Source organism: Rhinatrema bivittatum, chromosome 2, assembly GCF_901001135.1.
Source record: "Rhinatrema bivittatum chromosome 2, aRhiBiv1.1, whole genome shotgun sequence".
NCBI lineage: Eukaryota > Metazoa > Chordata > Amphibia > Gymnophiona > Rhinatrematidae > Rhinatrema > Rhinatrema bivittatum.
In genome coordinates, this window is record NC_042616.1 from 11757291 (window position 1) to 11892288 (window position 134998).

The window sequence follows — 134998 nt, forward strand, 5'->3', positions numbered from 1 at the left end:
TGTCCAACATGTGGCATATTCTGCCTCTTCCTGCTACTGGTATTATTATCCCACCCTGGGTCCAGGATGGGGTATTTTTATTCTGCAGGGACATCTTGTTGGTCCCTGATATTCTCTTTCCCAGACTTTCATTCTAGCTGCCCTAATCATAGCCTTTTCTTCTGTTGTTAGGACCTGGAGCGTGGACCCTTGTTCTGAGGTAGAGTAGGTACCGCCGTCAAGGGGCGAACTCCTCGTCAGTCTCTACCATCAGATGGCGAGGCCTGTTGCAGATGTAGATCGGACTTCACCCTGGAAGCACGTGGTGGGAGGAGCCCGTAGGGACACGGACGCTGGGACTTAGGCGACTCCCTGAAGACTGAAGATGGTCCGGATGCAGGCGCCTCCTGCAGGTCGTGGGTTCCAGATGGCTGGCGCCTCCAGCAGGTCGTAAGTTATCTCTGTAGAGAAGTTGAAGAAAATCCAGAAGTCGTCCAAGACTCGGGAGTCCAACGAGCGGTCCGCAGCCAGTCCAAGGGTCGGAAACCAGAGCGTGGTCCAAAGCCGGTCCAAGGGTCGATATCCAGAGCGCGGTCCCAAGCCGGTCCAGGGGTCAGAGTCCAAAGCACGATCCGAAGCCGGTCCAGGGGTCGAAGTCCAAAGCGCGGTCCAAAGCCAGTCCAGAGGTCGAAATCCAAAGCGCGGTCCAAAGCCAGTCCAGAGGTCGGGGTCCGAAAGAAGCAATCCAACGAGGAGGGCAGAGCAGAAGCAGGACGAAGAATCAGGATACCAGGAACACAGGAACAAGCAAGACCTCAATACTAAGGCAAGGTCTGAGGAGCAGACCTTGCCTTTAAATACCAAATCCAAAGGAAGTGCTGCAGAAGGGAGCCACGGCACTTCCTGTTGTGGCCCCTTTAAATGCTGTCTTCAGCCCCGCGCGCGGCCCTAGTGGAGTGGAGAAGGGGGCGGAGCCACGGCAGGAGTCAGAGGCCTGCAGTCAGCCGCACAGCGGCCCGGGCCGTGCGGCGAACGTCTTCTGAGGCTCCCTGCCCCAGCAGGAGCCTCTTTGGAGCCCCGACGCCGCGGGTGAGTGCCAGGTCCCGGCCGCGGACCGCCGCGGCCGGCGGCCATGACAGTCGGCCCCGGTCGCGGGCTGCCGCGGCCGGCGGCCATAACATCTGTAGTGAATAAAATCCCCATAATGGAGGGTAACTCTCCCCCCCCATGAATAAATACAGGGGCCGAGGAACTGGTCCACCTGCTCTGCCAGTCCTGTTGGGTCCTCCAGTAAGGATTTCATTTCCTTCTGGAAGCTCCTGACTTCTACACTAGTAAGCGGGCTACTAAAGGTTCCCTATCTGTTCTGACCCCTACCGGCACTTCCCTAAGGGGACACATAGGCTCGGGTTTCTCATCCTTTCATTTTCTACATCTCCTATTCATTCCCGAACCTGGGGTCTTGGGAAGAGGCACCTCCCTTATTAGTACTGGGATTTCTCCTTCTCTCTCTCTCTCTCTGCCTGCGTTCCTCTTCCTCTGGCACCCCCTTGTCCTTCTAGTGGTGCTGGGACCACCACCGGCAACCTCTGCTGATGCCTGAGCCTGTGGTGGCGCAATACGCAGGGGGAGCATTAGGGACAAAAACAGGTTCAGACGGTGGCAGGTGTTCTAGGGGATCCCACAACTTATTGTGGTGTCATTGTTCCTTATGTCTAGATTCTTTTACTTGAACTGCTAACGTTGTTTCCGCACTCCCTGTTCAACAGGAGCCGTATGCTGACTCCTGATAAGTTCAGCATCTGGCACAGCCAGTTTTCATCTGCTCCATACCTGGGCCAGTAAAACTGCCGGCGGTGCTGTGCACTGCTTGGGCCTTTCAAAGCAGCAGTATTTTATCATCTTTTTCTATCTTTCCCTTCAGTGCAGCAAGGGATAGAACCGGGATTGCACTTTTCCCCGCATCTGTCTAGGTACCTTATTCCCCCATTTGCGGAATCTCTTCTGGAGTTTGTCACAGTCACTCAGATGTCCATACGCTTTGCCCCGTCTCCGACTGCGTTCCTCGCGGTCCAACAGAAATGCGAACAGGGGGCTCCGCACTCGCTTCGTGTCTCAGTTAAGGACGCGTCTCGTTCATCATACACACCTTCCAGATTCCACAAATCCACCCACCGCATATAAACCCCTTAAACAGCCATTAAGCTTACCCGGATGCTGATCCGTTTTTCCTTATTGCCGGCGTGCCTGCGCTACTTCTTTCGCTGAGTTCACTAATCGCAGGGTCAATCAGTCCTGCCACGGACCCCTGATGATGAAACCAGGACCATTGGGAAAGGTTCAATGGGACGCATCTTCCTGTGTTCAATAACCAGGTATCCGTGGTCAGGATGATCTCAAATCCCGCGGCGAGCCCCCATCTGTGGGAAACAAAACACACTTTTCCCTTGCGGGAAAGATAAAACAGTGAACAAATTCAGCGAAACGAAGTCTTTATTGTAACATTTCCAAATGGATGCACCCAAAGCCAACACCAGCAGGTGTCAGTAATGAGGCATAAGCTTGTTATTAAAATACAGGGGTTTATATACTCAATTTAGTTCCTCTTTTTAAGCCTTGGTACATATTGGGGGGGGGGGGGGAGGTTAGGAGAAGGGGGGTTGGAGGAGGCTTGTGGTTGTTGCTTTTCTTGTACTTCCCTAATTCTAGTCTGGAACAAGAGGAAAAAAAGGGGGGGGGGTATGGGCTGCTTTCAACATCTCTTAATATTACAGCTAACGGTTTCTGCAGAAAGATTTGACTTCACAGAAGCTGCACAGGCAATTGTGCACTTCAGTTCATTACTTAGGCCTGCTCATGGTCTTAATGACAAGGGGATTTTTACTCAGGTATTTTGTTTCTATAAGAAGGGACCTCTGAAGAACATGGTTTAATACCACTATCTTTTCCGTTATAATAAAGCTTTCTAGCCAGCCTGTTTCCAGCCGTCCTCCACAGCCTCCAACTTCCTCTTTTTATAGTAACTGCGCCATAGTTTTTCACAGCTTCTAACTTCCTCCTTTTATAGTAACTGCCCCATAGGTTTTCACAGCTTCTAACTTCCTCCTTTTATAGTAACTGCGCCATAGGTTTTCACAGCTTCTAACTTCCTCCTTTTATAGTAACTGCGCCATAGTTTTTCACAGCTTCTAACTTCCTCCTTTTATAGTAACTGTGAAGGGGTCTGAACGCTTCAACCTGACAAAGGACTTCATGTACCAGAATTCCCTGCTTCATGACGGGTTTACTTACAGTCTGCAATACAGCTGTAATTAGGACATTGAGAAACTTTCTGTCAGCACATTGCACATTTTCATTTTTTTGGCTTCGCTGTTCTTATTCTATGATAAGCTTTCACTGCTGTAACCTAGATTAGAACAATGGATGTATTATGTGATGGGCTGTATTACTGCAGACTCGCAAATTCCTTTCTAGAACTGCAAGTCCCAGCAGCCTCTCCTGCAGAACATGGGAGAAGTTTCACGAAAGTTCCAGGGTGTCTAGGGAGGGGGTCAGTAGCCCCTTCAGCCGGAATATGCTTGCTCAGCAATGCTTAGAACGCATGTGTAAAAGATAAGAACTGTAAAGTGCATAAGAGTCTGCTCCTGAATGGGAGGGGCATGCAGTTGTACTGAGCCTTTGTCTTAGCTGCATCTTGCTGGCAATAAAAGTCTATCTTTACGGATCAGTTGTCTGGACCTCCTTACTGACTAAAAAGAGACGGTTACATTTGGCGAGCCAGCCAGGAGGTACCGGGGATGCTATTTTAGCCCCCCAGTTGGTCCAGGGGATTTTGTGGCGGAGTGATCCCCCAGACTTGCCTGGTGAGTGGCCACCGCTGAGTTCAGTGATCAGGTATCCGAGGGGGTCATTCCACGGAGATCCTCTGAGACCTTTGGGCTGGTGATCTGGGAAGAAGGCTTTCATGACGTTCGGAAGAACCCTGCAGGCGAGTATTATGGGAATGATGGGAAAAGTGAAGAATAGCTAAAAGAGTAGCAAATAACCGGTCCATCCGTGAGGGGACCGAGGGGGCTTTGATCACACCCCAAGCGGTGGTTTGGTAGGAATTGCATTCCGAAAGCCACGCGCATAAAAAGAGGAAAAAGAAGTAACGCATACGATAGTGGGAATAGGTTTCTTGTTGTGTGAAAGTGACCCTTTTGTGTCTGACGGATACGGACCCCTTACCTATCCGTCTTCCCTTCCCTCCTTTGTCTGTGATTCTATCCTAATGGGAGGGGGCGGTTCTACTCCATTAAAAGTCATGACGGAACACTATAGGGAAGTGTTCGATAGACATAAATGTACTAAACCCGGAATGATTCAACGATGCACCCATAGGTGGCCCGGTTTGTGTGTAAATTGGCCTCCGGAAGGAACTTTCAATTTCCAAACGGCCACGAGGGTCCAGAAAATAGTTAGTGAAGAAGGGAATCCGGGTTGCCCTGAGGATATACCGTACATAACTGCTTGGATTGCAGTTATTGAGAATCCTCCGTCGTGGGCAAAGAAGTTAGTGGAGGGAGCCGCCCTCGTAATGGTGGCTCAGGCGCACAAAATGGGGAACTGGAAGTCCCCATTATTAATTAAGGATTGTAATGTATGTAACTGCTATCTGTGAATTGCAAGCACATGTACCAGGGATTCTTTGTTTTTAATTGTTTTAAACCCTAATAAGAAGAGATTTTGGTTTACAGATGCTGCACAAGACTACTATACAACAAATTAATGTACAGTGTTAAGTTAAAATACTGATTTGATTACTGGAGAATGCATTTACTGGTGTTGAAGTTTAGAACTTGATGGCAGTTAAGGGTTAACGGCAGAGATAATTACAGGAGAGAGGAGGGAATCGAGCCAGAGGAAAAGAAAAAAAAAAAAAAGACGTTGAGCCAGTGCGTAGTGCATTCAATATGGCTGTGCGTTTCATGCTGGCATTGCTAATCAGAAGTTTTAGTTTTCTCATATCTTCTATCCCAGTGTCCTCCCTATGCTTATCTTTCTATTCTCTAATACCATGTTAATTATTGTTCTTACTTGTCTCCTATATATTATCTGTTATTTAAAAGTTACATTGGAACGCATGATAAAGTATGAACTCTCTTTTGCTGACGCAGTTTATTTTGAAGCTGTCTCTGGGAAATTTAGAGAAATGATTAAGAATGGGTTCTTTGTTAAAGTTTTTCTTGTTGCTTCTTTGGCTAGCAGTAGTTAAATATGCAGAGTTACTCCCTGTTTTAAGGAACTGGCAAGATAAGACAGCCAAGCATGTGCAGCGCTGACTGTGGGAATTACAGGATGCCGTTGGCGCAAGATAAGGATTATTGGAAGTTGTGGGCAAGAGAAGGGGCCACTATGCAAGATTAGGAACAAGAGCAAATATGAGTCGGCCCAAATGATAAAGTAGTGGCCCACACACACACACACACATATATATATATATATATATATTGCAATTATGTTCTTTTACCACTGGTGGGGGCTGGGCTCTGGCTATTACCATATGTTCTTAGTGTTTGCAATGTAATTGATACAAGGCTTCCAAGGGTTTGATCATCACTCCTGCACACCTAAAGCGCCCCCCCCTGGATCCTTGCCTGCAGATCCAGGTTGACTTTATTGAATTAACCCAATGCCAAACTTACAAGTATGAAGGAAGCAATGTTTTGCAGCTTCTGGCCCTGCCACTTGGGCTGAAGATGGTTCTTATGGATATAGAACTCCAATCTATATGTTAAATCGTATTATCCGACTACAAGCAGTGTTGGAACTTCTCACTAATGACTCATCGTATTTTGAGATGTATGGGAACAGGGATCAGGAAGAGAAGAAAAGGGCCCGTCCCTGCAACCAGGAACTTAATAATAGACCTGACATCCGAAAGAACCTGCAGAAGGCCGAAGGCTTTGAGGGCATGAGCCTCAGCCAGTTAAAAGCTATAGCAGACCAAGTATGTGGAAATAGAGAAGTGGAAGAGAAAAGAGAGAAGCAAGTAGAGACATGAAGGAGAAAGTGACTGTTAGCCGCCGCTCTCGAGGACACGCGGACGGGAAGGAGCCAAGACAATGGCAGACCGCGAAGAGGAGGGGGAACAAGACCCCCCCTTTGGGAAAGAATCAGTGTGCGTACTGCAAAAATGAAGGCCATTGGAAGAGAGACTGTGAAGAATGGCAAAAGAAATACGGGAGCCCTGCAGTGAATACTAACGACAAAAATGGACCTGCACCGACACAAAGGGGCCGAGGAGGAAGGAGATCGGACAACCCCCACTGGCAGATGGCGGAGGAGGCGACAAGGAGCATACAGCCTGAAGAGACCGGGAGGGAAGAATCCCCACTGACCCTCTGGTGGAGATCCACGAGGTAACACAACAAAAATCAGGGGCCTGTTGGACTCAGAGGCCAACGATCTGTCATGACTGCACCAATCGGCCCCCCCGACGAAAGAGACTGTTTCTATAGTGGGCGCCTCAGGTCAGGTACTCACTGCCCCTCTGCAGAAAGAATGAAGTATACAAGTAGGCGGGACCATGGTATCCCTTATCGGATGGAACCTGCTGTGTAAGCCTCAGACCACATTGAGATTTCAACCAACAGGGGAAGTTAAAGCCTCCTTCGGGGACCATCCAGTGATACTCATCTGTCCCCTCCAAGAAGAATGGAGACTACATCTTCCCATAGTCGAACGAACCATCGAACATCGATATGAAAACAACACCCCCCTCAACAAAAACGAAGACAACTGATGGATAGTGTACCCCAAGTATGGTTCGAACAGAACCCGGGAGGAATAGCTATCGACGCTACCCCCATATGGATAGAGATGAAACAGAATGCACAGGTGATTAATCAACCTCAATACCCCATTCCATATATGGCCAGACAAGGAATCCAGATACACCTGCAAAGACTGTATGATTTGGGCATTCTTCGGCGAATCCGATCTGCTTGGAACACCCCTTTGTTGCCAGTAAAGAAGCCTGGATCTAATGACTATCGACCAGTACAAGACTTAAGAAAAGTGAATAGTCAAGTAGCAGATCTAGTAGCCCTCGTCCCAAATCCGTATTCAATCTTGGCTCAAGTCTCTCCTGCATCAAAGTGGTACAGTGTCATTGATCTCAAAGATGCCTTCTTCTCCGTCCCGGTGGCGGAGGAATGTCAAAAGATTTTTGCTTTCACATGGGAAGATGCAGATACTGGAGTAAAGCAGCAGTACACATGGACTCGGTTGCCTAAAGGGTTTAGGCACTCACCTACGCTGTTCGGTGAGCAACTGGCAAAAGATTTAAAGATGTATCAAGTAAAGTATGGGCCAGTCATACAATACGTGGATGACCTTCTGTTGTTTCGAGAGACGTACCTCGAATGTGCGGTATCCACTCTTCAGCTGCTAAAGACGTTGTACTCAAAAGGGTATCGTGCAAGTAAAAAGAAAGCGCAAATCTGTGAATTGGAAGTAGAGTATTTAGGCTTCCAAATACGTGGAGGAACCCGATGTCTGGGGATTTCTCGCACCAGTTCTATAAGAGATCAACCTGTACCCACTTGCAAGAAAGAGCTCCGGGCGTTCCTTGGAGCTGCAGGATACTGTATGCTGTGGATTGCTAACTATGCTGTTATGGCCCAACCCCTGTACGACAAGTTGCGGGGTAAAGAGGCAGAATCTCAACCCTTCCAATGGGAAGGAAACGAACTGGCAAGCTTACGTCAACTAAAAGAAGCCTTAATTGAACCACCTGCTTTAGGATTGCCAGATGTAATGAAACCATTCCATCTATTCGTCGATGAAAAGAAAGGAATGGCCATTGGGGTATTGACTCAAACTCTAGAATCATAGGAACGACCTGTTGCATATCTGTCAAAAGGAATGGACAATGTTGCAAAGGATGGCCAGGTTGTCTTCGAAGCATTGCGGCTGCATGCTTACTAATTCCAGAAGCAGTCAAATTAACTTTTGGACAAACCTTGAACGTAACAACTCCTCATACTATCCAAGGACTACTAGAAACTCATGGGCCAAAATGGATGACTAATTCACGTCTTGTAAAGTATCAAGCTCTGTTATGTGAAACTCCTGAAATTCAAATACAAGACAGCAAAAACTTGAACCCGGCCACTCTTATGCCGGCACCTGAACCAGTTGCCCATGATTGTGAAGAAGTCATGACTACAATACATTCCAGTAGACCAGACCTGAGGGATCAACCCTGGCAAGGAGCTTGGACTTTATTAACTGATGGGAGCAGCCAAATCATTCATGAGATACGTTCTGCTGGATATGCTGTTGTATCCGAAGATGAAATCGTTGAGGCTCAACCTCTTCCCCCAGGAACGTCTGCACAAAAAGCTGAACTAATTGCCCTTACTCGAGCTCTGCAGTTGGCAGAAGGACAAACTGTAAATATCTATACAGACTCTAAATATGCCTTCCTTACAATTCAAGTGCATGGAGCATTATAGAGGGAAAACAATTGAACAATGCATCAGAAGTACGTGAATTACTAGACGCAGTTTGGCTTCCTCGCAAGGTGGCTGTAATGCATTGCAAAGCACACACCAGGAAATCAAACCCTATTGTCAAGGAAATCAGAGAGCAGATGAAGCAGCAAAAAGGGGCAACTCGGGAACCCTTCCAAGCAGTATTAATTGCATCGAATCATCAGGCTTCAGGCAGTCCTGGAGCTCATCACCAACGACTGCTTTCGCTCTTAAACTCTGGGCAAAACAAAATACCAAAATTATGACTGCAGTGTACCAGAATAGATTGGTTTTAGATTACCCTCTGGCCCAGGAAGGAGGGTTTGTGGAACATTTAACCTCTCCAATTGTTGTTTACAGGTAGATGACCAAAACAAGGTTATCCAAGACATCACTGATCGCATGGTCAAGATGGCACACGTCCCTGTCCAGCAATGGAATAGTGCTTGGGACTGGACCAATGGATTCCGTGGTTGGTTTTCCATGATCGGTGGATTTAAGAGCTTGTTTGTTATCCCAGCCAGTTTAATTCTGTTTTGTCTTTTAGGACCCTGAATTATTCCTTTCTTGCTCAAACCGCCTTCGTCGGGTGATGAAGGACATTGCTGAACGCAAAACAGCCACGCAGCTTCTGTCACTGTACATGTATTCCTCTGAGCCTATAGAACCTGTTTAACCATCCTCATGTTTTATCCTGGGCCATCTTCCCATACATGACAAGTTCGGGCTACAAAGGGGGGTGGAGCCATTAGGGCCCATCCGTCTCAAACCCGTGAAGAAACCATCGGACTGTTTGGGAAATTAGGGCCCCCTGAGAACTCAAATTGCTAATTTTTCTTGTTTCTGTTTCTTTCAGCTCCACAGTTGCGTTGTGATGGTGTGATACTTTTCATAAAGAATGATAAGTATCAAAGGGGGGAATGAAGGGGTCTGAACACTTCAACCTGACAAAGGACTTCATGTACCAGAATTCCCTGCTTCATGACGGGTTTACTTACAGTCTGCAATACAGCTGTAATTAGGACATTGAGAAACTTTCTGTCAGCACATTGCACATTTTCATTTTTTTGGCTTCGCTGTTCTTATTCTCTGATAAGCTTTCACTGCTGTAACCTAGATTAGAACAATGGATGTATTATGTGATGGGCTGTATTACTGCAGACTCGCAAATTCCTTTCTAGAACTGCAAGTCCCAGCAGCCTCTCCTGCAGAACATGGGAGAAGTTTCACGAAAGTTCCAGGGTGTCTAGGGAGGGGGTCAGTAGCCCCTTCAGCCGGAATATGCTTGCTCAGCAATGCTTAGAACGCATGTGTAAAAGATAAGAACTGTAAAGTGCATAAGAGTCTGCTCCTGAATGGGAGGGGCATGCAGTTGTACTGAGCCTTTGTCTTAGCTGCATCTTGCTGGCAATAAAAGTCTATCTTTACGGATCAGTTGTCTGGACCTCCTTACTGACTAAAAAGAGACGGTTACAACTGCGCCATAGGTTTTCACAGCTTCTAACTTCCTCTTTTTACAGTAACTGCGCCATAGTTTTTCACTGCTTCTAACTTCCTCTTTTTATAGTAACTGCGCCATAGTTTTTCACAGCTTCTAACGTCCTCCTTTTATAGTAACTGCGCCATAGTTTTTCACAGCTTCTAACGTCCTCTTTTTATAGTAACTGCGCCATAGTTTTTCACAGCTTCTAACGTCCTCTTTTTATAGTAACTGCGCCATAGGTTTTCACAGCTTCTAACTTCCTCCTTTTATAGTAATTGCGCCATAGTTTTTCACAGCTTCTAACTTCCTCTTTTTATAGTAACTGCGCCATAGGTTTTCACAGCTTCTAACTTCCTCCTTTTATAGTAACTGCGCCATAGTTTTTCACAGCTTCTAACTTCCTCCTTTTATAGTAACTGCGCCATAGTTTTTCACAGCTTCTAGCTTCCTCTTTTTGCAGTAACTGCTTCAAACTATATGATTTCTCTTATAGCTTGTACATAAAAGTCACAATTTTTGATATTCACCCCAGCTCCATCCATGTTTAGCAAAGCTTTTGTAGTGGGCTGAAGACTTCACCCTGACAGAGGACAATCTGAAACTCCTGCCAAACAGGACTTCATGTACCAGAATTCCCTGCTTCATGACGGGTTTACTTACAGTCTGCAATACAGCTGTAGTTAGGACATTGAGAAACTCTCTGTCAGCACGTTTTCATTTTTGGCTTCGCTGTTCTTATTCTCTGATAAGCTTTCACTGCTTGCCTGCCAAGTCTGTAACCTAGATTAGAACAATGAATGTATTATGCGTAGAGCAGTATTGCTGCAGACTCGCAAATTCCTTTCCAGAACTGCAAGTCCCGGCAGCCTCTCCTGCAGAAGTTTCACGAAAGTTCCAGGTTGTCTAAGGAGGGGGTCAGCAGCCCCTCAGCCGGAATATGCTTGCTCAGCAGTGTGTAGAACGCATGTGTGAAAGATAAGAAATGTGGAATGTATAAAAAGTTACTCCCTGCTTGAGAGGGGGGTGCAGTTTTGCTGAGCGATTCAGCTGCATCTATTTTTGCTAGCAAAATAAAAACTTTTCCTTTCTTGGACCAAGTGCCTGGAGTCTTCTATTTGTGCCTGCTCTTTGTACCCTATTACACTTTGAGCACAATTCTAGCAGTCAATTCCTCCCACCCCATCCATAGCACCATCCTGTCTACAGGGCCATAGCAGCACAGAGTAGGCCACACAGAGCACTCAAATTCCATTTCCCACAATACTAGCTAGGATTGATTATACTAGCTAGGAAGAGTTCTCTTATGCAGAAAAAAAGTAAAAGCTTACCAATATAATGAAGCAATTAGCCCGTCTTACTGTCTCTCTCGTGTGGTCAGTCAAAGTTCTGCAACTGTTTTTTCTACTGTTCTTAACAGGGGTTTAAATAAACAGAACAGCCAGGTGGGAGCTAGCCTGCTCCTTCTTATTTTTCAATGCACAATTAAGCTCTGGAATTCATTGTGAGAGCATGTGCTTAGGGCACTTAGTGTAGCTGGGTTTATAAAAGGTTTGGATGAATCCCTGGAGAAGTTCATTAACTGCTATTAATCAGGTTGGCTTAGGGAATATTTACTGCTATTATTTATTTATTTAATTTATTTATTTAGATTTATATTCTGCTTTTTGCACTTTTTTTATTACTGGCAATAGTAACATGGGATCTATTTTATGTTTGGGTACTTGCCACGTACGTGTTGGAACCTGGTGGAAACAGAATGCTGGGCTTGATGGACCCTTGGTCTGACTCATCTTTCTTATGTTCTTATGAAGTGGAGGAAGTGTGAGCTGATTTTTTTTTTCCACAGGAATAAAGAGTAAATAGTGGCTGCAGGGAAGTTCCAAGGAAAGGTCATTTCTGTATTTTATTTAAAAAGCACAATGTGGTGATGCGATCATTTTACTGAATTACTAGGTTAGGTTAATGCATTTTTGAAGATTATATTTTTCATCTTTGCCGTTCATGATTTCTCCAGGTGTACTTTTTCTGCAGTATATATTGCATTTCTTTTAATGAGAGAATTTCTAATTTCTTTATGTATATTTTCTTTGGCATAAATATTCCTCCGACACACCTACAGGAGGGGGAGATTCCTCCTAGCTCAGCTGCAAACATTATGGCCCCACACTAGTGCATACATTGTTGCCAGAACGGGCTATTTCTTTTCCCATTCTGCAGGGGGAAAAACCCATTTGTGCCGGTTGCGTTAGCATGGGCAGCAGCAGCTCTACCATCAGTCGCAGAATGACGACTCATCGGCAGCAGAGCTCTGCCAGCAATCGCAGAGAGATGACTCATCGGCATCGGCGGCAGCAGCAGTAGTTCCACTGGAGTCGCAGATTGATGACTCATCGGCAGCAGAGCTCCACCAGCAGTCGCAGAGTGATGACTTATCGGCAGCAGAGCTCCACCAGGAGTCGCAGATTGATGACTCATCGGCAGCGGCAGCTCCACCAGCAACCGCAGTGTGATGACAGTGTTGCTAACCTCGCTTATTTCCCGCGAAATTGGGGTTTTTGTTCGCGGTTTTTTTTTTGATTCGCGGGTTGCTTTTAATTGGGCGATTTTTCCTGCCAATCGCGTTCTTTTGGGCTTGGTGGGCCGGACTTGTGCTCTGATGTTGAAGTGATTGGCTGCTGCTGCCGCCGATGAGGCCTGTCTTAGCAGATGCAACCTAAATTATTGTAGCAATAAGCCAATCAGAAGGGCAGAGCCTCACAGGAGTCAGAGGTTGTTAGACTCAGCAGGGCAGTGTAACAGAGGAGGAATCTCCTGTGCAGCTGCAGAGCTGAATGCAGAAGGGAGGGAGCACTCAGCTGGGTACAGCCAGGTATCAGGAGGGGAGGAATGGCTATGTTGGGAGAGGGGAATGAGTGTGTGGGGGCCAGGGTGAAGGGGTCTGAAGGCTTCAACCTGACAAAGGACAACCTGAAACTCCTGCCAAACAGGACTTCATGTACCAGAATTCCCTGCTTCATGACGGGTTTACTTACAGTCTGCAATACAGCTGTAGTTAGGACATTGAGAAACTCTCTGTCAGCACATTGCACATTTTTATTTTTTTGGCTTCACTGTTCTTATTCTCTGATAAGCTTTCACTGTAACCTAGATTAGAACAATGGATGTATTATGTGAAGGGCTGTATTGCTGCAGACTCGTGAATTCCTTTCCAGAACTGCAAGTCCCAGCAGCCTCTCCTGCAGAACATGGGAGAAGTTTCACGAAGGTTCCAGGTTGTCTAAGGAGGGGGTCAGTAGCCCCTCAGCTGGGATATGCTTGCTCAGCAAGGCGTAGAACGCATGTGTAAAAGATAAGAAATGTAGAATGTATAAAAGCCAGCTCCTGAAGGGGAGGGGCACGCAGTTTCTGAGCCATTGTTCTCAGCTGTGTCTTGCATATGCAATAAAAGTCTTTCTTTACGGAACAGTTTCTGGGGCCTATTTTCTGACGGTAACAAGGGGATGGGCTTGGAGGTGGGTGGGGAGAGGAGAATGAGTATTTTAGGAGCCAGAGGTGAGCTTAGAGGGGGAATGAGGGTTTAGGGGCCGGAGATTTTATTTTATTTATTTAACACTTTTCTATACCGACCTTCATAGTTAAAGACCATATCAGATCGGTTTACATCGAATTGCGGAACAATAACAAAAAACAGTAGATTTAACCGGAAGAGCAAAGTTACATAACAACAAGGATAGAAAACTTGGAAGCATAGACTGCTGGAGAAATAAAGGTCTAGGAACGCCGTAAACAAAAAGAATAAACTATTGGTGAGATGGTAGAAGATCTTATTAAGGACTATGGAGATCCATTGTTCAAGAAGGATGAGCTTGGAGGGGGCTGGGGAGAGGGAATGAGTGTGTGGGGGCCGGGGATGGGCTTGGAGGGGGCTGGGGAGAGGGGAATGAGTGTGAGGAGCTGGTGTTTTTTAATTCTACACCACTTGATCTATTTTTTTCTCATTTCTTCCCTGCAGCAGATCACCTTTGTAAGAAATCCTTATTTTGACAAAAAGAAAGCTTGCCCATACCTGCTGACTACAGGTAAAAAATGTGATGGAAACTTGTAATGCTATTTTTTTTATTTGTTCTATACCACTTTTGCTTTCATCTAATTTTGCCTTTTTTTTTCTCTTTCATTTCTTCTCCCTGCAGCAGATCACCTCTGTAAGAAAGCCTGTCCATACCTGCTGTTTCCGTCATTGGCTGCTACGCTACTAAATGGTTTTGATCTACTATGGCTAAAGTAAGGAACTGGGCTAAGTAGGGTAAAAGGTACTGCACAGCGTGGGAAGAGGAAGGTGAACTGAAAGCATGGGTTCAGCTTCTTGCCTGCAATGAGAGGAGGGGGGAATGAGCGTGAGGGGACTGAATTTTCAATCTCGCGTGTTTTGGGCTTGGTTTTTTGGGAAAAAAGTGCTTGTTCTTTAATGAAAACCTGGCAACCTCAGCAGCTCCCCCAGCAGTCGCAGAATGATGACTCATCGGCAGCAGAGCTCCGCCAACAGTCGCAGAGTGATGACTCATCGGCAGCAGAGCTCCAGGTGCTGTCGCAGAGCGATGATTCTTTAGCGACTGCACTAAAGCTCAGCCCCGGAGGGTAAGCGGTGTCTTTCCAACCCGTTTTTTTCTGGTGTCCCTGTGACGTTTTCTTCAAGCAGAGGGACTGAATGTAAAGGGGTCCAGGCGGGGGCTCTGCACTGGGAGCATGGAAAGGAAATCAAGGTGGCAATCCAGGTCTTTAAGTCGCAATCTGTGTATGCAGCCATTCTTATGAGCGGCTCTGATTGCTGCCCTTAGGATTCACAATAATTTGACTTTCAGAAACTTGAGCATTAAAATGTTAGGATTTAGGGGTCAAAGCTTGAATTGGGGGGGGGGGGGGGTAAGCACCACCCCGTAAAGAGAGTAGATGGGAGTTAGCCTGCAAGAGACTCCTCTCAAAGCTCACTATTTTACTTGCATACAGAAACCTGAGATTTATCTTTTGTGCTCTCTGTAACCTGTAATTTTACTTTGCTATTGTTTTATAATTTTTTTTTTGTTTATTGACATTATTACATTTAACAATCAATATAATCTTGACTGAGCAAGAAAAAATATCAGCCCTTCACAAGTATTATTTATAATGAAACAAAATACATATTCAAACATAAACATTGGCTGCATTATCAAGTCCTCAATAATAGAGAGATCCAGTACTCATGAGAGCTTTAAATCATACTATAACATTGTTACTAACAAAGAATTTAGTAGTTGGACTTACAACTTACATATAAAGAACTACTCAGTTTACTGAGGTGAAGGTACATCTGGGCCAATTGTTTTTCTGTACTGGGAGTCACTCTATCTGGTATAAACTTCAACAGTTGAGATGGAATATAAAATATATAATTAACTTCCTGGTACCTGATGTAACACTTACATGGAAATTTTAGCTTACATTTTGCACCCATATTTAATACCTGAGGTCTCATTAACAAAAATTGTTTTCTTCGCTACGTCGGGGAAAATTTGCACTTTCCTAGCGTGTAGTAGATGGACTGAGAACCAATGGGTATAGTGTGCTCCTGATAGCAGTTGGAGACGGATCAGATTTCAATCTGACGTCAGCCCTAGTACATATACCCCCGCAGGAAGTGCAGCTCTTCAGTATTTTCTGTCTCCATAGCAGTTAGGGACTCTATGCACCCTCGCACAGCGTTAGAGTAAATTTTACCAAACAAACCCAAATTAAGAAGAAATCTTACCTCTATGGACGAGCCCCGCTCTCCTGCGGTGACACCCGGTGGGTCCCTCCCCCAGTCGAGATTCCCGAGGCGATTTCCGCGATCCCTCGGAGGTGAGCCTCGGTCCGGTGGAGACCTAGCCCCCGACATCTAGTGAGGCTGAGAGACAGCGGGTGCAACCTCGAGCGCGGCGGTGAAGGTAGTTGCCCTCTCCCCCCGTAGCCAGAGACCGCCCAGAACGAAACCGGGAAGCGCCGGGACAAGGTAAGGTAGAAATTTATTTTAAAGTCTCCGGTCTCCGAAGCTCGAGGAGACGCACAGGTCACCAGCCGGGACCAGTTCCACCAGGTTGATCGGTCCTAGCCGGGCCAAACCCCAGCCAGATCCGAGGGTCCTCCCACATGGAGACCCTCTGAGGTGATCGCCATCTTGTCCGCGTGGTCACCGATGCCATCTTAGCCTGCTCGCCACCCTGTCCGCCGTCTCGATCCGTGCGCACACAGGCGAGCCGTGCGCACAACCTCAGTGCACAACGCCGACCCATGCGCACATCGCTAGATATGCGCGTGTAGGGTTGGTGCGCGCATCTTCAACGCACGACTGTATACACGTGTATAAAACCATGGCTCCGCTGAAATTAAGCCAAAAGCTCAATGCCTTTGCCCAGCAGCACAACATGAGGAGGCCACACCCCTGTGCATTCACTGCGAAGAGGCCCTAGGGGACCCAGCTCATGGCTCTCCCCAGCCGGTACCGGACCCCACCCCTTCCAGCGGTACGCCGGACCTGGCACCACACAGCCGGACACCCCCTCAAACGGGGTTCCCCAGGGACATGGCACCCCTTTAATCTAGACCCAGCTTCGATCTCCTGAGTGGAATTCTTCAAAGGTCTGCACACCTTCGTCCACATGCAACCAGGTGGTCTTGCAATGTGGCCACAGGCACCACCAGAGGACCCCAGCATACCAGGGCCCTCTAAGCCCAGGGAGGTGAGCCCACCACCCAGAAGCCCCACCTTCGGGGACACAGACATCTCAGACAAGGAGCCAGAACCCCTGGAGGAAGGGGAACTCCCTCTGGGGACAGAGCCCCATTGAACCATGAGACGATTCTTCACCAAGGAAGAACTTCAGACCTAGTCACGCAAAGCTTGAAAGAGCTTGCCATCCCGGGCATAAGCGCCTCGGGGGAACCTAAGCCAAACCCACTTTTGGAGGGACTTCGTCAGACCTCACGTCACTTCCCACTATTACAAGCAGTCCAGCAACTAATTGACCTGGAATGGGAGGCCCCAGAAACCACATTCAAAGGGGGCCGGGCTCTGGCAACCATGTACCCTCTGGACCCCGCCGCCAAAGATCTCCTGGCATGTCCGAAAGTGGATGCCATGGTCTGTGCGGTCTCGAAGTGCACTACTATCCCGGAGGAGGGAGGAGCAGCACTCAAGGATGCTCAAGAAAGATGTTTGGAATCTACCCTCAAACAGTCCTTTGACGTCTCGGCTATGTCCTTACAGATTGCGGCCTGCTGTGCCGTGGTGACACGCGCCTGCTTAGCACAAACCAGGAACAACACTCCTGGGGAAGCCCTGGAACCAGCCGTATCATTTCTTGCGGACGCTGCTTCGGATCTGGTACGCACGGCAGCTAGAGGAGTCTCATCCGCCGTGGCAGCCAGAAGACAAATCTGGCTCCGAAACTGGTCAGCCGATGCATCCTCCAAAACGAGACTCACAAGGATGCCCTTCAAGGGAACACTCCTGTTCGGAAGCGAACTAGAGAAACTAGCCAACAAGTGTGGTGAGTCCCCACTGCTGTGGCTACCAGAGGACAGGAATAAGAGAAACCAGCGATCCTTCCCACGGACCTCCAGGGGCAGAGGATCATGGCGCTTCAACCCATATAGAAACTCATATCAGGCAGCCCGCCCCGCAGGCCGGAGTCAGTCCTTTTGGAACAAGCACAATAAGAGGAGCCAGCTCGGGTCCAGGTGCCAGCCGCACCCCACAATGAGAATCAGATGATCCATCCAAAGGAAGAAGCCATAGGGGGCATACTGGCCCTATTCTACCAAAGATGAGTTGAGATAACTTCGGACAAGTGGGTCCTGTCCATCATTCGAGAGAGATATTATCTGGATTTCCACCACCTCCCTCCGGACAAGTTTATGGAATCTCCCTGCCACGACTCTTCCAAAAGAATGGCAGTGGATGCTACACTGACCAGGTTGCTAGCCTTAGAGGCTATAACACCGGTGCCTCCACAACAAATAAATACTGGCCATTATTCCATCTATTTTATCGTTCCCAAGAAGGAAGGAACGTTCAGACCTATCCTGGACCTCAAGGCGGTCAACCGTCACCTAAAGATTCCCCACTTCCGCGTGGAAACCCTACGCTCGGTAATAAGGTTGATACAACCGGGAGAGTTCCTTACCTCCCTGGATCTGTCGGAGGCCTACCTACATATCCCGATCCATCAAGAGCATCAGCGTTTCCTACGCTTCTCAATCCTGGACCGCCACTATGAGTTCCAGGCACTACCCTTCAGGTTAGCCACTGCACCTAGGACGTTCACCAAGATCATAGTGGTAGTGGCAGCAGCACTGAGGAAGGATGGAATCCGTGTGCACCCTTATCTAGACGATTGTCTGATCAGAGCGGAAAGCCACCAAGCTACCAACAGAGTCAAAACTCTACTGGAGAGACTCGGTTGGGTGAGCAACACAAACAAAAGCTGCCTGCAGCCATCCCAATCTCTAGAATATCTGGGAGTCCGGTTCGACACCAAACAAGACAAGGTCATCCTGACACCATCAAGGAGATCAAAAATGATGACCCAGTTAGGAACCCTGTTGAGCGATGCTCGCCCCACAGCATGGGATTACCTACAAGTTCTCGGCCTCAAGGCATCCACAGTGGAGGTAGTCCCATGGGCATGGGCTCACATGAGACCACCTACAATGTTCGCTCCTATCACGATGGAGTCCTCTGTCCCAGAACTACACCATGCGGCTCCAGCTCCCGGACAGAGTTCGGGCCCAACTACGATGGTGGCTACAAGAAACCCATATGAGTCAGGGAACGAGACTGTCCTCCTCAACTTGGATCCTACTCACCACAGATGCCAGCCTATGAGAATGGGGTGCTCACTGCCAGGAGCTCACCGCCCAAGGGCAATGGAACGAAAAGAGTCGGGATGGAATATCAGTTGCCTAGAAGCCCGGGCAGTCAGGCTAGCCTGCTTAAGGTTTGCTCACAGACTCCGAGGCAAAGCGGTCAGAGTAATGTCAGACAAAGCCACAACAGTGGCCTACATCAACCGCCAGGGAGGAACCAGAAGCCAACAGGTGTCACTGGAAATAGACTCCCTTATGTCATGGGCGGAAGTGAATCTCCAAGTGATTTTGGCCATCCGCATTGCCGGGAGAGACAATGTTGCAGCAGAATACCTCAGCAGGGAAAGTCTAGATCCAGGAGAATGGAAACTGTCAACCACAGCATTCCAATTGATAGTAAACCATTGGGGAACACCAGCCATGGACCTCCTGGCAAGACGGTCCAACGACCAGGTACCCAGTTTCTTCAGCCGCAGGCGGGAACCCCAGTCCCAGGGAATCGATACCCTGGTACAGGCCTGGCCAAAGGAGGCTCTGTTATACGCCTTCCGACCATGGCCCCTTTTGGGTGCAATCATCCACAAGAGAGAACACAACAAGGGACCAGTACTTCTAGTGGCCCCAGACTGGCCAAGAAGACCATGGTATGCAGACGTTCGAAGATTGCTGGCAGGGAACCCCCTGCCACTACCTCCACACAGAGACCTGCTCCAACAGGGACCGATCCTCCACGAGGATCCAGCTCGATTCTCTCTTACAGCCTGGCCATTGAGAGGGCTCGCCTAAAGAGGAGAGGTTACTTGGGGGCATTAATGAGCACGCAAATTCTCCACATCCCTAACATACATAAGGGTTTGGAGAGTATTCGAAGCCTGATGCGAGGACCACAGCGTCGTGCCACACTCAGTCAAAATTCCTGCCATTTTTTAATTTCTACAGAACGGACTGCAGAAGGGATTGTCCCTCAACTCCATCAAGGTACAGGTGGCGGTTTTGTCATGATACGGACCCAAGAGCGGAAGCGGCAGCATAGCCTCTCACCCGGATGTCTTCCGCTTCCTAAAAGGAGTCAAGCACATTGACCACCCCTACAGTGGCTGGTACCTCTTTGGAACCTCAACCTGGTCCTAGATTACCTAGCAGGATCCTCCGTCAGGCCTCTCCGAGGCCTGACTCTCCGGCTATTGACATTGAAAACAGCCTTCCTGCTGGCAGTCTGTTCAGCTCGTCGTATATCTGAGCTACAAGCACTGTCCTGCCGGTAGCCATTCCTCAGGCTCACCCTGTGAGCCATTCAGCTGCGCACAGTTCTGTCGTTCCTCCCCAAAGTGGTGTTTCACTACCATCTCGCTACCATCGCCAGACGAACAGAAGAATTCAGAAGAGGCTCGAAGTCTATGACATCTCAACGTCGGCAGGCTCCTAGCCAGATACCTGAAAAGGTCAGAGTCCGTACGGAAGACGGACCAACTATTCGTCCTCCAGAGCGGAAAGAAGCAGGGGGGAGCGGCCTCGCGGGCAACCATAGCCCGCTGGATTAAGTCATCAAGGCGGCCTACATGGAAGCAAGCAAGCCACCGCCTTTACAAGTCAAGGCCCATTCTCCTAGAGCCCAGCCAGTGTCCTGGGCGGAAACCAAGATGCTGCCGAGATCTGCAGGGTGGCGACATGGTCCTCCATCCACACCTTCTCCAGGTTTTACCGCCTGGATGTTCAGGCTTGGGAGGACACTGCATTTGCAAGGGCAGTACTAAGTGGGTCACGGGCAGCCTCCCACCCGGTTCGGGAGTAGCTTTTATACATCCCATTGGTTTTGAGTCCATCTGCTACACGCTAGGAAATGGAGAAATTACTTACCTGATAATTTCGTTTTCCTTAGTGTTAGACAGATGGACTCAGCATCATAAGAACATAAGAACATAAGAAAATGCCATACTGGGTCAGACCAAGGGTCCATCAAGCCCAGCATCCTGTTTCCAACAGTGGCCAATCCAGGCCATAAGAACCTGGCAAGTACCCAAAAACTAAGTCTATTCCATGTAACCATTGCTAATGGCAGTGGCTATTCTCTAAGTGAACTTAATAGCAGGTAATGGACTTCTCCTCCAAGAACTTATCCAATCCTTTTTTAAACACAGCTATACTAACTGCACGAACCACATTCTCTGGCAACAAATTCCAGAGTTTAATTGTGCGTTGAGTAAAAAAGAACTTTCTCCGATTAGTTTTAAATGTGCTCCATGCTAACTTCATGGAGTGTCCCCTAGTCCTTCTACTATCCGAAAGAGTAAATAACCGATTCACATCTACCCGTTCTAGACCTCTCATGATTTTAAACACCTCTATCATATCCCCCCTCAGTCGTCTCTTCTCCAAGCTGAAAAGTCCTAACCTCTTTAGTCTTTCCTCATAGGGGAGTTGTTCCATTCCCCTTATCATTTTGGTAGCCCTTCTCTGTACCTTCTCCATCGCAATTATATCTTTTTTGAGATGCGGCGAACAGAATTGTACACAGTATTCAAGGTGCGGTCTCACCATGGAGCGATACAGAGGCATTATGACATTTTCCGTTTTATTCATCATTCCTTTTCTAATAATTCCCAACATTCTGTTTGCTTTTTTGACTGCCGCAGCACACTGAACCGACGATTTCAATGTGTTATCCACTATGACACCTAGATCTCTTTCTTGGGTTGTAGCACCTAATATGGAACCCAACATCGTGTAATTATAGCATGGGTTATTTTTCCCTATATGCATCACCTTGCACTTATCCACATTAAATTTCATCTGCCATTTGGATGCCCAATTTTCCAGTCTCACAAGGTCTTCCTGCAATTTATCACAATCTGCTTGTGATTTAACTACTCTGCACAATTTTGTGTCATCTGCAAATTTGATTATCTCACTCGTCGTATTTCTTTCCAGATCATTTATAAATATATTGAACAGTAAGGGTCCCAACACAGAACCCTGAGGTACTCCACTGTCCACTCCCTTCCACTGAGAAAATTGCCCATTTAATCCTACTCTCTGTTTCCTGTCTTTTAGCCAGTTTGCAATCCACAAAAGGACATCGCCACCTATCCCATGACTTTTTACTTTTCCTAGAAGCCTCTCATGAGGAACTTTGTCAAATGCCTTCTGAAAATCCAAGTATACTATATCTACCGGTTCACCTTTATCCACATGTTTATTAACTCCTTCAAAAAAGTGAAGCAGATTTGTGAGGCAAGACTTGCCCTGGGTAAAGCCATGCTGGCTTTGTTCCATTAAACCATGTCTTTCTATATGTTCTGTGATTTTGATGTTTAGAACACTTTCCACTATTTTTCCTGGCACTGAAGTCAGGCTAACCGGTCTGTAGTTTCCCGGATCGCCCCTGGAGCCCTTTTTAAATATTGGGGTTACATTTGCTATCCTCCAGTCTTCAGGTACAATGGATGATTTTAATGATAAGTTACAAATTTTTACTAATAGGTCTGAAATTTCATTTTTTAGTTCCTTCAGAACTCTGGGGTGTATACCATCCGGTCCAGGTGATTTACTACTCTTCAGTTTGTCAATCATGCCTACCACATCTTCTAGGTTCACCGTGATTTGATTCAGTCCATGTGAATCATTACCCATGAAAACCTTCTCCATTACGGGTACCTCCCCAACATCCTCTTCAGTAAACACCGAAGCAAAGAAATCATTTAATCTTTCCGCGATGGCCTTATCTTCTCTAAGTGCCCCTTTAACCCCTCGATCATCTAACGGTCCAACTGACTCCCTCACAGGCTTTCTGCTTCGGATATATTTAAAAAAGTTTTTACTGTGAGTTTTTGCCTCTACAGCCAACTTCTTTTCAAATTCTCTCTTAGCCTGTCTTATCAATGTCTTACATTTAACTTGCCAATGTTTATGCTTTATCCTATTTTCTTCTGTTGGATCCTTCTTCCAATTTTTGAATGAAGATCTTTTGGCTAAAATAGCTTCTTTCACCTCCCCTTTTAACCATGCCGGTAATCGTTTTGCCTTCTTTCCACCTTTCTTAATGTGTGGAATACATCTGGACTGTGCTTCTAGAATGGTATTTTTTAACAATGACCACGCCTCTTGGACATTTTTTACTTTTGTAGCTGCTCCTTTCAGTTTTTTTCTAACAATTTTTCTCATTTTATCAAAGTTTCCCTTTTGAAAGTTTAGCACGAGAGCCTTGGATTTGCACACTGTTCCTTTTCCAGTCATTAAATCAAATTTGATCATATTATGATCACTATTGCCAAGTCGCCCCACCACCGTTACCTCTCTCACCAAGTCCTGTGCTCCACTGAGAATTAGATCTAAAATTGCTCCCTCTCTCGTCGGTTCCTGAACCAATTGCTCCATAAAGCTATCATTTATTCCATCCAGGAACGTTCTCTCTCTAGCGTGACCCGATGATACATTTACCCAGTCTATATTGGGGTAATTGAAGTCTCCCATTATTACTGCACTACCAATTTGGTTAGCTTCCCTAATTTCTCTTAGCATTTCACTGTCCATCTCACCATCTTGACCAGGTGGACGGTAGTATACCCCTATCACTGTAGTCTTCCCTGATACACAAGGGATTTCTACCCATAAAGATTCAATTTTGTATTTAGTCTCATGCAGGATGTTTATCCTGTTGGACTCTATGCCATCCCGGACATAAAGCGCCACACCTCCTCCCGACTGCTCCTCTCTGTCATTGCGATATAATTTGTACCCCGGTATAGCACTGTCCCATTGGTTATCCTCTTTCCACCATGTCTCTGAGATGCCAATTAAGTCTATGTCATCATTTACTGCTATACATTCTAGTTCTCCCATCTTACTTCTTAGACTTCTGGCATTAGCATACAAACATTTCAAAGTTTGTTTTTTGATTGTATTTTTATTCTGCTTTTTAATTGATAGGGATAAGTTAGAATTTTTTAGCTCAGGTGAGTTTTTAGTTACAGGCACTTGGACTACTTTTCTAATTATTGGAACCTCACTGTCGGGATGCCCTAATTCTAATGCATCATTAGTATCCTTTAAAGATACATCTCTCCGAACCATGCGCTGCTGAGCGAGTGTCGGCTTTCCCCTTTGTTCTAGTTTAAAAGCTGCTCTATCTCCTTTTTAAAGGTTTGCGCCAGCAGTCTGGTTCCACCCTGGTTAAGGTGGAGCCCATCCCTTCGGAAGAGACTCCCCCTTCCCCAAAAGGTTCCCCAGTTCCTAACAAAACTGAATCCCTCTTCCTTGCACCATCCCACCCACTGCTGCCGTTACTCATGGAATTCTCGGGAGACATCCCCGGGAACGAGTGAATCAAGGGTAAGCCATGCTTCCCTTCATCTAGGACACCCATCCTGCCGTCTGTCGACATTTCCCGGTTGAGGGCACTGGCGGTCTCCAGCTATAGCCAATTCAACCAGTTCAAGTTAATCAAATTCACCAAGTTAGGAAGTTATTCTAATTAGTCAGTTACACATTTCTCCTCGAAAAGCATTGTGGATATTACTGAAGAGCTGCACTTCCTGCAGGGGTATATGTAGTAGGGACTGTCGTCAGATTGAAATCTGATCCGTCTCCAACTGCTAGCAGGAGTACACTATACCCATTGGTTCTGAGTCTATCTGTCTACACTAAGGAACACACAATTATCAGGTAAGTAATTTCTCCATTTCATCTGATGAAACAATTCTTTCATATTTTTAACAAACATTTTCATCTCTAAATCCCTATCTGATTCCAACAGGAAAGAAACAATGTTGCAGGTTGTGCAGTATTTGTATCAGATATTTCAAGTACCTCAGATATGTTTAAAGGAGAAAGTTCTTGGAATTCCTGGCCTTCAGCAGATTTTGCTTTCAAGGGTGGCACATAATACATTTTTGTTAATGGAGGCATCATCTGATCTGAAAACTTCAATATTTCTTGTGCATATTTCACCCAAATATCTCTGGCCGAGAGCAGGGGGACCTTGGGAAAATTAATCAGTCTCAAAGTTTTCCCACATGCTTGATTTTCCATATTCTCAAGTCATTTCTCCAAAGATTGATTTTCTTTTCTTACATTTAAATACAAATCTTTTAAATTCCCTATGTTCTGTTGGACCGACTCTATTACGCATTGTGTTAAAGTTTTACAAGAAGAAAAAGTTAAACTTGTTTAGCCAAATCCTCCAATTTAGTTACAACAGGATTTAACTGTTGTGATCGTCGCTGCTCGACACCCTCACTCCGCCCGCTTTACCTCTGTGGCGACTCCCTCCGGGTCTGATGGACGGCTGGCTGCCATGGCGTCTCCAGGCCGTCTCCCTGCGACGTCCCCGGACTGGCTCGACGTTGCTGATCCGCCATGTTGCCTGATGACCTAGGGCGCGCGCGTGCTCTGGAGCACCAGCAAGAGCGCGAACCTCATGGGCATCCCCCTGAGATAACATCATCCGCTTCCTATATTTAAAGGTCTCTACTTCACTATCTAACGGAGTTAGCAAGGAGAGGATTCGATTCTAGTTAGGATTCCCCCAAGCTACTCTGCCTCCTCGGACTTACCAGGGGTACCCGCTCCTCGGGCGCCTCACTCTTTTCTTTACTTTCAGATTACAGATAGGAACCGGTACTCGCTCCGCGAGGGCCCATGTTCCTGGACACTCTGAAGATTCTCTACTGCCTGGAAGCTATTGCTGCTGCAAACAATTGTGAGTTACCATTGCTCTCTCAGAGCTTTCCCTGGAATCAGGTACTCGCTCCTGAGCTTCCTTCAGACTTTATGTGAGTTTTGTCATCTAGTGCTGTTCATGAACTTTGTCTACTCTGCCTACTCACTTTTCTACAGTTTCTCAACAGCTCAGCCATCCTGGAGCGCCGTTCCAGTACCTGAGGGACGACAGCCCCGCCGGGCATATCAGCTCACTCCTGCCACCTCTGGTGGTTTCAAAAACCTGTTTAATAAAAGAACTAATGTGTCTGTCTCCATACTCAAGCCTAGCTGGTGGTCCCTCTCGGGATATCCTCCCTGGGGCTTGGTCATCTGCCACGGGCCCAGGGATCCACCTACAACTATCTCAGACTCATTACAGATTGCTACTTCTGTGATGACTGGGCTCCATGCAATTATCTTCCCTGTTCAGACAACAGAAGTGCGGGACCGACTTCCGGCAGCAGCACTTCACTTCCGGTGGCAATGGCAGTCCCCCTGTTATGGTATCGTGGATCCCAGGTTGGGGACCACTGCCCTAGACTATTCTTCAAGATTCACTAACTTCCTCCTCATGTCTTCCATGACTGCCTCTAGATTCTGAACTTTCATGTTCATATCCCAGATCAGGGCAGACTCCTGATTATTGCTTCCCTGCCAGCATGTGGAGACAGAGAAGAAAAGCTTTACTAACATTGCTACTTTACCCAGTGTGCCAGTTGCAGTCTCTCAGTATTTCTCTGTCTCCAGCAGATGGTACTGGTATAAAACCTGCAGTCTGGAGTATAGAAAAGAAAAAACAAGAGGATAGTTTTGCAACTTTCCTCTCAGGAGATTGTTAGGTCCTGGTGGGGCCATCCCGTGTAGTTTTGAGGTGGACAAGCTGGCGGTTGGTGACCTTTGAAGTCTTGATCCTGGACTCTGGGGGGGGGGGGTATAGCTGGTGGTCCTGTTCCCTCATCCACCAGGAGAGATCTTTGGATTGCTGTGGCAGCTCTGCACATTTAACGTCCCAGCTCATTCCAGGGAAGTTCCTTTGCCTGTACTGTTAGGGACATTAAAGTTTGTTTTTGTAAGAAAATAAGAGGTTTTTGAGTGCTTGGGGGAAATGCTGACTTGCTCATTTTAGAATCGCGGCGGGCCCGGTCTCCAGCAGTGTCCCTCATCGAGCACAATGGCATTCTGTCTGAGGGACCCAGTGCAGAGGTGACTGCAGGGGTGCATGATGTCTTCTTTTCCCTATCTGCACAGTTTGCCTCATGAGTAACTGCTCGTTGATATTTCTGATCTCATGGCTTGTTTCTTTTTACAAGCAAGCTAAGAAAAATGGCATATTTATTATCAGAATTTAGATGCCTTATGTCATGAAATTACACTAGCTATATGAGTGATTATCTTTGTTCCACTAATTTCGATCACTTACAAAGTTCTTCACATTAACTAAATAACTCCTTAAACATAGCTCATTATCTTACTCCCCAAAACCAAACCACTCTTCCTCTCTTATTTCTGTATTACTCTGGACAATACTGTAATACTCCCAATCCCTTTAACCCACAACCTTGGGGGTCATCTTTGACTCCTCTCTCTCCTTCATTACAGATATCCAAAGCACTGCCAAAATGTGTCATTTCCTTCTCTGTAACATCTCCAAAATCTGTCCCTTCCTTTCTGAACACACTACCAGAACTATGCTCATTGTTCTCTGCTTCAAAGGGGAATTTGATTCATACAGTGACCACTGAGGGCCCCAACTTTTACGGTCTGGGGAAACAAGTATGTGGGTAACTTGCTAATGTGGTGGTTACTACCCTTAACCGCTAAGCCTTGGTACTTTTGATGCAACTCAAACATTGTTCTCTGCTTCAACGGCAAGGCATAATGGGGAATTGAATTCAAACAGCAGCTAACGAGGGCCCTGACCTTTACAGTGTGGGAAACTGATAAGCATGGGGTAACCTACAAGGCACAGCAGATGTTACCATAAGCTTACTGGGCAGACTGGATGGACCATTTGGTCCTTTTCTGCCATCATTTCTATGTTTCTTATCCACTCGCTCATCTCCTCCCACTTAGATGTCTGCCACCTGCTCCTCACAGGTCTCCCAATGAGCCTTCTCTCACCACTACAAACCATACAAAATTCTGCTACATGACTTATCTTTCACCCCAGTTACTACACCCAGATAACCCCTCTTCTCAAGTCACTACATTGGCTCCCTATCCATTCCCACTTACAGTTCAAGTTCCTCTTACTCACTGTTGCGTCCGTCGGTCCTAGACAGCTTCACCCCGTTTGCCTCACCTTATTCATGGCTCCTCCCGCTTACCTGGGAAAGATGGCTACTGCCGCGTCTTCAAGCCGACCTCTTTGGCGTCCCCGGAACGGCATGGTGCAGCCTCCCGCCATTGCTCCTCCCAGGTATCTACTGAGGTGCGTGCACAACCCACGTCTTTGTACCACCCTTGGCATGAACCTCGAGGGCGTTCCCTCATGCTGACATCATGCCATCCGGGTATATTACCTCCACTAATTTGCTAGCTCGTTGAGTTAGCAAGAACTCAAATCTGTTCCTGTCTATGCTACTCTGCCGCTTCCATGCTGCCACAGGAAGCTTTCTCTCTGCCCTTCAGGGTAACTGCTAACCTGGGTACCCGTTCCTCAGGGGCCCTCTGCTTTATTTCAGGTGCCTTACAGGGAACAGGTACTCGCTCCTCGAGAGCCTGCTCTCCCTGCCTCGGTTCCTGTACCTTCTACAACAGACCTGGTGGAATCGCATATCAACAGCAAACACCTAGTGAGTACTCTAACTCTGTCTAGCTCATCCACAGTATCTCCTCGCTGGGAGACCTGCTGCGGAACTGCCTGACGTCATCTAGGAGAGAAGGGCTCCCTCTGCTGAGGTCCCTGAGACTGCAACTACAGACTGCCTCACTACTGCCACCTCTGGTGGATATCTTCAAGCTGTCTATTTATTTATTTATTTATTTATTTATTTTATATACCGACCTTCATGATATGGATCATATCCGATCGGTTTACAAGGAACCTGGGGGTTAACATAAATTAACAACTGATTAACAAGAGGACTTTAACAGAAGGCAAAGTTACATTTAACAAGGTGTAGCAAAACTTGGAATCTGAAAAGGAGACAGGGAGAGGAAGGGAGAGAATAACCATTTAGTATAAATAAATAACCATTTTGTATAACTAGAGATTAGCTACATGGCTGGCGAGGAAAGTAAATTGAAAGGTTTCTAAATTCGGACCGATTATAGGAAAGCTTGGCGGAATAGCCACGTTTTAAGTTTATTTCCGGAATGTTTGTAGGCAGGGTTCCAGTCTAAGGTCCGGTGGCATAGAATTCCAAAGGGTAGGTCCAGCTATCGAGAATGCTTGTTCTTTGGTGGTTGTGTAGCGTACTACTTTGGTTGGGGGAACATGTAGAGATTCTTTGTACTGTTCTCTGATCGGTCTGGAGGAGGTATGGAATCTGAGTGGGATCTGGAGGTCAAGCTGGAGATGTTTGTGAATAGATTTGTGGATTATGGTGATGGATTTGTATAAAATTCTATGGTTTATTGGAAGCCAGTGTAGGCTCCGGAGAACGGGTGTAATGTGGTCTCCACGATTGGTGTTGGTCAAGACTCTGGCTGCCGCGGTCTGAAGCATTTGTAGTGGATTTGTGGTTGAGAGGGGAAGCCCTAGGAGAAGTGTGTTACAATAGTCAATCTTGGCAAAGAGTGTGGTTTGGAGGACTGTCCTGAAATCGTGTGAGTAGAGGAGGGGTTTAAGCCTTTTTAGAACTTGAAGTTTGTAAAAGCAGTCTTTAGTTATATTGTTAGTGGCTATCTTTAGATTCAGATGGTTGTCGAGGATCACTCCGAGGTCTCTTACTTGTGTGATTTGGTTGGTTAGGAGCTGAGGTGAGGTAGAGGTGGCATCTGAGGAGATAAGTATTTCCGTTTTGGCTGCATTAAGGACTAGGTTCAAGCTGTTAAGGAGGTGGTTGATAGATTGGATGCAGTTTTCCCAGAATATGAGTGTTTTTGAGAGGAATTCTTTTATGGGGATAAGAATCTGTACGTCGTCTGCGTAGAGATAATAAGTTAATTTTAGGTTTGTTAGTAGCTGACAGAGGGAAAGGAGGATCCTTGGGGAACTCCTAGCGATGAGTTGAAGCTGGGTGATTCTTTATTGTTGATTTTGACCTTGAAACTGCTATTGCTTAGGAAGGAAATGAACCATCTGTGTACAGATCCTGAAAGTCCGATGTCTGAGAGGCGGTTTAACAGAATGGAGTGGTTCACCGTCTCGAAAGCTGCTGAGATGTCAAGTAAAACTAAAAGGAATGACTGCCCTTTGTCCAGGCCCATGATGATGTGATCCGTGAGGGAAAGGAGGAGGGTTTCCGTGCTATAGGATTTGCGGAAACCATATTGCGATGGGTGGAGAATTTTGTGTTCCTCTAGGTAGTCCGAAAGTTGATGATTTACCAGTTTCTCAGTGATTTTGGCAATAAAAGGGAGGTTGGAAATAGGGCGGAAATTGGAGCGATCTTGTGTGTCAAGGTTGGGTTTCTTCAGAAGGGGTTTGAGAGAGGCGGATTTTAGTGCGTCAGGGTATATTCCCTGGGATAAAGAGCAGTTTATGATGTCTGCTAGGGGTCTCGAAATGATGTCTGGGATACGTAGCAAAAGTTTTGTGGGTATGTGGTCTGACGGCTGGCTGGATGGTTTCAGTCTCTTTAGGAGGGATTCTATCTCCTTGGATGAAATGGGTTCGAAGTTATCTAGGCTGGTTCCGGAGTAGATGGGAGTAGGCGAGGGTGGGGTTGTGTTGAGGGGCAGCAGAGCTAGAGTGTTTGAAATTTTTTTCTGAAAGAAAAGAGCGAGTTCTTCAACCAATAAAGAACTATCTGTGTTTTGTGTGTACGAGTCTAGCCCAGTGCTGTGGCTCCTCATGGGGATCCGCCCCGTGGCCGTGGTACTCCTTTCTGTGCTCTTCTCCTCTACCCCCAATTCCCGACTCCGTGCTTTCCCGTGGCAGCACTGTGTGCTTGGAATAAACTTCCTGAGCCGGTGCGTCATGCTCTCTCTCCTGATTTATATCCCATCTAAATACCCACCTTTTTGAGGCTGCTTTTAAATCTTAACCCCTGACTCTTACAGCCTCATTAATATTTTTTTTTTGTAGGAACATTTTTATTGATGAACAACAAAAAAATAAAAGTACATAACTTTATGGTCTCCGACTCGTTATTCCCCAAGGTTTTTGATTCCCCTTCCCCCATCTGCACACATCAGTGTATATGTCTTAGATATGCTTTAGTCCCAAATGGTAAAACTGCGCCTTGGTGCGGTTAATAATCCCTTTCTTCATCAATACTTTTTGACCATCGCCTCTGCTAACTGTGGCTCGCCATTGAAGGTAGGCATCCCAAGTCAGGTGGAACCGTTTCATGGAGTGGTGTTTTTTCGCCGTCAGCTTATTCAGTGTACATACACTGTCTGATCTCCTCATGATAGGTTGGACTGATGGACAGTGCGGTGATTCCCACCCTCGTTGCGATGCAGGCTTGTATGACAAAGGGATGGGGTTGAGCCATTGTTCCCGTGTCAGTTGCATTCAATAAAGCTAAGCCCATCCTTAACTGAATTTTGTCCTTCAATATGTGGGATATCTTGTCTTCAATCTGTTTCCACAAAGGGATTATACAATTCCCCTGCCCACCACATATGCACATACGTGCCCACTGAATCACATCCCCTCCAACATTTTCCATTAGTATTAGACATGCCGGGGTTATGTCCCATCTATACAATTGCTTATAGCTATTTTCAACCACTAGGGATGATATTGATGCCTTATTTGCTAGTTCAAATATTATCGACCATTCCTTTTGATTATATTCTCTAGGTAAGTCTCTGTCCCAGGCCCTTATATGTTAGTAAGACTCATATTTAATAATTTATATATTTTAGATATTAGACCTTTGAAGTGGAATGGGGTCGAGCAATAGCCTTCGAATAGAGACGTTTCCAGACCCAGAGGCTTCCCTATATTATTCTCCTTCCAAAAGTGCTGGATTTGATGATAAGCTAGGCAGTCCGAGAGTGTTAACTTGTATGTCTGACTTAAAGCATCAAAAGAATTCATATCTTCTCCCCCCATAGATGTTTAATTCGGAAGATACCCCGTTTTTTCCAGCTAAGGAATGATTGTAGTGATTGACATGGGGGAAAGGAAATATTATGGAACAGATGAGTCAGAAAATGGAAGGGTTTATTTCCTACTAATTTTATTTTCCATCTTTCCCAAATATTTAGTGTGTCTCGTAGTTGGTAACACACAGGCTGATTCAGTAAAATGCACGGGAGAGCCGGCGCTCCGAGGTGAGCATCCGCTCTCCCGACGCGCGCCCAGACCACTCTCCTGGGCGCGCGATTCTGTATGCAAATGAGGGCCCGTGATAAAAAGGAGGCTGTCAGCAGGTTTGACAAAACTGAGCGTCCATTTTCCAACCCGCGGGCAGATTTTTAATTTTTTTTTATTTTGGGGCCTCCGACTTAATATCGTTATACAGAAAAGTAGTTTTGGGCAGGTTTTAATAATCTGAGAGTAAAATGTGCGGCTTGGCTGTATCGTGCAGGACTAACTAATAGAGCCCTCAACATGCATTTGCACGTTGAGGGCGCTATTAGTTTTGGGGAGGTTGGACACGTGTTTTCCACGCGCTATTACTCCTTACTGTATGAGGGGTAATAATAGCGAGTGGAAAACGCGCGTTCAAACGGGGGCTAATGGTGTGCTCGTTTTGATAGTTGGGCAAGGTCGCCAAGTTTTCCTGGGCTGCCAGGGTATAGCATCCAGGGGCATCTCAGGCATCAATGATTGCTCGATAATCGCCCAATGTTTAATATCTACTGTTTGATGCCATACTACTAAGGGTTTCAGTTGTGCTGCTACGTAGTTCCAGGAAAGATTAGGTACACTTAACCCCCCCATCTGCCTTACTTTGATAGAGGACAAATCTACTAACTCTGGGTGGTCTCCTTTTCCAAATGAAACTGAACACCTGTTTTTGCCATTGTTTGAGAATAGCATTGGTTATGGGTATGGGTAATGATTGGAATAGGTACAGTACTCTGGAAAGGAAGTTCATTTTTATGGTGGCTATTCGACCTGCGGAGCTGCCATACTTCCACGTTGAATCGGTTAAATTTTGAACGTTTCGGTAGAAACCCTTTTTCAAAGCACGTTGTCTAATTATAAGCTTTCAGCTGCTCTGGATCCCCTCCGTAGGGCTCAGCATTGAACTGTTTTACATCTGACACGTTTCAAGTCACACATTCCACCGTTGTACCATTGGGCTCTGTCCCTCCCGACGCAGCCCCTGTGGCGGGGCACTTAAAGACCACTCTGCAAAAATATCATTTAATAAATGAAGAATGTGTTGATCTCAAGTTTGATCTATTGAATCCTTTAAAATTGGATCCATGAACCTTTACAGTGCTATACCCTCTCCTATGGGGTGTACCTAACTGTATACAGCTCATCTCCTCCACTTTTTATTAGCTCGGGCTATTTGACCCAGCCATGAAAGGTGAAGGGTGCTCCACCTATCCAGATCTAGGAAAGCTTTCTTTAGGAGAGGAGGATAATTCAAATTAAACAGATCTTTAGGATGCTTGGATAAATAGATACCCAGATATTTGACCTTTTGGGTGGTCCATCAAAATGGATGTAATTCTTTGTGTACTGTCTCAGGATTACAAGTAAGATTTAGGATCTCGGATTTCTCCCAGTTCACCTTGAACCTCGATACCGCACTGAAGTCCCGGATGACTCGTTCTATGGCTGATAGAGATTGTTGTGGTTGGGTAACAGTAAACATAATGTCATCCGCGAAGAGGCATTATTTAAATGTATTATGGGAAAAAGTGAAACCGGATCTATAGATATCATTCCTTATGACAGTCGCTAGGGGCTCTAAGAATATGGCAAATAGCGGTGATAACGGACACCCCTGTCTGGTTCCCCTCCCCACCACAAAATAATCCAAATATCCGTGATTGATTTTTAGGCAGGCTTTGGGCTTTGTATACAAGTTGGTAATCCAAGTGTGGAAGAACGGTCCGAATCCTATCTTCCTCAGTACACCAAATAGAAAAGGCCAATGGACCATGTCAAAAGCCTTTTCGGCATCGACTGATAGAAAAATGGCATCTACTTGCTTCCCATGAGCCCACCACATCAAGTCAATCAGTTTGCGAATGTTATCGTCAGCTAACCTTCCCGGCATAAATCCCGCTTGATCGTGGTGAACGAGGGTAGTAATATAGTTATTCATTCGCCATGCTAATATTTTTGCCAGTAGTTTGAGATCTAAATTTAATAAGGAAATTAGTCTATACAATCCGCATATTGAGGGGTCTGTACCTGGCTTTAGGAGCAAAGTTATTCCCACTACATTTCAATTATGGGTTAGTGCTCCCCCATTCCTCAGGTGGTTAAACACTTTCTGCAGATATGTGACTATATAAGGGGTGAAACATTTATAAAACCTCTCCATAAGGCCATCTGGGCCTGGAGATTTTCCTAATTTTAATATTTTGATCGCATTCAGTATTTCTACTGTAGATATTTCCTCGTCTAGAGCTTGTTGCGCCTCCAGTGTCAATGAAGGTAATTGGATTGTCTCTAAATATCTATCTATGGCTTCAGGCTGTATATTGATCTCAGGGGCATACAGTTTACTGTAGAAAGCTAAAAATCTTTGCCTGATTTCTGTGTTATTGGTCAATATATGATCCCCTCATCTTTAATTTTAGCGATGGTATTTTGGTAGGTCAATTTCTTTAGTTTACGGGCTAGGTTGTTGCCTGCTTTGTTTCCCCCCTCGAAATATTCTTGTTTTGCTAAATCTAATAAGAGTACCATCTTGGCTGACTCCAGTCTCAATAAATCTTCCCTGGCCTTAGTCAATTTATTCAAAATGGCTTGGGACCCCTGGTTTTGATGTTCACAGGACAGTCTCATGATCTCCTGTCTCAGTTCTTGTGCTTCCAAAGCATCCCTTTTTTGACATGAGAAGCTCTGGATATTAATAACCCCCGTAGATATGCCTTAAGGGATTCCCATACAATTGGTGGTGGAACATCTCCGTTATCATTTAACTCAATATAATCCTGAATATTTGTAATGAGAGATTTAGTAAACTGGTCATCGGGGCTGTTGATCCTTAGGTAGGTATTTTTTATTACCCACTGCTTGCGCAGTTGTCGCAGTGAATCCTCGGTCCTTCAAGGTTCTTATGGCGTCCGCTATATTTAAGAGGCGAGCAGATTCGCCATTCCAGGTATATGTTAAGCGGAAGGGGTGCATCCATCTCTATTTTATGTTCTCTTTTCTAAGAAATGCAGTCCCCTCTTTCAGTTCCTGTCTATAACTAAGCGACAATGTTTAACCCCGTTAATCAGCCTCTCATGTAAATACTGCTACGTTCCTTTACCTTTCTCAGCTGCTGTCTTTCCTCCTTTACCTTCTCCCTCTCTCTCCCCCCCTCTTTTCGCTCCTGCTCCATCCCCCACTCCCTGTTTTTTGTAATTTCCTCCTTTCTCAAGTTTATTGTAAACCGGCGTGATGTGCTTGCACGAACACCGGTATATTAAAAGCTGTTAAATAAATAAATAAAATAAATAAATATTTTGGAGTGTGGCTTGAGACAGATCCGCGTATACAGATATCTCCTGGTTTTCCCAAGTCCATCTCATTTCCTTCCGTGCAGCTCCCGCTGTTTGTTCTTTTATGCTATAGTCATGGAAGCATCCTATAATGTCTCTTAGTTGCCCATTACCTGGTGCTCTCAAGGCTCTACGGGCCCTATCTAGTTTTATGGTTGCCTGCTGGGCCCCCCTCACGTTCTGGGGAAGCTTCCAGCAAGAATGCACAGGACCTGCGGATGGTATCGGTGCAGTCAGCGTTTTCCTTCGATTCATGAAATCCTCTGACACGTATGTTTCCTCTTCTGGTCCTATTTTCCAGATCAGCCAACTTGGCCCGCACACTCAGATTTTCTTCCTGTAGTTCAGAATAGGCCTCGTGAAGCCGTTTGCTGGTTTCTGCTTGTGCATCCATTGGAGTGTCTGTGTCATCCACCCTTTGCCCCAGTGCAGCTAATTCTTCGTGGAACTCGCCCAGCATTTCTTGGGTTTCGGTCTTGCAGTTTTTTAGGTCCTGGCGGAGGCTGCAGAACCAGTCTCGAAATTCTGCTCTTGTAGGCGCCTCCTTCGAGGTTATATTAAAGGCGTCCTCTGAGGGTTCTCCGCCGGTGTCCTGGCCGGCAGTCTCGTCCCCTCAGTCTCCCATCTTCCGGTATGGAAACCATTGGAAATCTACCGTTTTTCGTTTTGCAGCCATCGCCCAAGTATTCAGACCGGGTTCGTGTGCATTTCGGCAATATTACATTTCTTTCTCATTCCCATTTTTGATTTTTGTAGAAAATTAGCTGCGGAGCTTGTGGCTCAGGCAGCCATCAAGCCCGATGACGTCACTTCCTCCTCTACAGCCTCAGTAATTTTAACTATTTTGTTAATAAAATAAATTCCCCAAGTGTTTTTTGCCCTGTCTCTCTGTCTTGATTAGATTGTAAGCTCTATTGAAATGGGATACGTCACTTAATCAACCGGCATGTGAGCCATGGAAGTAACTGGAAATGGGAGCCAGGTTACTGGCCAGGACCCCAAACTCTTCCTGCCCTGCTCTTTATTTGATTGATTGATTGTATTTTGATCGTCTCCTAATTTGAAAGAAACATCTTAAAGCGATGTGCAGTCGGACATTGAAATGTCTAACTCTATGTTAGGATTTAGCACTACTTCTACTGTTTATCATGTTTAAAGCACTACTAGGTGTACCCAGCACTGTATAGACACACACAGGAGACGGTCCCTGCTCCAGGGAGCTTACAGTCTAATCAAGGCAAACATGCACAACAAGCAAGAATATTGAAGAAGCGTCTCAGAGAGAACTTAGGATTTAAAAGCAGCATCAAGAAGGCGAAGTGTTTTTAAACATTTTCTTATTTATACATTTTCAAAATTTCCAAGATTCATCTTGATACAGAAATACAGAGAATAGGATACATTTTCTCACAAGTAATTCTCCAGTCAGTTCCTTATTCCTTTCTCTAATATAAAGTCCTCATATAAGGGGGGGGGGGGGGGGGGTGGTGAAACTTCTCCAACCTAAGGAAAAAATGTTTTAACCAAAGAAATTCCTCAATAGAACGACAGCGGCCGTTTCCATCGATGGGGCACTCGGTGCATTTGGACGGGACACTGCTGGTATCCAGGAGCTTCACCTATGAAGAACTGTGGTAATTGTGCTGGGTCAGAAAATCCCTCCCTGTTCTTGTTATATTTTACCTTGGAAACAAAAGCCCCTCCAGTTTGTAAGAGCTGCGGCCTCAGTAGCAGAAAAGCTTTCCTCCTCTTCTGAGTCTGGCGTGAGACGCCTGGGAATCCTCTGACTTTCCATCCCAGGAACAATCCTTCCTGTGCCTAAATCACGGTCTCATTCCCCAGCCTTTAGCCGCTTCAAGGGCTAAATAAGAACATAAGAACATAAGACACTGTCATACTGGGTCAGACCAAGGGTCCATCAAGCCCAGTATCCTGTTTCCAACAGTGGCCAATCCAGGCCATAAGAACCTGGCAAGTACCCAAACACTAAGAAGATCCCATGCTACTGATGCAATTAATAGCAGTGGCTTTTCCCTAAGTAAACTTGATTAATTGCCGTTAATGGACTTCTCCACCAAGAACTTATCCAAACCTTTTTTGAGCCCATCTACACTAACTGCACTAACCACATCCTCTGGCAACAAATTCCAGAGCTTTATTGTGCGTTGAGTGAAGAAGAACTTTCTCCGATTAGTTTTAAATGTGCCCCATGCTAACTTCATGGAGTGCCCCCTAGTCTTTCTACTATCCGAAAGAGTAAATAACCGATTCACATCTACCCGTTCTAGACCTCTCATGATTTTAAACACCTCTATCATATCCCCTCTCAGTCGTCTCTTGAAAAGTGGTGGAGAAAGACACAGATAAGGGCAACTTGCCTGATGATCACGAGGAAGGGAGAGAAAAGAAAGAAATGAGGAGCTGCAGAGTGAGGGGAGGGAGAGAAGCTTGAGCTGTAGGTGGAAGTGGACAGAGAGCCAATGTAGCGACCTGAGAAGAGGGGTTACATGATCACCGCGAGGTTAAAGAAAGAGAAGTCATGCAGCTGAAAGTTGAGGAGATTCAGCGGGAGGCCAGCAAAGAGCGAGTTACAGAAGTCTAAGCAGGAGGAGATAAGAGAGGGAGGAGGGTTTTGGTGGCAGGCTCGAGGAGGAAGGGAGAGATTTAAGCAGAGTTATAGAGGAGGAACGGACTCACTTTAGCAGTGCTTTGGATGTGCAGAAGGAGGGAACGGCATCAAAGATGCCCCAAGGTTAGGGGCTGAGCAGTCAGGAGGATGAGAGCACAGCGAGCCCTCCTGATGTGACAGAATCAGATGTTCCTGATGTTCTGGGTAATGCTCTGTCAGATCCTGGGTTTTCTTATTCACTGATTTATCCAGGCAGAGACGTTTGATATTCTCTGTCCTGGGATTAGACTTGTAAACCCCGAGGTCCAGAAAGAAAACTGACTCCAAGGTGACAAGTCTGGCAGTTCCTGGGGATGAGGGGTCCTGGTGTCCTCTCTTCCATGATAAAATGTTAAGAGGTTAAAGCCGCTGAGCCCCTCCTCGTGTCCCTGAGTGTTTCTGGTTTGTGTTTCAGGTGTGGGTGACGTTTGAGGACATCGCTGTCTCTTTCTCCCAGGAGGAGTGGGAGTATTTAGATGAAGGACAGAAGGAGCTTTACAGGGAGGTGATGAAGGAGAATTATGAGACCCTGAGCTCCCTGGGTCTAGGTAAGGACTGCATTATCTGCATTTCTAGTTTACACGGAGGATGTTTTACTAAACATCATTGGGTCAGCGCCTCACAGTAAATGTGCACACAGCCCTGGATTTCCCTCCTCTCTTGTGTAGGGAACAGGAAGGGCGGGATTGAGGCAGACAGAGCTGGGGTGAACCCCCTGATAAGAAATTGGCAGCTTATCACTGATGCTGTAAGAATGAAGCAGCCTGGTGTATCCCCAGAGCCCTCCGTCTCCTGCGGCATGGAGTATCTCCTTCTCCTTTCTGGGCCACTCTCCCACTCCCCACTACAGCGATAGCAATTTGGATCTCCCTCCCTGGATCTCAGATTCTGTCTGCAGGTAGTGGAACCTCCTCTTCTCTCCTTCCTACCTCTCCCCTGCTCCCTGATCCCCGATCCTCGTCTCTGAAATCCCTCTTACTCCATCCTCCCCTCTTCTCCTTCCCCCTCTTCCCCATCCTAATTTCCAAACCTCCCCCTCTTTTTCAAACTTTCTAATCTCCTGTCCTTAATCCTCTCTCCTTATTCTCACCCCATCCCTGGCCTACTCATACTCTTTCCCTCTCCCTCTCCCTCCCATCGCTGTGATCTCCTCCCTGTGCTGATACCTGAGGTCCCTTTTCCTCAACCAGTAAAAGCGAGAGAATTTCTACAGACACAAGTAAGATTGGGAAACCTATTTTATTGTCTCAATATATTATAAGATTACTAGGGCTCCGGGAATCATTACGTCGCATCTGAACATCACCCAAAGCAGGAAGAGGGGCTACAGGCAGCAAAGGAGGGGCAAGGACACTCACAGCACGGGGACAATCACTGCAGCCACGGCGCCATCAATGGGGCAGGTAGCAAGGGAGATAAACCAGCAGCACCAGGAGAAGAAAAGTGGTGGTGGGGATTTCCCAGATCCCCTCTGAATAAGAACATAAGACACTGCCATGCTGGGTCAGACCAAGGGTCCATTAAGCCCAGCATCCTGTTTCCAACAGAGGCCAAACCAGGCCACAAGAACCTGGCAATTACCCAAACACCAAGAAGATCCAATGCTACTGATGCAATTAATAGCAGTGGCTATTCCCTAAGTAAACTTGATTAATAGCCGTTAATTGACTTCTCCTCCAAGAACTTATCCAAACCTTTTTTGAACCCAGCTACACTAACTGCACTCACCACATCCTCTGGCAACAAATTCCAGAGCTTTATTGTGCGTTGAGGGAAAAAGAATAATCTATAATCACTGCTGAAGAGCCCTGCCTACCCGTACTCCCATTGCTCTTTCATTTTTCCCTAATAGTGAGGAATCCCTAATTCTGGAATTCCTCAAGAGGAAAATGTAGAGACAAGACCTGACCCTTGTAACAGTTTTGCTACGATCTATGACCTTTTGAGGCATAAGGGCTGCAAAACTATGGAAACTTGTACTGTTCTTGTTCCTTTGTAGCAGCACAGGGAAACCTGGGATCTGGCAGAGGGCGGGTGCATGTGCCTGTGAATCACCGTGACCCCAAAGTTTTGTTTTATCTGTGGGAACCGTGCCTGAGAGCACCAAAGGGGAAACAGATGGGAGAAGTTAAGCTGTTTGTAGAACGAAGGAAAATGTGTGTCCTGGGGGTCAGAAGGATGACTGCTGACTGCATGCAGAGGGCTTGAGGTCAGACAGAGAGAAAAACCTGTATATAAGGGGTGGTTGGAGCCCTGGACACTGGAAGAAGGCCTGCACTCTCTCAGCAGGTACATTGCGTTGTACCCTTCTCCCCAGGAAGACGCCCATTCTTACAGTTATACTGGAATACTTATAACCTATTTACATAGAATGAAACTTATGCTTGCTGTTGTGATTCAATACTAATAAAAGATGAATTATCTGTAAAATTCTAAAAAGAAAAAGTCTTCCTGTGAGATTCCTGAGACTTATATTACAGAAAAGGGATCCAGGAGAGAAGCCTTCCCCGAAGGTTTAGCCACAGCAAGCAGTCTGATCTAAAAATAAAGATAATTAGGGAACAGAAACCCTTTGGAAGAAGGAACAGTAAGGCTGAGGCTAAACAATTGTACAGCTTAAAGGCAGCGGGTGCAGGAGGCCGAAAGCGGTGATGTCTGTACTCACCGGTAAGGGCTGAGCTCAGGTAAGTTTAAAAAAATACAAATAATAAAAAATGTAGTGATGACAGAGGGCTCTGCAGGACTTCCTCCGGTCTCCGTGCTTGGTGCGCCGTTCCGGCGTTTGTTCCCGCTCCCGTTGGTGTTAGGGGAACTTGGCAGGTTGAGCGGCACCGGTGGGATAGGCCCCACTGCAAGGCTTGTTTCTTGCAAGCCGCATGGAAGGCCGCAGCTGCAGTTTTGCCCGCTTTTGTGCCTGCTTTACTGCCCTCTAGAGGAACATTGGTGCTTCTAGTGCGTCTGGCTCTGCACACGTGCTGTGCGCCCAGTTCTGGAAGCGACGTTTGCACGCACAAGGTTTTCCGTTTGGTGGTACGCACAGTTTGTGTTTGTGGCTCGTACTATTGGAGTTTTTTTCCAGGATTTGCAATCCTTTCTTCAGGCGCAGTCCTCAGCTTCGCCCAATCCTGTCAGGTCGGACCCTCACCCTCCTTCTTCCAGTTCTATGTTTAAGTGCTGGAGCTCGCCTCAGTTTGCTGCGGGTGTTTCTGACAGGAACCTGGATGGCACTGATGATGAGGCAGACCCTGGAACCGTATCGAACCATGTTGCCTTTTTTACATAGAGATGAACTGCCGGCCCTGATTTCCCAGACATTAAAGATGCCGAGTGTTCTTGGTGCAGATTCCATGTCTGAACCGAAGAAGAATCCTATTTTGTCTTCCTTGCGTAAAGCCTCTTGTTTTTTCCCAGTTATGGATGCCATTCAGGGGTAACTTGCTGGTGTGGCGGTTACTTCCCTTAACCAACAAACCTTTATACTGTTGATGCAACTCATTATTGCTCTCTGCTTTAACATCAAGAGGAAAAGGGGACAGCACCCAACAAGCACACGACTGACTTTTACGGGCTGGGAAACCAAGCCTGGGGGTAACTTGCTGATGTGGCTGTTACTACCCTTAACCGATAAGCCTTATACTTGTGATGTAACTCCAACATTGCTCTCTGCTTCAACGCAAGGGATAACAAGGAATTGAACAACGAGGGCCCTGAGTTTAGCAGTTTGGGAAACTAAGTGTGGGGCTAACTTCTATGCTACGGCAGTTGCCACCTCCTGATGATCCCTTTATGGGGGAAACCTGTATGGCACAGCTGGTGCTACCATAAGCTTGCTGGGCAGCCTGCATGGACCATTTGGTCCTCTTCTGCCGTCATTTCTATGTTTCTATGATTGATCTTGAATGGGGCACCGCAGAGGCAAATTTTAAAGGGTGTCGTACGTTGGAACGCCTGTATCTCCTGGATCCAGTGGCGAGAGAGTGTTTATTTTCCCAACATGGATGCGCTTGTCTGTGGCATCTCTAATCGGACAATTATCTCTGTGGAGGGAGGAGTGGCCTTGAAGGTAGAGCATGATAGGGGGCTTGAGGCTATCCTTAAGCAGGTCTTTGAAGCAGTGGTGATGACTTTACAGATTGCTTCCTGTTGCACCCTAGTGGCACGATCTTGTCTGCTCCTCTCTCAGGAAGTTGATGATTCTGGAGTGAATTCCAGAGCGGTTATGGATCTCTCTGCCCTCTTTTTAGCAGATGCGGGCTGTGAATTGGTCCGTACCTCAGCCAGAGGAGTAGATTCGGTGTCTGTTGCATTAACTTAGGGTTACTGAGACCTTGCGGAGAACAGATCGTCTCTTCGTACTTCATGAGAAACAGCTTCTCGTACCACAGTGGCAGTTTGGCTTAAAGATGTGATCACAGAGGCCTAGGTGGATGTGGATCTGCCATTACCCAGGCTAAGTAGGGCTCGTTCGACGACAGTGCAAATGGTATTTATTTATTCAGATTTATATTCCGCTTTTTGCACTTTTTCAGCACTTCAAAGTGAATTACATTTAGGAACTGGTACCTTGGGCAGAGTTATAGTTTCTTTCTTTGTTGGAGATTTGCCTAGCAGTGACATTATCTTGGTTACATCCCTTCTCCAAGCATTATTGTATGGTGGTGAGGGTTCGAGAAGTTGCATCTTTTGCCAAAGCAGTGTTGAAGAGAGCGCGAGCAGCCTCCTACCTTACGAGGAAGTAGCTTTGGTACATCCCTCTTGTGTGGACTGGCCTGCCTGGATGCAGAGGAAGGTGAAATTACTACTTACCTGATAATTTCCTTTCCTCTCTGAGAGGCAGGCCAATCCACAATCCTGCCCTGCGCTGCCTGTACAGCACTGTACTGATTTTTCTATTTGTCCTTTCTCAGGGATATTATTGGAGGTAGAATTCGTAGGCCTTTGCAGATCTTCGGGTCGTCTGAGGGCCTTGTAAGTGTTTGCCTTCTTTGTCTGTTACGGCTTCTGCATTTCCTTCTCGTCTGAGCCCAGTGCTTTGCTCGCTGGAAGAAAAAAAAGTAGTGAATGAGTGGGGGAGGAAGTGTTTTTAATGCTGGACTTACAGTTCTAGTGTTAATTAGTTGCCACAGTTGGCTTTTGCGGAATACTAGCACACTGACGTCAGTACAGGGCTATATGAGGGTGACATCAGCGAGTCATTTGGTTTCTGTCTCTATCTGCTGGTAGGCGTGCATAACCCACTTATGTGGACAGGCTTGCCTGTCCTAGAGGAAATGAAATTATCAGCGAGTAGTAATTTCACCTTCCTGGGTTTTTGAATCCTGGATGTCTGACTTCTGTGTGGGAGTAGTGGGGTGGATATACAGGATGCTGCAAAGTTGGGGAAACTGGGTGTCTGAGTTACAGGTCTTGTTCTACCAGAGCCCACTGTAACCCATTTATTCCTGGGTTTCTGAATCCTCTGGGGGAGTTGAGAGAGGCAATTTGGATGTACAATCTATTTTGTCCTCTACTGTTGATGATTGCATCGAGTTAGGTATTGGTCTGCTTCACTCTAGCCTGCAAGCCTTGCAGACACTCTAAACGTCCATGGCCCATTTAGTTATAAGAAGCTTTCCTTGGGATCATGCAACTCTACTGCTGCGTGAATTACTTCAGTTGCTGCTGTAGCAGTAGATTAAATTTAAAATTTTAACCCTTGTTTTTAGATCGCTGAAGATAAATGGTCCATGATTATTATTTTAACTTGTTATTATAACGTTTAGTTTGGCAGATCCACTATAAGCAGATTATAAATGTTATTAAGTAAATAAAAAGATAAGCCCAGAGGAACCAGACCTACAGGAATCCTAAAGGAGGGACCTGTGTGATCTCCAAAGTTCCTGTATTGCATCAGCTTTCTTTCTGCATCCTACGCATTATGGTAGAGAGAACTCATTGATTTTCTTAACTTCTCTGAATATTTATTTATTTATTTATTTTATTTATGTATTTAAACAGTTTTATATACAGACAACCGTTTGCACATCGTGTCGGTTTACATGTAACTTAAAACAGGGTATATATAGGCATTGCCTTTACAAGGAACAAAGAACAGGTAAACACAGTGGTAAAGCAAAAAACTAGATAGCTTGGAGGAGGGGTTCAAAAGGGAGCAACATGAGTTGGGAAGGGGTAGGAGCAAAATTGAACGGGTAGGGTTATGTACAAGGATTCCAAAATACGTATGTTGATGTTTTATGTGCTTGTTCGAGGGAAAGAAGTCGGGAACAGGGGGGCTGGTAGAATGTAATGGCTAGAGGTGGGTTATAGGGGGGAGGGGTTAGCTATCGAGGGTGAAGGGGGTTAGGCTTGAAGGAAGAGCCATGTTTTGAGTTTCTTTTTGAAAGTGTGTGTGGAGGTTTCAGTGTGTAGGTCACTAGGCATGGAGTTCCAGAGGGATGGGCCAGCAAGAGAAAGGGCTCTGTTAGTGGTGGAGATGAGTCTTGTTGATTTTATAAAAGGAGCACATAGAGTTCCAAGTAGGGAGGTATGGGTTGGTCTTGAGGAGGTCCGAGGGAGGAATGGAGGGGTTAACCAGTTGTAATGTTCATTGGTGATGCTTTTGTGAATGAGGGTGAGAGTTTTGTATATTATGCGTGATTGTATGGGAAGCCAGTGGAGATCAATGCGGGTGGGAGTGATGTGGTCTTTCTTACTGACATTTGAGAGGATGCGTGCAGTGGCGTTTTGGAGAAGTTGCAAAGGTTTGATGTGAATAGCAGGGAGGCCAAGGAGGAGAGCGTTGCAGTAATCTATTTTCGAAAACATGATAGCCTGGAGTACAGTACGGAAATCAGAGAAGTAAAGTAGGGGTTTGAGTTTTTTGAGGGTTTGCAGTTTGGAGAAGCAGCTGCTGAGGATAGATTTGATGTAGGGTTTGAAGGTGAGTTGGTTATCAAGTATGACACCTAGGTTTTGTGCTTTGGATGGGAAAGGGGTAGAGGAGAGGGTAGAGGGAATAGGTATCGAGGCGTGTTTGGAGGAGTTCAGTTTTATGGGGGTTGAGGGATAAGTGCATGTCAGTGAGGAGCTGGTTGATAGAGGCAAGAATGGTGTCCCAGTTCTGGAGGGCGGTGAGAATAGAATTTGAGAAAGGGATGAGGATTTGCACATCATCTGCATAGATGAAGTGCGTAACACCAAGTTTAGAGAGAAGGTTGGTGAGGGGGAGCATGTAGATGTTAAATAGGGTTGAGGAAAGAGAAGAACCTTGGGGAACACCACAGTCGAGATTTATGGGAGAGGATTCAATGTTGTCAGTGAGGACTGTATAACTACGGTTTTGGAGGTATGATTTAATCCATGATAGTGCAGTGCCAGAGATTCCAATGCTGGTGAGAGTATTGAGGAGGATGTTATTGTAACCGTCAGTAAGAGTCAGTAAAGAGGTCCAGGACAACTGATCCGCAAAGATAGACTTTTATTGCCAGCAAGATGCAGCTAAGACAAAGGCTTAGAACAACTGCATACCAGTCCCTCAAGGGAGCGGGCTTTTGTACATTCATTTCAAGTAGGCGTACCTTACAATCAGACCATTACATACGTCATTTAATAGACATGTTATAATGGACATTTTATAGCAGCAATTTCATTATTACAGTACAAAAATATAATTACAAAATGGTAGTGCGTTTCACTGCGTGTCAGTTCGTAAGTGCGTAGTGCATTCCATTGCGTGTCAAATATTAGTGCATTCAACATGGCTGTGTGTTTCAGTGCGTTTCAATGCTGGCGTTGTTAATCAGAAGTTTTCAGTTTTCCACATTCAACGATTGTTCATAGGATTCTGAGCTCCTACAATCCCCCCTTTGATACTTCAACTTCTTTAGAAGGCTTAAGTATCATCTTACGAGGTAGCTGAAAAGACAAACAATAATTAGTACAATAACTACATAAAAGGACCCTAATATTCTGTCAGGTTGTTGGTTACTTCACCGGGGTTGAGACGAGGGGTCCCTAAAGGAGCACCCCCCCTTTGTAGCCAGACTTGACCTAACAAGAATGGTGGTCCTTGATAATTCTAAACTTTATTGTTAATTGTTAATCTTCATAATCTGAGTCTGAGGGGAGTGTTGAAGAAACTGAAGTATACTGATTCATCATCATAATGTGGGCTGCTGCTCTTCGATCAGCTATGGTTTCCATCATTGTACTTAAGTACCTGAGGAAAAGAGGAAAACATAAAGGGATTATAATACAAGAAAGTAAACATAGTATTACAGGAATGAATAATTCTTTAAATCCTGGAATGGACGATATCCAGTTAGGCATTGATGAAGTCCAGTCAAAGGCTCCAGACCAGGTTTGTACAGGAACATGAGCTAGTCGCACCATGCGATCAGTAATTTCTTCAATAACTTGACTTTTATCATCAATATGTAAACAACAATTAGAGAGATTAAATTTTCCACATACTCCACCTTCTTGAGCTAGAAAGTAATCTAGTGCCAATCGATTTTGATATACTGCAGTGATGAGCTTGGTATTCTGTTTAGCTAGAATATTAAGGGCCATTGCTGAGTCATTGGTAAGTAATTCAAGTACTGCTTGAAGTCTGATAATGCGATTTAACATATATATTGGTGTTCTGTATCCATAAGAACCATCTTCAGCCCATGTTGCTGGTCCATAATATTGCACAATGCGTTCTGGTGGCCATTCTTTATCAGTCCAATCGCCAATTGGAACTTTGGTACTCCTTCTTCGACGTTTATTTGGTTTCATTGAAATGTATATAGGAATACCTAATGTTTCACCTACTGTAAGTGGTAGAAGGAAGAAACTGGGGCGTATTGATGCTAAGAAACAAGTACCATACCAATTTGAAGGCAATTGCTCATAAGCCCTTCGTCCACATACAAAGTAATATCCATCAGGGGCTATAAATTGTGTTGAAGATTTTCCAGCTGTCTCCCATGTAGAATTTAAAATTGGTTCAGTCCAGAATGAGGTAGGTATGGTAAGATTTTCAGTTTGCCACCATTTATAATCATTTGCTGAAACTGTGAGAACTCCTGTACATGGTGAGTTGCCAACTGGTACAGTATAAGATTTGGAATATTCACGAGATAAACATTGCATTCCAATAACATCGGTTTGAAGGGCCCATTCATAAGGTTTGCTTTTTCGATTATATGTTATATTAGTGAGATTTAAAGCATTCCAATCAGATTGAAAGATTTCTTTAGCTTCCCAAGGCCATTGTTCTCCAATATTTGTACCTCCACATACAAAACAATTCTTCACCCCTAGAGAAAGGGCTATATTTTCGGCTAAGTTGATGAACATATTCTTTGTTTGGTAGGAAGTAGTATGTTTCTTGAGCATTTCATCAAGGTGAGAAACTTCATCGAAGAATGATTGATAACCAACTATTGTAGTTTGATATGTAATAGGACGTTGTTTTTCTCTTCGTTGTGTAATCGTGATGTAGGTTTTAGGATCTTCTCCTGTTCCATCAATTCCAAATCCCCATGTTTCTTGCCAAGGGGATCCTTCAGTCCTGATTATCCAGTCAAGGAGGATAATATTACCACTTCCTCTTTTCAATCTGCCCAATCCTGAGCAACCGAAATATCCTCCTCCCGTGTAGTCGCATACTAACTTCCATCCAGATAGTCGAATATTTCCTGCACATGGTAACCAATTAGTAGGGTTGTGCCCTCGATCATATGGGCAAAGATACTTATGATTGGATTCATATTCTACTTTCCAAGAAGAGGATCCACACTTAACAGCCTTGGGATGTTTATCAATTGCTTCACAAGAATCGAAGGTGAGTGTGGCAATGGAAGCACCTCCTATCATGACTCGTGTCGAATTAACATAATATAGTATTCCTTCTCCAGTTGGTATAGTGCTTGTTTTTGGGTCTTTAGGAAGACCTGCTGTAATGGTGATGTTGTAATATCTAGGAGTAGTTGGAGAATGACAGATGATTTTGTTGCTTGAAGAACATCGATGAAATGATTGATATCCTTGAGTAGTATTCAAAGAACAAATAGGTTTCAATATACAGGATGCTGGAGGATGTGATTGATGTATTATTGTAGAAACAAGTTGAAATCCATCTTTGGTTGAAGTACGTACTTGTTTGATGCATTCTGAGCAGTTTTGACTTAATGAAGATTGGAAAGATTCTGTTATTGTAAACATCAGTAATATCATTAGGAACATAATGTAGTGGCTTCTTTGATGATAGTTTAGACGATCCATAGTAGAGCAGAACTGATGATATAAATAGCGCATATACACCATTTCCAAGGATTTTCAGATGGGCATATAAGGCTTAAGTTAAGAAGAAGAAGAGCACAGATGGCCCACTTCCAAAGAGATGAAGTCGACATATATTTTTATGCCTGAAAAGAAGGAAAAGAAATAAACATATTATTATAATTTGTTAGATGTTATATTATGTTCTATTAGTAGTATACAGTATACTTTCTGTATAAAGCTTGAGCTTCAGTTTCTAACAATTCTGTTGAATTTTAGTTGTTGATCTCCAGTCTTGGAAACCTGCCAATTTTTGGAAGCAGGTTTGATTCGAGTCCAATGGATCCAAGATGGGCAACCAGAGACTTTAACAGCAGTAGGAGTAGTCAACAGTATGGTATATGGTCCTTTCCATCGAGGTTTGAGACAGTCGGATTCATCCCATTCCTTTATCCATACGGAATCTTCAATGTGAAATTTATGAGTTGGTGTAATTAGAATCAATGGTTCATTTTCACATGTATAAGTACGAATTGCTTTTACTGTATCATGTAATCCTTTTAATTGCTTGCTGAGTGACATTTTTCCTTGGATTTGTAGTGAGTCAGGAAATGATGGAAGTGGTGGTGGTCTTGCATACATCATTTCATAAGGCGTTAGGCCAGACTTTCTGGGAGTACATCGCATGTGCAATAGAGCTAATGGAAGAACATCTGGCCATTTGGTTTTTGTTTCTTGACATAACTTAGCTAATTGACTTTTCAAAGTTCTATTAGCTCGTTCAACTGATCCACTGCTTTGTGGTCTCCAGGTACAATGTAGATGCCAATTAAGGCCCAGAATTTTGCTTAGTTGTTGAGTGACATCACTGGTGAAAGCTGGCCCATTGTCAGAATTGATTTGTCTAGGAAGTCCATATCGCGGTAATATTTGATATAGAAGCAAAGTAGTAACTTCTTTGGCTGTTTCTGTTCTTGTAGGAATCGCTTCAATCCATCCAGTGTAGGTGCAGATTGCAACTAATATGGACTTGTATCCTTTTGATGGAGTCATGTGAGTGAAATCAATTTGGCAAACTTGAAAAGGTATGGTACCTCAGAGGATATGTCCAGGGGCAGGACCAGGTCCATTTCGAGGATTATTCTGTGCACATGTTACACATTGATTAACTGCATTCTTAGTTAATTGAGTAATACGATTGATGTAATATGTTTTTTCCAATAATCTTGCCAGTGAATCACATAAGAACATAAGAAAATGCCATACTGGGTCAGACCAAGGGTCCATCAAGCCCAGCATCCTGTTTCCAACAGTGGCCAATCCAGGCCATAAGAACCTGGCAAGTACCCAAAAACTAAGTCTATTCCATGTAACCATTGCCAATGGCAGTGGCTATTCTCCAAGTGAACTCAATAGCAGGTAATGGACTTCTCCTCCAAGAACTTATCCAATCCTTTTTTAAACACAGCTATACTAACTGCATGAACCACATTCTCTGGCAACAAATTCCAGAGTTTAATTGTGCATTGAGTAAAAAAGAACTTACTCCGATTAGTTTTAAATGTGCCCCATGCTAACTTCATGGAGTGTCCCCTAGTCTTTCTACTATCCGAAAGAGTAAATAACCGATTCACATCTACCCGTTCTAGACCTCTCATGATTTTAAACACCTCTATCATATCCCCCCTCAGTCGTCCAAGATGAGTGTGATCATGTGCTTCCTTTACTACTGTCCAAGCAATGGTTTCAGGTATCCATATTCGACCATCTTGTAGAATCCACCATCCATTTTGTTGATGAAAATTTTCATATTGTGCCCATTCAGTCTCTTCTGTAGTATAAATAGGGATTTCCTTTGGAAATTGTAAAAGAGGACATGTCGTTGTCGTTGTGTTTATAGCGGGACTCAGGAAGGCAACTTCAGACAGCTTTTCAATCTAAAAAGCAAGTTTATTTAATAGAAAGACAGGGACAATGAAAAGGCGGAACAAGAAAAAGAGGAAGTTGTTGTTCCCCGGAGAAGCAGGCTTGTTACAAAGGGGTATTCAGTGCTGCTTCTCAGTGCGGAGCCGTGTGTCTGAAACTTTTAAACTTTTTGCATTGTCCAATAGAAATGTGTTGACACGCATCCTGGGTGTGTTTTCTACTTCCGGTAACCAATGGGGATCGTTATTTTTAGTCCAATCAGGTACTGACAAGTACTGTCTCTGGGGAGTTGGCTTCTTCCGGTGCTGGTCTTGTCAAAGCACATGGTAGACGAAGAGCTTGCCAAAGCACATGGTGGTGAAATAGGTTGCCAATAAAGTCAGGAAATACAATAGACTTTCTTTCTATATACATTCCCCCCTTGAAGAGTTGGAAAACTCTTCACCAATGAAAGGCTGAGATTGTATTTCCTGGATTGAAATAATCATAGCATCAATTTTGTGTTACCCTCCTTTTGGACTGTTAAAAATGGCTTCCATATTCTTTATGGTACTGAAACATCCTTCTCACATATCTCTCAATCATTACACATCCTGTATTTTGCTTTATTTTCATTCCATCTCATATTCACTCTTCATTCAGGTACTGTTCTGGCCTTCTTCCAGTTGATCCAAGTTTCTGTAGTGGGTTCCTATTAGCAGCATACAAGTGACCTATATTTCCAATTAATCCTCTCAATGATTGATTATTGCTTCAACCATTCTACTCAGGGTTAATGCCACTGTCTTAGGTTGCCCATGGTACACAATCCTAATGATTGGCTACCTGGTGCTTACCCGTCATCGTTAAGCATAACAGCCTGAGGAGGTAACATTTATTTCCAATATTGCTGCTGGTAAATGAAAGGCTTTCTTTAATATGGTATAGAAGTTCATAGTTGTCGTCACAGCAATGCAGGATGTTGTCTCAGGCCATTAAAATAACAAACTTCATTCACTCTCACAATCAATCATTGCAAACTCACTTAGAAATGTAAGCTACTTTAACTGTGTTTCCCACCAATTAAACCAAATTCTATGAAATACAACCTTATCCTTTAAGAGATCTTACACATCAGATTCAGGAGGAGATTCAATTATGTTCATCATTAGGTGTTGTCGAATTGTGGTGACTTGATCTTATACTTCAGATGAAGAATTAACCATAATATTGAGTCCTGGCATTTTAGGCATAGCAGAAGCAATGGTACTTCCAAAACGGCGGAAACAAAGGCAAATGCATGGTAGGCTAAAACATAACAGAAGGCCAATGCATATGAATGTTATAAGAATACAAACAAATGCTTTAAACTAAATCAGTAGTAGGATTTTGAAGGAGACATCCATTCCAAAGGGAATAAGGGATGTCTGTAACTAATGAGATGATATCTATGAATGCTAACTATGTGGTGTTTAAGAATTGGGAAATCAAATGAATGTCGTAATTCTGTCTTTAACTTGTAACCGGGAATAACTATATAAACATTTGGGACTACATTAAACCTTTAGAATTACTAGCTATGCCCGAATTGAAGGGGACATGTTTGTCTGTGCAGCCTATTCACATGAGCTGCCTAAGTACGGTGTGAAGGCTGGACTGACAAACTATGCTGCAGCACATTGCGCCGGTCTGCCACTGGCTCGCAGACATCTGAGCAAGTCTGGACTAGGAAGGGCAGATTGAAGTAACTGGAGATGAACACAACGTGGAAAACAATAATGAAATCACATAATAGATAGTAATTTAAACCAGTTATCTATGGGACCTAGGGATAAATGAGCATCTCAATTAGTCATATAATGGATATAAGAGAACTGGGAATAGCAGCAAAACTCCTGTATCCGGAGTTAATGTAGTGTGTAGCATGTAGGTGTATGTGGATGTATGTAGATATCCAAATCATGGCATTTGCAGAATGGCATATGGGCTGGGTGTGTATGGCAATCAATTATCATTGACATTTGACAAAGCATAGTGTGGGATAATGCATAACAGTTAATCTTTGTGTAAAGAACTGACAATTGGGAATTGATCTGATCTGATCAGGGCAATATGGTTCACACAATCATGAGAACTGCATTAAGGTAAGGTACAGCAAACATAAAGGCAAAATATAATCAAGCAAGATTAATAAAGTTCAATGATGAGTGGAGTATGAATTCTGTGATTAGGGCGAAACTTCTGTAGAAGGGATGGGAAGAATGGAGTAAGTCCCATAAATGTCGTTTTCAAGCTTTCAGTAAGGTGTATCAACTTTTCATTCATCACGGCCTAATTGGGATATGTGCTTCTTTAATGGTTTCAGATACCTAATATGGTAAAGTAGCATAAAATCAAATTAATCATTTAAAGGAAAGTCATCTGCGGTAAGCTGAACCACAAACAACAAATATTTCAGACATTACATTAAACATATGTTACACTAGACTGACACAAATTCATCCATCCTACAAATATACATTCATTGTCTTCTTAACATTAGACAGACAACAGATAACATATAATTTGAGCTCAAAATTCGTATCAAAAATGTATCAAAAAGAAAATTAGATCAAAAATCAAAAATGTGTTTGAAAAATGTTTGAAAAATAAAAGTTCAGAATTCTGTTTAAAAGGTAGAAAAAGGAAAATAAAACTGAAGTTCCTTTAAGTCAGGAAGACTGAAGACCTGAAAAGTAAAAACTAGTATACAACTGAATTATGAAAATAACAAATATTGTGCATATAGATTTTAACCTGGAAAAATAAATTCAACCAATTAATATTAAATAAATTCAATCAATAATATTCTGAGCTTACAGTCAATGTGTCATACCAAATAATTATAATAATTAGAACTTGAATATCAAATAATTAAATATCCAATAATTAGAACAATTAGAACTTAAATATGCTACGTTTAAACAAAGTAACCTTTTCTCCTTTTTTTTTTTTTCGTTTGCCGCACAGCCAGCACTGACAGAACAGATAAGCAGTAGGGATGTGCAGACCAAAAGTTTATGTTCATAAGTCCATAAGTCGAAAGAGGGGGTCAATTTCGGTCAATATGGACATATGGAGAATTCCATAAGTTGAGTCTATGTCCATACGTGCACCGGTTCCCTAAATAAAAATTTAAACCCCTCACCCTCCTTAATCCCCCCCCAAGACTTATCAAAACTCCCTGGTGGTCCAGCGGGGAGTCAGGACGCCATTTCTGTACTCCTTTGCGAGGAGCACGTGACGTCGGCGTCACGTCGGAGTGACGCGGACGTCACGTGATTCCCCGCGCGTTCGCTCCGGGACCCTCGTTGGACCCAAAAGGAACTTTTGGTCAGCTTGGACGGAGGAGGAAGTTGCAGTGCAAGGGTAGTTTTTATGATGGAATGGTCGGACCAGGGGACAGGGAGGCAGGAGGAGGAGTGGATGGTATTAATGAGTGAATTAGTAAAGATAAGGTCAAGGGTATGTCCAGCCTTGTGGGTCGGGGTATGAATGATTTGTGTGAAACCCATCGCATCTAGGGATGATATGAATACTTCGCATGGGGGGGATTGTGGTATGGAGTCAACATGAAGATTGAAGTCGCCAAGGAGAATAGTAGGAATGTTGGGAGAGAGTGAGTCAGTAAGAAATTCGATAAGAGGAGAGGGGTCTTTTTCTAGCAGACCCGGAGGGGTATAAATCAAGCAGATTTGTAGAGAGTTTGATTTGAAGAGGCCTACTTCGTATTGGACAGGAATGTTGCAGGTTTGTAGGGTGAGTTTGAATTCCTTTTTGGCTATAAGGAGTAGTCCTCCTCCTCTTTTCTTTTTGCGGGGGATGGAGAATATATCATAGGTTTCCAGGGGAAATTGGTTGAAGAGTGGAGTGTCAGAGGATTTAAACCAGGTTTCAGTCACAGCACAGATTTCTGGTTTGGAGTCTGTTAATATATCCTGGAGAAGGTGTGTTTTTTGTTGCAGGGATTGTGCGTTAAAGAGAAGAAGTGAGATGAGGGATAGGGTGAGGAGTTGCGTGGAGGGAGATATGGGAATGGTGGTCAGGCGTCTTTTTTGAGCGGTGGGTGGGCTGGAGGGGGGGAATGATAGTTTTGAGGGGTATCTGTTTTGGTAATTGGAGGGACAGTGGCAGGAATGCGGAGGCATTGTTGAAAAAAAAGGAGTGGCAGAGGTTTACACTGGGAAAAGTAACAAGAGGCAGACAAAATGGAAAAAATTATACAGGGTGTTCAAACAATTCTCAGTAAGGGGGCGCACAAAGGGGCAGGCCCCTTTGTCGCGCTCCTTCAGCGCGTGACGCTGGGAAGCGAGCGGGCTTTTAAAGTAGTCGAGTCACGTCCTCCTGGCGTCACAGGAGCGACTGATGGCCCTTTCCGATTGCAGCGGTGGTGAAGAAGATGCCGGCATAGGTTGAGGAGGCAAGGTCCGGAAGGTAAGCAGGACCTTACCTTTATATTTCTATAAAGACATCTTAGATAAGTTTTCATAGGCATCACATAAAGCTTTCTGCTAAGTCACAGAATTCTTTAATATCAGAGATCCCATGTGTTGATTATTTGATCCTTCTGAACGTCTCATCTCAGGTTATTGGTAGCTTTCCATGCCATTGTCATTTACACATGATTAATTCCTTCTTTTTATATCCAGCAGACAATGAGGTCATACAGAAAGAGAAGAGGGAGGAGAATCGAGAAGAACACCCTATAGTATTAGCACTTACACCAAGACAATCAGGAAATGTCTGTGAGAATCTTGCCCAGAGGACTGAAGGGGGAGACATTAGCCAAAGACAGCAGGAATCAGAGAAGAAGGAGCAAGACTCTGCAGGAAACTCACCGGATGGAGTTACTGCTTGTGAGAGAAGTGAAAGGGAGTTCACAGACATCCCTGAGCACCAGAGACATCTGAGAAGAGAGAATCCCTTCCAAAGTAATAACAGTGATCAAATAACTTCTGACTTCCAGCAGAAAGAGGAGGAAGGGAAGAAATCCTTTCACTGTGACACCTGTGGGAAAAACTTTAATAGAAAGTGTCATTTTGTGTTGCACCAGAGAAATCACCCAGGTGCAAGACCATGTAAACAGAAGTTAACTCTGAAATTACACCAGAGAATCCACACTGAAGGGAGCACTTTCACTTGTATCGAATGCAAGAAAACCTTTTCTTGCAGGGAATCCTTAGTAATACACCAAAGAACGCACACAGGTAAGAGACCCTCTCATTGCCCTCAAAATGGAGAATCTTACAGTTCTGAGTTCTCTTCATTACATCACCAGAAAATGGAGACCGAAGCGAGAACATTTTTATGTTCTGAAAGTGGAGAAAACATTCAAATGCAAGACCTAATAATAAACCAAGAAATACAGAGAGAAAAATTATTCATTAGTACTGACAGAAACTTCAATCAGAAAGGAAACTTCACAAGACAACGAAAATTCCAACCAGGAGAGAGAGCATTTTCAAGTAATGAATGCAATAAATGTTTATGTGAGGGGGAAGTCATTTTAAGAGGCAGAAAAAAACTTACTGGTGAAAGACCATTGTCTTGCATTCAGTCTGAAAAAAGCTTCCGTGGTAAGGCAGTTGACTCAGAACAGAAGAAAATCCCCAAAGTAGAAAGTCAATTTATATGCACTGAGTGTGGTAAAAGCTTCAGCCAGAAGTGCAAACTCATAATCCACCAGCGAATCCACACTGGAGAAAAAACATTTAAATGTATTGAATATGGTAAAAGCTTCAGTCAGAAGACATTTCTCATGCAGCATCAAAGAGTCAATACAGGAGAAAAACCTTTTAAATGTACTGAATGTTGTAAAGGCTTCAGTGACCAAACATCTCTTATAGTGCATCAAAGAATCCATACTGGAGAGAAACATTTTAAATGTACTGAATGTGGTAAAAGATTCACGCAGAAGCACAATTTCATATTTCATCAAAGAGTCCATACAGGAGAAAAACAATTTAAATGTACTGAATGTGGTAAAAGATTCACTCGGGAGGCGCCTTTCATTGTGCATCAGAGAACACATACTGGAGAAAAACCATTTAAATGTACTGAATGTGGTAAAGGCTTGAGTTCCAAGGCATCGCTTACATTGCATCAGAGAATCCATACTGGAGAAAAACCATTTAAATGTACTGAATGTGGTAAAAGCTTTAGTCGGAAGCAATCTCTCATGCAGCATCAGATAATCCATACTGGAGAGAAACATTTTAAATGTACTGAATGTGGTAAAAGCTTTTATCAGAAGTCATATCTCATTCAGCATCAGAGAATCCATACTGGAGAGAAACATTTTAAATGTACTGAATGTGGTAAAAGCTTTTATCAGAAATCATATCTCATTCAGCATCAGAGAATCCATACCGGAGAAAAACCATTTAAATGTACTGAATGTGGTAAAAGATTCACGCAGAAGCACAATTTCATATTTCATCAGAGAGTCCATACAGGAGAAAAACCATTTAAATGTACTGAATGTGGTAAAAGCTTTAGTCGGGAGACATTTCTCATGCAGCATCAGAAAATTCATACTGGAGAAAAACCATTTAATTGTACGGAATGTGGTAAAAGATTCACTCGGGAGGTGCCTTTCATTGTGCATCAGAGAACACATACTGGAGAGAAAAGATTTAAATGTACTGAATGTGGTAAAGGCTTTAGTTGGAAGTCATCTCTCATGCGGCATCAGAGAATACATACTGGAGAAAAACCATTTAAATGTACTGAATGTGGTAAAGGTTTTCGTCTGACGCGATCTCTCATGCAGCATCAGAAAATTCATAATGGAGAAAAACCATTTAAATGTACTGAATGTGGTAAAAGATTCACTCGGCGGGTGCATTTCAATGTGCATCAGAGAACACATACTGGAGAAAAACCATTTAAATGTGCTGAATGTGATAAAAGCTTGAGTTCCAAGGAATCGCTTACATTGCATCAGAGAATCCATACTGGAGAAAAACCATTTAAATGTACTGAATGTGGTAAAAGCTTTTGTTGGAAGCGATCTCTCATGCAGCATCAGATAATCCATACTGGAGAGAAACAATTTAAATGTGCTGAATGTGGTAAAGGCTTGAGTTCCAAGGAATCGCTTACATTGCACCAGGGAATCCATACTGGAGAAAAACCATTTAAATGTATTGAATGTGGTAAAAGCTTTTATCGGAAGCAATCTTTCATGCAGCATCAGATAATCCATACTGGAGAGAAACGATTTAAATGTACTGAATGTGGTAAAGGCTTTAGTTGGAAGTCATCTCTCATGCGGCATCAGAGAATCCATACTGGAGAGAAACCATTTAAATGTACTGAATGTGGTAAAGGCTTCGGTGCCCAAACATCTCTTATATCGCATCAGAGAACGCATACTGGTGAGAAACCATTTAAATGTACCGAATGTGGTAAAAGCTTTAGTTGGAAGCTCTCTCACATGCAGCATCAGAGAATCCATACTGGAGAGAAACCACTTAAATGTACTGAATGTGGTAAAAGCTTCAGTGACCAAACATCTCTTATATTGCATCAGAGAATGCATACTGAAGAGAAACCATTTAAATGTACTGAATGTGGTAAAAGCTTTTATCGGACGCAATCTCTCATGCTGCATCAGAGAATCCATACTGGATAGAAACATATTAAATGCTCTGAATGTGGTAAAGCTTTAGTCGGAAGACACCTCTCATGCAGCATCAGAGAATTCATACTGGAGGAAAATCAAGTTAATGTACTATGTCTGGTAAAAACTTCAGTAGAAAGGAAGACCTTGCAAGCCACCAGAAAAGTTGCACAGGAGTCAAATTCAGTTAACATGCTTTCATATAGTTTTGGAATAGAACACTGGCCTAATAAAGATATTAAAATGCTGGATGCAAGAACATTAAAACTTCTCCATTTCCATCAAATAAGCTATAAGAATCAGGGAGGTTGATATTCAGATGTCAGAAAACTGGATAATTAGGACTTATCCATCCATCTTACTGCTACTGAATATCCAGTTATGTTCAATGGCTGAGTAAGTTATGGGTGGGCAGTGGGTGGTTTGGCCAATGAATATTATTCAGCTAAGTAGCGATTTTGGCAACATGGGGGTTTTGCATGATTTGTAGTTTATTTTTTTGCCCTGTGACACTTTTCCCCAGAGAGCTCATTCCCTGTGTGCTGGCTTCCAGGTAGTGTTTGACCGCTGCACTGTAGTTCAGGCAGAGGCTTTGGATGCTGCCTTGACTGAAGGTGGCTTGATCAGCATTCATATCCCAGCAGCCCTGAGTACATGTAACACTGAAACACACCCTGCAGTGCCATTGGCCAGAAAGCTCACTATTAATACTGTGTTTCCTGATTGGCCCTGGAGACAGAGAACTTACCCTGAGGGTTCTGGAACTCTCCAGCCTCAGCTAGCAGTGAAGAGGAAGATCTCTGTGCTGAGGCCCTGTTCAGCTTCTGTGGACCCATTCCAAATAAACAATAGTGGACAGCCTTTTTCCTGACCTCCCTAGCTAAGTACTGAAAGTGTTCAGTTAACTTTTGCAGTATAATCCTTTTTTGCCTATTTCTGTTTACAGTTTAAATCTTTTATCTGGTCACTGTTCCTACTTTTTCTTAATAAACTTATTGGTTTGTTAGCTCTCCCTGTCTTGAACTAATGACCCAATAATCTGTACTGATGGTCTGTGGGTGTATTTCTAGGAACTGTGTGGCCCTTGTTGTGAGGGGCCTCAGTGTCCCTAGAAACCACCAGGGGATAGCTTGTGGGTGGGAAATTTGCCCAGAGGAAAGCAGGAATTCAGGTGGCAGGTGTCAGTGTAGAAGCATGTGCGCAGGTGTAGGCTGGTCTGGGCAGTGCTTGGCGGGATCTTCCAAGTGACCACAGGGTTATCCTGAGTGAATGTTAGGGATGGCAAGCGGCATTACACAATAGACCTCTGTTTGGTTTTTTTCTGGTGGCAGAGGTGGTATCATCGGGCTCAGTGCATGGGGTGAGTGTCATCACTCATTAAGTGGTTCAGAGTGTTTTTTGCTCTGCAACTTCCATACACAGAGCATAGTGAACGAGTGCATCAGTAACAGGGTCTCTTTCCCCATTCAGCTTTGTGGGCAGGGTTAGGAATGTTACGTTCTGTGTGTGTTGAACTAGAAAGTGGGCCCTTAGACTGTGGCAAGAGTTGACTCCACCCACAGGGAGGAGCCTTGTGGGGACTCACCACAGCCAGGATCATAGGGCAGTTATTGGGGAGTGTCTATACAACGGAAGGATTGTCATTATGTATATATGGGGTATGGGGTATCTTGTGCTTTGTACAGTGGGTGACAGAATCGCGTACTATGTAATTTGCTGCTAACATGGGAGAACTCAAAATATGTTCTTGGAATGTTAAAGGTCTAAATACCCACCGTAAGAGAAAATGCCTACTACAAGACGCAATCTGGGACCGGGTAGATATCCTGTTATGGCAGGAAACACATTTGAGGAAAAAATACAAAAAATGAATGTTCTCCACCCATTTTCCCAATCAATATTTCTCAGCGGCAACTAAGGATAATAAATATGGTGGGGTAAAGATCCTTTTTGCTAAATCTGTTACTGTGAACGTACGCTCGAGGGTCGATACCTTATCCTTAAATTTATGTTAGGCTCGGCCATATATACATTGATTAACGTGTATGCACCAAATTCTGGGCAAGGGCCATTCTTGATACAACTATCCAATACTATGAAGCAATGGGTGGAGGGCAAACTCCTAATTGGAGGTGATTTTAATTTGACTAGATATCCGTTCCTAGATTCTAGTAAGGGACCTGGTGGTTATTCAGGAGCTCACAGAAAGGGATTAAAATTCCTCCTGCAAGAATGGAACTTAATTGACGCATGGCGTATATTACATACCACTAACTATAACTATACATTTTATTGTAAGGTGCACCAGTCTTATTCCCGGATTGACTATTTCTTAGTTGACAAAGCTCTGATGAATAAAGTACAGGATACGGGGATAGCGCCCATAACCTGGTCAGACCATGCTGCCATCTGGATCACACTAAAGGGCTTGGGGGTTCAATCTGGGGAGCGATATTGGAGACTTAATGAAAGCCTTCTAAACGACCAAGAATATTGTGACGTTTTGGAACGGGGAATGACACAATGTTTACAGGAAAATACTACGGAAGATGTAACAACAGCTACAGTTTGGGAATGCTTTAAAACAGTGGCTCGGGGTAAACTGGTAGCAAGGGCATCATATTTGCAGAAAAAAAACAAATGCAAAACGTTTAAGTATACTACAAAGGAGTGGTAAATTAGAAATTGGACACAAGCTGGGAGTAGACTTTAGAACGGGCCAACAACTAGCTCATTTACGCAGTGAATTAAAGGATTTATCCTTACAGGATGTTGCCTTTCAATTGGACAAAGCTAAACAATCGTTTTTCGAGGGGGGTAATAAGGCAGGAAGCCATTTAGCTAGGAAATTGAGAGTTAGGATGATTCATAATCAAATACTGAAAATGTGGTTGGAAACCAGAGAAGTGGTCACAGACAATGATAGTATATGTAATCGATTTACCCAATTTTATCAGCAACTACACTGGGAGATCTGATATCACCAAACAAGACATAGAAAACTATTTAGCTGAGATACCACTTCCTCCTTTGGATGAATCTCGAGCTGGGACACTAAATCAAGCTATCACAGAGTTGGAGGTACTCCAAGCCATTAAAGATTTAAAATTGGGAAAATCACCAAGGTGGTATCTCAACCTTTGGTGGCAGCATTTAATAGTCTATTGGAAGTTGGTCAAATTACCACTCATGCTAACAAAGCAGGAATTACTATCTTAGCTAAGCTGCATAGAGACAACACTCAATGTGGAGCGTATAGACCCATCTCTTTAATAAATTTGGATTTAAAAATCTTAGCAAAAATCTTAGCGACTCATTTGGGAAGGGTAGCTACCCTATTAATCCATCCTGATCAGACCAGCTTTGTGTCTGGTCACTTAGCAGCAGATAATGTGAGGAGGGTAATAGACATCCTAGGTCATGCTAAGGCAACTCAGCTTCCTATGATCTTACTCACAGTAGATGCAGAAAAAGCGTTTGACTTAGTCCATTGGGAATATTTATTTTTGGTTTTAGAAAAAATGGGGATGGGAGGTAATTTCTTAACATGGATTAAGAGGCTTTACTCTGACTTCCGGGGATGATGTCACCCGCGGCGGAAGCCTAAGGAACGAGCTCCGCGACTCCCTCCCCCAAATCCTTTACCATCGCCGTGCAAAACGATTCCTCGTACTCCAGGTGGCAACCGGCAGGGTCCTTCTCGCCTGGAGCGTTAACGCCGTGTTTTTGGGCAAAATCGACATCGGGGAATGCGGTGTGCGCCATTGCCGTTCCGGCACTGCTATGGAGCGGCGAAGCCTCGTACCTAAAATGGCGGCCGGGGCCGACAGCCCGAAACAGCTAGCGTCTATCTCTGAAGATGTGCTGCTCCAGATCTCGTCGAGAGTCTCCGCGGCTCTCGACAACAGACTAACAAAAATATAAACGGCCATGGATGACGTAAAGGCCGCAGTAGAGGGCCAGGCAAAGAGGTTGGAAGGCGTGGAGGAGCGCGTGGGGAAACAAGATGATCACCTCGTGGCCTCGGAACAGCAGGTACAGCTTTTGCTTAATCAACAAGCTACTCTACTAGAGCGGATAAAGGATCAAGAAAATAGAAATCGCCGCAATAATCTTCGAATCGTGGGCTTGCCGGAATCTGTGTCGTATCCTGAAATTTATGTAGTCTTGGAGAACATAAGAACATAAGAAAATGCCATACTGGGTCAGATCAAGGGTCCATCAAGTCCAGCATCCTGTTTCCAACAGTGGCCAATCCAGGCCATAAGAACCTGGCAAGTACCCAAAAACTAAGTTTATTCCATGTTACCATTGCTAATGGCAGTGGCTATTCTTTAAGTGAACTTAATAGCAGGTAATGGACTTCTCCTCCAAGAACTCATCCAATCCTTTTTTAAACACAGCTATACTAACTGCACTAACCACATCCTCTGGCAACAAATTCCTGAGGTTAATTGTGCGTTGAGTAAAAAAGAACTTTCTCCGCTTAGTTTTAAATGTGCCCCATGCTAACTTCATGGAGTGCCCCCTAGTCTTTCTATTATCCGAAAGAGTAAATAACCTATTCATATCTACCCGTTCCAGAGCTCTCATGATTTTAAACACCTCTATCATATCCCCCCTCAGCCGTCTCTTTTCCATGCTGAAAAGTCCTAACCTCTTTAGTCTTTCCTCATAGGGGAGCTGTTCCATTCCCCTTATCATTTTGGTAGCCCTTCTCTGTACCTTCTCCATCGCAATTATATCTCTTTTGAGATGCGGCGACCAGAATTGTACACAGTATTCAAGGTGCGGTCTCACCATGGAGCGATACAGAGGCATTATGACATTTTCCGTTTTATTCACCATTCCCTTTCTAATAATTCCCAACATTCCTTTGTTTCGCCCCTTCGTGTCGCCCCTCGCTCCCCCTGAGCATTACCCCACCAGCACCGTACCAGTGCTAACCCAGCGCTCATCCTGCAACAACCATCCAGCGCTCATCCTGCAACAACCATCCAGCGCTCATCCTGCAACAACCATCCAGCGCTCATCCTGCAACAACCATCCAGCGCTCATCCTGCAACAACCATCCAGCGCTCATCCTGCAACAACCATCCAGCGCTCATCCTGCAAGAATCATCCAGCGCTCATCCTGCAAGAATCATCCAGCGCTCATCCTGCAAGAACCATCCAGCGCTCACTCTGCAACAACCATCCAGCTAACCATCCTGCAAGCAACCATCCTGCATCCAACCTGCAAGCAACCATCCAGCTAACCATCCAAAAATGTTTCCAGCTCTTCCAATACCAATTTTGCAACACCACCTCCTACCTAAAAGACCATCTGCCAGACAAGCCCTTCACTACAACTTAAAAACACTCACCCCTATTCTGATTGCACCAATCACCCAGCTTCTAGGCCTCACCCTCTTCTCACTCTCACTCTTCAATGCACAATCCCTAACAAAAAAATCCCTAATTTTCAATGATTACCTCACAGACGCCAAGCCAGACATTTGCGCAGTAACAGAAACATGGCTCAAGCCCTCAGTTACAGCCTTAATAAACCAACTCCCTACGCAGACCTATGACTTCTTCTCACTCCCAAGACTGAAAAAAAGAGGAGGGGGAATCCTTCTGGCTACCAAAAAAAGCCTTAACTTCACCCAACACCCATTCAGTTCTAACACAAAACTGGAAGTCGGTTTCTTCACATCACAACATCTTCAAATCCTTCTTGTCTACGCACCCCCAGGGCTCCTAGAATCCGATGTCTCCCCCATCCTTGAAATCACCACTACGCTTATCAACCTGGATTCTCCAGCAATCATCTTAGGAGATTTAAATCTGCACATAGACAATCCTTCACCATCTAACAGCTGCGTAACCCTCCTCACAGCCCTCTCAGCAATGGGATTCCAACAATTAGTCAACGAACCTACACACAAAGCGGGTCACACTCTGGACTTGATTTTCACCAACAAAGGCATTACGACTACATCCAATTTGAAGAACATAAAGGTTCCATGGTCGGATCACACTCTCATCTCTTCCTCTTTCGCCCTGAAAGAAACCAACACTCCTAATATCCCCTCACCGTCATTCCAATACAGAAGGCGATGCTCCCCAGAAGACCTTCACAACCAGTTGAATTCTCAGCTCCCTCTATTAGATTTCACCGACCCGAACACTGCCATTCGTTCCTGGAACAACATAACAGAAAACATAGCTAACAAGCTCTGCCCTTCAACTATAAAAAAATCTCACACCAACGCCTCCAACAGACAGCCTTGGTTCACCAATGAACTTAGAAAACTAAAACAAAGCTTAAGAAAGAAAGAAGCGACTTGGCGTAAAACCCCCTGTGACATCACCATTTCTTCATACAAATCCACACTATATCAGTATAAAGCCCTCACATCAAAATCAAAAAAAGATTATTTTGCATCTAAGATTCACAACCTGGTCTTTGATGCTAAAGTTCTCTTCGCTTATGTCTCCAGCCTCACTCAAACCATACCGCGAGAAATCCCCGGCGACATGGCACAGTCTAAAGCTGATGAACTCGCTCAGTTTTTCCAAAATAAAATCAACAATCTTTTAACTCAACTGCCTTCCAATACCGCTGACACCCTTCCATCATATCAACACCCGACCTTCAAAAACTCCAGCCTAAACACTTTTGAGCCAGTCTCTTCCACGGAGATACAAGCCATCTTGAGAAGAATGAAACCCTCGTCTCATCCTGCAGACCATATCCCCACCAAACTACTTCTATCTATTCCAGACACAATAGCCACATCATTGACAAACATCATCAACTGCTCTCTAGCCCAAGGATCCTTCCCAGATGATCTCAAAATGGCCTCAATCTCACCACTCCTAAAGAAACCCAACCTTGATCCGAAGGACCCTAACAACTTCCGCCCCATAGCTAACCTTCCATTCATCGCCAAGATCATGGAAAAACTAGTCAACTCTCAACTTTCAAACTACATCGAAGACAACAATCTTCTCTTCGCCCCACAACACGGATTCCGAAAAAACCGAGGTACAGAATCCCTCCTTATCTCATTGACAGACCATATCCTACTGGGTCTTGACAAAGGAAATTCATACCTATTGATCTTGCTAGACCTTTCCGCAGCGTTCGACACGGTCAACCACGCCATCCTCCTAAACCAGTTGTCATCCATAGGAATCAGCGGCACCGTCCTTTCCTGGTTTAAAACCTTTCTCAACAATAGAGGTTACAAAGTTAAACTCCAAAACAAGGAATCCTCAAGATTTAACTCTGCCATAGGAGTCCCACAAGGTTCGTCTTTATCTCCGACTCTATTCAATATTTACCTTCTTCCTCTCTGCCAACTTCTCACCGACCTCAATCTAAAGTTTTTCCTATACGCAGATGATATTCAAATCATCATCCCTATCAAAGACACATACTCTAATACTCTTGACTACTGGGAATCATGCCACAAAAAAATCAAACAACTATTAAACAGCCTACACCTCATTTTAAATTCCTCTAAGACTGAAATCCTATTCATCTCTCCTGAGAACAACACCTCCAACAGTACTCTTCCTACCAATCTGCCTATCACACAAGCTAGAGACCTAGGAGTAATAATAGACAACCGGCTAAACTTCAAGGCACACATCAACAAAACAACCAAAGAATGCTTCTATAAACTCCAGGTCCTGAAAAGGATAAAACCTCTTTTCCACGCTCAAGACTTCAGAACGATCATCCAAGCAGTCATTTTTTCGAAACTAGACTATTGCAGTTCCCTATTGCTAGGTCTACCTTCATCATACTCCAAACCCCTACAGATGGTTCAAAATTCAGCAGCCCGAATCTTGACAGGCACAAGGAAAAGAGACCACATATCCCCCGTCCTGAAAGAGCTTCACTGGTTACCCGTCTACTTCCGCATCATGTATAAAGCCATAACCATCACCTACAAAACTATACATCAACTCACCACTCTCGATCTTCAATTCCCTCTCCAAGCACATAATTCTACCAGACCTACTAGAGATGCTTACAGAGGCTCCCTCCAAGTTCCCCCAGCAATAACGACCAGACACATTACCATAAGAGATCGCGCCACCTCCACAGCTGGCCCTCTTCTGTGGAATTCCATACCTACAGACCTCAGACAGGAGACCTGCCTCCTAACTTTTAGGAAAAAACTTAAGACTTGGTTATTCAAGCAAGCTTTTCCGGACACAACCCAATGACACATTACAATGACTCCTAAAACACCATTCCTCTTGTTTATAACATTTATTTTGTATACTATATTTAAATTGTATATTGTTTAACCATTCTTTTCTTTCCTCTCTTCTTCCTTCTCCAAGTTCGGCTACCCTTGTTAAATGTAACTGTACCTTCGGTCACCTCAGTTCTAGTTTTTTGTATATAATGCACTCCTGTTCGATGTAAACCAGCAAGATATGTTTTCATGATTGCTGGTATATAAAAACTCTAAATAAATAAAAAATAAAATAAACATTCTGTTTGCTTTTTTGACTGCCGCAGCACACTGAACCAACGATTTCAATGTGTTATCCACTATGACGCCTAGATCTCTTTCTTGGGTTGTAGCACCTAATATGGAACCCAACATTGTGTAATTATAGCATGGGTTATTTTTCCCTATATGCATCACCTTGCACTTATCCACATGAAATTTCATCTGCCATATGGATACCCAATTTTCCAGTCTCACAAGGTCTTCCTGCAATTTATCACAATCTGCGTGCGATTTAACTACTCTGAACAATTTTGTGTCATCTGCAAATTTGATTATCTCACTCGTCGTATTTCTTTCCAGATCATTTATAAATATATTGAAAAGTAAGGGTCCCAATACAGATCCCTGAGGCACTCCACTGTCCACTCCCTTCCACTGAGAAAATTGCCCATTTAATCCTACTCTCTGTTTTCTGTCTTTTAGCCAGTTTGAAATCCACGAAAGGACATTGCCACCTATCCCATGACTTTTTACTTTTCCTAGAAGCCTCTCATGAGGAACTTTTTCAAACGCCTTCTGAAAATCCAAGTACACTACATCTACCGGTTCACCTTTATCCACATGTTTATTAACTCCTTCAAAAAAGTGAAGCAGATTTGTGAGGCAAGACTTGCCTTGGGTAAAGCCATGCTGACTTTGTTCCATTAAACCATGTCTTTCTATATGTTCTGTGATTTTGATGTTTAGAACACTTTCCATTATTTTTCCTGGCACTGAAGTCAGGCTAACTGGTCTGTAGTTTTTTAAATATTGGGGTTACATTTGCTATCCTCCAGTCTTCACGTACAATGGATGATTTTAATGATAGGTTACAAATTTTTACTAATAGGTCTGAAATTTCATTTTTTAGTTCCTTCAGAACTCTGGGATGTATACCATCCGGTCCAGGTAATTTACTACTCTTCAGTTTGACAATCAGGTCTACCACATCTTCTAGGTTCACCGTGAGAAGGGTTTTCAAGGGTGATGATTCAGATGAATTGAACCAAATCATTGTGAACCCAGAAGATGTGGTAGGCCAGACTGACAAACTGAGGAGTAGCAAATCACCCGGACCAGATGGTATACATGCCAGGATTCTGAAAGAACTAAAAAATGAAATTTCAGACCAAATCAAGTAATTTGTAAGCTATTATTAAAATCGTCCATCCTACCGGAAGATTAGAGGGTGGCCAATGTACCCCAATATTTAAAAAGGGCTCAAGGAGGGATCCAGGAAACTATAGACCTGTGAGCCTGCCTTCAGTGCTGGAAAATGTCCTGGAAACTATTCCAAAGAACAAAATCCCCATACATATAGGTAGACATGATTTAATGGAACACAGCCAACATGGATTTACCCAAAGGAAGTCTTGCCTCACAAATCTGGTACATTTTTTGAAGGGGTTAATAAACATGTGGATAAAGGTGAACCAGTAGGTGTAGTGTATTTGGATTTTTAGAAGGTATTTGACATGAGAGGCTTCTAAGAAAATTAAAAAGTCATGGGATAGGAAGTGATGTCCTTTTGTGGACTGCAAGTTGGTTAAAAGTCAGGAAACAAGAGAGTAGGATTAAATGGTCTGTTTTATCAGTGGAAAAAGGTAAACAGTGGAGTGCCTCAGGGATCTGTACTTGGACTGGTGCTTTTTAATATATTTATAAATGATCTAAAAAGAGGTACGACAAGCAAGGTGAACAAATTTGCAGATGACACAAAATTATTCAGAGTAGTTAAATCTCATGCAGATTGTGATAAAATGCAGGAGGACAATGCGAGACTGGAAGATTGATCGTTTGTATGGTAGATGAAATTTAATGTGGACAAGTGCAAGGTGATACATATAGGTAAAAATAACCCATGCTATAGTTATACAATGTTAGGTTCCATATTAGGAGTTACCAAGCAGGAAAAAAACTGGGCATTATAGTGAATAATACATTGAAATTGTCAACTCAGTATGCTGTGACAGTCAAAAGTATACAATGCAAAAAGCAAACCATGTTAGGAATTATTAAGAAGGGAATGGTGAATAAAATGGAAAATGTCATAATGCTCCATGGTGAGACCACACCTTGAATCTGTGTGCAATTCCAGTCTCAATAAAGATATAGTTGTATTGGACTACTGAGAAGGGTGACTAAAATGATAAAGGGAATGGATTGGCGGCTCCCCTATGAGGAAAGGTTAAAGAGATTAGGGCTCTTTAGCTTGGACAAGAGACCGCTGAGGTCTATAAAATCATTAAAGGCCTTGAAGGAGTAAATCTGAATTGGTTATTTACACTTTCAGATAATAGGACTAGAAGTTAGCAAGTAGCACATTTAAAACAAATCAGAGAAAATTATTTTTCACTCAATGAACAATTAAGCTCTGAAATTTATTACCAGAGGATGTGGTTAAAGCAGTTAGTTTAGCTGGGTTTAAAAAAGATTTGGATAAGTTCCTAGCGAAGTCAATAAATGGAAAAATTACTTACCTGATAATTTCGTTTTCCTTACGGGCGGATTTTAAAAGGTGCGCGAATAGCCTACTTTTGTTTGCGCTCCAGGCGCAAACAAAAGTATGCTGGATTTTAGTAGATACGCGCGGAGCCGCGCATATCTGCTAAAAACCTGGATCGGCGCGCGCAAGGCTATGGATTTTGTATAGCCGGCGCGCGCCGAGCCGCGCAGCCTACCCCCGTTCCCTCCGAGGCCGCTCCGAAATCGGAGCGGCCTCGGAGGGAACTTTCCTTTGCCCTCCCCTCACCTTCCCCTCCCTTCCCCTACCTAACCCACCCGCCTGGCCCTGTCTAAACCCCCCCTTACCTTTGTCGGGGGATTTACGCCTCCCAGAGGGAGGCGTAAATCCCCGCGCGCCAGCGGGCCTCCTGTGCGCCGGGCCGCGACCTGGGGGCGGGTACGGAGGGCGCGGCCACGCCCCCGGACCGCCCCGGGCCGTAGCCACACCCCCGTACCCGCCCCCAAAACGCTGCCGACACGCCCCCGAAACGCCGCGACGACCGGACCGCCCCCCCGACACGCCCCCCTCGGAGAACCCCGGGACTTACGCGAGTCCCGGGGCTCTGCGCGCGCCGGGAGGCCTATGTAAAATAGGCTTCCCGGCGCGCAGGGCCCTGCTCGCGTAAATCCGCCCGGTTTTGGGCGGATTTACGCGAGCAGGGCTCTGAAAATCCGCCCCTCAGTGTAGACAGATGGACTCAGGACCAATGGGTATAGTGTACTCCTGATAGCAGTTGCAGACGGATCAGATTTCAATCTGATGTCAGCCCCTAGTACATATACCCCTGCAGGAAGTGCAGCTCTTCAGTATTCTCCTCAAAAAGCATTGTGGATATATGTGTGACTGACTAATTAGAATAACTTCATAACTTCAATAACTTGATTAACTTTATAACTTGGTTAACTTGATTAACTTGAACTTGGTTGACTTGGCTATAGCTGGAGACCACCAATGCCCTCAACTGGGAAACGTCGACACCCAGTAGGCTGGGTGTCCTAGATGGAGGAAAGCATAGCTTACCCTTGATTCACTCGCTCCCAGGGATGTCCCCCGAGAATTCTATGAGTAACGGCAGCCGTGGGTGGGATGCTGAGTCCATCTGTCTACACTAAGGAAAACGAAATTATCAGGTAAGTAATTTCTCCATTTCCTAGCGTGTAGCAGATGGACTAAGGACCAATGGGATGTATAAAAGATACTCCCGAACCGGGTGGGAGGCTGCCTGTGACCCACTTAGTACTGCCCTTGCAAATGCTGTGTCCTCTCGAGCCTGAACGTCCAGGCGGTAAAACCTGGAGAAAGTGTGGATGGAGGACCATGTCTCCGCCCTGCAGATCTCGGCGAGTGACAGCATCTTGGTTTCCGCCCAGGACACTGCCTGGGCTCTAGTAGAATGGGCCTTGACTTGTAAAGGCGGTGGCTTGCCTGCTTCCACGTAGACCGCCTTGATGACTTTTGATCCAGTGGGCTATGGTTGCCCGAGAGGCCGCTCCCCCCTGCTTTTTTCCGCTGTGGAGGACGAATAGATGGTCCGTCTTTCGTACGAACTCTGACCTTTCCAGGTATCTGGCTAGGAGCCTGCCGATGTTGAGATGTCGTAGACTTCGAGCCTCTTCTGAATTCTTCTGTCCATCTGACGATGGTAATGAGATGGTTTGTTTGAGATGGAAATGAGACACTACTTTGGGGAGGAACGACGGAACTGTGCGAAGCTGGATGGTTCCCGGGGTGAGTCTGAGGAACGGCTCCCGGCAGGACAGCGCTTGTAGCTCCAATATATGACGCGCTGAACAGACTGCCAGCAGGAAGGCTGTTTTCAATGTTAATGGTCGAAGAGACAGGCCACGGAGAGGCCTGAAGGAGGATCCTGCTAAGTAATCTAGGACCAGGTTGAGGTTCCAAAGAGGCACCGGCCACGTTAGGGGTGGTCGGATGTGCATGACTCCTTTTAGGAAGAGGGAGACATCCGGGTGTGAGGCTATGCTGCCGCTCCCGCACTTGGGTCCGTATCATGACAAGGCCGCCACCTGTACCTTGATGGAGTTGAGGGACAATCCCTTCTGCAGTCAGTTCTGTAGGAATTCCAAAACCGCAGGAATTTTGACTGAGTGTGGCACGATGCTATGGTCCTCTCACCAGGCTTCGAAGGCTCTCCAAACCCTTATGTACGTTAGGGATGTGGAGAATTTGCGTGCTTGGAGTAGGGTGTCAATTACTGCTCCCGAGTAAACTCTCTCCTTCAGGCGAGCCCTCTCAATGGCCAAGCCGTAAGAGAGACTTGAACTGGATCCTCGTGGAGGATCGGTCCCTGTTGGTCTGCGTACCATGGTCTTCTTGGCCAGTCCTGGGCCACTAGAAGTACTGGTCCCTTGTGGCGTTCTATCTTATGGATGATCGTGCCCAAGAGGGGCCATGGCGGGAAGGCGTATAACAGAGCCTCCTGTGGTCAGGTCTGTACCAGGGTATCAATTCCCTGGGACTGGGGCTCCCGCCTGCGGCTGAAGAAACTGGGTACCTGGGCGTTAGACCGGTTCGCCAGGAGGTCCATGGCTGGTGTTCCCCAACAGTTTACTATCAGTTGGAATGTTGTGGCTGACAGTTTCCATTCTCCTGGATCTAGACTTTCCCTGTTGAAGTAGTCCGCTGCAACATTGTCTTTCCCGGTGATGTGGACAGCCGAGATCTTTTGGAGATTCATTTCTGCCCATGACATTAGGGGGTCTATTTCCCGAGACACCTGTTGGCTTCTGGTTCCTCCCTGACGTTTGATGTAGGCCACTGTTGTCGCGTTGTCTGACATTACTCTGACCGCTTTGCCTCGGAGTCTGTGAGCGAACCTTAGGCAGGCTAGCCTGACTGCCCGGGCTTCTAGGCGGTTGATATTCCATCCCGACTCTTGTTCGTTCCATTGCCCTTGGGCGGTTAGCTCCTGGCAGTGTGCTCCCCATCCTCGTAGGCTGGCGTCCGTGGTGAGTAGGCTCCAGTTTGGGGAGGATAGTCTCGTTCCCTGGCTCAGATGGGCTTCTAGTAGCCACCATCGTAGTTGGACCCGAACTCTGTCCAGGAGTTGGAGCTGCACGGTGTAGTTTTGGGACAGCGGATCCCATCGTGATAGAAGTGAGCGTTGTAGGGGGTCTCATGTGAGCCCGTGCCCATGGGAGTACCTCCAGTGTGGAAGCCACGAGGCCGAGAACTTGTAGGTAATCCCATGCTGTGGGGCGAGAATCGCTCAACAGTGTTCGTAACTGGTTCATCAGTTTTGACCTCCTTGTCGGTGTCAGGATGACCTTGTCTTGTTTGGTGTCGAGCCGGACTCCCAGATATTCTAGAGATTGGGACGGCTGCAGGCAGCATTTGTTCGTGTTGATCACCCAACTGAGTCTCTCCAGCAGAGTTTTGACTCTGTTGGTGGCTTGGTGGCTTTCCTCTGGGGATTTCGCTCTGATCAGCCAATCGTCTAGATAAGAGTGCACGCGGATTCCTTCCTTCCTCAGTGCTGCTGCCACTACCACTATGACCTTGGTGAACGTTTGGGGTGCAGTGGCTAACCCGAAGGGTAGTGCCCTGAACTAGTAGTGGCGGTCCAGGATCGAGAAGCGTAGGAAACGCTGAAGCTCCTGATGGATCGGGATGTGTAGGTAGGCCTCCGACAGATCCAGGGAGGTGAGATACTCTCCCGGTTGTATCGCTCTTATTACCAAGCGTAGGGTTTCCATGCTGAAGCGGGGAATCTTCAGGTAACGGTTGACCGCCTTGAGGTCCAGGATAGGTCTGAACGTTCCTTTCTTCTTGGGAACTATAAAATAAATGGCATAATGGCCAGTATTTATTTGTTGTGGAGGCACCGGTGTTACAGCCTCTAATGCTAACAACCTGGTCAGTGTAGCTTCCACTGCCATCTTTTGGAGGGGTCGTGGCAGGGAGATTTCACAAACTTGTCCGGAGGGAGGTGGTGAAAGTCCAGATAATATCCCTCTCGAATGATGGAGAGGACCCATCTTTGGTAGAATAGGGCCAGTCTGCCCCCTATGGCTTCTTCCTTTGGATGGGTCATCTGATTCTCATTGAGGGGTGTGTCTGGGGCCTGGGCCCAAGCTGGCTCCTCTTTTATTGTGCTTGTTCTGAAAGGACCGACTCCGGCCTGCGGGGCGGGCCGCCTGATATGAGCTTCTGTATGGGTTGAAGTGCTGCGACCCCCTGCCCCTGGAGGTCCATGGGAAGGATCTCTGGATTCTCCTATTCCTGTCCTCCGGTAGCCGCGGCAGTGGGGACTCGCCCCACTTGTTGGCTAGTTTCTCCAGTTCGCTTCCGAATAGGAGTGTTCCCTTGAAGGGCATCCTTGTGAGCCTTGTTTTGGAGGATGCGTTGGCTGACCAGTTTCGGAGCCAGATTTGTCTTCTGGCTGCCACTGCGGATGAAACTCCTCTAGCTGCTGTGCGTAGCAGATCCGAAGCGGCGTCCGCGAGAAATGATACAGCTGGTTCCAGGGCTTCCCCAGGTGTGTTGCTTCTAGTTTGTGCTAAGCAGGCGCGTGTCACCATGGCACAGCAGGCCGCAATCTGTAAGGACATAGCCAAGACGTCAAAGGACTGTTTGAGGATAGATTCCAGGCGTCTGTCTTGAGCATCCTTGAGCGCTGCTCCTCCTTCCACTGGGATAGTAGTGCGCATCGAAACCGCAGACCATGGCATCCACTTTCGGACATGCCAGGAGATCTTTGGCTGCTGGGTCCGGAGGGTACATGGTTTCCAGAGCCAGGCCCCCTTTGAATGTGGTTTCTGGGGCCTCCCATTCCAGGTCAATTAGTTGCTGTACTGCTTGTAATAGTGGGAAGTGACGTGAGGTCTGACGAAGTCCCTCCAAAAGTGGGTTCGGCTTAGGTTCCCCCGAGGCACTTGTGCCCGAGATGGCAAGCTCTTTCAAGCTTTGTGTTACTAGGTCTGGAAGTTTGTCCTTGGTGAAGAATCATCTCATGGTTCGATGGGGCTCTGTCCCCGGAGGGAGTTTCCCTTCCTCCAGTGGTTCTGGCTCCTCCTCAGAGATGTCTGTGTCCCCGAAGGTGGGGCTTCTGGGGGGTGGGCTCATCTCCCTGGGCTTAGAGGGCCCTGGTATGATGAGGTCCTCTGGGGGTGCCTGTGGCCACACTGTAGGAGCGCCTGTTTGCATGTGGACGAAGGTGTGCAGACCTTTGAAGAATTCCACCCAGGAGATCAAGGCTGGGTCTAGACTAAGGGGCGCCGGGTCCTTGGGGAGCCACGTTTGAGTGGGGGTCCCACTGTGTGGTGCCAAGTCTGGCGTACCGCTGGAAGGGGTGGGTTCCGGTACTGGCTGGGGAGGGCCATGGACTGAGTCCCCTAGGGCCTCTTCGCAGTGAATGTACAGGGCCGTGGCCTCCTCATGCTGTGCCGCTCTGATATGGCACGCTGGGCACAGACATTGAGCTTTGGGCTTAATTTCAGGTGGAGCCATGGTTGTGGGTCGAAAGCGCAAGTGTGGATTGGTTGGCGCGTATCTAGCGATGTGCCCTCTGTTGTGCGCACAGATCTGAGTTGTGCACCCGGCGCGGTAAGCACATAGTTATGCGCTTAACTTGTGCACTCGGTACTTGTGCGTGTACTTTGTGCGCAGAAGGGTTTTGTGCGCACGACTCGCTCCTGTGCGCACAGGCCGAAGCGATGGACAGGTCAGCGAACAAGGCAAATATGGTGACAGCGACCACGCGGACAATATGGCGACCACTTCGGAGGGTCTCCACGTAGGAGGACCCTTGGATCTAACCGGAGCCTAGCCCTGCTAGGATCAACCCGGTGGCACTGGTCCCGGCCGGCGACCTGTGCGACTCCTCGAGCTTCGGAGACCGGAGTCTTTCTACCTTACCTTGTCTTCGGCGCTTCCCGGTTTCGTTCCGGGCGGTCTCCGGCTGCGGAGGGAGAGGGCAAATACCTTCACCGCCGCGCTTGAGGTTGCACCCGCTGCCTCTCAGCCGCGCCCGAGATCGGGGGCTAGGTCCCCGCCAAAAGTCGGCCGCCGGACCAAGGCTTACCTCCGAGGGACCACGGAAATCACCTCGGGAATTCTCAACTGGGGGAGGGACCCGAGGATGTCACTGCAGGAGAGCGGGGCTCATCTGTGGAGGTAAGAATCTTCTTAATTTGGGTTTCTTTGGTGAATTTTACTCTAACGCTGTGCTATCGTGCATAGAGTCCCTAACTGCTATGGAGACGGAAAATACTGAAGAGCTGCACTTCCTGCAGGGGTATATGTACTAGGGCTGATGTCAGATTGAAATCTGATCCGTCTCCAACTGCTATCAGGAGTACACTATACCCATTGGTCCTGAGTCCATCTGCTACACGCTAGGAAATTTCTCTTAATCATGCTTATTACTAGCATTAGTAGCATGGGATCTATTTAATGTTTGGGTATTGGTAATCTTGATTGGCCACTGTTGGAAACAGGATGTTGGGCTTGTTGGATCCTCTGTCTAACCCAGTTTGGCAACTTATGTTCTTATTTATTTATTTATTTATGGCTTTTATATACCGACTTTCTTGATACAGATCAAATCAACTCGGTTTACATCGAACTAAGCAGAATAATAAACAACATTTTAACAAGTGACAATTTGAGGGAGCATAAAAGTTACATTATAACAAGGTTGCCTTAACTGGGAGAAGGAAAAAAAGAGGGGGAGAACGAAAGATAAATTACTATATACAATAAATTACTATATACACTGGAGTATGGGAATGAGACAGGGGCCTCATAATGGCTAGTAGGCATCGTTTGTTAATTTACATAAGCATAATTTACATAATTTAGGGGGAAATGCTTATGAAAAATTTTTTTTTACTGGAAGGACAGGGTTGGGGCAGTAGGGCCAGTGCAAGGGTATGAGATGCCCTACATAAGACTTCAGCCATGCATTCACTCCCCCTCCAGCCCCAGAAAATTTAGCTTCCTCTATCTCCCAACCCCCCATCCTCCCCCAGCTCCTGGAGTGTTCTTGCCCATTCCCACAATTTCAAATGTGGTTCTGGGAGCACAGGTGGCAGTGTCAGTGCTGCCATGAATTTGGAAGTGAAGTTGGGTTATGGCGCTACTGAAAGCCACTACAATGGGAGACAACCATTTGGGCAAGGGTGGTAGAAGAAGCAACAGGGAGCTTGTTCCCACTGATACAGCAAGGCTTGGGCCTTAGCTTCTGCCAGCCTGATCCAGTCCCGCTGCTGCTGTTGCCCTAAAAACTGTAGAACGTTAGGCAACTACCTAGTACATCTAGTGCTTCCACTGTCCCAGACTGTGAGGCCAGCCCTGAAACTCTGCTGCCTACAATTGCTCCCCCTTGGCACTCCATGAAGTTAAAAGTAGCAAATTTAAAACAAACTGGAGAAAAGTATTTTTCAATGCACAATTAAGCTCTGGAATTCGTTGCTAGAGCATGTGCTTAGGACACTTAGTGTGCCTGGTTTTATAAAAGGTTTGGACGAATTCCTGGAGAAGTTCATTAACTGCTATTAATCAGGTTTACTTAGGGAATGTTCACTGCTATTACTGGCAATAGTAGCATGGGATCTATTTTATGTTTGGGTACTTGCCACGTACTTGTTGGACCCTGGTGGAAACAGGATGCTGGGCTTGATGGACCCTTGGTCTGACTCGATATGGCATCTTTCTTATATAGCGGAGGACGTGTGAGCTGAGTTTTTTTCACAGGAATAAAGAGTAAATAGTGGCTGCAAGGAAGTGGCAAGGAAAAGTCATGCTGTATTTTATTTAAAAAGTACAATGTGGTGATGCGATCATTTTACTCAGTTACTAGCGGGCCGATACAGTAAAGTCTGCGGGAGAGCGGGCAAACGCCCACTCTCCCAGCGTGCGCACCGGCCACTTGCCGGTGCGTGCGATGCAGTATTTAAATTACGTCCGGCGGTAGATCCGGGCAAAAGGAGGCGCTAAGGACACTAGCGCGTCCCTAGCGCCTCCTTTTTGACAGGAGCGGCGGGTGTCAGCGGGTTTGACAGCCGACGCTCAATTTTGCCCGCTAACAGCTACGGGCTCGAAAACCGGACGCCGGCAAAATTGAACGTCCGGTTTTTGGCTTGACAGCCACGGGCTGAATTCAAATTTTTATTTTTATTTTTTACTTTTTTTACTGTCCGGGACCTCCGACTTAATATCGCTTTTCTGTGCACTTTCCCGGTGCCGGAAGAAATTAGCACTGACCTTAGGGTCGGCGCTAATTTCTGAAAGTAAAATGTGCGGCTTGCATGTTGAGGGCGCTATTAGGTGCCGTGGGTTGGACGCGCGTTTTCCTCCCCTTACTGACAGGTTGATACAGTAAGGAGCGGTAGGAAGAGCTGAGTTAGTGCCGGGCGCTCCCGCGGTGGCCGCATGCACAGTCCGGCTCACCTACCGCTCGATACTGTATTTAAATTGCTTGCAAATGCAAGCCGCGTCCAAGAATCGTCCGTGAAGCGTTAGGCCCGCGCAACCCATTTTACTGTATAGAGCGCTATTACAGCGCCTATACAGTAACCTGGGTGTGCGGGCCTAACGCTTCACGGACACGCTGGTATCTGTCATTTCAAGTCGTGAAGTCACATGTCGTGACGCCAAACGTCGTGACGTCACGCCTTGAGCGGCCCAATTGCACGCACAGGGGCCGCTTTCGCCCGTGCAGGCATCTATCTTCGCCTCCAGGAGGCAGGGGAGCCGATGTCCGTCTCCGGAGGAGGGCTGCGAAAAAGTAAGTCGTTGCTTTACACTGCCAGTCCTCTCTCCCCTCCTCCCGAAGCAAGGCTGCTTTACGCGCCTTGCTTCGGGAGGAGGGGAGAGAGGACTGGCAATCCCGAGCGTAGGAGAACCGTCCACTTTGTCGCTACTTTTTTTTTTTTCGCTTTTTTAGATTTTTTCCGCTTTCGTTGCTTTGGGAGGAGGGGGGAGAGGACTGGGGCTGCCCCGGAGACCAGCACCCATTGACGCGGCCAGGGTAGGTGAGCGGGGGCTAGGGGAAAGTTTGCCGCCTACCCTTACCCCTGCCTCTAACACAGGGGTAAGGGTAGGCGGTAAGTTAGCAGGTTAAACGCGCGGCAAAACGGCAGGGTAAAAAAGCAATAGTCGGGGCGCATGTTACTGTATGGGAGGGAATAACTAATTTGATCGTTTACATCTAATATACATGCCGTGGGCGGAAGGGGTTACCCGGTGATTTAAAGAGGCGGTAAGAATCGGTTAAAGGGGATTGTGTATCACAGGAAGGGCTAACGTGGCCGGAAAGTGAGTAGAAAGCGGGGTAACCGCGGCCCCACTTTATTGGATTGACCTGTGAATAAGGGGTAAGGGAAAACGCGCGTCCAATAGCAGGCTAACAGTGCGCTCCGTTAGGTTAATGCATTTTTGAAGATTATATTTTTCTTCTTTGCCGTTCAAGATTTCTCCAGGTGTACTTTTTCTGCAGCATATATTGCATTTCTTTTCATGAGAGAATTTCTAATTTCTTTATGTATATTTTCTTTGGCATAAATATTCCTCCGACACACCTACAGGAGGGGGAGATTCCTCCTAGCTCACCTGCAAACATTACGGCCCCACAGTAGTGCACACATTGTTGCCAGATCGGGCTATTTCACACTCAGCTGGGCTATTTCTTTTCCCATTCTGCAGGGGGAAAAAATCATTTGTGCCGGTTGCGTTAGGTCTGGGCTGGCCACCTAACTGCCAGCAACCCACAATGTTGTTGCGGCTTTTTCCTTTGCTGCACAATCCCTCCAGCAGCTCCACGTGCAGTCACAGAACGATCGCACACGGGCAGCAGCAGCAGCTGCACCAACAGTCACAGAGTGATGACTCATCGGCAGCAGAGCTCCACCTGCAGTCGCAGAATGATGACTCTTCGGCAGCAGAGCTCCACCAGCAGTCGCAAAGTGATGACTCAACGGAAGCAGAGCGCCTCCAGCAGTCGCAGAGTGATGATTCTTTAGCGACTGCAATAAAGCTCAGCCCCGGAGGGTAAGCGGTGTCTTTCTAACCCGTTTTTTTCTGGTGTCCCTGTGACGTTTTCTTCAGGCAGCGGGACTGAATGTAAAGGGGTCCGGGCGGGGGCGCTGTGCACCGGGAGCGTGGAAAGGAAATCAAGGTGGCAATCCAGGTCTTTAAGTCGCACTCTGTGTATGCAGCCATTCTTATGAGCGGCTCTGATTGCTGCCCTTAGGATTCACAATCATTTGACTTTCAGAAACTTGAGCATTGAAATGTTAGGATTTAGGGGTCAAAGCTTGAATTGGGGGCACTAAGCACCACCCCGTAAACAGGCCGATACAGTACAGTGTGCTCCACCGGCGGAGCGCACTGTTAACCCGCATTTGGACGCGCTAGCTTTACCTCTTATTCAATAAGGGGTAATAGCGCGTCGAAAACGTGCGTCCAAACCCCCCCCCCGAGACTAATAGCGCCCACAACATACAAATGCATGCTGAAGGCCCTATTAGTCATTCCCGCGTGATACAGAAAGTAAAATGTGCAGCCAAGAAATTAGCGCCTACCCAAAGGTGGGCGCTAATTTCTGCCGGCACCGGAAAAGAACACAGAAAAGCAGTAAAAACTGTTTTTCTGTGCACCCTCCGACTTAATATCATGGCGATATTAAGTCGCAGGTCCCAAAAGTTAAAAATAGTCAAAAATAAAAAATTTAAAATGGGCCCTCGGCTCGCGGGTTGAAAACCGGACGCTCAATTTTGCTGGCGTCCGGTTTCTTAACCCGTGGCTGTCAGCGGGTTTGAGAACCGACGCCGGGAAAATTGAGCGTCGGCTGTCAAACCCGGTGACAGCCATGGGTTAGGAAACCGGTCGCCGGCAAAATTGAGCGTCCGGTTTTCAAGCCGAGGGCCCATTTTAAATTTTTTATTTTTTGACTATTTTTAACTTTTGGGACCTCCGACTTAATATCGCCATGGCTCCGAAACTGGTCGGCTGGCACGACTTCCAAGGCGAATCTCACAAAAATGCCTTTTAAAGGATCTCTCCTACTCGGAAGCGAACTGGAGAAGTTAGCAAACAAATGGGGCGAATCTCCAGTACCCCGATTACCTGAAGACAGGAACTAAAGAACATATCAGCGCTCCTCCCCTCGAAGAACCAAGGGTAGAGGATTGCCACGTTTTAAACCTTACAGGAACACACAGTCCCAAGCACCTTGTAGTTCAGGAAGGTTTCAGTCCTTTTGGAACAAACACATTAAGAGAGGAGCAAGCTCAGGGGCAGGCCCATCCACAGGAAGAAGACATAGGGGCAAATCTGATTGACTTTTTTGACTGGGTAACCAAGGAATTGGATCAAGGAAGAGCGCTCGATGTCATCTTCTTAGATTTCAGCAAAGCTTTTGATACGGTTCTGCACAGGAGACTGGTGAATAAAACGAGAAGCTTAGGCATGAGTACCGAGTTGGTGACCTGGATTGCAAACTGGTTGACGGACAGAAGACAATGTGTGATGATAAATGGAACTTTCTCTGAAGAGAGAGCGGTTTTAAGTGGTGTACCGCAAGGATCGGTGTTGGGACCGGTCCTGTTCAATATCTTTGTGAGCGACATTGCAGACGGGATAGAAGGTAAGATTTGTCTTTTTGCGGACGACACTAAAATCTGCAACAGAGTGGACACGCCGGAAGGAGTGGAGAGAATGAGACGGGATTTAAGGAAACTGGAAGAGTGGTCGAAGATATGGCAGCTGAGATTCAATGCCAAGAAGTGCAAAGTCATGCATATGGGGAGTGGAAATCCGAATGAACTGTATTCGATGGGGGGGGGGGGGGGGGAAAGGCTGATGTGCACGGAGCAGGAGAGGGACCTAGGGGTTATAGTGTCTAATGATATGAAGTCTGCGAAACAATGCGACAAGGCGATAGCAAAAGCCAGAAGAATGCTGGGCTGCATAGAGAGAGGAATATCGAGTAAGAAAAGGGAAGTGATTATCCCCTTGTACAGGTCCTTGGTGAGGCCTCACCTGGAGTACTGAGTTCAGTTCTGGAGACCGTATGTACAAAGAGACAAAGACAAGATGGAAGCGGTACAGAGAAGAGGACCAGAAAGGTGGAGGGTCTTCATCGGATGTCATACGAAGAGAGATTGAAGAATCTAAATATGTACACCCTGGAGGAAAGGAGGAGCAGGGGTGATATGATTCAGACCTTCAGATACTTGAAAAACTTTAACGATCCAAAGACAACGACAAACCTTTTCTATCACAAAAAAATCAGCAGAACCAGAGGTCACAAGCTGAGGCTCCAGGGAGGTAGACTAAGAACCAATGTCAGGAAATATTTCTTCACGGAGAGAGTGGTGGATGCCTGGAATGCCCTTCCGGAGGAAGTGGTGAAGTCCAAAACTGTGAAGGACTTCAAAGGGGCGTGGGATAAACACTGTGGATCCATCAGGTCTAGAGGAAGTGTATAAAGAGGAGGCAGCAAAACACTGCACGGAGCGGCAGTAGCCACAGAGGCATTCACAGAGCGGGATGCCAGTGACCAGTGGTTGGTGTTCCACCTTCACGGAGCGGAAGGATGGAGGGCTGCCAACTCCAAATTTAAAAAAACTAAAAAAAAGCGGGGGTGGGTAAGAGTATGTAAAATTAACGAAGAGTTCATAGGCTGTAGGTATTACCAATTATTAGGCTTATTCAATATTTGTTGATAGATAATGTGGCTTTCAATGCATACTTCACTTTCAGTACATATCCAGCATAGCTCTCTGCTTCAACGGCAAGGGAGTAGAAAAACTGATTCTTCACGCATATCCAGCACAGCTCTCTGCTTCAACAGCAGGGGAGAAGAAAAACAACCAATAAGGGCTGAATAACATAGTCTGGGTAAACAAATAAGTATGGGTGTAGCTTGCTTATTGTGGCAGTTACTACCCCTAACTAATCAAGCTTGATATTTCACTTGGATGCAGCTCCATCACTACTCTCTGCATTAATGGTGGGGATGAAAGGGAAATAGAACCAAAGGTTACTAGGAGCCAAGAGAAACAGATAAGTAGGAGAAAAAAGAAGTGTGAAGCTTGCTGAGCAGACTGAATGGGCCGATTGGTCTTCTTCTGCCATCGTTTCTATGTAGGGGCAGACTTACCTTCTTCTACCAAAGATGGGTCGAAGTAACATCGGACAAATGGATCCTGACGATCATTCGAGAGGGGTTCACCCTGGAATTCCAAAGCATCCTCCCAGACAAATTTATTAGATCACCGTGCCACTCCCACTCCAAGAGACTGGCAGTGGAAACCACGCTAGCAAGACTACTCAGCCTGAAGGCAATAACTCCGGTGCCTACGTCTCAACAAAATACTGGTCACTATTCCATTTTTTTATTGTTCCCAAGAAAGAAGGAACATTCCGACCCATCCTGGACGTCAAGGCCGTCAACCTTTACCTGAAGGTACCACACTTCCGCATGGAAACCCTACGCTCCGTCATAATGGCAGTGCAACCAGGAGAATTCTTAACCTCCCTGGACCTATCCGAAGCCTACCTTCACATCCCGGTCTATCAGGACCACCAGCGCTTCCTGTGCTTCGCGATACTGGGCAATCATTACCAGTTTCGAATGCTACACTTCGGACTAGCCACCGCTTCCAGAGCCTTCACCAAAACTATGGTGGTAGTAGCGGCTGCACTGAGGAAAGAAGGAGTTCTGGTATATCCTTACTTGGACGATTGGCTGATCAGAGCAAAGTCTCCGGAGGAGAGTCGCCACGCGACCACCAGAGTCAAGAACTTACTACAAGAGCTCGGGTGGGTCGTGAACACAGCCAAGAGCTGCCTACAGCCCTCCCAGCCACTGGAATACCTGGGAGTCCGGTTCGATACCAAGCTGGACAAGGTCTACCTTCTCCCTCCAAGGAGAAGGAAACTGATGGGTCAATTGCGAAACCTGATGAACTTGATTCGCCCCAAGGTATGGGACTACCTTCAACTCCTCAGCCTCATAACCTCAACTCTGGAAGTTGTTCCGTGGGCAAGGGCCCATATGCAACCACTACAACGCTCCCTACTGTCACGATGGAATCCAGTGTCCTAGAACTACTCAATTCCCCTCCAGCTACCGACAGTGATTCGGCATCAGCTTCAGTGGTGGCTACAATAAGAACACCTAAGGAGAGGTGTAAACCTATCTGCACCGAAGTGGATCTTGCTCACCACGGACACGAGTCTGCGATGGTGGGGAACCCACTGTCAGAAACTAACAGCCCAAGGACAATGGAACAAAGAAGAGGCGGAATGGAACATAAACCGCCTGGAAGCTCGAGCGGTCAGACTAGCCTGCCTGCGATTCAGCCACAGACTCCGAGGCGAATCTGTCAGAGTCACGTCTGACAATGCCACAACCGTGGCCTACAACAACTGCCAGGGAGGAACCAGGAGCCAGCAGGTGTCTCTGGAAATAGACCCTCTCATGAAGTGGGCAGAAACAAACCTGCAAGGGATCTTGGCCTCCCACATCGCTGGAAAAGACAACATCTCAGCGGATTACCTCAGCAAAGAGAGCCTAGACCCGGGGGAATGGTCGCTGGTGAACACAGCCTTCCAGCTGATAGTGAATCGATGAGGTCTCCTAGCAACTTGTCACAATGTCCAGGTCCCCAGATTCTTCAGCCGCAGACGAGAACCACAGTCTCAAGGAATAAACGCTCTCGTCCAGAGCTCGCCAGAGGAAGACCTCTTGTATGCCTTCCCACCCTGGCCGCTACTGGGCAGAGTCATTCACAAGATAGAGCACCACAGGGAACTGGTCCTACTAGTCGCCCCGGATTGGCCAAGAAGACCATGGTACGCGGACATGCGAAGACTATTGGCGGGGAATCCTCTGCGTCTACCGCCATACAGGGACCTTCTTCAGCAGGGACCGATCTCCCACGAAGACCCGTCTCGATTGTCTCTTACCATATGGCCCTTGAGAGGACTAACCTAAAGAAGTGCAGCTACTCAAAAGCCGTGATTGACACCCTACTCAGAGCACGCAAGTTCTACACATCTCTGTCTTACATACGGATCTGGAGAGTATTTGAAGCCTGGTGTGAAGACCGCACCCTCCTTCCGAGGACAGCCAAGATTCCCAAGATCCTAGAATTCCTACAGGACGGCATGCAGAAGGGGTTGACTCTCAACTGCCTCAGGGTTCAAGTCGCAGCACTGGCCTATTTTAGGCCCGAAGCGGATGGCATCAGACTATCAACTCATTCTGATGTGTCTCGCTTCCTGAAAGGAGTTAAACAACTTCGGTCACCTTTAAAGTGGCCGGTGCCTCTATGGAACCTCAACCTAGTACTATGCTTCCTAGCAGGGGAGTCCTTCAGCCCAACAAGCGGCCTGTCTCTATGCCTCTTGAGCTTAAAGACTGCATTCTTGATCGCAATATGCTCAGCTCGGTGCATCTCCAAACTTCAAGCATTATTCTGTCGAGAACTGTTCCTCAGGTTTACCCCAGGTACCATACAGCTGTGTACGGCTATTAACTGCATCAGTAGCATGGGATCTTCTTAGTGTTTGGGTAATGGCAAGGTTCTTGTGGCCTGATTTGGCCTCTGTTGGAAACAGAATGCTGGGCTTGATGGACCCTTGGTCTGACCCAGCATGGCAATTTCTTATGTTCTTATGTACGGTACCATCCTTCATTCCGAAAGTGGTTTCCCAGTTCCATATGAACCAGACCATATCCTTACCATCACCAGATGAACACAGAGATTCGGAAGACTCACATCTCCTTCGCCACCTGAATGACGGAATAATCCTAGTCCGATACCTCAAGAGATCGGAATCCTTGCACAAAACTGATCACCTGTTCGTTCTCCACAGCGGGAAGAAACAAGGGGAAGCGGCATCGCGGGCGACCATAGCCCGCTGGATCAAAGAAGTAATCAACGCTGCCTACATAGAGGCTGGAAGACCATTACCTCTACAGGTCAAGATGCATTCTACAAGGGCCCAGGCAGTCTTCTGGGCTGAAACCAGGCTTCTTTCACCAGCCGAGATCTGTCGGGCGGCGACATGGTCTTCCCTACACACCTTCTCCAGGTTCTACCGCCTGGATGTCCAGGCCAGGGAGGATGCAGCCTTCGCAAGGTAAGCACTAAGTGGGCCACGGGCAGCCTCCCACCCTGTAGGGGAGTAGCTTTTGTACATCCTACTGGTCCTGAGTCCATCTGGCTACACGCTAGGAAATGGAGAAATTACTTACCTGATAATTTTGTTTTCCTTAGTGTAGACAGATGGACTCAGTACCCCGCCCATGGCTGCTCCTGAAATAGAGAACCTCGGATATCAATCTCGAGGCTGTACGGATAAGCCTCAGCCTACCTTTCTGTTAAGACACCCGCAGTTACCTAGGTGTCGGCGTTTATTGTTTCAGCGCACCGGCGGACTCCAATGCCAAAACGTTTTTATTTATTTATTTATTTATTTATTTAACGGATTTATATACCGGAGGTTCCTGTATAATATACATATCACCCCGGTTTACAATGAACAGTAAATATCGCTTCAAGTTAGAGGCTTACAATGAACATGGTTAATCCAAATAACAGGGAAATATAAATAATAATGTTAACAATTAAGAAGTGATAATAAATAGATAACAAAAAAATACATAAATACAATAGAAATAAATAGAAATAAATAAGTAACTAACAGTAAACATCCATGAAAAATAACAGTAAATAAGATAACAAGTTATGTGAAATATGCTGGGGTAAACGGATGATAAGTGACTGACTTTCTACCTGCTCTTAGCTCTGCGGGAATGCTTGTTTAAATATATATATATATATATATACATATATATATATATATATATAAATATATATAATGAGTCGAACCTGTTCAAAGTTAATCCAGTATACTCAAGTGTAATCAAGGATCAAGCAACACATATCCACACTGGCTTTTCGAGAAGAATACTGAAGAGCTAAGCACGCTGCAACGGTTTATGTAGGCTGACGTCAGCTTTGAAATCTGACTCCGTCTCCCATCTGCTATCAGGAGAGCACAATACCCATTGGTCCCGAGTTCATCTGTCTACACTAAGGAAAATGAAATTATCAGGTAAGTAATTTCTCCATTACAAAAAGTTCATTATATTTCTGCTATAGGGCATGTTACCTCCTTTCCGGTTTTGTTATTTCAGAGATAGGAATTTTGCTATGTGAGTTTTGGGAGTTAGCACTGTTTAAATGTGATGGGTTTGATACAAAGGTGCTGAGAGGGTTTTCTGTTAACTCACAAAGTGCCCGGTACAGGAGGGAATTAACTCTCCAAATTCTCTCTTTCTTGTGTCCTCAGCCCGACCTGTCTCTGATGCTGACTACATCGAATAGAAAGGGAAAGTCTAAATCTTGCCCGTCTCTTATGGATGTTCCTGTCGAGCCGATGGATGGCTTTATGGGTTCTGGGACTTCAGTGGAGCCAGATCCCTCCTCGGTGCAGCCCCTGGCAGAGCCCCCAGGATCAGAGGAGGGGGCAGGGCTGGCTCTGGATCCACTGCAGCCCAGGACTTTGGTGGTGGAGCAGCTGGAGGCAACAATGAGCAGCAAGTTGGGAAGGACTGAAGAGGAAATCTCCTCAGTGACCCGGGAGAAGAAAATCTCTGCTCATGCTAAGCGGCTGCAGGCGCTGGAGAACAAGGTGGGAAATGTACTCATTAATTCTCCTGTGTCCATTCAGGATAAAGTTTGTTAGAAGCAAAATAAAGAATATGGAAAATGTTGCCAAAAGAGAAATATTTTAGAATTATCAACTTTCCCAAGAGGTAATATTTCACCAGGGGAGACGATTAATCATTATTTAGGGGAGGCTCTGCAAATATCTAAGGAATCTCTTCCTCCAGTTAAGAACATTTCTTTTCTAATGAAAATTAAATGTATATAGATCTTCTGTCTCTTGTTGCTGATCCACAAATTTCAAGGAAGAAGAAGTTGAACCCCCAAAACTAATTTTCTAAACCTTGGTCATTTTTAGTGTTCAGTTCTCAGTCAGGTCACGTCTATACCTCTCCCTCCCCCGCTTTTATTTATTTATTTTGTTTATATTATTGTATATACCGTTATTCTGATAACAGTCATAACAGTTCACAGTATAAATATAAATAAAATCAATTAAAATTATAAATGATTAAAAACAAAACATTAAATTCAATATAAATAGTACAACATAAAAAAGTAAACACATTTATGGATAATAAACTAAAATGAACAACAAAGTCAATATAAAAAACATAAATCTCCTAGCGTATAGCCGGATGGACCCAGGACCAATGGGTTATGTGCTCCCCTGCCAGCAAATGGAGACGGAGTCAGGTTTCAAAGCTGATGTCATCCTAGATACACCCCTGCAGTGACCTCAGCCATCCAGTGTCTCTCCGTCTCCCAGCAGATGTGGAGGTGCTATCCCCATACCAATTGAAGAAAGATCGAGCCCCGCTCTCCTGTGGTGATACCTAAAGGTCCCTCCCCCAGTTGAGAAATCCTGAGGTGATTTCCGAGATTCCTCAGAGATGTGCCTTGGTCCGGTAGCCGGTTCCTGGCGTGGACTTTGCTGCTGAAAGGCAGCGGGTGCAGGAAGCAGAGCGCGATGGTGAAGGCCTAAGCCCTCTCATCCCACAGCCAGAGATCATCTCTGTACTCAGCCGGTAAGCGCTGAGCCCGGGTAAGTAGAGAAGTACTCCTCTGAGTTAGGATTAGTTCGTGTGTGGGCCCTGGGCCGAGGTGAGAGATGGTACAGCCCACAGGGAGGAGCCCCGTGAGCCTCCCCATCGGGAGGCGAGGTCACAGTGAAGTCAGACACAGTATCAGGCTAGAGTCTTTATTAAAGAGAAAGGCTGTGGGTGAGACCTTCTCTCTGTCAGAGAGAAGGTCTCACAGACCCAGATACACTGGGTCCATGGATAGGAGAATATCCCGAGTGGATACCTCCGTAGTGTAGATGATGGATCCGCAGTTTGAGGTACACTGATGATGTTTTCAGTAGAGATGGTAGTGGTCCACAGAGTGGGGTACACCGATGAGGTCCTTAGAAAAGATGGTAATGGTCCGCAAAGCGGGGTACCCTGGAGAAGGTCCTCAGTAGTGCTGATAGCGGTCCGCAGAGCAGGGCGCGCTGATGAGGCCCTTTAATAGAGGTGGTAAGGCCCGCGGAGCGGGGTACTCAGGTGAAGATCCTCAGTAGAGATGATAGTGATCCGCTGAGCAGGGAACACCGGTGAGGACCTCAGTAAGGATGGTAGTGGTCTGCGAAGCGGGGTACACCAGAGGAATCCTCGGTAACACAGGAAGTAGTCTGCGGAGCGTGGTACTCACGGAAGTGTGGCTTAAGGTTCCAGGGAAGCCCCGGGGAATGGGGCAGGCAGATGTCCCAAGTGAAAGGCCCTCCGAGGAGCGGATAGCCAAAACAAGGAGAGGGCCCCTGAGGAGCGGGTACCCCAAGACGTCTACGCCTGGAAGCAGGAACTGGAATGAGAGCTGAAAAAACAGCACTTTCCTAGCATGTAGCAGATGGACTCAGGACCAAAGGGTATAGTGTACTCCTGATAGCAGTTGAAGACGGATCAGACTTCAATCTGACGTCAGCCCCTAGTACATATACCCCTGCAGGAAGTGCAGCTCTTCAGTATTTTCCGTCTCCATAGAAGTTGGGGACTATCTGCACGCTCTCACAGCTTTAGAACCAATTCAACGAAGAAAACCCAAATTTGAAGAAAAACCTACCTCTGAAGTTGAGCCTCGCTCTCCTGCAGTGATACCCTCGGGTCTCACCCCCAGTTGAGATTTCCCGAGGTGATTTCCGTGGTCCCTCGGAGGTAAGCCTCGGTCCGGCGGCCGATTCGTGGCGAGGACCTAGCCCCCGATCCCGGGCGCGGCTGAGAGGCAGCGGGTGCACCCTCGAGCGCGGCGGTGAAGGTATTTGCCTTCTCCCCCCGCAGCCGGAGACCGCCTGGAACGAAACTGGGAAGCGCCGAAGACAAGGTAAGGTAGAAATCTTCAGCGTTGACTCCGAGGTTCGAGGAGTCGCACAGGTCACCGGCTGGGACCCGTGCCGCCGGGTTAATCCGCCCTAGCAGGGCCAGGCCCCAGGTAGTTTCAAGGGTCTACCCACGTGGAGACCCTCCGAGGTGGTCGCCATATTGCCTGCGTCGTCGCCGTCGCCATCTTGGCCCTTTTCGCCGCTCCGTTCATCTCGACCCGAGCGCACAAGAGTTGCTAGGCGCACAAACTACATGTGCGCATAACGTTACACAAACAAGGGCTGTGCGCATAAGATATACGCATGTCGCACGCCTACCGGGCTGAGCGCATACCTACGACTTGGGTGCACAACTGCGCGCACAACCCACACGCATATCTTAGACGCGCCGGAGCGCATAAGGGTTTACGTGCCGACAACCATGGCACCACCAGAAATGGAGAAAAAGGCTCAAGGTCTCTGCCCAGCATGCCATATCAGAGCCGCACAAAGCGAGGAGGCCAACGCTCTATGCACTCAGTGCGAGGAGCCCCTGGGAGATCCAGCCCAGGGCCAGTCCCACCCAGGGCCGAGTAATAGCTCCTCAGCCGGTGCCAAAACCCCGGACGTAGAAAATCTCAGCGGGACACCCCCCGCAGATGGGGGCCCCCAGGGCCCCAACGCCCCTCAGCTTGGATCCAGCGTCTATCTCATGGGTGGAGTTCTTCAAAGGGCTACACACCTTTGTTCACTTGCAAACGGAACCCCTGGCTGACCAGCTACATCCTCCACCAGAGGACCTTTATGCCCCAGGCCCCTTGAGGCCTAGACAAAGGTTTCCACCGCCCAGGAGCCCCATCTATGGGGACACGGACTACTCTGAAGAGGAAGCCGAGCCCCTAGAAGGGGGAACTTCCCCCCCCCCCCCCGGGGACAGAGCCTCACCGAACCATGAGATGCTTCTTCACAAAGGACGAGCTCCCTGACCTGGTCACCCACAGCCTGAAGGAGCTCACTATCCCAGGCCCAGATGCTTCGGGGGTTGGGGGGGGGCCCAAGCCGAATCCCCTACTGGAGGGCCTCCGCCAGACCTACTGCCATTTCCGCTATTGCAAGCCGTCCAGCAGCTAATTGACCTGGAATGGAGCGCTCCAGAGTCCACATTCAAAGGGGGACGAGCTATGGCAGCCATGTACCCCCTGGACCCGGCGGCCAAAGACCTTCTTGCATGCCCAAGAGTTGATGCCATGGTCTGCGCGGTCTCGAAGCGCACTACTATCCCAGTGGAGGGAGGAGCAGCGCTCAAAGATGCACATGACCGGCATTTGGAATCCATCCTCAAACAGTCCTTTGACGTAGCCGCTATGTCCCTACAAATAGCGGCCCGCTGCACCATAGTGACATGTACCTGCTTATCTCAGACCAGGAGCAACACCCGTGGAGAAGTCATGGAACCAGCAGTATCATTCCTTGCAGATGCTGCTTCGAATCTGGTGCGCACAGTGGCCAGAGGAGTGTCATCTGCGGTGGCTGCCAGGAGACAACTCTGGTTCCGAAGCTGGTCAGCCGATGCATCTTCCAAAACTCGCCTCACAAGGATGCCCTTCAAAGGATCCCTCCTGTTCGGCAGCGAGCTAGAGAAACTGGCCAACAAATGTGGCGAGTCCCCATTGCCGCGCCTACTGGAGGACAGAATGAAGAGAAACCAGCGACCCTTCCCCTGATCCTCCAGGGGCAGAAGTTCACAGTGCTTCAATCCATACAGAAACAGCTATCAAGCACCCCGCCCTACGGGCAGGAACCAGTCCTTTCGGAACAAGCACAACAAGAGGGGAACCAGCTTGGGTACAGGCCCCAGCCGCACCCCATAATGAGATTCAGCCGACCCATCCAAGGGAAGAAGCCATAGGGAGCAGACTAGCCCTATTCTACCACAGATGGGTCGAGATAACTTCGGTCAAGACATTCGGGAGGGGTACTACCTGCATTTTCTGCGAACCCCTCCGGACAAGTTCGTGGAGTCCCCCTACCACGACCTTGCCAAGATGGCGGCAGTGGAAGCTACACTGACCAGATTACTGGCCCCCGAGGCCATAACCCCAGTGCCTGCACAAGAAATAAATACTGGGCATTATTCCATTTATTTTAGCGTCCCCAACAAATAGGGGACGTTCAGGCCCATCCTGGACCTCAAGTCTGACAACCGCCACCTGAGGATTCCCTGCTTTCGCATGGAAACCCTACGCTTCGTAATAAGGGCGATACAACTGGGAGAGTTTCTCACATCCCTGGATCTTTCGGAGGCCTACCTACACATCCCAATTCATCAGGAACACCAGCGTTATCTACACTTCAAAATCCTGGACTGTCACTACCAGTTCCGGGCACTACCCTTCGGGTTAGCCACAGCACCCCGGACTTTCACCAAGATCATAGTGGTGGTGGCGGCAACACTGAGGAAGGAAGGAATCCTCGTACATCCTTACCTAGACGACTGGCTGATCAGGGCGAAATCCCCAGAGGAAAGCCACCAAGAAACCAACAGAGTCAAAAGTCTACTGGAGAGCCTAGGATGGGTGGTCAACACAAACAAAAGTTGTCTGCAGCCCTCACAGTCTCTAGAATACCTAGGAGTCCGATTCGACACCAAAGAAGACAAGGTCAGCCTGACCCCCACAAGGAGATCAAAACTGTGGAACCGCTTACAAGCCCTGTTGAGCGAATCCCACCCCACAGCATGGGATTACCTACAAGTCCTTGGCCTGATGGCATCCACACTGGAAGTAGTACCATGGGCGCAAGCTCACATGAGACCCCTGCAGCGTTCACTTCTATCACGATAGAATCCGCTGTCTCAGAACTATGCAGTACGTCTATCATTCCCGGGCAGAGTCCGGACCCAGCTACGGTGGTGGCTACTGGCTAGCCACCTGAGCCAGGGAACAAGACTATCCTCCCCAACCTGGACCCTGCTCACCACAGACGCCAGCCTACGAGGATGGGGAGCACACTGCGAGGAATTAACTGCTCAAGGGCAGTGGAATGCAGAAGAGTCGGGATGGAACATCAACCGCCTAGAAGTCCGGGCAGTCAGACTAGCCTGCCTACGATTCGCTCACAGACTCCGAGACAAAGCGGTCAGAGTGATGTCAGACAACGCCACAACAGTGACCTACATCAACCGGCAGGGGGGAACCAGAAGCCAACAGGTGTCTCTGGAAATAGACCCCCTAATGACGTGGGCGGAAGTACACCTCCAGGAGATCCCGGCTGTCCACATCGCCGGGAAAGACAACATCACGGCGGACTACCTCAGCAGGGAAAGGCTAGACCCAGGAGAATGGAAGCTCTCACCCGCAGCGTTCCAAATGATAGTGAACCGGTGGGGGACACCAGACATGGACCTTCTGGCAAACCGGTCCAATGCCCAAGTACCCAGGTACTTCAGCCGCAGGCAGGAACCTTAGTCCCAGGGGATTGATGCCCTGGTACAGACCTGGCCACAGGGGACCCTATTATACACCTTCCCACCGTGGCCCCTATTGGGCACAATCATTCACAAGATACAGCTACACAGGGGACTAGTTGTTCTGGTGGCTCCGGACTGGCCAGGAAGACCATGGTACGCAGACATGCAAAGACTGCTGGCAGGGAACCCCCTACCATTGCCTCCACACAGAGACCTGCTCCAACAAGGACAGATCCTCCACGAGGACCCAGCTCAATTCTCTCCTACGGTCTTGCCATTGAGAGGGCTCGCCTGAGAAAGAGCGGATACTCGGGGGCTGTAATCGACACCCTCCTCCGAGCACACAAGTTCTCCACATCTCTAACATACATAAGGATTTGGAGAGTTTTTGAAGCCTGGTGCGAAGACCATGACATCAAGTCAATTAAAGTTCCCATAGTCCTGGAATTCTTACAGAACGGGCTACAGAAGGGACTGTCCCTCAACTTCATCAAGGTACAGGTTGCCGCTTTGGCATGCTATGGCCCCAAGAGCGGGGGCGACAGCATAGCTTCTCACCTGGACGTGGCACGTTTCCTGAAAGTAGTCAAACACATCAGCCCATCACTAAAGTGGCTGGTATCTCTGTGGAATTTCAACCTGGTCCTGGATTTCCTGGCAGGAACCTCCTTCAGACCCCTCTGAGGTCTGTCCCTCCGTCTGTTAACTTTAAAGACAGCCTTTCTGCTGGCAGTTTGCTCAGCCCGCCGTATCTCAGAACTACAAGCACTGTCCTGCTGTGAGCCGTTCCTCAGGCTCACCCCGGGATCCATCCAGCTACGCACGGTCCCTTCGTTTCTTCCCAAAGTGGTATCACACTTCCATCTTAACCAAACCATTTCACTACCATCACTGGATGACTTGAAGAATTCGGAAGAAGCTGGTAGTCTACGCCACCTCAATATAGGCAGACTCCTGTCCAGATACCTGGAAATGTCAGAACCCGTACGAAAAATGGACCACCTTTTCGTACTTCACAGCGGGAAGAGACAAGGGGAAGCGGCCTCGTGGGCTACCATAGCCCGCTGGATCAAGGAAGTTATCAAAGTGGCCTACGTAGAAGCAGGAAAGCCTCCACCTCTTCAGGTCAAGGCCCATTCTACCAGATCCCAGACAGCATCCTGGGCAGAAACCAGAATGATGTCACCCGCCGAGATCTGCAGGGCGGTGACATGGTCCTCCATCCATACCTTCTCCAGATTCTACCATCTGGATGTTCAGGCTCGGGAGGACACGGCATTTGCAAGGGCACTACTAAGTGGGTCACGGGCAGCCTCCCACCCGGTTCAGGAGTAGCTTTTATACATCTCATTGGTCCTGAGTCCATCTGCTACATTAAGGAAAACAAAATTATCAGGTAAGTAATTTCTCCATTTCTGGTATTTGCCCGTTGCCATCGGGGCTGTTGATCCTTAGGTAGGTATTTTTTATTACCCACTGCTTGCACAGTTGTCGCAGTGAATCCTCGGTCCTTGAAGGTTCTTATGGCATCCGCTATATATAGGAGGCGAGCAGATTCGCCATTCCAGGTATATGTTAAGCCGAAGGGGTGCATCTCTATTTTATGTTCTCTTTTCAAAGAAATGCAGTCCCCTCTTTCAGTTCCTGTCTATTTTGGAGTGTGACTTGAGACAGGTCCGCGTATACAGATATCTCCTGGTTTTCCCAAGTCCATCTCATTTCCTTCCGTGCAGCTCCCGCTATTTGTTCTTTTATGCTATAGTCATGGAAGCATCCTATAATGTCTCTTGGTTGCCCATTACCTGGTGCTCTCAAGGCTCTACGGGCCCTATCTAGTTTTATGGTTGCCTGCTGGGCCCCCTCACATTCTGGGGAAGCTTCCAGCAAGAATGCACAGAACCTGCGGATGGTATCGGTACAGTCAGCGTTTTCCTTCGATTCATGAAATCCTTTGAAACGTACGTTTCCTCTTCTGGCCCTATTTTCCAGATCAGCCAACTTGGCTCGCACACTCAGATTTTCTTCCTGTGGTTCAGAATAGGCCTCGTGAAGCAGTTTGCTGGTTTCTGCTTGTGCATCCATTCGAGTGTCTGTCATCCACCCCTTGCCCCAGTGCAGCTAATTCTTCGTGGAACTCGCCCAGCATTTCTTGCGTTTCGCTCTTGCAGTTTTTTAGGTCCTGGCGGAGGCTGCAGAACCAGTCTTGAAATTCTGATCTTGTAGGCGCTTCCTCCGAGGTTATATTAAAGGCGTCCTCTGAGGGTTCTCCGCCGGTGTCCTGGCCGGCAGTCTCGTCCCCTCGGTCTCCCATTTTTCCGGTATGAAAACCATTGGAAATCTACCGTTCCCTGTACGTACCTGGATCAGTCCAGACCGTGGGTTATGTCCCCAATCCAGCAGATGGAGTCAGCCAAAACTTTGAGGGGGCGTCACCATAAGTAGAACTACCCCCTCTGCAGGAGTTCAGTATCTTCTGACTCCAGCAGATGCGAGTAGGGAATTTGGAGTGCTCCCAATTCAGCATAAGCTTTTCACTTTGTCTTTGGCTGCCTTTTCTTGGGCTATTGCCTTTTTTCTGTGGAATCAAGTTTGAAGCAAGTTTGTTATAAAAAAAAAAAAAAAAAAAAAAAAGGAAAGCTCCGATTGAGCAAATTAATTTATTGAGGGGTTCAACTTTGGGGAGGCGTGGCTTACCCTCTGTTTGCGTCTCCCTTGTGTTCTATGCACTACTGTTGGGGTAAGTCTCTGTTTCTTTTCCTTTCAGCTCCCCAAACACCCCTGGTACCTCGCGGAGACCGATAGCACCGGCCTCTGCGCGCTTGCCACACTGTCAGCGGCCATCTTGAGCGCCTCGTGGGCGGCTCGGCAAGGCAGGCAGGCAGGTTTTTCTTTTTGGCGGGTAGTGCGGCCAGGAGGGCCCCCCCGCGCCTTCGGATTCCTCACTTCGGCGGGCAGTGCAGGCCATCGGGCCCCCCCGCGGCGGCGGCGTTTCGGCTCGCGGGACCCCGAGGCTCATTATTTTATTCATTTTGAGCACTTTCGTTTTTCTTTCGTTTTTCGTTTATCGTTTTTCGTTTTTCGCGGTACTTTTTCGGCACTGCGATGCCGCGGCCGACGCGCTGCGCGGCCTGCGGCGAACCGGGGTCCCGCATCTCCAGGGAGGGCATCTGTGCCCGGTGTCTTCCCGGGGGGGAAGGCACCTCACAGCCTGTGGCAGATTTCTCCTTTCTCGCGCCTCTGCCCGGACGCCGGGGGCGGACCCCTCCCACAGGCCTGGCGGGAACGGGGGCCATCTTGAGCGCTCGGCGCCCCGAGGCACCTCAGGAGAGAGCGAATGACAGGGAGTCGGAGCCAGACTCGCCCCCGCCCTTGCTGCCGGAGCAGGGCCCGCAGGGGCAGGAGAGCGCGGACGTGCCCCCCTCCAGAGCCTCCGCGGCGCGACCCGGGTTTTCCCCGGAGTTCGTACTACTTATGCACACGGCATACCTGCAGGGTCTGGATACGCCGGTGGACCCCCCCCCTGCCAAGATATGCCGAACCTCGCCTGCGGCTCCGGCCCCCCCCGTTGCGGCGGGAGCGGGGGCCCCTCGCCTAACCGCACGTGCTCGGGTTTCGCCAACGACAGGGGGATCGACGCCGGACCCAGTGGACCCTGACCCGGACTTCATCGACCTGGGGCAAGGGGACGCCACGACGGAGGGGGACGATCCGCGTACGCTGCGCCTTTTCCAGAGGGAAGAGCTGGACGAGCTCATCCCGCGCATCATTCAGGAGCTGGACCTGGATCCGCCACCTGACCCGCCTGCTCCAGTAGCGCCGGCGGTGGTCACATCCTCAAAGAAAGGAGATCCGGTCCTGGCGGCCCTGCGCCCGAGGGCGAGGGCTTTCCCCATTCACGACTCGTTCCTGCAGCTCCTCACGAGGGAATGGGATACCCCCGAAGCGACTCTGAAAGTGAGTCGTGCCATGGAACGGCTGTACCCGCTACCTCAAGATTTCCTGGATCTCATCAAGGTTCCGAGAGTTGACTCTGCAGTCTCGGCGGTCACGAAGAGGACGACAATCCCGGTGACAGGGGGCACGGCCTTGCGGGATACGCAAGATCGCAAATTGGAGATCTTCCTGAAAAGAGTCTTCGAGGTCTCCGCGCTGGGTATGAGAGCAGCGATGTGCAGTTCCCTCGCCCAGCGGGCAAGCCTCCTGTGGGTTCAACAACTTCTCACCTCCCAGGATCTGCCAGCGGCGGAGGCCGCCCAAGCGGACAGGTTAGAAGCTGCAGTGGCGTACGGGGCGGATGCCTCGTATGACCTGTTCCGCGTTCAGGCGAGGACTATGGTCTCGGTGGTGGCGGCCAGGCGGCTGCTGTGGCTTCGCAATTGGGCGGCAGATACGTCTTCCAAGTCGAGTCTGGGCTCTCTACCATTCAAGGGTAAGTTCCTCTTTGGAGAGGATCTGGACCAGCTCATCAAGTCGCTGGGGGAAAATGCGGTGCACCGCCTCCCGGAAGATAGATATCGCCCTTCCCGGGCGTTTGCTTCATCCCGGACTAGAGCCAGAGCGCAGCGACGTTACAGGAACTTCAGGCCGGGGGGCTCCAGGCCGCCTGCTTCCCGGTCACAGCCCTGGTCGCGCTCCTTTCGCGGCCGCAGACCTGCGCGCCCCGCTCTCGGGACAGGTAACCCCTCCTCCAAGTCTTCACAATGATGCCAGAGTCGCCCACTCCACCGTCCCCAGGATCGGGGGACGTCTGAAGTTTTTCTACAGGGAGTGGGCGCGGATTACCTCAGACCAGTGGGTCTTAGACACCGTAAAGTTGGGTTACGCTTTGGAATTTGTCAGGCCACCGAAGAGTCGTTTCGTATTTTCCCCTTGTGGCTCGGCCCTCAAGCGGCAGGCGGTGCAGTCCACGCTGAACAGGTTTCTGGAGATAGGCGCTATTGCGCCCGTGCCCTTCGGAGAGGTGGGCTTGGGCCACTATTCAATCTACTTCGTGGTGCCAAAGAAGGACGGATCGTTTCGGCCCATTCTGGACCTCAAGGAGGTCAACAAGTCCCTCCGAGTGCTCCGTTTTCGCATGGAAACGCTGCGGTCGGTGATCGCAGCGGTACATCGGGGGGAGTTCCTTGCCTCCTTGGACCTCACGGAGGCTTACTTACACATCCCCATTCGGCCGGATCAGCACCGTCTTCTGCGATTCAAGATACTGGACCAGCACTTCCAGTTCATAGCTCTCCCGTTCGGACTGGCGACGGCCCCACGCACCTTCACCAAGATTATGGTAGTCGTGGCTGCGGCCCTCCGGAGGGAGGGGATCCTGGTTCATCCCTATCTGGACGATTGGCTCATTCGCGCGAAATCGTTCACCCTTGGCCAGGCGGCCGTGTCCAGGGTGCTACAGTTCCTGCATTCCCTGGGATGGGTGGTGAACTTCTCCAAGAGCTCCCTCGTACCCTCACAGCGCTTGGATTTCTTGGGGGCAACCTTCGACACCCGGCTGGGCAAAGTCTTCTTGCGACAGGACAAGGCGCTCTCTTTGCGGGAGCACATACGACGTTTCTCTGTGTTACCGGAACCCAACTCATGGGATTACCTGCAACTCCTGGGGGTGATGGGATCCACCATAGATATGGTCCCCTGGGCGTTTGCCCATTTCCGGCCCTTGCAGTGGGCGCTCCTCTCCCGTTGGAAACCGGTTTCGCAGGACTACCAGATGATTCTGCCACTTCCTCAGAAGGCCAGGGACAGTCTGGCCTGGTCTGGACTGATCCATGGTACTACAGGAACGAAAATTAGCAGGTAAGTAATAATTTTCTTTTTTTCGTTTTGCAGCCATCATCCAAGTGTTCAGACCGGGTTTGTGTGCATTTCGGCAATATTAAATTTCTTTCTCGCTCCCGTTTTTGATTTTAGTAGAAAATTAGCTGCGGAGCTCGTGGCTCAGGCAGTCATCAAGCCCGATGACATCACTTCCTCCTCTACAGCCTCATTAATTTTAACTGTTTTGTTAATAAAATAAATTCCCCAACTGTTTTTTCCCTGTCTCTTTGTCTTGATTAGATTGTAAGCTCTATTGAAATGGGATGTGTCACTTAATCAACTGCCATGTGAGCCATGGAAATAACTGGAAATGGGAGCCAGGTTACTGGCCAGGACCCCAAACTCTTCCTGCCCTGCTGTTTATTTGATTGATTGATTGTATTTTGATCGTCTCCTAATTTGAAAGAAACATCTTAAAGCGATGTGCAGTCGGACATTGAAATGTCTAACTCTATGTTAGGATTTAGCACTACTGCTACTGTTTATCATGTTTAAAGCACTACCAGGTGTACCCAGCACTGTATAGACACACACAGGAGACGGTCCCTGCTCCAGGGAGCTTACAGTCTAATCAAGGCAAACATGCACAACAAACCAGAATATTGAAGAAGCGTCTCAGAGAGAACTTAGGATTTAAAAGCAGCATCAAGAAGGCGAGGTTTTTTTTTTTAATTGTTTATTTATACATTTTCAAAATTTCCAAGATTCATCTTGATACAGAAATACAGAGAATAGGATACATTTTCTCACAAGTAATTCTCCAGTCAGTTCCTTATTCCTTTCTCTAATATAAAGTCCTCATATAAGGGGGGGGGGGGTGAAACTTCTCCAACCTAAGGAAAAAATGCTTTAACCAAAGAAATTCCTCAATAGAACAACAGCGGCCGTTTCCATCGATGGGGGCACTCGGTGCATTTGGACGGGACACTGCTGGTATCGCAGGAGCTTCACCTATGAAGAACTGTGGTAATTGTGCTGGGTCAGAAAATCCCTCCCTCTTCTTGTTAGATTTTACCTTGGAAACAAAAGCCCCTCCAGTTTGTAAGAGCTGCGGCCTCAGTAGCAGAAAAGCTTTCCTCCTCTTCTGAGTCTGGCGTGAGACGCCTGGGAATCCTCTTACTTTCCATCCCAGGAACAATCCTTCCTGTGCCTAAATCACAGTCTCATTCCCCCGCCTTTATCCGCTTCAAGGGCTAAATAAGAACATAAGAAAATGCCATACTGTGTCAGACTAAGGGTCCATCAAGCCCAGCATCCTGTTTCCAACAGTGGCCAATCCAGGCCACAAGAACCTGGTAAGTACCCAAAAACTAAGTCTATTCCATGTTCCCATTGCTAATGGCAGTGGCTATTCTCTAAGGGGCGGATTTTAAGAGCCCTCTCGCGTAAATCCGGGCGGATTTACGCGAGCAGGGCTTGCGCGCCGGTGCGCCTATTTTACATAGGCCTGCCGGCGCGCGCAGAGCCCCAGGACTCACGTAAGTCCCGGGGTTTTCCGAGGGGGGGGGGTGTCGGGGCGTGGCCGATGGGCGCGGCGTTGTCGGGGCGGGCCCGGGGGCGTGGTTTCGGCCCGGGGCAGTCCGGGGGCGTGGCCGCGCCCTCCGGAACTGCCCCCGGGTCGCGTCTAGGCGCACCAGCAGCCTGCTGGCGCGCGGGGATTTACTTCTCCCTCTAGGATGCGTAAAACCCCCAACAAAGGTAGGGGGGGGGTTAGGTAGAGGAAGGGAGGGGATGGTGAGGGGAGGGCGTTAGCGAATTCCCTCCGAGGCCTCTCTGATTTCGGAGCGGCCTCAGAGGGAATGGAGGTAGGCTGCGCGGCTCGGCGCGCGCCGGCTACACGAAATCGGTAGCCTTGCGCGCGCCGATCCAGGATTTTAGCAGATACGCGCTGCTCCGCGCGTATCTGCTAAAATCCAGCGTACTTTTGTTTGTGCCTGATGCGCCTACAAAAGTACGCGAGGGCGCCCTGTATGAAAATCCGCCCCTAAGTGAACTTAATAGCAGGTAATGGACTTCTCCTCCAAGAACTTATCCAATCCTTTTTTAAACACAGCTATACTAACTGCACTAACCGCATCCTCTGGCATCAAATTCCAGAGTTTAATTGTGCGTTGAGTAAAAAAGAACTTTCTCCGATTAGTTTTAAATGTGCCCCATGCTAACTTCATGGATTGCCCCCTAGTCTTTCTACTATCTGAAAGAGTAAATAACCGATTCACATCTACCCGTTCCAGACCTCTCATGATTTTAGACCCTCTCTAGACCCATGATTTTAGACCTCTCTAGACCCATGATTTTAGACCTCTCTAGACCCTCCCTCCTTGCCCCCCCGCCCCTGCTTTTAATTGTACATAAGTGCACACGCCTCCCTAACTTTGTTTATAAGTTCATATGCATATCTAATTTTATTATGGATAATCAAAATCCATTTCGTTCAACCAAGTTATATTTGTGCTCGTTGACTCTCTATTTTTGTACTTCGTATATTATCTAGTTAGCCTTCTTTCATATTTCATTGTAATTTCCTTTCACAGTTACCTGTAAACCGACATGATGTGTCCTACGAATGCCGGTATATAAAAAGCGTTAAATAAATAAAATAAATAAATAAATTTTAAACACCTCTATCATATCCCCTCTTAGTCGTCTCTTGAAAAGTGGTGGAGAAAGACACAGATAAAGGCAACTTGCCTGATGATCACGAGGAAGGGAGAGAAAAGAAAGAAATGAGGAGCTGCAGAGTGAGGGGAGGGAGAGAAGCTTGAGCTGTAGGTGGAAGTGGACAGAGAGCCAGTGTAGCGACCTGAGAAGATCACAGCGAGGTTAAAGGAAGAGAAGTCATGCAGCTGAATGTGGAAGAGATTGCAGGGGAGAAAAACGATTCAAAGAGCGAGTTACAGAAGTCTAAGCAGGAGGAGATAAGAGAGGGAGGAGGGTTTTGGTGCAGGCTCGAGGAGGAAGGGAGAGATTTAAGCAGAGTTATAGAGGAGGAACGGACTCACTTTAGCAGGGTTTTGGATGTGCAGAAGGAGGGAACGGCATCAAAGATGCCCCAAGGTTAGGGGCTGAGCAGTCAGGAGGATGAGAGCACAGCGAGCCCTCCTGATGTGACAGAATCAGATGTTCCTGATGTTCTGGGTAATGCTCTGTTAGATCCTGGGTTTTATTATTCACTGATTTATCCAGGCAGAGATGTTTGATATTCTGGGTCTCTGGGATTAGAGAATCTTTTCATAGTTAAACTTGCAAACCCCGAGGTCCAGAAAGGAAACTGACTCCAGGGGAACAAGTCTGGCAGTTCCTGGGGATGAGGGGTCCTGGTCTCCTCTCTTCCATGATAAAATGTTAAGAGATTAAAGCCAGCTGAGCCCCTCCACATGTCCCTGAGTGTTTCTGGTTTGTGTTTCAGGTGCGGGTGACGTTTGAGGACATCGCTGTCTCTTTCTCCCAGGAGGAGTGGGAGTATTTAGATGAAGAACAGAAGGAGCTTTACAGGGAGGTGATGAAGGAGAATTATGAGACCCTGAGCTCCCTGGGTCTAGGTAAGGATTGCATTATCTGCATTTCTAGTATACACGGAGAATATTTTACTAAACATCATTGGGTCAGCACCTCACAGTAAATGTGCACACAGCCCTGGATTTCCCCCCCTCTCTTGTGTAGGGAACAGGAAGGGCGGGATTGAGGCAGACAGAGCTGGGGTGAACCCCCTGATAAGAAATTGGCAGCTTATCACTGATGCTGTGAGAATGAAGCAGCCCGGTGTATCCCCAGAGCCCTCTGTCTCCTGCGGCATGGAGTATCTCCTTCTCTTTTCTGGGCCGCTCTCCCACTCCCCACTACAGCAATAGCAATTTGGATCTCCCTCCCTGGATCTCAGATTCTGTCTGCAGGTAATGGAACCTCCTCTTCTCTCCTTCCTACCTCTCCCCTGCTCCCCGATCCTCCCCTCTTCTCCTTCCTCCTCTTCCCCCATCCTAGATTTCCAAACCTCCCCCTCTTTTTCAAACTTTCTAATCTCCTGTCCTTAATCCTCTCTCCTTATTCTCACCCCAGCCCAGGCCTTCTCATACTCCTTCCCTCTCCCTCCCATCGCTGTGATCTCCTCCCTGTGCTGATACCTGAGGTCCCTTTTCCTCAACCAGTAAAAGCGAGAGAATTTCTACAGACACAAGTAAGATTGGGAAACCTATTTTATTTTCTCAATATATTATAAGATTACTAGGGCTCCGGGAATCATTACGTCGCATCTGAACATCACCCAAAGCAGGAAGAGGGGCTACAGGCAGCAAAGGAGGGGCAAGGACACTCACAGCACAGGGACAATCACTGCAGCCCCGGCGCCATCAATGGAGCAGGTAGCAAGGGAGATAAACCTGAAGCACCAGGATAAGAAAAGTGGTGGTGGGGATTTCCCAGATCCCCTCTGAATAAGAACATAAGACACTGCCATGCTGGGTCAGACCAAGGGTCCATCAAGCCCAGCATCCTGTTTCCAACAGAGGGCAAACCAGGCCACAAGAACCTGGCAAGTACCCAAACACTAAGAAGAGCCCATGCTACTGATGCAATTAATAGCAGTGGCTATTCCCTAAGTAAACTTGATTAATAGCCGTTAATTGACTTCTCCTCCAAGAACTTATCCAAACTTTTTTTGAACCCAGCTACACTAACTGCAATCACCACATCCTCTGGCAACAAATTCCAGAGCTTTATTGTGCGTTGAGTGAAAAAGAATAATCTATAATCACTGCTGAAGAGCCCTGCCTACCCGTGCACCCATTGCTCTTTCATTTTTCCCTAATAGTGAGGAATCCCTAATTCTGGAATTCCTCAAGAGGGAAATGTAGAGACAAGGCCTGACCCTTGTAACAGTTTTGCAATGACCTATGACCTTTTGAGGCATAAGGGCTGCAAAACTGTGGAAACTTGTACTGTTCTTGTTCCTTTGCAGCAACTCAGGGAAACCTGGGATCTGGCAGAGGGCGGGTGCATGTGCCTGTGAATCACCGTGACCCCAAAGTTTTGTTTTATCTGTGGGAACCGTGCCTGAGAGCACCAAAGGGGAAACAGATGGGAGAAGTTAAGCTATTTGTAGAACGAAGGGAAATGTGTGTCCTGGCGGTCAGAAGGATGACTGCTGACTGCATGCAGAGGGCTTGAGGTCAGAGAGAGAGAAAAACCTGTATATAAGGGGTGGTTGGAGCCCTGGACACTGGGAGAAGGCCTGCACTCTCTCAGCAGGTACATTGCGTTGTACCCTTCTCCCCAGGAAGACGACCATTCTTACAGTTATACTGGAATACTTATAACCTATTTACATAGAATGAAACTTATGCTTACTGTTGTGATTCAATACGAATAAAAGATGAATTATCTGTAAAATTCTAAAAAGAAAAAGTCTTCCTGTGTGATTCCTGAGACTTATATTACAGAAAAGGGATCCAGGAGAGAAGCCTCCCCCGAAGGTTTAGCCACAGCAAGCAGTCTGATGTAAAAATAAAGATAATTAGGGAACTGAAACCCTTTGGAAGAAGGAACAGTAAGGGTGAGGCTAAACAATTGTACAGCTTAAAGGCAGCGGGTGCAGGAGGCCGAAAGCGGTGGTGTCTGTACTCACCGGTAAGGGCTGAGCTCAGGTAAGTTTAAAAAAATACAAATAATAAAAAATGTAGTGATGACAGAGGGCTCTGCAGGACTTCCTCCGGTCTCCGTGCTTGGTGCGCCGTTCTGGCGTTCGTTCCCGCTCCCGTTGGTGTTAGGGGAACTTGGCAGGTTGAGTGGCACCGGTGGGATAGGCCCCACTGCAAGGCTTGTTTCTTGCATGCCGCATGGAAGGCCGCAGCTGCAGTTTTGCCCGCTTTTGTGCCTGCTTTACTGCCCTCTAGTGGAACGTTGGTGCTTCTAGTGCGTCTGGCTCTGCACACGTGCTGTGCGCCCAGTTCTGGAAGCGACGTTTGCACGCACAAGGTTTTCCGTTTGGTGGTGCGCACAGTTTATGTGTGTGTTTGTGGCTCGTAGTATTGGAGTTTTTTTCCAGGATTTGCAATCCTTTCTTCAGGCACAGTCCTCAGCTTCGCCCAATCCTGTCAGGTCGGACCCTCACCCTCCCTCTTCCAGTTCTATGTTTAAGTCCCGGAGCTCGCCTCAGTTTGCTGTGGGTGTTCCCGACAGGAACCTGGATGGCACTGATGATGAGGCAGACCCTGGAACCGTATCGAACCATGTTGCCTTTTTTACATAGAGATGAACTGCCGGCCCTGATTTCCCAGACATTAAAGATGCCGAGTGTTCTTTGTGCAGATTCCATGTCTGAGCCGAAGAAGAATCCTATTTTGTCTTCCTTGCGTAAAGCCTCTTGTTTTTTCCCTGTTATGGATGCCATTCAGGGGTAACTTGCTGGTGTGGTGGTTACTACCCTTAACCAACAAACCTTCATACTGTTGATGCAACTCATTATTGCTCTCTGCTTTAACAGCAAGAGGAAAAGGGGACAGCAACCAACAAGCACATGACTGACTTTTACGGGCTGGGAAACCAAGCCTGGGGGTAACTTGCTGATGTGGCTGTTACTACTCTTAACCGATAAGCCTTATACTTGTGATGTAACTCCAACATTGCTCTCTACTTCAACGCAAGGGATAACAAGGAATTGAACAACGAGGGCCCTGAGTTTAGCAGTTTGGGAAACTAAGTGTGGGGTAACTTGTATGCCACAGCAGTTGCCACCTCCTGATGATCCCTTTATGGGGAAACCTGTATGGCGCGGCTGGTGCTACCATAAGCTTGCTGGGCAGCCTGCATGGACCATTTGGTCCTTTTCTGCCGTCATTTCTATGTTTCTATGATTGATCTTGAATGGGGCACCGCAGAGGCAAATTTTAAAGGGTGTCCTACGTTGGAACGCCTGTATCTCCTGGATCCAGTGGCGAGAGAGCGTTTATTTTCCCAACATGGATGCGCTTGTCTGTGGCATCTCTAATCGGATAATTATCTCTGTGGAGGGAGGAGTGGCCTTGAAGGTAGAGCATGATAGGGGGCTTGAGGCTATCCTTAAGCAGGCCTTTGAAGCAGTGGTGATGACTTTACAGATTGCTTCCTGTTGCGCCCTAGTGGCACGATCTTGTCTGCTCCTCTCTCAGGAAGTTGATGATTCTGGAGTGAATTCCAGAGCGGTTATGGATCTCTCTGCCCTCTTTTTAGCAGATGCGGGCTGTGAATTGGTCCGTACCTCGGCCAGAGGAGTAGGTTCGGTGTCTGTTGCATTAACTTAGGGTTACTGAGACCTTGCGGAGAACAGATCGTCTCTTCGTACTTCATGAGAAACAGCTTCTCGTACCACAGTGGCAGTTTGGATTAAAGATGTGATCACAGCGGCTTAGGTGGATGTGGATCTGCCATTACCCAGGCTAATTAGGGCTCGTTCGACGACAGTGCAAACGGTATTTATTTATTTAGATTTCTATTCTGCTTTTTGAACTTTTTTCAGCATTTCAAAGTGGATTACATGTAGGAACTGGTATCTTGGGCAGAGTTATAGTTTCTTTCTTTGTTGGAGATTTGCCTAGCAGTGACGTTGTCTTGGTTATATCCCTTCTCCAAGCATTACTGTATGGTGGTGAGGGTTCGAGAAGTTGCGTCTTTTGCCGGAGCGGTGTTGAAGAGAACATGAGCAGCCTCCTTCCTTACGAGGAAGCAGCTTTGGTACATCCCTCTTGTGTGGACTGGCCTGCCTGGATGCAGAGGAAGGTGAAATTACTACTTACCTGATAATTTCCTTTCCTCTCTGAGAGGCAGGCCAATCCACAATCCTGCCCTGAGCTGCCTGTACAGGACTGTACTGATTTTTTTTATTTGTCCTTTCTCTGGGACATTATTGGAGGTAGAATTCGTAGGCCTTTGCAGATCTTCGGGTCGTCTGAGGGCCTTGTAAGTGTTTGCCTTCTTTGTCTGTTACGGCTTCTGCATTTCCTTCTCGTCTGAGCCCAGTGCTTTGCTCGCTGGAAGAAAAAATAGTAATGAATGAGTGGGGGAGGAAGTGTTTTTAACTCCGGACTTACAGTTCTAGTGTTAATTAGTTGCCACAGTCGGCTTTTGCGGAATACTGGCACACTGACGTCAGTACAGGGCTATATGAGGGTGACATCAGCGAGTCAGTTGGTTTCTGTCTCCATCTGCTGGTAGGCGTGCATAACCCACTTATGTGGGTTATGCACAATCTTCAAGAAAAGACTCAAGACTTGGCTGTTCAATCAAGCATTCCCGGACTCCAATTTGATTTAACTCCTCAACATCAACACACATCGCCACCTACACCATTGTTTTATACCTCTAACTATCGTTAGCCATTATTAATTAGTAACCTGTCCTTTCTTTTCCTTCTTCGCCAAGTTCTAGTCTACCCTGTTACATGTAACTGCCTTTTCCGCACCATAGTTCAAGTTTAAGTTTATTCCGCACTCCTGTTTTATGTGAACCAGCATGATGTGACTGCTGTCTCGAATGCCGGTATATAAAAAACCTAAATAAATAAATAAAATAAATAAATGTGGACAGGCTTGCCTGTTCTAGAGGAAAGTAAACCTTCCTGGGTTTTTGAATACTGGATGTCTGACTTCTGTATGGGAGTAGTGGGGTGGATATACAGGATGCTGCAAAGTTGGGGAAACTGGGTGTCTGAGTTACAGGTCTTGTTCTACCAGAGCCCACTGTAACCCATTTATTCCTGGGTTTCTGAATCCTCTGGGGGAGCTGGGAGAAGCAATCTGGATGTACAATCTATTTTGCCCTCTACTGTTGATGATTGCATCGAGTTAGGTATTGGTCTGCCTCACTCTAGCCTGCAAGCCTTGCAGACGCTCTAAACATCCATGGCCCATTTAGTTATAAGAAGCTTTCCTTGGGATCATGCAACTCTACTGCTGCGTGAATTACTTCAGTTGCTGCTGTAGCAGTAGATAAAATTTAAAATTTTAACCCTTGTTTTTAGATCGCTGAAGATAAATGGTCCATGATTATTATTTTAACTTGTTATTATAATGTTTAGTTTGGCAGATCCACTATAAGCAGATTATAAATGTTATTAAGTAAATAAAAAGATAAGCCCAGAGGAACCAGACCTACAGGAATCCTAAAGGAGGGACCTGTGTGATCTCCAAAGTTCCTGTATTGCATCAGCTTTATTTCTGTATCCTATGCAGTATGGTAGAGAGAACCCATTGATTTTCTTAACTTCTCTGAATATTTATTTATTTATTTATTTATTTAAACGGTTTTATATACTGACAACCATTTGCACATCGTGTCGGTTTACATGTAACTTAAAACAGGGTATATATAGGCATTGCCTTTACAAGGAACAAAGAACAGGTAAACACAGTGGTAAAGCAAAAAACTAGATAACTTGGAGGAGGGGTTCAAAAGGGAGCAACATGAGTTGGGAAGGGGTAGGAGCAAAATTGAACGGGTAGGGTTATGTACAAGGGTTATGTACAAGGGTTATGTACAAGGATTCCAAAATACATATGTTGATGTTTTATGTGCTTGTTCGAGGGAAAGAAGTCAGGAACAGGGGGGTTGGTAGAATGTAATGGCTAGAGGTGGGTTATAGGGGGGGAGGGGTTAGCTATCGAGGGTGAAGGGGGGTAGGCTTGAAGGAAGAGCCATGTTTTGAGTTTCTTTTTGAAAGTGTGTGTGGAGGTTTCAGTGTGTAGGTCACTAGGCATGGAGTTCCAGAAGGATGGTGTTATGCTTCCGGGATGTGAACCCTTGGTTCAGCGAAGAATGAATGTTCAATCGCTGATTGGCGAGGCCTAGACCAGGACTCTTACGGAGATCTGGATGCAGGTGCCTCCAGCAGGTTGTGGACTCAAAGGTGGATGTCCTCAGCAGGTCGTGGAAAGTAAAGCTGAGCTGGCGCCTCCAGCAGGTCGTGGACTCAAAGGTGGATGTCCTCAGCAGGTCGTGGAAAGTAAAGCTGAGCTGACGCCTCCAGCAGGTCGTGGACTCAAAGGTGGATGTCCTCAGCAGGTCGTGGAAAGTAAAGCTGAGCTGGCGCCTCCAGCAGGTCGTGGACTCAAAGGTGGATGTCCTCAGCAGGTCGTGGAAAGTAAAGCTGAGCTGGCGCCTCCAGCAGGTCGTGGACTCAGAGGTGAAACAGTTCAGATAAAGGGAGTTGAAGGAAAACTCCACAGTCAGTCCAATGGTCGAAAGCCACAGGATACCTCACAGCCGGTCCAGAGGTCAGAAGCCAGAGAGTACGTCACAGCCGGTCCAGAGGTCAGAAGCCAAAGAATTCGCCAAAGCCGGTCCAGGGGTCAGAAGCCAGAGAATTCGCCAAAGCCGGTCCAGGAGTCAGAAGCCAGAGAATTTGCCAAAGCCGGTCCAGGAGTCAGAAGCCACGAAACAAGTACAGGAACCACAAACAGGAACAAGCCAGGAGCCCAGAGGAAGTCAAGGCAAGGTCTGAGGTGCAGGCCTTGCCTTTAAATAGTTCCCTACCAGCAACACACCCGGGGAGAGCCAATCCGGGCACAGAAGGACTTCCACAGTGAATCCTGAGTTGCAATGTAAGCCCCTGAAGGGGGCGGAGCCAGCAACCCGGAAAAGAAGAGAGAACGCCGCGGCCATGATGTGCTGCGGACCGCGGCCCCGAACCAAGTCCCAGCACTCCTTCAAGAAGAACGCGGCGGTCTGCCGCGCCAGTAAGGGGCTGTTTCCGGTCGGGGCTTGCCGCGATCGCGGCTCATAACAGATGGGCTAGCAAGAGAAAGGGCTCTGTTAGTGGTGGAGATGAGTCTTGTTGATTGTATAGAAGGGGCACATAGAGTTCCAAGAAGGGAGGTACGGGTTGGTCTTGAGGAGGTCCGAGGGAGGAATGGAGGGGTTAACCAGTTGTAATGTTCGTTGGTGATGCTTTTGTGAATGAGGGTGAGAGTTTTGTGTATTATGCGTGATTGTATGGGAAGCCAGTGGAGATCAATGCGGGTGGGAGTGATGTGGTCTTTCTTACTGACATTTGAGAGGATGCGTGCAGTGGCGTTTTGGAGAAGTTGCAAAGGTTTGATGTGAATAGCAGGGAGGCCAAGGAGGAGAGCGTTGCAGTAATCTATTTTCGAAAACATGATAGCCTGGAGTGCAGTACGGAAATCAGAGAAGTAAAGTAGGGGTTTGAGTTTTTTGAGGGTTTGCAGTTTGGAGAAGCAGCTGCTGAGGATAGATTTGATGTAGGGTTTGAAGGTGAGTTGGTTATCAAGTATGACACCTAGGTTTCGTGCTTTGGATGGGAAAGGGGTAGAGGAGAGGGTAGAGGGAATAGGTATCGAGGCGTGTTTGGAGGAGTTCAGTTTTATGGGGGTTGAGGGATAAGTGCATGTCAGTGAGGAGCTGGTTGATAGAGGCAAGAATGGTGTCCCAGTTCTGGAGGGCGGTGAGAATAGAATTTGAGAAAGGGATGAGGATTTGCACATCATCTGCATAGATGAAGTGCGTAACACCAAGTTTAGAGAGAAGGTTGGTGAGGGGGAGCATGTAGATGTTAAATAGGGTTGAGGAAAGAGAAGAACCTTGGGGAACACCACAGTCGAGATTTATGGGAGAGGATTCAATGTTGTCAGTGAGGACTGTATAACTACGGTTTTGGAGGTATGATTTAATCCATGATAGTGCAGTGCCAGAGATTCCAATGCTGGTGAGAGTATTGAGGAGGATGTTATGATCGACGGTATCAAAGGCGGCGGAAATATCAAGCATGGCAATGAGGTAGGAGTTGCCAGCGTCCATTCCTTTGATAAGGGTGTCAGTTAGTGAGAGGAGAAGGGTTTCTGTACTGCGGAGTTTTCGGAAACCATATTGTGTTGGTGAGAGAATGTTGAATTGTTCAAGGTGTTCAGAAAGGCGGGAGTTTACTAGTTTCTCTAGGATTTTGGAGAGGAAGGGGAGATTGGAGATGGGACGGAGGTTAGATAGGTTGGTGGGATCAAGACAGGGTTTTTTTAGAATAGGCTTGACGACAGCTCGTTTTAGAGAGTTGGGGACCAGACCTTGTTCAAGGGAGCGGTTCACAATTTTGGAGCGTGAAGTGGCTATAGGTTTAGGAATGGAGAGTAGGAGTTTGGTGGGAATAGTTTCGGAGGGATGGGATGACGGTCTCATCTTTTTTAGGATGTTCTCTATTTCCAGAGATGATGAGGGTTCAAAAGATGAAAGGGGGGGGGGTGTAAGTTGGGGGGAGTTATTGTTGGTAATTGGGGCGAATTTGGCAGTGATGTTGGACACTTTATTCTTGAAGAACAGAGCAATTTCATTACAGCGCAATTGTGTAGGTGGTTCCTGAGGTAGTGTCAAATTGGGTTTGGTGAGTTTTGAGATCAGGTTAAATAGGGCCTTAGGGTTAAATTGTAGGTGGTGAATTTTTTTGGCACAGAATTCTTTTTTTGTTTTTTGGATAGCATTCCTATATGCATGCATAAGTTGGTAGTAGCTGGTTTTAGTAGCGGGAGAGGGGTGTTTTCGCCATCGTCTTTCAGCTGCTCTGAGGTGCACTGTTTGGATTTTGAGTTCATGGGTAAACCAGGGTTTTCTATTTGAATTGGTTGCTGTGACAGTTTTTTGGGTGTTTGGACATAAGTTGTTTGCAATATTCAGAGTAATCTCTGCCCAGGAAGAGACAGCACTGTCAGCTGATTTTAAGTCGAGGCGATCAGGAATGTTGGAGCAAGCTGTGGTGAGAGCGTCTAAGGGGCAGGTCTTACGGAATTGGAAGGATTTAGGTTGGGAGAGAGTGGACGGAGGAGGAAGTTGCAGTGCAAGGGTAGTTTTTATGATGGAATGGTCGGACCAGGGGACAGGGAGGCAGGAGGGGGAGTGGATGGTATTAATGAGTGAATTAGTAAAGATAAGGTCAAGGGTATGTCCAGCCTTGTGGGTTGGGGTATGAATGATTTGTGTGAAACCCATCGCATCTAGGGATGATATGAATACTTCGCATGGGGGGGATTGTGGTATGGAGTCAACATAAAGATTGAAGTCGCCAAGGAGAATAGTAGGAATGTCGGGAGAGAGTGAGTCAGTAAGAAATTCGATAAGAGGAGAGGGGTCTTTTTCTAGCAGACCCGGAGGGGTATAAATCAAGCAGATTTGTAGAGAGTTTGATTTGAAGAGGCCTACTTCGTATTGGACAGGGATGTTCCAGGTTTGTAGGGTGAGTTTGAATTCCTTTTTGGCTATAAGGAGTAGTCCTCCTCCTCTTTTCTTTTTGCGGGGGATGGAGAATATATCATAGGTTTCCAGGGGAAATTGGTTGATGAGTGGAGTGTCAGAGGATTTAAACCAGGCTTCAGTCACAGCACAGATTTCTGGTTTGGAGTCTGTTAATATATCCTGGAGAAGGTGTGTTTTTTGTTGCAGGGATTGTGCGTTAAAGAGAAGAAGTGAGATGAGGGATAGGGTGAGGAGTTGCGTGGAGGGAGATATGGGAATGGTGGTCAGGCGTCTTTTTTGAGTGGTGGATGGGCTGGAGGGGGGGAATGATAGTTTTGAGGGGTATCTGTTTTGGTAATTGGAGGGACAGTGGCAGGAATGCGGAGGCATTGTTGAAAAAAAAGGGGTGGCAGAGGTTTACACTGGGAAAAGTAACAAGAGGCAGACAAAACAGAAAAAATTATACAGGGTGTTCAAACAATTCTCAGTAAGGGGACGCACAAAGGGGCAGGCCCCTTTGTCGCGCTCCTTCGGCACGCGACGCCTGGCGCATGGCGCCGGGAAGCGAGCAGGCTTTTAAAGTAGTCGAGTCGCGTCCTCCTGATGTCACAGGAGCGACTGATGGCCCTTTCTGATGGCAGCGGTGGTGAAGAAGATGCCGGCGTAGGTTGAGGAGGCAAGGTCCGGAAGGTAAGCGGGACCTTACCTTTATATTGCTATAAAGACATCTTAGATAAGTTTTCATAGGCATCACATAAAGCTTTCTGCTAAGTCACAGAATTCTTTAATATCAGAGATCCCATGTGTTGATTATTTGATCCTTCTGAACGTCTTATCTCAGGTTATTGGTAGCTTTCCATGCCATTGTCACTTACACATGATTAATTCCTTCTTTTTATATCCAGCAGACAATGAGGTCATACAGAAAGAGAAGAGGGAGGAGAATAGAGAAGAACACCCTATAGTATTAGCACTTACACCAAGACAATCAGGAAATGTCTGTGAGAATCTTGCCCAGAGGACTGAAGGGGGAGACATTAGCCAAAGACAGCAGGAATCAGAGAAGAAGGAGCAAGACTCTGCAGGAGACTCACCGGATGGAGTCACTGCTTGTGAGAGAAGTGACAGGGAGTTCACAGACATCCCTGAGCACCAGAGACATCTGAGAAGAGAGAATCCCTTCCAAAGTAATAACAGTGATCAAATAACTTCTGACTTCCAGCAGAAAGAGGAGGAAGGGAAGAAATCCTTTCACTGTGACACCTGTGGGAAAAACTTTAATAGAAAGTGTCATTTTGTGTTGCACCAGAGAAATCACCCAGGAGCAAGACCTTTTCCATGTAAACAGAAGTTAACTCTGAAATTACACCAGAGAATCCACACTGAAGGGAGCACTTTCACTTGTATCGAATGCAAGAAAACCTTTTCTTGCAGGGAATCCTTAGTAATACACCAAAGAACGCACACAGGTAAGAGACCCTCTCATTGCCCTCAAGATGGAGAATCTTACAGTTCTGAGTTCTCTTCATTACATCACCAGAAAATGGAGACCGAAGCGAGAACATTTTTATGTTCTGAAAGTGGAAAAAACATTCAAATGCAAGACCTAATAATAAACCAAGAAATACAGAGAGAAGAATTATTCATTAGTACTGATGGTGACAGAAACTTCAATCAGAAAGGAAACTTCACAAGACAACGAAAATTCCAACCAGGAGAGAGGGCATTTTCAAGTAATGAATGCAATAAAAGTTTATGTGAGGGGGGAAGTCATTTTAAGAGGCAGAAAAAAACTTACTGGTGAAAGACCATTGTCTTGCATTCAGTCTGAAAAAAGCTTCTGTGGTAAGGCAGTTGACTCAGAACAGAAGAAAATCCCCAAAGTAGAAAGTCAATTTATATGCACAGAGTGTGGTAAAAGCTTCAGCCAGAAGTGCAAACTCATAATCCACCAGCGAATCCACACCGGAGAAAAAACATTTAAATGTATTGAATATGGTAAAAGCTTCAGTCAGAAGACATCTCTCATATTGCATCAGAGAATTCATACAGGAGAAAAACCTTTTAAATGTACTGAATGTGGTGAAAGCTTTAGTCGAAAGACATTTCTCATGCAGCATCAAAGAGTCAATACAGGAGAGAAACCATTTAAGTGTACTGAATGTGGTAAAGGCTTCAGTGAACAAACATCTCTTACAGTGCAACACAGAATACATACTGGAGAGAAACCATTTAAATGTACTGAATGTGGTAAAAGCTTTTGTCAGAAGCGATCTCTCATGCAGCATCAGATAATCCATACTGGAGAAAAAACCATTTAAATGTACTGAATGTGGTAAAGGCTTCAGTGCCCAAACATCTCTTACATTGCATCAGGGAATCCATACTGGAGAAAAAACATTTAAATGTACTGAATGTGGTAAAAGCTTTTGTCATAAGCGATCTCTCATGCAGCATCAGAGAATCCATACTGGAGAAAAACCATTTAAATGTACTGAATGTGGTAAAAGCTTTTGTCAGAAGCGATCTCTCATGCAGCATCAGATAATCCATACTGGAGAAAAACCATTTAAATGTACTGAATGTGGTAAAGGCTTCAGTGCCCGAACATCTCTTACATTGCATCAGGGAATCCATACTGGAGAAAAAACATTTAAATGTACTGAATGTGGTAAAAGCTTTTGTCATAAGCGATCTCTCATGCAGCATCAGAGAATCCATACTGGAGAAAAACCATTTAAATGTACTGAATGTGGTAAAAGCTTTTGTCAGAAGCGATCTCTCATGCAGCATCAGAGAATCCATACTGGAGAAAAACCATTTAAATGTACTAAATGTGGTAAAGGCTTCAGTAACCAAACATCTCTTATAGTGCATCACAGAATCCATACTGGAGAGCGACCATTTAAATGTTCCGAATGTGGTAAAAGCTTTTATCAGAAGTCATACCTCATTCAGCATCAGAGAATCCATACTGGAGAAAAACCATTTAAATGTACTGAATGTGGTAAAAGCTTTTGTCAGAAGCGATCTCTCATGCAGCATCAGAAAATTCATACTGGAGAAAAACCATTTAAATGTACTGAATGTGGTAAAAGCTTTTGTCAGAAGCGATCTCTCATGCAGCATCAGAAAATTCATACTGGAGAAAAACCATTTAAATGTTCCGAATGTGGTAAAAGCTTTTATCAGAAGTCATATGTCATTCAGCATCAGAAAATTCATACTGGAGAAAAACCATTTAAATGTACTGAATGTGGTAAAAGATTCACTCAGCGGGCACATTTCATTGTGCATCAGAGAACACATACTGGAGAAAAACCATTTAAATGTGCTGAATGTGGTAAAGACTTGAGTTCCAAGACATGTCTTACATTGCATCAGAGAATCCATACTGGAGAAAAACCATTTAAATGTACTGAATGTGGTAAAGGCTTGAGTTCTAAGGCATCTCTTATATTGCATCAGAGAATCCATACTGGAGAAAAACCATTTAAATGTACTGAATGTGGTAAAGGCTTCAGTGACCAAACATCTCTTATAGTGCATCAGAGAATCCATACTGGAGAGAAACCATTTAAATGTTCTGAATGTGGTAAAAGCTTTTATCAGAAGTCATACCTCATTCAGCATCAGAGAATCCATACTGGAGAAAAACCATTTAAATGTACTGAATGTAGTAAAAGCTTTAGACGGGAGACAATTCTCATACAGCATCAGAAAATTCATACTGGAGAAAAACCATTTAATTGTACGGAATGTGGTAAAGATTCACTCTGGAGGTGCCTTTCATTTTGCATCAGAGAACTCATACTGGGGAAAAACCATTTAAATGTACTGAGTGTTGTAAAAGCTTTTATCGGAAGCGATCTCTCTTGCAGCATCAGAAAATTCATACTGGAGAGAAACCATTTAAATGTTCCGAATGTGGTAAAAGATTCACTCGGCGGGCACATTTCATTGTGCATCAGAGAACACATACTGGAGAAAACCCATTTAAATGTGCTGAATGTGGTAAAGGCTTGAGTTCCAAGGCATCTCTTATATTGCATCAGAGAATCCATACTGGAGAAAAACCATTTAAATGTACTGAATGTGGTAAAGGCTTGAGTTCTAAGGCATCTCTTATATTGCATCAGAGAATCCATACTGGAGAAAAACCATTTAAATGTACTGTATGTGGTAAAAGATTCACTCGGTGGGCACATTTCATTGTGCATCAGAGAACACATACTGGAGAAAAACCATTTAAATGTGCTGAATGTGGTAAGGGCTTGAGTTCCAAGGCATCTCTTACATTGCATCAGAGAATCCATACTGGAGAAAAACCATTTAAATGTACTGAATGTGGTAAAAGTTTTTGTCAGAAGCGATCTCTCATGCAGCATCAGATAATCCATACTGGAGAAAAACCATTTAAATGTACGGAATGTGGTAAAAGCTTTTGTCAGAAGCGATCTCTCATGCAGCATCAGATAATCCATACTGGAGAAAAACCATTTAAATGTACTGAATGTGGTAAAAGTTTTTGTCAGAAGCGATCTCTCATGCAGCATCAGAAAATTCATACTGGAGAAAAACCATTTAATTGTACGGAATGTGGTAAAGGATTCACTCGGGAGGTGCCTTTCATTTTTGCATCAGAAAACACATACTGGGGAAAAGCCATTTAAATGTACTGACTGTTGTAAAAGCTTTTATCAGAAGCGATCTCTCTTGTAGAATCAGATAATCCATACTGGAGAGAAACCATTTAAATGTACTGAATGTGGTAAAAGCTTTTATCAGAAAATTCATACTGGAGAAAAACCATTTAAATCTACTAAATGTGGTAAAAGATTCACTCGGCGGGCACATTACATTGTGCATCAGAGAACACATACTGGAGAAAAACCATTTAAATGTGCTGAATGTGGTAAAGGCTTTAGTTGGAAGCCATCTCTCGTGCGGCATCAGAGAATCCATACTGGAGAGAAACGATTTAAATGTACTGACTGTGGTAAAGGCTTCAGTGACCAAACATCTCTTATATTGCATCACAGAACGCATACTGGAGAGAAACAATTTAAATGTACTGAATGTGGTAAAAGCTTTAGTTGGAAGCTCTCTCACATGCGGCATCAGAGAATCCATACTGGAGAGAAACCATTTAAATGTACTGAGTGTGGTAAAAGCTTTTATCGGAAGCAATCTCTCATGCTGCATCAGAGAATCCATACTGGATAGAAACATATTAAATGCTCTGAATGTGGTAAAAGCTTTAGTCGAAAGACATTTCTCATGTAGCATCAGAGAGTCCATACAGGAGAAAAACATTTTAAATGTACTGAATGTGGTAAAAGCTTTAGTCAGAAGACATCACTCATGCAGCATCAGAAAATCAAGTTAATGTACTATGTCTGGTAAAAACTTCAGTAGAAAGGAAGACCTTGCAAGCCACCATAAAAGTTGCACAGGAGTCAAATTCAGTTAACATGCTTTCATATAGTTTTGGAATAGAACACTTGCCTAATAAAGATATTAAAATGCTGGATGCAAGAACATTAAAACTTCTCCATTTCCATCAAATAAGCTATAAGAATCAGGGAGGTTGATATTCAGATGTCAGAAAACTGGATAATTAGGACTTATCCATCCATCTTACTGCTACTGAATATCCAGTTATGTTCAATGGCTGAGTAAGTTATGGGTGGGCAGTGGGTGGATCGGTCAATGAATAAGTTGTTCAGCTAAGTAGCGATTTTGGCAACATGGGGGTTTTGCATGATTTGTAGTTTATTTTTTTTGAGATGCGGCGACCAAAATTGTACACAGTATTCAAGGTGCGGTCTCACCATGGAGCAATACAGAGGCATTATGACATTTTCCGTTTTATTCACCATTCCCTTTCTAATAATTCCCAACATTCTGTTTGCTTTTTTGACTGCCGCAGCACACTGAACCGACAATTTCAATGTGTTATCCACTATGACACCTAGATCTCTTTCTTGGGTTGTAGCACCTAATACGGAACCCAACATTATGTAATTATAGCATGGGTTATTTTTCCCTATATGCATCACCTTGCACTTATCCACATTAAATTTCATCTGCCATTTGGATGCCCAATTTTCCAGTCTGACAAGGTCCTTCTGCAATTTATCACAATCCGCTTGTGATTTAACTACTCTGAACAATTTTGTGTCATCTGCAAATTTGATTATCTCACTCGTCATATTTCTTTCCAGATCATTTATAAATATATTGAACAGTAAGGGTCCCAATACAGATCCCTGAGGCACTCCACTGTCCACTCCCTTCCACTGAGAAAATTGCCCATTTAATCCTACTCTCTGTTTCCTGTCTTTTAGCCAGTTTGCAATCCACGAAAGGACATCGCCACCTATCCCATGACTTTTTACTTTTCCTAGAAGCCTCTCATGAAGAACTTTGTCAAACGCCTTCTGAAAATCCAAGTATACTATATCTACCGGTTCACCTTTATCCACATGTTTATTAACTTCTTCAAAAAAGTGAAGCAGATTTGTGAGGCAGATTTGTGAGGCAAGACTTGCCCTGGGTAAAGCCATGCTGAGTTTGTTCCATTAAACCATGTCTTTCTATATGTTCTGTGATTTTGATGTTTAGAACACTTTCCACTATTTTTCCTGGCACTGAAGTCAGGCTAACCGGTCTGTAGTTTCCCGGATCACCCCTGGAGCCCTTTTTACATATTGGGGTTACATTTGCTATCCTCCAGTCTTCAGGTACAATGGATGATTTTAATGATAAGTTACAAATTTTTACTAATAGGTCTGAAATTTCATTTTTTTCGTTCCTTCAGAACTCTGGGGTGTATTCCATCCGGTCCAGGTGATTTACTACTCTTCAGTTTGTCAATCAGGCCTACCACATCTTCTAGGTTCACCGTGATTTGATTCAGTCCATCTGAATCATTACCCATGAAAACTTTCTCCATTACGGGTATCTCCCCAACATCCTCTTCAGTAAACACCGAAGCAAAGAAATCATTTAATCTTTCCGCGATGGCTTTATCTTCTCTAAGTGCCCCTTTAACCCCTTGATCATCTAACGGTCCAACTGACTCCCTCACAGGTTTTCTACTTCGGATATATTTTAAAAAGTTTTTACTGTGAGTTTTTGCCTCTACAGCCAACTTCTTTTCAAATTCTCTCTTAGCCTGTCTTATCAATGTCTTACATTTAACTTGCCAACGCTTATGCATTATCCTATTTTCTTCTGTTGGATCCTTCTTCCAATTTTTGAATGAAGATCTTTTGGCTAAAATAGCTTCTTTCACCTCCCCTTTTAACCATGCCGGTAATCGTTTTGCCTTCTTTCCACCTTTCTTAATGTGTGGAATACATCTGGACTGTGCTTCTAGAATGATATTTTTTAACAATGACCACGCCTCTTGGACATTTTTTACTTTTGTAGCTGCTCCTTTCGGTTTTTTTCTAACAATTTTTCTCATTTTCTCAAACTTTCCCTTTTGGCTTCCAAATAAATTGGGCGTGGCACAGCTCGTGGGTCCACAGGATGGGACAGACGCGCGAGGTGGGAGGACACTCGTGTCCTGTGATGGCCCACATTCTGAATTGGAGTCATAAAGTTCATATCATGAGAGAATATAGGAAACATCCTGTCCTGGAGTACTTGGGCAGTAGAATACTTCTTTTCAAGGATTTCTCGGCCGCGGTAACTGTACAACGTAAAGCGCTGGCCCTGGCGTGTACAGAGCTACATAAATGTGGAATCACTTTTGCGCTGCTCTATCCGGCGCGGCTGCGCATACAGCACACAAATCGGACACTGTTCCTGACTACCAAGGAGGAAGCGTCTCACTTCCTAACCACTCTGCCACCAGAGGGCCTTGCGTGAGCATCTGGCTTCTCCGGTCTGGAGATACTGAGAATGCGGAATACTACAGACAAGACGTACTTCAGCCCTGCCGTGTTTAGTAGGCTCATGCTCACTATTAATCCTGTTACATGCTACGTGCCGCCTGGGTTCCCTTTACTGACTTTTGAAACTCCTTCTGTGTTGAGGGAAAGTTCCTAAGTCTCTCCATTTGCGCAGAGAGAAGGAGGTGATGGAACCACAAAAGGCCTGAACTCTGTCCCGGCTCTCGTTTGTTTGGAACGGGCCTCTATTATCGGCGGAGGGGTTCTCAGTTCATCCCTTGTTTTCCAGTTGTCTATCAAGATTAATTGGTTAAATTTCGTTGTCACTGTTCACTTTTCTGTGTTTTTGATCTGCTGTGGGGGGGAGGGGGTCTGAGGGGGCTGCCGGTACTCTCCAAGGGGGAGCGCTAGTGGCCTGTGCCTCTTGGAGTTCATGGGTATGAATGGCTATTTGCAGAGATGTATGTATGGTTGCGGGGGATGGGTGGAGAAGGGAGAGGGTGGGAGAGGAGGGGGGAGTATATTATGTAAAGCGTTGCACCATACGTATGCTGAGATTTTCATGCCGGATGTGCTACTACTGTTTTTCATCCTGGCGGCTTAGGCTGGGGAGCCGCAGGACTTCAAGTTCCAGATTCTGCCTGCATTTTACCCTGGGGAGGGGGCTCCCGGCCTGGTTGATACCAATGGCTACTATAAAATGTACTTCTTTGAACGTGGATGGTGCACATTCTCCTATTAAAAGGCAAAAGTTGCTAACGGCCTTTAAGAGACTTGGCTCCCAGCGGGTGTCCCTTCAGGGGACTCACCTGCCGAGCACAGAACATGCCAAGCTGCGCAGGGAGTGGGTGGGTCTGTGCTTTTCTTCCTCTTATTCCTCACGGAAACGAGGTGTAGCTATTTTGCTTCCCAAACAATGACCCTTTCAGGAGGACAGAGTGGGGCAGGATGATGAAGGCAGGGGGAGAGCTCTGTGTAACATACATGCGCCGAATGTATACTCTCAGGACTTTTTTGCTAAACTGGTGGGGATCTTGGCCGGGCTTACTCACCACGACCTGCTGCTTGGGGGCGACTTTAATTTTGTACCAAATAAGCAGGAGGATTGTAACCCCCCCAAAGTAATAGACCGTCAAGGTCACTGCCAGGGAGCAAACTTTCTGTGTCAAGAACTGGGCTTGATGGATATTTGGAGGGCCCTTCACCCGGGGGAGAGGGATTTACACTTTGTTTTTACACCCTCACAATACCTGCTCTCGGTTAGATTATTTCCTGATTTCCGAGTCCTTCTGCCCCCGAGTGACCATAGCCTCTATCGGCGCGATAGCGCTTTCCGGTAAGCATAGGGATTGGGCCTCACGTGAAACCCCCCTTTTCATGGCGCATGCCCCCGGGTCTCATGCTGGATAGGGGTTTTCATCAATACTTTAAAGAGCAGCGGGAGGAATAGATACCCAATAACTCAGAAGCGGACGTCTCCCCTGCTGTGCTTTGGGACGCAGGGAAGGCAGTTAGGAGGGCGCTATTACGGCTTATGTTGTGACCCAAAACAAAAAGCCTAACCAGGAGATTTTGGCCCTCACTGCTGACCTTAAACGAGCCCAATTACGGCACATGCAAGCCTTGTCGGCCGCCACTAAACAGATAGTTTATGGCATTAAAGAAAGGCTAAATACTCTGCTGCCCCAGCAAGCTGCCTACAAATCAGCTCTACACACCTATAGAACATCCATACAAAAAGCAAAAAGAGACTACCACGCGCAAAAAGTCCCTAAGTTCTAATACAATGCTAAAGCCCTCTTCACTTTAGTCTCTGAACTCACAAAACAGCCCCCCCCCCCCATCCCCGATAACGAAGCCAATAGCAAATGCAAGGAATTAGCCCTCTTCTTTCAGGACAAAATCACTAAGCTGCTCCTTAGATTCCAGTCTTCTTCTCCGCACCCCCCACTTCACCAATTCTTACCCCCCTACCATTCCTGAATACCTCCTGGAATCCTTCAAAACCACCACCCCTTCTGAAATCAAATCCATCCTTAAGAAAATGAAACCCTCCTCTCATCCCTCTGACACCATCCCCACAAAATCCTTACTATCCATTCCTAACATAATTTCACCCCCTCTAGCTAATATCATTAATTACTCGCTCACTCAAGGACACGTTCCAGACGCACTGAAACAAGCCACCCTCAAACCCATTCTTAAGAAACCTAATCTTGACCCCCATGAACCTAGCTAATTTCAGGCCAATCTCTAACCTCCCTTTTGTAGCAAAACTCATGGAAAGGGTGGTGAACCTCCAACTCACAGATCGCCTGGAAAAAAACAACCTGCTATTCCCGCCCTAATTCGGCTTTCGGAAATTTTTCAACACCAAAACGCTACTTATCTCTCTCAGAGACACCCTCCTCTTAGGATTAGACAAGGGCCAATCTTTCATCCTGGCTCTTCTTGACATCTCATCAGCATTTGACACCATCAGCCATAACTTCTTACTAGATAGACTCTCAGAAATTGGCATCAAGGGAACATCCCTGAACTGCTTTAAATCTTACCTCCACAATCGAAGCTACAAGGTTAATATTGGCAGCAAAGAATCCAACCCCATAAACCCCAAGGCTCTTCCCTCTCCCCCACTCTATTTAATATCTACCTCCTGCCCCTCTGCAAACTCCTCTCAGATTTAGGCTTTACTCATTACATATACGCAGACGATGTCCAAATCGTCATCTCCGTAACAGAATCACTCCCCAAAGCCCTTAAAATCTGGGATAAATGCCTTTCCTCAAATAATCACCTCCTCACCAGCCTCAACCTCGCCCTCTTCATCTCTCCAGACCATCACAACGGTGCCCACCCTGACTCTCCAGTAGCCAAGGTCCAATATGTCAGAGACCTAGGAGTCACATTAGACAATCACCTAAACCTAAAAAAATGTATAAATGCTCCCACGAAAGAATGTTTCCACAAACTACACATTCTAACAAAACTAAGACCACTTCTCCATCCCTATGACTTTTGCTCAGTCCTCCAGGACTTACTTTTTACCAAAACTGATTATTGCAATACCCTCCTCCTAGGCCTCCCCGCAACCTCTATCAAGCCGCTCCAAATGCTCCAAAACGCGGCGGCCAGAATCCTCATCAACTCCCACAGAAGAGATCACATTACCCCCATACTCAAGGACCTCCACTGGCTCCCTATACGCTTTAGAATCCTTCACAAGTCCCTTTCTATCATTCATAAAACCCTGCACAACCCAGACATCCATTGGCTGAATAACTCCCTGCAATACCACACATCGAATAGACCCATGAGATCGGCATACAAAGGTACCCTCTGCATCCCTACTCCCAAACTCATCCATCACATAGCCACGAGAGAACGGGCCATTTCCATCGCTGGACCGACCATCTGGAACTCAATGCCCCCTCACCTGTGCCAAGAACACAGTGCCCAAGCCTTTAAAAAAAACCTTAAAACCTGGCTCTTCTCACAAGCCTTTACCTAATCCCACAGCCCCTAGTGCTTAGCCGCTGCCACCAAGCATAAGTTACGGCTCTATGATACATATCGTACATACTGTAAATTATTGTTATATATTGCTATATTTCGTATACAATTGTAATCTCCCTTGTACCATTTCTGCCTGGTACCTGACTGCGCTACTCTAGCCTTCTCTCCTAGTTGAGCTCCCTTACGTTATATGTAATCTCGCATTTCCTGAGTTAATGGTTTCCCCGGTTCTATGTAAACCGATGTGATATCTCCTTGAATGTCGGTATAGAAAAGTTTTAAATAAACAAATAAATAAAAAATAAGGATTGATCATTTGTATGGTAGATGAAATTTAATGTGGATAAGTGCAAGGTGATGCATATAGGGAAAAATAACCCATGGTATAGTTACACAATGTTATGTTCCAGATTAGGAGTTACCACACAGGGAAAAAACTGGGCATTATAGTGAATAGTACATTGAAATTGTCAACTCAGTATGCTGTGACAGTCAAAAGCATACAATGCAAAAAGCAAACAATGTTAGGAATTATTAAGAAGGGAATGGTGAGTAAATTGGAAAATGTCATAATGCTCCATGGTGAGACCACACCTTGAATCTGTGTGCAATTCCAGTCTCAATAAAGATATAGTTGTATCGGACTACTGAGAAGGGCGACTAAAATAATAAGGGAATGGACTAGCGGCTCCCCTATGAGGAAAGGTTAAAGAGATTAGGGCTCTTTAAGTTGGAGAAGAGACAGCTATGGTCTATAAAATCATTAAAGGCCTTGAAGGAGTAAATCTGAATTGGTTATTTACACTTTCAGATAATAGGACTAGAAGTTAGCAAGTAGCACATTTAAAACAAATCAGAGAAAATTATTTTTCACTCAATGAACATTTAAGCTCTGAAATTTATTACCAGAGGATGTGGTTAAAGCAGTTAGTTTAGCTGGGTTTAAAAAAGATTTGGATAAGTTCCTGGAGAAGTCAATAAACCACTCTTAATCATGCTTATTACTGGCATTAGTAGCATGGGATCTATTTAATGTTTGGGTATTGGTAATCTTGATTGGCCACTGTTGGAAACAGGATGTTGGGCTTGATGGACCTTCTGTCTAACCCAGTTTGGCAACTTATGTTCTTATTTAGGGGAAAATGCTTATGAAGGTGTTTTTTTTACTGGAAGGACAGGGTTGGGCAGTAGAGCCAGTGCAAGGGTATGAGATGCCCTATGTAAGACTTCATGGTAAATCAACACCTAGGGATATCTATAAATAATAGAATTTCTCTAAAACATACTACACAAATCTACACATAGAGAAATCTGAATTGAATAAATAATTGTGCAAAGAATTTTATTCACAAATTGTAAACCACGACATTTATAAAATCAACACCCACACTCACATTCATTCCTTAAAAATATCAACACACCTGACACTTAGGAATTTATACAAAATTTCAAAAAATGCACATAAGCATTACAAAACAGCTTATTATTGATGTAATAGAAACACTTTTCTTCATACAGTTTCCAATCTTTTAACGGAGTACATCAATCCATGTACTTCCTATAATTATCTTGTAAATGTCCTTCCCAATTCAATTCGTATGAAAAAATGTTTGTCTGCTAAATTATTTGTTTCCTTGATCCTCCAGTCCAACAACGGATCCTTGTTTCGCCCTTTTCCAAAAGGGCTTCCTCAGGGACAAGCTTATAAATTCAATGTTCAACCTACAATGATTAAAACAATGCCCATATCATTATCAAACTCCTTTATTAAATAATTTCCTCCAACTTCTATCTCAAGAGCGCCCATTATTACAACAACGCTCAAATTTATAATATATTTATTTATTTAATTTATTTAAAGGCTTTTATATACCGGAGTTCATGCACTAGTGCATACCACTTCGGTTTACACAAAACAAGGAACAGAAAATTACATCAAACAGATTGAACAATTAAACAAATATACAATTACATTCAACGATTGGGTATAAATAACATGGCTAACTTAGTAGGAACTTAGAGTTTGAGGTAAAGGAGAGAATAGTACCAAGTGGTAACAGAACAATGTTAATAGCTAAATAATAAATATAAATAGTAAATACAAATTCTTATAATAAATACAGTTGCTTACAGATTACAGTCTTCATGAAAAGTTTACGTCTACAGAACAGGGTTAAGTAAATACGAACTGGCGGTTATTTCTATAGGAGTGAAGACTTCAAAAACTGAGGTTACATCTGGATTAAGAGGTATTGGTGTAGCATGCTCAAATATTTAATGATTTGGAAATGTGAGACCAATGATAAAATTAGGAGTTGTTTGATATGATTATAAAGCGAGAATGATTCAAGATCTGGGACGTGGTCCTAAGCTAGACCTTTAAGAGTAGGCTTTTGTAAAGAGCCAGGTCTTGAGTTTCTTTTTGAATGTTCGAGTACACGTTTCGAGGCGAATGTCCGTGGGGAGGGCATTCCAATGAAGGGGGCTGGCAGTCGAGAATGCACGTTTCTTGAGTGAGGACTTGGCTGAAGGTACGTGTAAGGTGCCTAAGTATCTGTTTCTGATTGGTCTTGATGACTCGTGTAGGCGAAGTGGAAGGCTTAGATCTAGCGACGTTTGTGAATGGATGTTCTTGTGTGTTATAGTTAGCACTTTGAAAATGATTCTGGATCTGATGGGGAGCCAGTGTAAGTGTTTTAGTATGGGTGTTATGTGTTCACTTCTGCTGGTGTTAGTAAGAATCCTTGCGGCGGAGTTCTGCAACATTTGTAGAGGTTTTGTGGTAATGGTTGGAAGGTCTATAAGCAGAGAGTTGCAGTAATCGATTTTGGAGAATAGTATTGTTTGGAGGACTGTTCTGAAGTCCTGAAAATGCAGGAGAGGTTTCAGCTTTTTCAGAATATGTAGTTTATAATAGCATTCTTTCGTTGTGTTCTTGACAAATTCTTTGAGGTTCAGCCTTTTGTCTAAGGTGACCCCAAGGTCTCTTACTTGAGTGGAGTTGATCATTGGTGGTGAGGTTAGGTTGTTGGTAGGCTGAAGGTTCTCATCTGGAGTGATAAGCAAAAGTTCTGTTTTTGATGTATTAAGTACTAGGTTAAGGCTAGATAGGAGTGAGTTTATGGACTGTAGACAATTGTTCCAGAAGTTGATATACACCCCAAAAAAACTCACCTCTCTATAAGTTTAACATTTCCAACTCCCATGCATCTGGCACTGAGCCTAAACCGCTTACAATATTATTAAGAAACCTATGAAGAAAAAACATTATAATGGGTGAATCAGAGCTACCGAGTACACCAAGAAGAATTCCAAATTCCTCTTATGCCACAATATCCCACAATCTATCTTACCTTCCAACGAGAGGAAAAACGCTCTCCACCAACGAACCGACCTTAGAGTGTCACAAAAACGTAATGACGTCAGGAATAAGCTAAAATGCTTATATAACCCAAACTCCACCTCCTACATCTGAATGTCCAATGCCAACTCACCTATCAAAATTAGACTCCTCCTTACTTCAGAAATGCTTCCCACTCAATGGTCCGTTAAGGCCCCTAGGGGCCACCGTACCCCATTGAAAAATCATACGTTGTTCTCATACGTTAGAACAACGTTGTTCTCATACGTTAGAACAACGTATGATTTTTCAATGGGGTACGGTGGCCCCTAGGGGCCTTAACGGACCCATTGAGTGGGAAGCATTTCTGAAGTAAGGAGGAGTCTAATTTTGATAGGTGAGTTGGCATTGGACATTTCAGATGTAGGAGGTGGAGTTTGGGTTATATAAGCATTTTAGCTTATTCCTGACGTCATTACGTTTTTGTGACACTCTAAGGTCGGTTCGTTGGTGGAGAGCGTTTTTCCTCTCGTTGGAAGGTAAGATAGATTGTGGGATATTGTGGCATAAGAGGAATTTGGAATTCTTCTTGGTGTAGTCGGTAGCTCTGATTCACCCATTATAATGTTTTTTCTTCATAGGTTTCTTAATAATATTGTAAGCGGTTTAGGCTCAGTGCCAGATGCATGGGAGTTGGAAATGTTAAACTTATTAGAGAGGTGAGTTTTTTTGGGGTGTATATTATAAATTTGAGCGTTGTTGTAATAATGGGCGCTCTTGAGATAGAAGTTGGAGGAAATTATTTAATAAAGGAGTTTGATAATGATATGGGCATTGTTTTAATCATTGTAGGTTGAACATTGAATTTTCCTGGCGTGTAGCCAGATGGACTCAGGACAAATGGGATAGTATCCGCGTGCTAGCAGTTGGAGACGGATCTGACGTCAGCACGGGGGCGTGTATATATCCCCACAGGAAGCGCAGCTGTTCAGTAATTTCCGTCTCCAAAGCAGTTTGGAGTGCCTGCACGCTGGTTCAGCGTGCTTTCCAAGACTACTTTCATTTTTGTTTTCTTCTCTTCTAGATTCTACTTTACCTTTCTTCAACACCTTTTTGAGCCCCGCGCTCCTCAGGGGCCGTTCTGGCCGTGCCCCCCAGTTGAGCTTCCCGGGGTGACTGCCGTGGTCCCCCGGAGGTGGAAGTCCTCGGTCTCGCCGAGGCCCTCGCTCCCGGCGTGGATGAGGTAGCGGGTGCAGTGCCTCAACCGCGGCGGTGAAAGGTATCGGCCCTTTCCCCTCGCAGCCGGAGACCGCCTGTGATCCTGCCCGGCAGCGCTGAAGATTTGGTAAGGCGTACGTCTCTTCACCCAGGTCTCCGCTATCTAGAGGACCGGCGGCGTGGCAAGCCGTGGAGGACGCCGTTTGTGGCCTTACTCAGGTATTCCGCGCCTGTAATGGGCGCGGCTTTCTTTCCTCCTTGTTCTTGCTTATTGGCTGCCACTGTGAGTATGTGCCGCATATTGCTGCTGTATGTCTATTGACTGCCATTGGGTGTATATTGCTACCTGCTTAGTATTGTGCGCCTATTCTGCTCGGCGCCTATTGCTGCCGCACACTGTTGCTCTTGTGCGCCTGTTCTACTCAGCGCCTCTTGCTGCCACAGCCTGTTGCTATTGTGCGCCTGTTATTTTCAGCGCCTATTGCTGCCGCATATTCTGGCTATTGTGCGCCTGTTTGTACTCAGCGCCTATTGCTGCCGCTTACTATTGCTATTATGCGCTTGTTTTGCTCAGCGCCTATTTGCTGCCGCTTGCCTTTGCTATTGTGCGCTTGCTCTATTCAGCGCCTATTGCTGCCGCTTACTATTGTTCTTGTGCGCCTGTTCTATTCAGCGCCTATTGCTGCCGCTTACTATTGTTATTGTGCGCTTGCTCTATTCAGCGCCTATTGCTGCCGCTTACTATTGCTATTGTGCGCCTGTTCTATCCCGCGCCTATTGCTGCCGCATAAGAAGCGCACGCTTGCTATATTTTGCTCATGGATCAGCTCGCGGCCGCGGCCGCAGCGGCGCCGCCGCTTGCCCTAGACGTTTCAGCTCTGGGCCTCTGCTCTGCATGCCACCTTCGTGCCACGCGCGGTACTAACCCCGACTCCCTATGTACCCCTGAGCAGGGGGTCGAGGATTCGAAGTCTCGCCTCACCAAATTGCCTTTTCAGGGCTCGTTTCTGTTTGGCAGTGACCTGGATAAGCTAGTCGCTACCTGGGGTGCCTCTCCTGTGCCTCGCCTACCAGAAGACCGGTCCAGGAGGGGACAGCGCTCCGTTCCACGGCCCTCCAGGGGCAGGAGTTCACAGCGATTTGTTCCATATAGAGGGCGCTACCAGACGCCGCGTCCTCCGGCCAGGAATCAGTCCTTTCGGTCCAGGCTGCGCAAACGGGGGACCGGGCCGGGCGGGGGTCCCGGTCGCATCCCACAATGAGAATTTGCCGATTCATCTGGGGGACGAAGCCATAGGGGGCAGGTTGACCCTCTTCTATCCCAGATGGGTCGAGATCACGTCGGACCAGTGGGTCCTCGCAGTTATCCGAGAGGGGTATTATCTGGACTTTCATCATCTTCCTCCGGACAAGTTTGTGGAGTCTTCATGTTCCCCGCTCAAGAAGGCAGCATTGGAGGCTACCCTGACGAGGCTCCTGACCTTGAACGCCATCCTTCCAGTGCCTGCCTGGGAAGTGAATTCTGGACACTATTCCATTTATTTCATAGTACCCAAGAAAGGGGGCACTTTTCGGCCTGTTTTGGACCTCAAATCCCTCAATCGGTACTTACGGGTACCGAGGTTTCGCATGGAAACTCTGCGTTCCATCAAAGCCGCAGTCCAGCCCGGAGAGTTCCTCACGGCATTAGACCTGTCCGAAGCCTATCTTCATATTCCGATACATCCAGATCATCAGCGCTACCTACGCTTCAAGGTTCTGGACCGCCACTTCCAGTTTCGAGCTCTCCCCTTCGGGTTGGCCACCTCCCCAAGGACATTCACCAAGGTGATCGTAGTTGTGGCGGCGGCACTCAGGCGGGAAGGGATCTTGGTCCATCCCTACCTAGACGACTGGTTGATCAGGGCGAAATCCCGAGTGGAGAGCCTGCGGACGACCGACAGGGTGATCGCCCTTCTGGAAAGCTTGGGCTGGGTCATCAACCTCAGCAAGAGCTGCCTACAGCCTTCCCAGTCCATAGAATATCTGGGGGTACGGTTCGACACTCGGGCGGACACGGTCAGTCTTACGACCAAGAGACAGTTGAAACTTCGGCAGCGTATCCAGTATCTGTTGGGAACCAGTCGGCCATTAGCTTGGGATTATCTGCAGGTTCTGGGTCTCATGGCATCCACCCTGGACGTGGTGCCTTGGGCACGGGCCCATATGAGACCACTACAGCATTCCCTGCTCTCTCGCTGGAGCCGCCATCACCGAGCCTATTCCACGCACCTCCCTCTACCGGTCCGTGTTCGGACCCAGCTGCGGTGGTGGTTGCGGTCCGACCAGGGTCGAGGATGTCCTCGCCCACGTGGATCTTGCTCACCACGGATGCCAGCCTAAGCGGCTGGGGAGCACATTGCGAAGAACTCACCGCGCAAGGGCGCTGGAACTGGGAGGAGTCCACATGGAACATCAATCGCCTGGAAGCCCGGGCAGTCAGACTGGCCTGCCTTCGTTTCGCTCCACGGCTGCGGCACAGAGCTGTCAGAGTGATGTCCGACAACGCCACCATGGTGGCCTACATCAACCGTCAGGGCGGAACAGAAGTCGACAGGTATCTCTAGAAATCGCCCCACTCATGGTTTGGGCAGAGGCGAATCTGCGGGACATCTCCGCCATCCACATTGCCGGGAAGGACAATACCACAGCAGACTTCCTCAGCAGAGAAAGCCTGAATCCAGGCGAGTGGCAGCTGTCCCCCACAGCTTTCCAGATGATTGTTGATCACTGGGGGATACCGGCCATGGATTTCCTGGCAGACAAGTCCAATGCTCAGGTACCCAGATACTTCAGCCGCAGACGCGACCCGTGCTCGCACGGCATCGATGCTCTGGTCCAGCCGTGGCCTCCGGGGACTCTCCTATATGCCTTTCCCCCGTGGCCTCTACTGGGTGCCCTCATCCACAGGATTCGGTCACACCAGGGCCTAGTTCTTCTGGTGGCCCCGGACTGGCCAAGAAGGCCCTGGTACGCGGACCTCAGACGCCTACTGGCAGGGGAGCCTCTCCCCCTGCCTCCTCTCCAGGACCTTCTACGTCAAGGTCCCATTCTGCACGAGGATCCGGCTCAGTTCTCTCTTACGGTCTGGCCATTGAGAGGGCTCGACTGAAGAAAAAGGGTTACTCGGGGCCTGTGATTAATACACTCCTCCGGGCTCGCAAGTTTTCCACATCCCTCACCTACGTACGGATCTGGAGAATTTTTGAAGCATGGTGCGCCTCTCTTGGCACCAGTCCACATGCCGCCACTGTTCCTATTGTGTTGGATTTCCTGCAGGATGGGCTTCAGAAGGGTCTCTCCCTCAGCTCCATCAAGGTTCAGGTAGCGGCACTATCGTGCTATGGGCCCAGGAGAGGTGGCAAGACCATCGCCAAGCACCCTGATGTTTCTCGTTTCCTGCAAGGCGTAAGAAAATTATTTCTTACCTGCTAATTTTCGTTCCTGTAGTACTTAGGATCAGTCCAGACGGTGGGTTGTGTCCCCCGTCCAGCAGATGGAGTCAGAGCAAACTTCTGAGGGTGCTGGCATATAAGCTGGTGCAACCCTCCTAGTCCTCAGTATCGAGAATATCAAAGCCAAGTCAGAAAACTGGACAGAGCGAGGAGGATAGATCAAGCATATCCACAAAGTCAAACTGTAAAAACTGTAAAAAACTGTAAAAACTGTGAACCAGAACAACTTGCCAAGAGAACTGACAACGGAAACAAATACACGCAGACAGTAAGCCCCCAAAGAAGAAGGCTAAGCAAAAGGACAGGAGAGAGCGGTTTCGAGCAGGTATACCCCCAGATCCAATCACGACCAGGGCGGGCGTCTGGACTGATCCTAAGTACTACAGGAACGAAAATTAGCAGGTAAGAAATAATTTTCTTTTCCCTGTACGTACTAGGATCAGTCCAGACGGTGGGATGTACCAAAGCTTCCCTAAACCGGGTGGGTCCCTGAGAACCCTGCTCGGATAACCCTGTCCCCGAAGGAGCCGGATTCCGCTGCCAGCAAATGGAGCCGGTAGTGCCTGGAAAACGTGTGCAAAGATTTCCAGGTCGCTGCCCTACAGATTTCCTGAACGGAGACGTGCTGCGACTCCGCATAGGAGACGAGGGATCGGGTCTTCCCGAAGAGCGAGCCAAGGAGGCCAGCGCAGATACCTGCACTCGCAGGGAATTGTAGGAGAGACCCTTCTCCAGCCCCTCTTGAAGGAACGCCAGGATCTGCTGCCGCGAGGCTGCTGTTGCGTGGGCCCCCCGTGCGGAACACCATACTTCGAAGGCCTTCCACACCCGCACATAAGCAACCGAGGTCGAAGTCTTCCGCGCTCTGAGGAGAGTGTCTACCACGGAGACTGCGTAGCCCTCCTTTCAAAAGCCAGGCCGCAAGACAGAAGTGTTCCGCCTGATCCGAAAATACCGGACCCTGGTGAAGGAGACGAGGCAGGTGTGCGAGCCGAAGAGGACCGTCTACCGCAATGTTGAGTAGATCTGCGAACCACGGCCGTCGCGGCCATTCCGGAGCTACTAGGATTACCGATCCGTGATGCAACTCTACCCATCTCAGCACCTTGCCCACCAGGGGCCAAGGGGGAAAGACATAGAGAAGAATTCGGGACGGCCAAGGAAGAACTAGGGCGTCCATCCCTTCCGCGCCGCGCTCTCTTCTGCGGCTGAAGAACCGTGGGGCTTTGGCATTGGAGGCGGTTGCCATGAGATCCATGGAGGGCATCCCTCAGCGCCGCACGATGAGGGCCATCGCATCGTCGGAGAGAGCCCACTCTCCGGGGTCCAGGGCTTGACGACTTAGGTAATCCGCTTGAATGTTGTCCACCCCTGCAATGTGCGAAGCCGCCAGACGAACGAGGAACCGTTCCGCCCACGACATCAGACGAGCGGCTTCGAGGGCTACCTGATGACTCCTGGTGCCCCCTTGCCGATTGATGTAAGCCACCGTAGTCGCATTGTCCGAGAGGACGCGGACCAACTGACCCCTGACTAAGGGCAGGAACTGCATGAGCGCCAGACGCACCGCTCTGGTCTCCAGGCGGTTGATCGGCCATGTAGTCTGTTCCTTTGTCCATTGACCCTGAGCCGAGCTCCTGAGGCAGACTGCCCCCCAACCGGACAGGCTGGCATCGGTAGTGACTACTATCCAGTCCGGAGTCTCCAGCGGGCAACCCTGGGCCAAGTGTTTGGGGTCCAACCACCACCTCAAGCTGTATCTGGCGGTTGGAGAGAGAGGGATGATCGCCTGATAATCCTGAGACACTGGCTTCCATTTCGATAGCAGAGACATTTGCAGAGGTCTCAGGTGTGCAAAAGACCAGGGCACGAGATTTATCGCAAAAGCCATAGATCCCAGGAGTTGTAGGTAGTCCCGCGCCGTGTGCACCGGAAGAGAGGCAAAGTGAACGATCTGATCCCGCAAGGCTTGCGCCTTGTCTGGACGAAGGAAGACTTTGCCCTGTACTGTGTCGAAGCGTGCTCCCAGAAAATCCAATTGCTGGGAGGGAAGCAGGCTGCTCTTGCTGAAGTTCACCACCCAGCCGAGAGACTGCAGGAAGGACACCACTCTGTCGACCGCCGACCGACCCTGCTGAAGAGACTTCGCTCGGATGAGCCAATCGTCCAAGTAAGGATGGACCAGGATTCCTTCCCTCCTGAGTGCGGCTGCCACCACTACCATGACCTTGGTAAAAGTCCTGGGCGCGGTCGCCAATCCAAAGGGTAGGGCCTGGAACTGAAAGTGTTGACTTAAAATCTTGAAGCGAAGAAACCGCCAATGGGCCGGCTGGATCGGAATATGCAGATAGGCCTCTGTTAGATCGAGAGAGGCCAGGAACTCTCCCTGATGCACCGCAGCGATAACTGAGCGGAGTGTTTCCATGCGGAACCTGGAGACCCGAAGCACCTTGTTGACTTCCTTGAGATCTAGGATGGGACGGAAGGAGCCGTCCTTCTTGGGGACTACGAAGTAAATGGAATAATGTCCTGAGCCCACCTCTCCTGAGGGGACGGGTGCAATGGCCCCCAAGTCCAGAAGCCTGTCCAGCGTGCGCTGGATTCTCAGGCGCTTGGAGCCGGATCCGCAGGGAGAGAAGATGAACCTGTCCCTGGGAAACCGGACAAATTCCAATGCGTAGCCGTGTCTTAGGATATCCAGGACCCACTGGTCCGTTGTGATGTTGGTCCACTCCTCGAAAAACAGAGCGATGCGACCTCCAATCCGCGGAAGCGAGGAGTGGACTGGCCTGGCATCATTGGGAAGGCTTACCAGAGGCTCCCTGAGCCGAGGAGTCCCTGGCAGGTCTGCGATCCCGAAAGGGCCGGGTCCAAGACTGAGACCTCCCGGATGGCGTCCTGGGTCCTTGCTGCCTAGCTCCCCTGTAACGCCGCTGAGGGCTGGCGCGGTTCCTGGAGCTTGATGAAGATGGGCGATAGGACCTCTGGCGGTCTTCGGGCAACCGATGGACCGAATTTTCGCCTAGAGACTTGATAATCTGATCGAGGTCCTCGCCGAAAAGAAATCTACCCTTAAAGGGTAGAGCCCCCAGGCTAGATTTGGAGGAAGGGTCCGCCGCCCAGTTTCGCAGCCACAGAAGTCGCCTGGCGGAGACTGCTGACACCATGGTCCTCGCCAGAACCCTCAATAAGTCATGTAAAGCATCCGCTCCATAGGCTATGACCGCCTACAGACGGTCCGCCTGCGCCGCCTCCTCCGGCGGCAACTGCTGCGAGGTGAGGAGCTGTTGGACCCAACGAAGACTGGCTCTCTGAGTTAAGGAACCACAGATGGCTGCTCGGACCCCCAGTGCCGAGACCTCAAAGATCTTCTTCAGGGCGACCTCCAGCTTCCTGTCCTGTAGGTCTCGAAGAGCTGTACCCCCTGTGACCGGGATCGTGGTTCTCTTCGTGACAGCGGACACCGCTGAGTCAACCTTAGGGACCTTAAGGAGATCCAGAAAGTCTCCAGGGAGAGGATAGAGCTTGTCCATAGCCCTGCCGACCCGGCGGGACGCCTCCGGGGTGTCCCATTCCCGCACTAGCAGCTGGAGAAACAAATCATGGATAGGAAAGGTCCTAGCCAGTGGACGCAGGCCCGCCAGCACTGGATCCCCTTTCTTTGTGGCGGAAGCTACAGAGGGAGCCGGAGGAGCCGGGGGCTCAACAGGGGGGTCGAGGTCCAACTCCTGGAGAACATGGGGGATAAGTTCCGCCAATTCCTCCTTACGAAAGATCCGTAGCACCCGAGGGTCATCACATTCCAGGTGGATTGCCGAAGTTGCTTCCTCATCCCCCTGCGATGCCGGATCCCCTCCTGGGTCTGGCAGAGGAGACGTCCCTCCCAGGGGCAACAGAAGGCCCAGTGGCACTCTGGGACCCCCCCCTGCGCTCCCCGGTCCCGCGGCTGCAGTCCCAGAGATCCTTGGGAACTTGGCTGGCGGGGAAACTGTTGCTGACCCCCCCCCCCCCCCGTGGGGTGTAGGCTCTGAAGATAGGCCTGGTGCATGAGCACCACAAAGTCGGCCGAAAACCCTGGGGGCCCCGTGGAAGTGGAGGATTGAGGGTCCCTGGGGAGTCCGCCGGTGGAGGGGAGCGGGCCCGGGTCCGGGATCAGCGGTACCAGCGACGAAAATTCCTCCTGAATCTCTTCAGGTTTGGATCCCACGCTGCTCTCCAGCTCCAAGATGGCCGCCGCTCCCGCCAAAGGA

General features: G+C 46.7%; 2 protein-coding genes and 1 pseudogene across 4 annotated transcripts; all 3 read left to right on the forward strand.

Moving 5' to 3' along the window:
• The first annotated feature begins 12736 nt into the window (after positions 1 to 12736).
• Positions 12737 to 113224, forward strand: LOC115083546 (zinc finger protein 585A-like). 3 transcript variants are annotated; one of them, XM_029587433.1, is made up of 6 exons: positions 12737 to 12853; positions 13997 to 14063; positions 14175 to 14265; positions 86136 to 86477; positions 101486 to 101618; positions 112182 to 113224. In XM_029587433.1, the coding sequence occupies exons 3-6, from the start codon at positions 14257 to 14259 to the stop codon at positions 113078 to 113080; spliced, it is 1383 nt and encodes a 460-aa protein (XP_029443293.1). In that variant the 5' UTR covers positions 12737 to 12853; positions 13997 to 14063; positions 14175 to 14256; the 3' UTR covers positions 113081 to 113224. The 3 variants fall into 3 exon arrangements, with proteins under 3 accessions (XP_029443293.1, XP_029443294.1, XP_029443295.1); XM_029587434.1 differs by having other exon boundaries at positions 112185 to 113224; XM_029587435.1 differs by lacking the exons at positions 12737 to 12853; positions 13997 to 14063; positions 14175 to 14265 and adding an exon at positions 78725 to 78815.
• Positions 37586 to 58046, forward strand: LOC115083544 (zinc finger protein 585A-like). The gene is given in 3 exon segments (XM_029587429.1): positions 37586 to 38526; positions 54823 to 57837; positions 57840 to 58046. Coding segments are annotated over 3 exon segments (3120 nt in total). The 5' UTR covers positions 37586 to 38486; the 3' UTR covers positions 57905 to 58046.
• A 26-nt stretch (positions 113225 to 113250) lies between the features above and the next one.
• LOC115083547 lies at positions 113251 to 117120 on the forward strand (annotated as a pseudogene).
• The last annotated feature ends 17878 nt before the right edge of the window (positions 117121 to 134998 follow it).

What these genes read in the sequence shown, in the direction of transcription:
- LOC115083546 (XM_029587433.1), top strand. An exon ending in TGCAGGCGCTGGAGAACAAG is followed by an intron (nt 86,478 to 101,485) that starts GTGGGAAATGTA and finishes TTTGTGTTTCAG; the next exon opens with GTGCGGGTGACGTTTGAGGA. An exon ending in CCTGAGCTCCCTGGGTCTAG is followed by an intron (nt 101,619 to 112,181) that starts GTAAGGATTGCA and finishes TTTTATATCCAG; the next exon opens with CAGACAATGAGGTCATACAG.